We start from the raw sequence: 144,179 nt of genomic DNA, 5'->3' as shown, positions 1-144,179 counted from the left end.
CTGATCTTCACCATGTTCTCATCCACTGCCCATAGCTCGCACTCCTCCATCCACCCATCCACTGCCCATGTCTCACACTCACTTTTGTCCAGTCAGATCACAGCAGGACTGTCCACTCTTTAGCCAACCTAAGCATAAGAATATTTCCCCTACCTCTGGGTGTTTGTGTTCAAAGGCTCTTTGGGAAAGAAAGAAAGAAAGAAAGAAAGAAAGAAAGAAAGAAAGAAAGAAAGAAAGAAAGAAAGAAAGAAAGAAAGAAAGAAAGGAAGGAAGGAAGGAAGGAAGGAAGGAAGGAAGGAAGGAAAGAAAGAAAGAAAGAAAGAAAGAAAGAAAGAAAGAAAGAAAGAAAGAAAGAAAGAAAGAAAGAAAGAGGGAGGGGGAGGGAGGGAGGGAGGGAGAAAGGAAGGAAGGAAGGAAGGAAGGAAGGAAGGAAGGAAGGAAGGAAGGAAGGAAGGAAGGAAGGGACAGAGACAGAGACAGAGACAGAGACAGAAAGAGGTGCTTTTTTAAGTAAATTCCCACACTGCCATCTTGTCAGCCTACCTATCTTCTACTACAGTGACCTCACCACGACTCTAGCTTTGGGTGAAGAAAGTGCTCAAAGTTAGTAAGTTTTGAGGAGTGTCTTAGTTAGGGTTTTATTGCTGTGAAGAGACACCATGACCAAGGCAAATCTTATAAAGGACAACATTTGATTTGGGTTGGCTTACAGGTTCAGAGGTTTGGTCCATTAGCATCGAGGTGGAATCCTGATAGCATCTAGGCAGGCATGGTGAAGGAGGAGCTGAGAATTCTACATCTTCATCTGAAGGCTGCTAAGAAAAGACTAACTTCCAGGCAGCTAGGATGAGGGTCTTAAGCCCATGCTCACAGTGACACACCAACTCCAACAAGGCCATACCTACACCAACAAGGACCCACCTCCTAATAGTGCCACTCCCTGGGCAGAACATATACAAACCAACACAAGGAGTATTGCTTTTCTTCCCTGCCACTCACTAATAGAGACACATAAGCTTCTCTGCCTATGACCTCCCTAGAGCAGTCATTTCAAGTTCTTCTAGTCCTTAGTCTCACCCTGAGCTAAGGAAGAGTCAAGACTTAGCACATTTGGAACCTTTTAGCAAATTAGTGTTTTCCTTCTCACATGATCCAAAATGGTGGAGGCACCACAATAATTCTTTCCTATTCTGATCTCTCTGTTACACTTATGAACCAGCCTGCCTCCATCTTAGATTTAAAAGCCATCTTATAGTTACAGACAAACTAGGTTTACTCCTGTTTATGATTAAATCCATTTCTCAAGGATTGGCCTATGTCCCACCTGTAACCTTAACTACAAATGGTTCTGTAGCCTATTCCAAGAAAGGGAAAGCATGCTTTTGTTTCAAAAAATTATAATTACCATATGACCCTACCTTTGTTTTAAAGGGTTATAACACCCATGTGTTCTTATGACTACCTTGTTATATTCTGCTTCTGTAACCCCACCCACTTGCCTGATACATCCCCCACTTGGAATCCCCTTACCCCTGAGCTGTAAAAAACCTTATCTTCCCCATGTCTAATGCTGAACACTATCTTTAGGAGGAGGCAGCCTGTATACAGACATCAAGTTTTCTTTAATTAATTGCTTGCTTTAATTAATTTGTCCATGATGATTTGGGTTAGTGGTCTTCCTCCTCGAGGTTTTGAGGTTATCAACAGAAGAACAGTTCTCCCAGGAAACAGTCCTGGAGCTTATAGACAGCCTGTCCACCAGGGCGTAGACCAGACTCTCTTATGACCCAGAAGCAGAAAAGATCCAACTTCTTAAGCATGTATCTCGTCACAACAGGGACCATCGTACGCTATCACGAGCAGAAGTGAAGTGGTACTCTCACTAGGGCCAGAAAGGAGGCAGCTTTCTTCCAAACCTCCTGTTCTCCCTAGCCCAGGTTTTCAAAGAGACAGCCTCATTCATAGTTCTTCTAAGGGAAAACTACTGGCTGCCTAAGGGCTGAGTGCTAGGGCAGAAAACACCCACTCTGTTATTTTGGTCAGCAGGAATAACACTGTCAATACTGGGGGCCTTTAAGCATTTCTCTGGGAAGCCAATGTTGTCTCCTTTGCCTCCATCTTGCTCAGAGAGAGAGAGAGCAAATCTGACTTTCTAAAAGTTACAGAGTGAGGCACTCCTCCTTAAAGATTTTAACTTCCAGGGTGGAGAGGCGGGAAGCTTCCATGTGTTCTTAGATGAAGAAGATAGGATAGATTGCCAAAACTACGCAGAATGTAGCAAGACCTGTTGGCTCACATTCTTCTGGGCCTCTGTATCTTCAGAGATAAAGATATCCCTTACCCCTGGGCTCTAGGGTTGGAAGGGGGGGCTCCCCTGTATTGGAAGTGTGCCTTTGACCTGTTTTCAGAGAGAAAGACAAAGAGAGGACAAAGATTGTCTTTCTCTTCTTGCTCCACTGTTCCTGACTGTGACTCTAAATTTAAACCAGATCATGAATTATGTTGACTCTCAAAGGCAAGTGGGCTTAAAAGTAAAAAAAAGGCTTCATCCAGCAGCTGATGGAAACAGAGGCAGAGACCCACAGCCAAACAATAGGCAGAGGTCAGAGAGTCTTGAGGAGTGGAAGGAAGGATTGAGGGAGCCAGTGGGATCAAGGACACCAGAAGACCTACAGATGGCCCATGGGGGCTCACAGAGACTGAACTACTAACCAAAGAGCATGCTTGTCTGGCCTCAGTGGAAGAGGATGCTCTTAGTATTGCTGCAACTTGATGTACCAGGTTAGGTTGGTACCCAATGGGGGGCCTCCCCTTCTCTGAGAAGAAGGGAAGAATTGGGGTAGGGTTGTGAGGGTAGCACTAGGAGGAGATAAAGGAGGGGGTGAGGGTAGAACTAGGAGGAGAGAGAGGCTGTGATCAGGCTGTAAAGTGAATAAATAAACTAGTAAAGTTTCCACATATTCCTCTCAAGGTAGTAATATCTGGCGTATCATCTTTCATGGGTCAATGGAGATTGCCTGAAGAACTAGGGCTGCACTGGGTCTACATAAAATGCTCAGCTGAGCCATTGGAGTACACCAAGCACCGTGGCGGTCATGGCTGCATGGCAGTGTACTAGAACAAGCTTGTAAACAGAGGATATATAAAGGAAAAGAGCAAGAAGAAATTCTAAAGATCATTACTTCTTTAAGAAATGTTGACGATTTCTGTCTCCTGTGTTCCCTGCAATATTAGTAACTCTAATGTACAATATAGAGCAGAACAGGCTTTCATGCCCACTGATGGACTCCAGTGTCTCTCAGGCAGTGATTTCAGCCCAGCCCGTAGTTTTTGGTCTCTGTTTACCCTACTTCACAAAAGAAATCAGGTGGGAGGTAAAGAGTGGAGAATGGCTCTTAGCTTCCAATGCTTGACTCCACAGTCCTGTTCTTACAGTTGTTCTCAGACAGAGCAGACGAGGACACCCCACAGTGACAAATCTCCTGTTGTCATTATACACAGGGCAGAAAGAAGACACAAAGGCCAACTGGTTTCCAAATGTAGTTCAAAGTGTATGTGCATCAGAATCACTTGGGGATCAGGTTAAAATGCATATTCCCAGACTAGAATATAGCTCAGTGATATAGCCCTTACCTAGCATGCAGGAAGCCCTAGCATGCATCAATCACTAGCACAAGGGTTTGGGGAGAGGTAGCGGAAGAGTCTCTTTCCCATTCTTAAAGACTTAAGGCAGCCCATGATGTGTCTGTATTCCATAGTAGGTAAGTCATTACACTTCAGTCTAAGCATCAAAAAGAAGAGCTCACTTTACTTATCTCCCACAGACCTTAAAAACTGGTTGGGACATAGTCAGGCTGGTCTCCAAAAGATTTTCCTGGAGGGTGGGCTTTGCCGAACTTGCCCCCCAACCCTGCAGGCACAGATCAAGTAGAGAGATGAAACTGGCTTAGCGAAGCTGTTGTGCTTCCCACCATCTGTTTACCATTTTCAAACCATCTGCTTCCTCTCATGAAATATTTTGCCTATTAAGGCCCCATGGGGTGCTGATTAAACTGGTGTTCTAGACCCAAAACACAAGGAATTAAACTCTGATTTCCTAACTTATAACCCGATTAAAACACTTACCTCTTTCTGTACCCCTGTTTTAAGTAATATTAATAGCTAATAAGGCACCCCAGCACAGCTAAAAGATACCAGAAACATACCAGCCCTAAACTTGTTTTGTTTGTTTGTTTGTTTGTTTGTTTGTTGTCATTTTGGCTTGATTGCTTGGAACTGATTGTTTTTTAGAAACTGCAGACACTGGAGGAGTTAAGAAATTGTCCTAGCCACACTGGAATTGTTCCTTCTTGCTCTAAGAAGAGAACCATGGCTGCGTTTTTAGCAATCAACAAAGAAGGCGTTGGTTCTGGTCCTACCTGCGGGAGCCGCCCTGATTCGCTGGCTGCCTCCTGTCCCCTGGCCTTCTGCCTTTGTCCCACATGCTCAAGTGTGAAACTTCCTTGGTATGTTATCTCCAGACTGACTCATTTCTCTGAATTTTCTTCCCAACTCTGGCAATGCATGCATGATAGAAAACTCCTGTGTGTTTCTCTTTTTGATTTCTTTTCTTACAGAGAATGCCTTTAAAAGAAACAAAAGAAAAAAAATTTTCCTCTTACATATTCATTATTATTGCCTTGAGGATTACACTAATTAATAGAAAAGATGTCATTTTGACTGATGCAGATTAAGAATTCAATAGTAATGGGTAGTCTGGATTTGAAGCAGAGACTGGTGTTTAGTACGTGTTAGCTTAGCTATCTTCCTTTTTCGCTTTCTTTGCTATGATCACTTTTAAGCCAGAATGGTTGGTAAGCTACTCACTTGATCATGAGTGCAGTACCAGGAGCAATTACATAGTCATTGACCTGGACCTCTATCACTTGGCCCTATCAGTCAAGGTCACTCACAACCCTTGAAGTTTTGCAGACATGAAGGGCTGGCTGGTGCAGAACTCTGTGAGGTGAGAATGAATGTGGAACCAGTCATGCCTCTGCCACTATGAAATATGTCATCCTAAGGCATTTACTCTTAATTACCATAAGGAATAAACAGAATTTTGCCTTCTGCCCTTCACCCTCTGAAGGTTTGCTGGGACAAACTGGCAAAGATGAAACAAGAAGAAAGGCATGCAAATCTGTTAGCATGCAAAGTGTGTGTGTGGGGGGGGGGCGGGGTAGCATTAGAAAAACCACAGTAGCAAATAACTCACTGGCCCAGTGCTACTTAGAAAGTCTGTGCTTCTTTTTCCAAAAAGGGCAGAAAGGATAGGGAATGTGGACAAATGAAAGCAGCACAGGTGATGTTCAGGAAACATTTGTGGCTTTGGGAGAGTTTTGCTTGAGTGTTTGGTTTGTGCTGGGATTGAACCCAGCACCTTGCACACAAGAAGCACACCCTCTATCATTGAGTAACATACAGTTCCAACCCTCCTTGGGTTCTGAGCATACAATATTCAGAAACTATCTACTTGGCCAGCAGAACACACAATAGTTTGTAAGTAATTATGTGTGGGATTGAAGGGAGCAATGGGAGTCACATAAGTCTGGCCAGCTGTGTGGACAGGAAGCTTCAGTCTTTATTCCTGAGATATGAGCTTAAATGACTAAAGTTCTCCAAAGGAACCCCAGTACTACGTTTTCTTCATTAGGCATGTAGACTTTGAGTGGGTAAGTGTTTGTAGAAAGCCTCTGCCTGTTCCAATTAAAATAATGGAAGGTATGAGAGATATCCATTTCGGGATAGAGAGCAGTCTTGAGAGGAAGACTCCTGAGTCCCAGCTTTAGCTCCAGTAGAATCAAAGGAATGTTTTAATACTAATTCCCCAGAAAAAAATCAGAGAATCATCTATAAAACTGGGGCAGGGGCCCTCAGAGAAGAGAAGGCTGAGACATCCTCCCCATGCTGACTTAATCTGATGAACTTCACCCCCAGCCTTTCCTCCCAGGTTCCCAGTTAAGTGTTTTGCTGGTTTTGTAGGAATGCAAAGTTGGGTAAGTATGGAATGGAGTTCAGAGGGGATGGATACAACCAAAATACAATGTATAAAATTTGCAAAGAATTAATAAAAAAATAATTTTTAAAGACGTGGTATCTACCCAACACAAATCTGTTATCTCAATAAAATGCAAACAACCTTCACCACAGAACTGAGTGTGGTAAAAAACATGCCCTAGAAATGAGCTTTGCTGTTTAGAAACCCATGAGGCTTACTACAAGCCCTAGATAGGAACATCATTAAAGGTGCTGAAGCATGTCAAATTTCGGTGTGCCTTGATTATGAGCCATTAGACTACCTGCAGGCAAGACTACTCAGTTCTCACTGTGGGTCTCCAAGAAGCTGTCTACTTATTAAATGACAAACATTCAAAATATGATGCCCTGGGCACTAAAAGGCATTTAAAACTGACCTGCTGATCACTTGCTACCTGCCTGGGTTGGAATAAATAAGGCAAATCCCTTTGGGGTTGACTTGTTTATGTGGGGCATGGAGAACAAGATACGAAACTAAAATATGTAGGTTACACCTTTCCTTGACTCTAAGTCCAGAAAAGTCATGACAGATATATCATGGGGGAGCTCCATCTAACACAGCAGGAAAATCTCAGGCATAGCCACATCTGTACCAAGCAGCTAGCCTACCTCTGCTTTGCTAGGTTCTAGCCTCCTCCCTCTGTGATGGCTTCTTTTATAACTGTTGCTGTTCCAGGTAAATGTCAGATCACCAGAAGTTAGAGAGAGGAAAGTCTCTGTTTCATCAACAAAAAAATCTCCCTCTACTTCGGGTCCCCATCCAACCATTCTTCCTCCCCCCCCCCCCCCCGAGAGAGCTCTGACATCATCTGATCACTCTGAACCAATCACTGAGAACAGATGATGAAACAGGTATGAAAGACTATCCTGACCTTATACTTGCTCTAAGGACAGGTTCTCTTTCACTGAGGACAGGGCGATGAGGAAGGACAACGGCCTCCTAAACAATCCAGACACTTCATAAGGTGCAAGTTATGATGGCTGGTGTGTGGGCTGTCAAACATGTATACATCCCTAGATAAAGTTCTTGGGATGAAGCAATGAATGGGTGAAAAATGGCCTACCACATCACCTGCATTTGAGAATAATAGCAACTTGTATTTTGAAAAGTCATGATATATTACTTACTTTGTATAAAATACATAATTTAGTTAGTGTTCTGATGGTAGGTACTATTATCATACTCATTCCACACTTAAGAACGATATGCTGAGTCTCAAGTAGGAGACGAAACTTAACCAGGGCAGAATCTACATTTAAACTCAGTCTGAGTTCAAAGCCCTACTCCCCTTCCTTCATTCTTTCTGAGCTACTGTGCTGAAATGCAAGTTGGATATGGTAAGCCTTCACTAATAGCATGAAATGTATACATGTGAGACTTCAGACAACTAACCCACAGGAGAAATGAGACCAGTGTGGAGTAACAGGTGAGAATGGCCTTGGTGGCAGACTCAAAGAAAGAACCCAGGAGAGACGGGGGTCTTACTGCCCAAATCTCTTTCATCAGTGAGGAGATTTTTCTCCACTTCTGGTCTCCAACCAATGACTTTTCCCCTCATCTCTCTCAGACCATAACTGACAAATGGGTTGAGCAAAGAGAAAATGGAATGGACACCCTTGGGAATTCAGCAGGTTCTGGGCCTTGTGAAATGGTTGACTGGAGAGGGGGTAGGTCAGCCTGTCCCACTTCTGAAGTAGCTTATAGTTTCCATATGACTTAGGCAAAGGGAAATGACTCTGGACTCTGGCAACTGGAGGAATGGAAAAGCAAAGCCTGCCACGCTCACCTCTTCGAATGCTGCCTCCTCCAGGAACTCACGGGCCTCTCCCCTGCATCACAGTGGACTTTATGAGCCAGGAAACCACTGCCCCAGAGAAGGCCAATCCCGTTAGAAAACCTGGTTCTTTTCCTTCTATCATCCTTTACCCCTGACCTCTGAACCAAAGTCTACAATGTTATGAGCTCCTGGGGTCTCAACATTCTCAATAGGTATGTTTTGGATGGAGAGTGCTGGTGTTCAAACTCAGAGAACTATGTTCCCAGTTTGCATGTCCCTCCTAAGGCCATGTCCCACATGCACGACAGATTCCTGGAAAAGGATTCCCAGTCAAAGAACACTAGCTTTAGTCTGACTTGTAACAGAGTCTCGCTTTATGTCTCACCTATTTCTGTAGCACTAACTTTAGCACAAAGAAAGCATCTTCCAGAACACACCCTGGGAAATTTGGGCAGTGGTACTTTTAAACAGATTTGCTTCGTCCCCATCCCTTGCAGAGGCTTGACTGGTAACAGGGTCTGCATCTTGTTTGTCATCGTTTGCTTTATCTAGTCTGGAAATCTCTCCTTGGATTTCTCTGCAATCTGACATTAGGAAGGTTAATTCTGTAGAGTCAAGCTGGGAAACGAGGTGGTAACATCAGTGCTCTGATCACTGTGAACACCTCTAGACCCAATACCGAACCTCTACAGAGAAGCCCACTTGAAACCATGCCTGTTTTAAATCAGGAGTTTAAAACAGATAAAGAGTAAGAAAGACATCTTGTTCCATGTCTACACATACAGCCACCGCTTTGAGTGTGAGTTTTTCCTCTTCTTTTCTCTTTCTCCACTCTAGAAAATGAAAAGGAGCAAAAATACAATCAAAGAACAGAATCTCTGTCTGTAGATTTCATTGTTTATGGTGTTGCCACCACTTTCTGTGTGTCCAACAACGAGAGTTTTGCCTTCTCTGGAGCCTATTTTTCATCTACAGAAACAGAAGCTTGAGTTGTGTGACAGTTGATGTTGGCTCTCAGCATGAAAGGGTGTGGAGCAGAGGTTCTCAGCTTTCCTAACACTGTGACCCTTTAATACAGTTCCTTGGGTTGTGGTGACCCCCAACCATAAACCTATTTTCATTGCTACGTCATAACTGTAATTTCACTACTTTTAGAAATCATAATGGAGATATCTGATATATGACCCCATGAAAGGGCTGTTCAAAGGGGTCTTGAACCATACACAAGTTGAGAACCCCAATTTAGAAACATCTAGGAGACCATCTTCTGGGCCTATCTGTGAGAGAGTCTGAAGGTTGGGTTAATTGACGTGGCAGCACCATTGCCTGGTCTGTGATCTTGGCCCAAGAAAATGAGCTAAGGACCACCATTCATCTTTCTCCCTGCTTCCTGACTGAATATGACATGACCAGCTTCCTGGAGTTCCTGACTTTCCTGGCGTAATGAACTGAAGTCAAAATAAAACTCCCTTAAACTACTTTTGCAAGATAATTTGCTGCTGTGATGAGAAAATTAACTGATCCGGAGCTTTTTCTTTTCAGAATCACTTATTTATTAAAGTTGCATTTAAACATGATTTGCTGTCTATATTCCCCAAGCCCTGAGTCATGGGAATTCCCCGAATGCATCTGTCTCGGGCAGGCTCAGAGCCATCTCCCTCCACAAGGTGTGGTCCATTCTTCTCTTTCAGCTTTATCTGCAGGATCCTGCTTGCTTCTGAGGTGTTATGCAATGGCTGCTCTCTGAAAACAACGAGTACCTACTGACCACTCAGGAAGGAGACACAGTGAGGACCCAGAGATAATGATCTATAAATGACCCAGCAGCCCCACTCAGCCAGACAGCCAAAGGTTCAATCAGAGGGACGGAGAGCAAACAAGTCAACAGAATAGAATGTGGGGTCACCTGGCCCTGACCTTGTAAAGTGTAGCTCTCCAAGATTGGAAGGTTCCTAGGAGGCTCTGACCATGGGGAGACAGACGTAAGTGAGCCAGCTCCACTCCACCAGAACGGGTTCACCTCCAACTCATACATGCCCAGGTTTCTGCAGGGAGTGTCTACTGCCTAGAAATAAACGTTTTAACAGTTACCAGCGTTGTTTTCTCCTCCTCAGAACAAAGCCTGCAAACTTCCAGTAAGTTATCCTAAGAAAATCACTGTATAAGGATCTCAGCCATTGAACCTAGTCTATAGCATGACTTCACCTACTCTTGATTAAGTCTGTAAAGAAGATCCCAAACCCAGCCTGTGAGGTAGCTCAGCGGACGAAGGCATTTTGTTTGGTTGGGTTTGGTTCTTCTTTCCCTTTGTGTCTTCACTTTACATCCCGATCACTGATCACTGCCCCCTCCCTCCTCTCCTCCCAGGCCCACCCTCACACCCCAGCTTCTACTTACAGCTGCATCTCAGATTCCAGCACCTGGAACTGTGAACTTCGATAAGCTGCTGAGCTGAGCAGCCCTGTTCAAACAACCCTGAAAGTCGGCTCCAGGACTAACAGGGCACCAAGGAAGTTGGTAGTAGCTGATCAGGATTCAGGTAGGGTCCAAAAGAACTTCCAGAATATTTTGGATCTGGATATTCACAAAGACTCCTTTAATTAAAACTTGTCCCCTAGCTAGTAACCCTGTTGGAAGATGGTAGACACTTGAGGAAGTGGGATTGGTTGGAGGATACACCCTGAAGTTGTATTTTTGTCTGTCTCTCTCTAACACTGCTTTCTGTCTGTGATGTGGCGAGTAGTTTTTTGCTTCATGCCATGATGTTCCACCTCATCGCAGGCTCTGATGCCCCTAAACTATGTGAACAAGTAAACCTTTCCTACTGTAAGAGAAAAGAAAATCATTCTAGATCTGTGCAAGCTTCGAGAGCATCATCGTGCTGTGCTTTCCAGTAGAGAAGGATACAGGAATCACAGGCAAGAAAGAGAATTGGCTGGATCTACATCATATCTCCAGGCACAGAACACAGGCAAGTCTCAGATAGCATGGAAGAAAGGCACTTCCTTGGGGAAATGTTCACAATAGATTGCCAAGTGGAACACACCACACAGACATTTGTTCTATTGGTAAGTTTCTCTATCTGTGTCATTGAAGGGCATTCTGGGAGTATCAAACTGGGGTACCATCATGTCCACAATGGTCAACAATTGGCCTGTGGCATTGACCTGGTCCTTCTCTTGTCTGCTGCCCCCCTTTTCTGTATGCCATCTCCCACTGCTGCTGCATGAATGAATATCTCCATGCGATACCTCGCTGCTTCCATTTCTGGTACACCAGAACTACAGGATTCTTGACAAGAAATCTGCCGAGTCTGAACCACACTCTTTTCCTTATCCTGAACGCCCTGCGTGAATAGACCCTGAATAGCATCTCCTTCTTTGAATGGTTTCTTCCATACCTGGACTGTCTAACAGGCATCAAATCTGGTTCTTTAGTGAGAATGGGGACTTCTTCCACTCTGCCTTTTTTTATCTCCCCACCCCCAGAGCAAAACCTTATCATTCTTCACTTTTCAACACTGAGCATTTGTGTGCATGCAAATACTTCTATTTGGTATTGAATGACCACTAAGGGAATATATCTTAGGATTGAAAGATATGATAGACAGACAACAGACTTCTAAATATGATATATGACAGGATATATGACCACAAAGTAAAAAGAGGTTGGATTCTGCTCATGGAGCTGGAAGAAGGAAACATAGCCACAAGATGCTGGCAGTTTCCTTCTTTCATTCCAAGGAATGTCAGCAGCTGAAAGGGTCAAGCAATCTGATTCTCTCCAGCAGACACTGGTAGGGAGCACTGTGGTTTTCTTGATCCTTGTTCCCCAGTGAAAATATCAGCTTTCAAACTCTGGATTAGCAGAGCAACACATTTGTATTGTTTTAAGTCATGCAACCTGGGGTACATTGTTATTGCACATAGGAAACTCATATACAAGGTAAGATTTTCATTCTGAGGACAGCCAACCTGACCCATTGTTAATGACTGAGGTGGCAATAATAATGGCTTTTCCTTAATTATATTCTCTGTCTTTAATAATGAACACACAGGAACTTTTGTAATAAAACTGAAACATTTTTCAACAAGAAAACCCTAGTGAAGCATGATTTGAAGGTCCTAGAAGGGATATGGTCTGGGTTGTATAAAGGTCCTGGAAGGGTGATGGGCTGGAATCATACCTGTAGCTTACAGAGGATAGGACTGAGGCAAAGGAGATGGGCATGGAGTCTGAACTACTACCGTTATCATTTAGGGCCTTGTTGTCTGGAGATTCTGAAGATGTAGTTAGAACGGCACTCAGAAACATCAGCACTTCCAAAAGACAAATTGAGAGAAAGAATGTAGAAGTGAGCAAGCACAGAAAGAAATTTAAATAAAAATGAAAAGGAACCAAGGATGGTACCTGTAAGACCAGGGAGGGGGAGGCAGGAAGATGAAGAGTTCAAGGTGGTCATGGACTACATAACCTACATCTCACACACACACACACACACACACACACACACACAATGAGGAGGTAATGTGTTGGGAGAGCTGTAAAGAAAACTCAAACTCTTACCTGAAAGTGAAAGTGAGTCTCAGAAACTAGAAACAGCAGGCCTTTTTGGATTTGAAGGAAGTCACAACAAAGTCAAGGTCAATGGAGTGGCCTACCCTGAGGAAGTCACAATGCAGGGGATTTTACAGTCTCTGTGACAAAGGCTGTGCAGAGTTACCTACCAGAACATTCCATCCATGCCCTTCCTGGAAATAACCCTTTCTTGGGACTTTTTCTGACCCTTGCCATCCAGTAAAGAACTGTCATAGACACTTCATTGTCTCATGGCCATGGAGGGGAAGAGGGGGAGGCACATTTTAGAAACAGCCTGCTCAAAAGAGATGTGGTGTAATTATTAGTCTTCTGGTGGCTCTATTAAAAATAAATGAAGTGAAAAGAATTTCAACACTTTATTTCATTCAATTAAATTATATTCACACTATTTCAACATGTCATCAACATTGAAAATATATTGACACAGCTATAGCTTATTATTTCATATTAAATCTTCAGGATTTGATATACATTATACTTACTTTTATATTTTATATTTACATCTATTATACTAGCCATATTTTAAGTATTCAACAGCCCCATATAGTTTGTAACACCTAGACTACAGTTCTAACTAAAAGAAATAAGACTAAATCAGCCTGTTATTGATTGCGATAACAAAATACCTGAACTGGATTACTCTATAAAGAAAAGAGTTTATGTGTCCATGACCACATTGCTCTTAAGTCTATGTCTCCCCTGATCCCATTGCTCCCTAGGCCCCGTAGGTCCCTTGTGCTCCACACAGCTGCAAATGTGGACCACTTCAGATCCCTTAGCAGAGCCACAGAGAAAGTGTAATTAGGAGGATCTAACTAACACCTAAAAATAGCTGCAGAAGTATAAAGTGCTAATCATTATAGAAAAAGACTTAAGGATTTTCTCTCCTTATCCTCAGAGCACCAAAGATTAAAATGAAGACAAAGCAGAAACATGTTGTGTATGTTGAAAGGTTCTGTTAGCCAAAGCCCCAGGAAACCAGATCACAGCTGCTGCGCTCTGGCCACTGGTTGAACTGTATTTGATTTTGTTGTTGTTGCTGTTGCTGCTGATGTTACTGCTGTCACTCAAGAAGCAGTTTTACTTACTAACCAAAAAGGATGCTATGTAAGTGAGAACTGACTGTCTCAGGAACCCTGCGCTCTTGGGCTCCAATCTTTATTTTATCAGATGATGCATCTGTGATGAGGTGATGCTGGCCTCCCACCCCTCCTTCTGCTTTCTATCCTGTGAAGTTGCTTATATGCCAAGGTTCTTCATCCTTTGCCTCGTTTATTTCTTTAAGCTCTTTTGACACTAAAAATCTATCATAGCATGCACATTTATGTATGCACACACTCGCCAACACATATAAGTACACACACACACACCTGAAGAGATCCAAATATAAGAATATCATACCTAAATACCTGAAGTCCTCAGATGGTCTTTGAAATATCATGAGCCACACAGTCACCCCAAACCTCTTTACTTTGAGACATTTGATTACATTTCTTGGTGGAAAAAGAAAGATAATGTCATATCTTTTAAAGTCTACAGGATGCCTTCAAGAAAGTGGAGTCTGTGGTACTGTTTAACTTTCTAGGATGCGCACCAGGTGAATATGTTTTCACAACGCTACTAGGTCCACTTTGTGAAGCTTACCTGTAATTGGGAGTACTTTAAAATGAATCTTTCAAACTGCTTTTCTTCTTACCACATCACTATTTGTCCCAGAAATCATGTGCTTAGGTGTAATAAAGCCTTGCTTCATACCTCTGGAACCCCCCAAATGCCTGCACATGTGGATGAGTGGTGCCAGTCTAGCGGAAGAGTATGGAGCACAGTGGAAATTTAGCAGGGTAGCTATGATAAGCAATGACTGAGCCCAGCTAAGAAGTCCAAGGTGTCAGAAGTGAGAAGGGAAAGAGCAAGAAGAGGAAGAGGAGGATGAAGAAGATGAGGAGGACTAGGAGGAGGAGGAAGAGAATGAGGATGAGGACAAGGAGGAAGAAGAGGAGGACAAGGAGAAGAAGGATGAAGAGGAGGACAAGGAAGATGAAGAGGACAAGAAAGAGGAGGATGAGAAGGATGAGGATGAGGAGGAGAAGGAGGGGGAGGAGGAAGAAGAAGAGAAATAATGAACTAATAACCTAAATATAAAATGTTTAGATAAAAGATAAATAAACTATAGAACTCAATTCTGATGGCCCTGGCCCCTGCCTAGGTAGGTCCTGGCCCCTTTGTAACTAGTGCGGTGCTGTCCTGGATGGACCATCTCCCAAGAATGGAAGAAGAAAGGCTATAGCCTGAGACTAATCGCCCCCTCCAGAAATTGGTCACAGTCCTGACCAGTGTTAGTACATGTTACCATCTCAGCCAAACAAGATACAAAATTCAGAAGATTGCTCACATCCATATTTAAGGTTTTTTCTTAATGATTATTTTCAGTATATTTTTTCAAACCCTCTATTAGAAATGACATGTTTAAGATCAGCATTAAAACTTCTGTCCTAGAGGGGTAGTGGTGGTGCACACCTTTAATCCCAGCACTCAGGAGGCAGAGGCAGGTGGATTTCTGAGTTCGAGGCCAGCCTGGTCTACAGAGTGAGTTCCAGGACAGGCAGGGCTACACAGAGAAACCCTGTCTCAAAAAACCAAACCAAACCAACCAACCAAACAAACAAACAAAAAAACCCTTCTGTCCTGGATCCAGCTGAGCATTTTCTTCCCTAACCAGAATTCACGCAAAAAACCGAACAGGAATTGCCATGGAAATTATGTTTAAGATGAGGAAATCTTCCACAAGCTAATTTTTTTTAATGATCTGATTTCTCGCCTTTTTTAATGAGACAAAATAACTAAACACACAGGCAACATGTAGAATGTGGATGGCATCGATTCCAAAGGTTAGTCAGGCTCCTCGGATCCAGGCTGGAAACCAGGAAACGAGGTGGGTGAAGCAAGGCGGTGACGTAATCTCTACAGGTAAAACGAGATACTCTCTTGGTCAGAAAGCCAAGCTGGATTTTAGGACATGGTGCAAGGCAGAACCTGTCACTGACTCATGCTACACAGCACTTATCTCTGAGCCTGGTGAAGGGTTCTTGTGTGTGTTGAACAGGGATGAGAAGCCCTCTGTGTATAAGAGGATAACTCTACAATGTACACAGATCTCGGAAGATGAGGGATTCCCCCATCCTCAGACATGGAAGCCTGAAACTGCTCTGCCACAGTCAGTTTCCAGTTGCAAGGGTCCAGACACTGTTTTTCTAGAGAATGCTCATGACCACAAATACCACACTCCACCCCCTCTGAAAACCAGTTTTTGGTCTATGGGGTTGAGGAACCTTCAGGAGGCTAGCAATGTGTCTGTTACACTTGGGGTAGGATTTATTTCTTAAGGTCATCGTGAGAATATGACCTGTGTTCTTTATATCCAAACTAACTGGGATGTAAGTTACATCTTCTTAAGAAGTGGGGCAGGTGGAGACAGGAGACGAGGGAGAGGAATGGGGTGGGGTGATGTCAATTATTGGTATTATTTCCCCTGGTGCAGTTCCTTTCTGGAATACTTCTTTTCTGTGTAACTAACTACAGTCATGTGACCTCATGCAATCCAAGATCAGAATCATGGCAGAGAACAAGAAAAGGGTTGCCTCCTCCCTTCCCAGATGTGCTATATGCTCAAGAGCAAGTACTGGGCATCCTTAAGCAGTTGGTGACCTGTCAATCAAAGTGCAGTTCTTCCTGCACTCCAGAGGGCAGGAGTCTGGGCTTTCTCTCTGCAGATGAGTAACTTCGGCTTAGTGCAGTGAACTTCTGAAGCCCAGGACCTGAAAAGGCTTCTGTTTTAGATACCCCTTTGACAGCTTCCCCCACTTTTGTTTTAGATATCCCCTTTGACAGCTTCCCGCACTCTGTTCATGCTACCCAACAGACACTTATTGTTCAGAGTGAGCTAACTCTGCCAGAAACGTCGGGACCTCAAAATCCCATTCTCCAGCCACTCCTAACTCTCAGAAACCTGCCCGAGGTCAGAAACAGTCACCCTCTTACTAAAGTTAACAATATTCAAAGTGCTGAGACTGTTGTTCATTTCAGGCAATTCAAACTACTCCTTCCTCCATGTCACCTTGGTAAAAACGCATGTCTTAGCTAATAATAATAATAACAATAATAAGTTTTCACTAGAGGATGAAGTAATGTGGGACACACCTCATTTCCTGGGACCCTGAACACATGCTTCTTTTTAGCAAAGCTAGAAAATTGGCACAACTGCTGCCCAAACTCTCAACTGTCTGGTCAGTTACAGTCACCCCAGAATGCTTTCCCACATTGCACTTCTGCAGAGGATGCTATTCAGAGAATGAATTGTGAGTGTGTGCTAGCACAGCTGTCTGAGGTGTCAGGTATCCACACTGGATGGATAACGTGGAGAAATGAGATAGATACATGTCCCCTAAAAGAGTGAGTGAGCATCAAGTCACTGCTGGAATGAACAGCAATGCAGAGGAATCTCTATGACTTTAGTCTCATGGAGGGGCCTCGGCAGTGGCCTTAGGGCTCTCCTGTCCTGACTGTCAGATCAGAGTCAGAAGCTATAAGCAGGATATGCAGAGGAGCAAGGAGGACCACACTAGGCTTCAGCCATGTGGGAAAAAATGGTCTTGGCTAGAGACATATAGAATCAAAGAAAAGAAAACTCTAGCTGGGTATTAACTTCTAACTGGACTCCATTGAGTGAAGCATCTGAAATTGTTTTAGCACTGCAGACAAATATCCATCCCTGTCTAAAGTAGAGTTTGAGACCCGGACCAGGATTCTAGTAACAGCTTGGTCATAAGAATAAATTATGTACCTAGGTATGCTCTCTCCCCCCATTTGTGTGTCTGGGGTGTGGAGGTGTGTGGGGGGGGGGGATGTGCATATGCTAAAATCCTCTTACAAAGCCAACCTAGAAAGTAAAACTTCCTGGGTTGTTATTAGAAAGACTCAATATCCAAGGACTAACACCCAAGTTACTCCATCTATCCTTCTCCTGCTAGAATGGATCAAAGCCTTCAAGAAAACAACCATTAGGAAGAGATGGTAGCAAAAATACATTTCTAGCCCAATGTATTTTTCTATGGGGAGACAGAGGGAGAGAGAAAGAAACAGAGACAGACAGACAGACAGACAGACAGACAGACAGACAGACAGACAGAGATGAGTGTGCACAATGCTGGCCCTGTACTATATTAAACCTGCATGACCCTGACCAGAGTGCCAATGGTACACTGAGAGCATTTCCACTTTCACTTTTCAAATAACATGAAAGTGAAAACCTGTTGGCAAGACCAAAAGAAGTCTGGGGTAGTGGTTCTTCTTAGGTCATTTTAGAGATTCTTAGATCTTGAGACAGAGCAAAGAACTGCTTGTAAATGAGCCAAGAAACTAATCTCCATAATGCTCAGGGTAGAAACTTGTAGCTTACAAGACACTTCAGAGGTTAGCACCGACAACCATCTATTTAGAATGCGTTACGCGTCCCTTTTTCTCACACAGTACTTTTTAATGACTGATGGCTGAGAAGCTCAAATGTTTTTGGATACAGAATCTAAGCTTGTCACAAAGGCGTAGTTAGCTTTTGTTCCAGATTTGCTTCTCACAAGCTGTGTTCGGACAAGTGACTCGACCCCTCTAAGGCTTAAGTTCCTCATCTACAAAGCGAGGGACCATGACAACTGAAAACCAACACAGTGTGTTGTGAGGGTGAATGAGGTCACAGGCATGGCTTCCTCAGAACAACTTCTGGTGTGCACAAGTCATTTCCTCAGAAGGAGGCTGGAGAATCGGAAAACAAGGAGGTACAAATAAATATTTTAAACAAAGTACTAATGAGTGAACATTCCTTTTTAAATATTCTGCTCCATCCCAGCACCCAGATCAATGCAAATTAGCATGAAGCCAGACTTTGCGGTTTATTTGTTTGGTTGGTTTTGCCTCCTACTAATCTTGCCTGATGGTGTAACTGACTTTTCTCAGGGATCCAGAGTTGCTGTGTCCTTTCTGCTTGGACCTCTCAGGATAACAGCTCCAAGTGTGACCTGGGACATAGGGGACATGTTATGAACCAGGACAAGCCCTTGGGAGTTGCTATGCCAGCAGCTAGTTATGGGGTATGTATGGCTCTTTGGGCCTCTTTAAATGAGAGTCTAGTTTTATCACATCTTGGGCCTCTAATTCGCTTGGATTGAGATGGGAGTTCTTTGTTTACACGTTGAGGTCAGGACTGTACTATGTACCCCAAGCTGGCATCAACCTCACTATATCCCTGCCTCAGCCTTTTTCAAGTTAGGGTTTTTATATTTTATTTTTAAGAGCAGTTTTAGGTTAGAAGCAGAATTGTGTTGAGCATCATCCTGTCATCTCTACATGTGCACAGTACCCCTCTCCAGAGTGACACATGTGTGACATCTGATGAACCTAGATCATTATCACCCAGAGGCCATGGTTGACATTGGAGTTCTATAAATTTGAATGACCATTCACTGTCTAGTGTCCCCACACACATTACAGTGCCTTACAAAGTAGATTCACTGCCCTGAAAAGTCTGCGCTACAGCTTTACTTTAAAAAAACCAAATACCAGGCCTATTTTCCAAATTTGTTATCATAGCATTTGGGAGATGATGGCAGAAAGGAGACAAGTTTATGATCTATATTGAATCCGAGGCCAGCCTTGGCTCATGAGACCCTGTCTTAAGAAAATAAAAGCATAAAAATAAAAAGAATGTGTATTTAAGCCCCCTTTCCACCTCATATACCACTAACTGTTCTCCTCCTTCTCCTTCCTGTGAGTCCAAGGGACCAGGAAATGGCTCATGTCTAAATCCACCCATGACAACTAACTCTTCCAAGAAGGTGCAAGTCTAACTGCCAGGTGCCGTTGCCAGTGGGTCCCAGGCTCGGGACTCATAGCAATCACAATATCCACAAAGCAGGTTTCAATTTCACTACTTTTATAATCAGACAAAACACATATTTAGGGTTGGATAGATGACTTGGTGAATAAACCACTTGCTGTCTGAGCATAAGGACCTGAGTTCAAGTCCCCAGAACCCTTAGGAAGATGGTAGCGTTTATCTTCAGTCCCAACTCCTTCTGGCAGGATGAGAGACAGAGACAGAGACAGGTGAGTCCCTGGAAGATCAGGAGCCATCTAGCTCAATTTACACAATAGAGAGCAGCAATGAGAACTGGTCTCCAGTAAGCTGGAGAGGAAGGTGTGACAGCCAAGGTTTTCCTCTGACCTCAGATACATGTAGGACACCTGTACTCACACACAAAAGCATGCACATTACATGCATCCACACGTCATGTACACACACACACACACACATGCACATGCACATGCACATAGACACATAGGCATATAGGCATATTTAATAATGAATAAATAATAATAAGAATCCTCTAGATTATATTCACCTTTTTGCCACTGCAGTTACAAAATGTTTTTTTTTTTAATTTTTATGAAAGAGAAACAATTCTGCTGCATTTAAGAGCAGGGTCTTAAGACACGCAAATCGGTGACGTTATCCTCTACTTTGCCTCTACTCTTCCGATTTCTTCCTCTTCCATTACCAGGCAAAACTCACAGCAACACTGGGTTCTATGGGCTTGTCTAAAAAAAAAAAAAAAAAAAAAACTCCAGCAACAATCACACCGAACTTGTTTATTTCATGTGCCTATCATAAGCCTTCCCCAGATTTTTCACACCCTCCTCCCAGATACAAACTAACAATGTCACAGCAACTAACAGCACAGTGGGGTCACACCTGCATGGGCCAAATTAAGATCCGCCATGAGGTGACTGTCCTCTGGGAGCGGCTCTCGCTTCAGAGGCTCTTGTGAATCACACACAGCAGCACCATCACACTTCCCACAGCAGGTGGCCATGTTTTTCACTGACTAACGAGCAGGATCAATGACTGAACACTTCACTAACACCTGGTCGAGGGCTGATCTCCATCCACCCTGGGAAGCTGAAATGAAGTCTTCTCTAGCATTTCCTATCTAATTCAATACAGAGGAGGGGAAAAAACATTAGAGAAACAAGATAAACAACAACAAAATGACAGTATTTCTATTACATTGAATTTTGTGTGTGGGTTGATACTGAGAGATTATTTCCACCAAAATGTTTGAGCCAGTTTGCCAGTTAGCAAACTAGGCAGTCATGCAAACTAATCTAGATCCATCCTTGCAACAAACTGTAGCTCCCATCCGGCATTGTGTCCCCCTAAACAATGCAGTTGTGATTGGCACAATCCAGCTCACATTGTCTCTATTCTGTCTAAAACATGCATTGCATGTGGAAAATACAGTAGCCTACTCTCTGCTAACTGCCTGCCTTAGTCTCACCTAGAGTTTTCTCTCTACTTCTCAAGCCAGAGGGCACAGAAGACGCAGACATAGAAAATGATCACTCAAACCCTATGTGGATTTTCATGGGAATATTGTCTGCCCTTAAGAATGCCACCCTCTGCTCTCACGACAGTGAATCAAACTGAATTGAATGAGAAAACCTTAAGCCTGTAAAGGATAGGTACGCTTGGTGCAGGAATGGTAGAAATGGCTATTAGAATGGGAAGGTCAAAATCAAGTCATTTGTGGTTGTGTCTGAAGTTGATTCCTTTAGGTTTCATTAAATAAAAAGAGTGAGGGTTATGGAGACATGATCCCCACCACTGAAGTAAAAGCTGGGTGAAGGCACATAGGTACCTGCGTCCCCCGTGCTTTAGGGTGGACATTGGAGAGTCCAGGACGTCTCTGGCCAGCCAGCCAGGCCAAAAGAGAAACATCAGGGTTAGTGAGAGACCCTGGATTGAGGAAACAAGACAGCTGTCATCCTCTTCTGATCACAACCGCATGTGAGCACATGGGAACACACACATGTGTATAGTACAAACACAGCAAACCTACACAGAGACAGACAGACAGACACAGAGACAGAGACAGAGAGAGACTTCCCTTTTAAAAGGAAACGTTTCCTTCCGAAGCTTAAGGATACATCTGCCCAGTCTTTGAGAAATCTCTCCCCACATTGATTTGCCATTATTTTCTCTGCTACTCCCATGCAAGTTGGACTACAGATTTTCAGGAGTTTTTGTTTCAATGCTGTGTTTATCACAGCACTTTTTTGAATGCATATTGAATTGAGCAGTTTAAGGGTTTGGTTTTGGTTTGGTTTGGTTGGCTTTGTTTTGTTTCTTTGTTTTTACCCAAAAAAAATCACGTCTGTTTTTTTTTTTTTTTTTTTTGGTTTGTCCAGATGTTTGGATCTTTCTATAAACTGCACCCCACCCCAGCATTTACCCATGCACCTTTGCAGGTGATAAGTGATTAAGCAGAATGAGTTTACTGAGGTATACAATACGAACTTTATAAATAGTGTTTGTGTGGCCAAACTGGTTTTAACTTTGGAATTGGTGCTGGTAGACTGTACTGTCGGCCTCTGGAAAGAGGCCCAGTATTGAATTTTAATCTCTTCAGCCCTCTTTTTAGACCTACTTGTCCCAGGCACCCACTGGCAAACCTGAGGGTGTGTGCTAATTGGATCACACCCAAAGGGGAGAGCAGGTAGAAGGAGCTGGAGCAGACTTCGGAGAACCAGAACCTCCCCGCCCTGCCAAGACAATTGAGAGGCAAACAGACTGATACACACCAGTGGGTGAGGGGAGGGTGTGTCGCCCCAGTATTGTGGTTCTGCTCTAACTCTCCCGAACCCTGCATATCCCTTCTCGTTAGCATCCCTCCTTTGTTCTCCTCTCCCCTCTGGTCCAGCTCTCTGTTCCTGTGATCCTTTGTATCCATAGCCTGGCCCTTATGTCCTCTGAAAAGCTGGCCCTTCCTCCATGGGTGTGAACACAGCTCCAGGGGTGTTCACACAGGATGGAGCATCCACCCTGAGCATAGAGGAGGCAGTCAGAGCATTAAGAGTCCTGCGTCTGGGGCAAAGTTCAAGCTTCAGGCTCTGATTCTTTAAAACTCTTCTGAGATAGGCATTGAGCCCATTTTTTAAAACGTCTTGGGGCTGAGAATCAAATTCAGTCTAATCTAAAGTGAGACTTTAAGTCACTGACTGAGTCCATCCTGTCATCCAAATGTTGGTAAGAAAGAGTGATACTGTCTGTTACCCTTGAACAAAGTAGACTTACCCAGTTAGCATCAAGACGGGCAATTCTCACACATCCTCTCACCTGTACCTGTAGAGGGGTGTGTGTGCCTGCTAAAGCAAAAGTCAGGTCCCAGCCCTCCTCTGTTATCTCCCTTCAGGAAGCTCTCCCTCTCCCTCTCCCTCTCCCTCTCCCTCTCCCTCTCCCTCTCCCTCTCCCTCTCCCTCTCCCTCTCCCTCTCCCTCTCTCTCTTTCTGTCTCCAAGAATAAACATCATGAGACCTTTTCTATGGCTTGGTATAGTATGGGATGGGGTGGGATGGGATGGGGTGAGATGATATGGTATGGTGTCATGCTGTGTCATTCTCTATCATATCATATAAAATCATATAATACATAGTATTCTATTCCTTATATTTAGTACAGTTTATTACATTATCACTACTTGTCTATCCTGCTAGCATCTTAAAAGATGCAGAAGTCAAATGTGATGCCATTTAGAGACACTGTTTCTGCCTATGTGCTCTATAGGGTAAATAAATACAATTCTGCCAGGCTCTGGTAAAGAAAGTCAAAGAATCAGACAGCAATTTCCAAGCAGCTAACAACAAGAATGTGTTTTCACAATTAGGATCTGTACTTGGAGTGGTCTAACATAACACAGTGTAATTACCTTCATAAAAATCCCCTTTGAAGACTTGGGGATAGATCAGTTAGTAAAATGACTGTCTAGCTTGCTTGAGCCCTGGATAAACCAGCGCTGCATAACCCAGGTATATCAGTAGGTACCTGCAATGCCAGCAGCACTCTAGAAGTAGAGGTAGGAGGAGCAGAAGTTCAAGGTCAAGGCCATCCTCAGTGACATAGAAAATTTGAGGCCAGTTGGAGTTACACGAGATTTATTTAAATACAAACAAACAAATGGACTTCTGTGAAGATACCTCAGAGCAGTGGAGCAATGACAAGCCCTCCTCCAGACAGATACTCCCTGAGAGAACTTCAATGTACACAAAGACAGAGTCCAATTCTAACCCCAGGTCTGAAAGACAGAAGCAAAGGATCACCTCTCACAGAGACATGCCCTCCTAGCCTGGGTCTGAGGTGAGTCACAGCAAAGACCATATTTACAAGCCTATGGGTTTGCAGATGACAATGTGCAGAGAGAAAGACACTTTGGAACATTCAGGCCTAAATTCAATGTTATTGTCATTGTTGTTGTTGTTGTTGTTGTTAGTCAAAAGTCCTCCTTTCATGACTCAGAGATGTATGAAAGAAGAAGTGGAAAGACTCTAAGAGCCAGGAACACTGATGACTCCAGAGAAACAGTGTCTTGCAGACACACACACACACAGCTGATGCACGTGTGAACTTAAGAGACTAGGACAGTACACATAGACCTGTACAAGTTCAAGCCAGACACAATCCCAGGGCAGAGACAAGGAAGTAGCTACAAGGACCCATTTCTAACACAGAAGCTATTTGCTGTTAATACCTCCTTGGGAGACGGAAAATTAGTTTATACCACTGGAATCCACTGGGTATATTAACCACGCTCCAGGGCAGGTCTCATGCTCAGGAGCAGGTGGCCAACACAAAATAGACTCCATGATTTGTGTGTGGGTCACTGAATTTTTTGGTTTGTTTTGTCTTTCTGGTTTGTTTTGCTTTTTTTTTAAGAGAGGAAGAATATGAATTCGGGTAGGTGGGTGTAGTAAGATCTAGAATCAGTTAGGGGAGGGGAATGAATAGGATCAAAACAGATCATATGAAAAAAACTAAGAGGCCCATAAATAAAACCAAAACCCACGGTTCAGGGGCTGGAGCAAAGGCACAATAGTGAAAGGCACTTACTACTCTTTTTTTTTTTTTTTTGTCTTTTTTTGATTTTTTTATTTTAATTAGGTATTTTCTTCATTTACATTTCCAATGCTATCCCAAAAGTCCCCCATCCCCTCCCCCACTTACTACTCTTGCAAAGGACCTGTGTTTGGTTCCCAACACCCACATAGTGGCTCAGAACTACTCCTAACTCCAGTTCCAGGGGATCCAACACCCTCTCCTGACCTCTGGGGGCATCAAGCATGCACAAGCTACATACACATACATGCAAGCAAACAAGGAAAACTGTGGAGCAACCAGCCACAGTCACATACATAATGAGGCCACGTACCCTTGCCTCAGAGACAGAACCATGGTCAGCAACTGGGCCATAATCTGACCCCGTTTCACCCTCTGTCTCTTCACTCTCCTCTAGAGCCCAGTGCCCCATGGATGCTGGCTTTTTCTTACAGAGCCAGCAACTTGACTTGGATACAGACCATGGGGGGGGGAGCTCATCTTGGACATTTCAAGGAGGATAGTGGTGTCCTAGCACTGAAGGGGCAATCTCTAGATGGGAGAGATTTTTAAAGTCACAACATATTTATATGTTCATTTATTTGCTGCCTTGGTTACTGTCCATGTACTAGACATGCGAGCTCATGAACACAAGGACCTTGCCTGTCTTGTTCTCTCCAAGACTCTCAGTAACAAGAACAGCATATGACACTAGGGAGACATCTGGTAATTATATCTTAAAAGGGCGATTAAGTCTTAGGCAATGCCATGTAGATTCCCCAAGCATAGCCAGTCATCAGGCCAGGTCAGAAGAAGGTGTGTATAGCCTGTACCCATGTCTGCCCTCTAGGGTAACCTGGGTATTCTAGATAGGCTGGGTATAACTCCACCTTTGTATGGTTACCAAGTAAGGAGAGATGGAAGGCAGAAGCAAGCACACAAGCAAAGGGCACGGCAGGAGTGATGAGAGTATAATGTGAGAAGTCAGGTACCCAGCAGACCACGGCTGGAGGCCAACCAGACAGGAGGGTCCATCCATGAGAGTACACAATGCTATGATATCTAACTCTCATTTTCTAGGTAATTGGAGGGGAGGGTGGTTCCTAAAGTTTGGAAACAGAGAAAGAACACAGTAGTGCAACCATGCAGTGGTGTAGGGGGTGGGGGGCGGTCCAGAGAAAGGAGATGTCAAAATTAGGGAATGCAGTCTACCCCATAGATCCAGGTGGGGGATGATGGGAATACACACGGGTTTGTGGCTTTGGAGACAGAAAGGAAGTGACAATACAAGGGAATGATGGAGAGAAATGTCTCTACTAGATGCCAAGTGTAGATACTCAGCGGACCCCTGTGGGTCATGTTGAAGCCATGAAAGAAAAACGAAACCACCTCACTTAAGCCTGGATCATATAGAAAAGCCAATGACAATTAAACCATTCCTCCAAGAAAAAAAACATATCCAGAAAGTAGGGCTGCGGTTGCAAAGGAGTCCCTCGGGTGAGCAAAAGGTCTGTGGACCTTCGTTAAGAACCCGATTGAGAAGAGGAAGAAAGACTGAGTGGATCCTGGCTGCCACAGAGACATGGGCTGTACCAGTGAGAAGGGAAGAAGCAGCAGGAAAGGGGGCAAGATGGGGTGGGAAGAAGGAGACAGTTGGTGCCCAGTTGGAAGTGCTTCATATGCACAGGAGACTGTGCACAGGACAGGAGGTGAAGAGGGAAAGGAAGCTGACATGAGTTTTAGAAGGTTAGGGGAGGCAGGTTGCTGAGGGAGGAGTAGGTGAAGCTCACGGGAGGTCTCAGGTGAGTACTATCTGGATCTATCACAAGTATTCCATCATTTTGGGAAAAGTAAGGGGGGCTCTCACCTCATCCAAAACTGCTCCCAGTGACGCCACCCTGCATACCGTCTTCATCTCTATGTTTGCCTGTATCTGTTCTGCCCTCATCCTGCATGACCCCGAGGTGACATCACTAATGCTCGGGAGTATCCTCAGGAGAAACGTCTTTTCAGGCTCTGTGACAAGAACCTCGGATCTTTTAAACATTTTTTTTCTGTTTCTTTTTGTTTTCTTCCTTTTTTGGGGGGTGGGGGTGGGGGTGTCTTTCATATGTAAGGAACTGAACTATGTAGACCTTCCTCTTGGGCTTGGCTGACCCCTTTGAAGCAAGTGTGTAGTAGATTCTGTTTTCCAAATGTGTAAGCATACATTGGTATGTAATTTTAGACTGCTCTCCACTTCTGGCCCCATTTTATCGGCCTTGTTTTGTTGCTGTTGTTTCTCATACTTATTTTTGTAGGTTGTGTATTCTTGTAAGTGATCCTGAATTCTTTTCTAGGACAACATTGCACATAAACATGAGGAAATGCACGCGTTATAGCAGAAGGAGGTCTTAAAGTCCAGAACGTTGTGGCTGGGAAGATCACGGGATGTGATAGCAATAACGAGGGTGTTATTAGGCCAGTCCAGCAGGGACTTAGAGACGCCAGGCAGAGCTCAGTCTGGGCCACCTCTCTTTTCGGTTTACTGGCTGTGAGAGCCTGGTGTTCTCTAAATCTTACGCAGTGCCCTCTTTGCGTTTGGAGGGGTGGCTTAACGAGGTAACATGTAGGAAACAGCACTGGATCAGCATTAGCTGTTGGTATTACCGTGGCCATGTTCCAGACAAGTAGCAGGTAGGTCTCCCCTCTTGGCCAGGTCTGCTGGCACGCTGACATTGCAAGAAAGCCCCTCCCCTAGCCTTCCACTCCCACTTGGCTCTCTTGGTCTACCACACCCACAAACTCCCAAGCAGCAGCCTCTAACCTGACAGCTCACCTCCACACCCACCGCCTCCTCCGTAGTGCAGTGCACACAGCTAAGTCTTCTCTTTTTTTAAATATGCCAAAGAGAACTAAGTGCGTAGTAGTTTAGGGGGGTTCTGCCTTCCTTGCCCAGACCCGACTGTGTACCCTCACTGATACATACAAGACAGTCCTGCCATCCGGGAAAGGGTCTCAGCAGAGCCCCCACCCCCACCCCCCTAGGGGACTCGTAGCCTTGGGTGGAGGCAACTCTTCGCAAGGCTCTAGCTTTGTCAATTTCGGGGCAACTCACTCTGCACCCCTCGGACCTAACTCTTGGGCTGGGAGAGATGAATGGCAGGCGGGGATGAAGGGAGACGCTAGGGCGGCGCAACTCCTCGGGGCGCTACCAAGTAATGGGGGCAGGATTCGAAGAAGAACTGAGGGCGCCCCACGTTTCCTCCAGCCTGATGATAACATCAACGCCTGTCAGGTGGTTGGTGCGAGAGAGTGTGTGCGCGCGCGGGAGCGAGCGTAGGGAGCGCGCTCGCACAAACTTTGTGCCTGCGGGTGAGCCTGGGTCGGCTCGCCGGGCTCCAAGAGTGGTCGGCTCCGGGCTGCGAGGGCCAGCGGCGGCCGAGGGATGCGCGGCGCCCGGCCGAGCCGATCCCACCGCTCTAGGTGAGACGGCTCCAGGGGCGCAGAGAGCCGCGACCATGGGAACCCTGGGCAAGGCGAGAGAGGCTCCGCGGTGAGTAGCTGCGTCTCCTCGGAGAGCGCTGCACCTCTACTGGGGAAGGATAGCTGAGCGGTGTGCCCTGTGGTCCTCTCCAGTGGGTACCAGGAGGGACTAGACGACCAGGGCGCCTCCCTCGGAGGAGAGTTGCCTACAGGGGTAGACCATGATCGGGGACCTGGGAGCCAGGTCAAGATAGGCGTGATACAGACAACCTCAGAGTCCAGCACACCAGGTCGGGAAGAAAGAGTTGGGGTTGCTGGGGTGGCGAGGCCACAGGTCACCTGGGCAGATCTGGAGTGGTCTGAGCCCAGCCAAACCTTTCACCTACCCAGCGCCCACAACAGTCGACCTCCCTGGATGCTCTCGGTCTGGGCACCCCCCGGGAACTCCCACTCGCACACTTTCCGTGCCCTTGGCACCCGCTGCGGGCGCGGGTCTAGGACAGCGCCACCTTGCGGACTCTCCTGGCCTTTCAGGAGCGACTGGCGGCAATGGCTGCAAGCGGAGGTGGCAGTGCTTGGCTGCCCTTTGAGGAAAAAGAAGTTTCCAAATCAATGGTCTATGAGTCTACACCCCTCCCCTTATACTCTACAGAGATGTTTGGGAGACGGAAGGTGAAGGAAGAATGGCTATGAACAGTCTATCTCTTGGGCAGCAATAAGGAGCCTGGGGTGGGGGTTGGAGGGATGTCAAGAAATTTAGTGTTTGTCCTCAAAACACCAGGACCCCGTAACTGCCTGGACACCACTTAGCCTTTGTTAGGGCCGAGAACGTTGTGTCCTTCACAACGCCATTCACGTGGACTCCGATATGACGGCACCATGCCTGATCTGTAACTATGCCCATTAAAATTCCCTGTTGGGCCATATCATCCCCTGAGTGTTCTCAACCTTACCTTGCGCTACACTATAATGGGTTAGTCCATTGAATTAACTCTGCATTATTGGCGGTGTGGGGCAGGACTGGAAGCTACACTCAGCAGAAATGGCCCTGTGAAAGCTGCCTTTTCTTATAAACAACTATGAGATGTCCCGGCCCTCCTCTGTTTCCTCCTTTGCCCTGTGGATAACTGTGCCTGGAGACTAAGTCCCCCAAATCGGTTCATACTTCGAAACCTCTCCCCAGGCTCTGTGGGGTGGGGAAGGCAGACGCTAACTACTGCAGGGCTGAGAAAACATCTTGAAGTTACTGGGTTTCTTTCAAGCTTTTGTTTTTGCTGTTATTGTTGTTATTTTGTTTTATTTAATTCATAAGTTTAACTGGAAACGTGTGGCTACTGCCCTTTAAAATCATGACTTTGTAGAATTAGAGGCTGTTCACTCTTCAGATGGTTAAAGCACTCTCAAAGTTGCCTATCATAAAGCACTGTAAAAATCCTTACCTACAACCATCTCACCAAGAGGTGGAGGGAGGGGAGAGGGCAGAGGACGTGAAGCGGGGATCTAGCTTGGTGAAGAGTGTTTGCCTGGCATGCAACAATCCTGACTTTGGTCCCTAGCATCATGTAAGAAAGAAATTAAGATATTTCTTTTAATTCCTTTGGTTGCATCTTGGTGGAGTGATAGGATTGTTCGTTTTCAATCAGGTATGATGGGGGCATATTTGCAATCCCAGCACTGAATAGAAAAGACTAATACAGAGTTTCAAGCCACATAGTAAGACCCCTGTCTCACAAAAAGAAAAACAAAACAAACAAACAAACAAAACCAAAACAAGCTAAAAAAAATTCTTTTTAAAAAAAATGTAAAGAAAGAAAGAAAAAGAGAATGTGACCTGAGAGTTTTTCCAGGGCAAGCAGTCAAGAGACTAGACAAAGCTTACATGTGCACAGAGTGCTGTTGGCTTTTAACACTTTGCCTTCCCTAGTTTCTCATGCCCTCTGAATTGCTCCTCACTGGGCTAGGTTTAGGTAGTTGTCTTTTTTCTAGGAAGGGAAGGGAGCCAAGCTAGGAAGTGTGGCTTGGTGCTAAGGAAGCTGGCTGCTAACCTGCTGTGCATCTGTGGCCAATATATCTCTATTGCATAGCTGTAGGTGTTTGGGAAAGGACTGTGGAGAGACGACTAGCCAGCTCTTGGGTCCTGGTGACCATTTCAGGAACCTACTAAACAAGGAAGAGCTGAGACGCTGCCTCTGCATCACCAGCCATCTTTCTGAAGCACACGGTTGTTATACATTGAATAAGCCCTTTTGGGCTCTTGACAATCTACTCACCAATTTCAGTGCAGGAATAAACACACAGTTTCATGTAAAAAAAAATAATAATAAAGCCTACTAGATGAATAAAAGCAAGAGGGACCCCAGATACTAGTCCCTGAGATAGCCCATATGAACAGCCTCAGTATGTGTAGGACTCAGTTTCATATCACAAGGTCGTATCTTTCTAGACTGTAGCTTCAGACACAATGCAAATTCCTGCACAGTATCTTTGGAACATGGAAACTTCATGCAGACTGTTGCTGTTTTCAGGTTATCAGTTTATTCTCAGACACTGATCTGACAGTCTCAGGGTCTGGATAAAAGACGGTGGTGGTCAAGAGTTTAGTGGATTTCTGCAGCACCAACCTGATTCTTTGGGAGTCGTTGGCTTGGGTTAGCATGTTCCAAGTCACCAGGGTGACTGTGCTTTATTGGTCCTAGCTTGGAACTGAGCTCCATGCACACCACAGCCCGATGCTCTGAAGTTGGAGCAGAACTGGAAGGGCCAAGGTGACTCCTGGAGTCTGGCTGTGTGGTGTGTCCTGTGTTCAGGGTACTGTCTTTGTGCAGGCTGATTTCTACAAACCCAGGTGTGCCCAGGGTGGGGGCGGGGTGGATTTCTGTTTGTTTGTTTGTTTGCTTGCTTGCTTGCTTGCTTGCTTGCTTGCTTGCTTGTTTTAACTAAGGATTTGTTTGGCCTCTTCTGAGTGAGGTTTAGACCTTGTCAGAGGAGCTCTTCCACCCAGCCCCTGGAAGTGCTTTGCCCTCTGCTTTGCCCTCGACAATCTTGAGACATTCACCTAGAAGTTACGTGGTTACACTCGCTGTCTTGGTCAGATTCCCCTACTAAAGCTTTGTGTATTAGGGAACTATGAGATGGCTTTATACAAGAGTAACTAACACGCTATGGACATGTATAATTTACAGAGAAAGTTACAGAAGCCATCTCACCACGGTCTCCCCCCTGGCCCACTGTAATATCTTACTCATGGGAATAAGTATGCGGCGAATCGATGCAGACTTGTGTTTCTAGTATGTGCTATGTTTCTAGACTGTTAACTCCTTCTCTTCTTTGACAGTTAAACTATACATTAGCCAAGGGTGCAATGAGAAAAGAACTAAGAACATGCAAAAAAAGCTACCAGCAAAAATGCCTATCATTATTAAACCTTCAAAGATTATAGACGTGGGTCTCTGTGTGGTTTTTAATAAAGAGGAAAATAAAACATACTGCATGAGACACTTTGCATGGTGACCTGTATCAGCCAGATCACGCCAAGCTAAGGATGAGCAGACGAAGCGCCACCAGACTCCTAAGCCATTTCCAGATCCAAAATGGTTACTTTATATTCGGTTCTAGAGCAGGCAGCTCAGCTCAGAGCCAACCCCTCCCCAGTTTCTCTTCGTTGAGGATCAATGTAAAGACCCGATGGAATACTGTTTACTGGTCTAAGTGATTCATAGTGGTTCCTTGTGTTATCAAAAATGAAACCATTTATTAAAACCAACCAAGATGTGTAAGAAATGCAGAGATGACTGAAAAATCTAAATGTCACCCCCCTGCTTCTTCAAGATTCTCAAAGCTAGTTCAGGGGACCTCCTGCCCTTCTGTATCTTTGGCATTGCTTAAATGAATGAAACTATCCAAAAAGGATGCTAACTGAACCAGTCCTTCAGACCCTGGGTCCGTAGCCTAGCAACTAGAAGCTAAGGGCTCCCAAGGAAGCTTCTTCCCTCTGCATCTCCCCTTCTGGAAGAGAGACGGCAGCATAGAGCAGTCCTTACACCAATGGGGAGAAGGCTATTGCTGCCCTGGAATCTCACCTTGCCATTTGCTGGGGAGATGTCTCTTTAACAGCCAACCAGTCTGTTCAGTGCTTTTGCCAAGTGGGAGGGGTATGCCTTCTCCCAGCCCAGCTTCAGAGACTCACTGTCCTATCTCCTCTTTGCTTGGTCTTCGGAGCCTGGAGCTGCCATTGAGACCCCCAGCTGCTCTGTCTATCCTCACTTGAGTCTCTCTTTCCCCCAGGAAACCTTGCCATGGCTCCAGAGCTGGCCCCAAAGCAAGACTAGAGGCCAAATCAACCAACAGCCCTCTCCCTGCCCAGCCCAGCTTGGCCCAGATCACCCAGTTCCGAATGATGGTGTCCCTGGGACATTTGGCCAAAGGAGCCAGCCTGGATGATCTTATTGACAGCTGCATTCAATCTTTTGGTGAGTTGGGCAACTGCCCACCTATATAGAGATTGCTGTGTTACTTTGTTCTGTGCCTTAAAAAGTGTCTTATACAAGAGCAACCTAGATTGTATTTTGCCTTTAAAAATAGCTTTAGAGCTTTTGAAATGTTGGAGACAGTCTGTAGCGCTTACGGCACATGACTATGTGGGTGGAATAGGTCGTGATGAGAAGTACAATTTGAAGTGAGAACTTAGTGAGCGAAGTTGGCATTTTCCTCGCATGGTGGTTTGTCTCATGGTGAGGGGAAAAAAATCACAAATTGATATTGGGTATTCTTCTCCTCTAGTTCTTGTGGTCGAAAAATCCTAAGCCTGTCTCACACCGCCAAATACAATTTGAAAACTTTTAGGTCATTTGGACAAATAAGGTCTCGACAGTTCCCCCTTACAATCTGGACTTGTGCTGTGTTTGTGACTAGAAGATGAGGAGCCCATGTGTTGCAGGTCGAGGTGGGAGGACCTGAGCACATGGGCACATAGGCCGGCAGCGGTGTATGGTCCAGGTGCTCCCCTCTGTACTGCCAACAAGCAGTGCCCTGAAAAGATTTCTTTTTATCCAAACATTTTCTTTTGATGGTTGCTTATGAAATGGTGACTTGAAAGTAGTACTAAATATTGGGTTTGCTTCCAAAAGGGCAGGATTAAAACCGACAGATTTCAGTGAAACCCATTAATTCAGAGATGTTTCAGTGTCCCCACGTCCCCTTTTCTATGCTCATGCATCTCCCTCTGGGAAGGAGATGGATTGGTGGGACTCGGCTCTGAAGCATCAGCCCACCCCAGCCTGATCCTCCTGGAGAGCAGAGGGGAGTTGTGCTCAGCTCTCAGAAGTGGGGACTGTTGGTGTTTAGGCCCAAACAAGGACCTTATTTATAGACTTGGGGAAGACTTGGCACTTTGGGGAGATTCTTTTTGTGCAACTGCCTCAGTTTTGGTTTAAAACAGTGCTTCTTAAACATTCTTGCACACACAGTTTGGGGGTTTTGATTTTTTTTTTTTTTTTTTTAGTAATGCAGATGGCTAGGTCCCACCCCCAGAGTTTCTGCCTGAGTAGGTCTGGCCAGGGTGGGGTCCAAAAATTTGCATTTCTAACGAGGTCCCAGGTGAGGCCTTGACAGCTGCTCCCAGAACTCCACTTTGAGAATCGCTACTTTTAAGTTCTGTTGGCTGTAGACTTCTTGACTTTGAAAGAAAGCAGATTGGGTGTGTGACTCAGGCTCAGTGTTTACCTAACAGGCAGGGGCTTGAGTGCAGGCTCCATCCCTGAAAAAGAAAAGGCCATTCATTCTGCTCCCTGTTTTATCTTTACCCGAAAGACTAATTCAAGATGAATTTTCTACTGCTAAGCTACATCTTCACCTCCAGATTGAATAACTTTGTGTCTCAAAATCATCATAGACGATTTTTTACATTCAAGGAGACAGCTAGAAGCTGGTGGAGACCAGTGGCCATGTGGTAGTCATTAGTGTTGTTAGATAAGCTCCTTGACTGCTAATTGTATTCAGTAGACCTGCAGAGAGCATAGTGTAACTATTGCATGAACAAGGACCTTTACTCTCTCTTTCACTGCTGAGAACGCTGGGGCCATCACCGTGTTTATCATGTGAACGCTCTTCTTTTTCTACCAATCATCCAACTACCTGATGAGTTCAGCCTGTTTTCTTACCCTTCAAATACCTGTAGCTTCAACCTCAAAAATACATGGCCAGTTCTGGAGTCCTTTCCAGAAACAACCAATCAGAACCCACTCCCCCAACCAGCCCTACAAAGGCAATGGTGCATTGTTTCCTGCAATATGTGAAGGTAAAAAGTGGTGCTTTAAAAAACAGGAGCTGAGTAAGTGCCACTGAGACTAAAGCTCCTCAGGCCACTACCAAGAAGCATTTATTAAGTCTGTAATTATGCCTGACCCTGCACTGGGTGGCACCCAAGAAAGTCACAGTGACCAAGTGCCTGTTTCATTAGCACTTATGACACCTGTGAAATACCCGGTTCAAGAACACACACACACACAGAGACTCACACATGCACATACCTGTGATAATAAGTTAAGGTGTGGTGTTTGGAAAACACACACACTCACACACACAGTCACACACTCACACACATACACTCACACACACATACACTCACACACACATGCACACACACTTGATAATAAGTGAAGGTGTGGTGTTCAAGAACACATTCACACACACACACACACACACACACACACACACACACACACTAACAAATGAAGGTGTGGTGTTCAGGAGCAAGTTCCTTGTACTAGGTAGGGTTTGAATCAGGGCACTTATTGATAAGGACCAGTCATCACCTCACATACCCTGGGCCATAGGCATGCTGTGGACAAAACCCCGAGCTTTCTGTATTATATGTTACAGAATTTCCCATCACAGAGTTTACATGAAAGACACAAAACAGCCAAAGCAGGGAAGAATTAGAAGGCTGCCTTTGTGAGTGGCCTCCTCTTGTTATCAGCTGACCTAGCTCTTGTGGGAGGAGCTACACTCTGAGCCGTGAAAAGCCGGTTTGAAGATTAAGGCAACTTGACTAATTCCTTTCTTTACTTTTTCCTACCTGCTCATTTCACCTTCATGATGATGCCTAGGAAGTATTTCAGGAGGCTGTGTACACAGCACCCACAGGGCCCCCCCCCCCCCCCGAACACAGGGGCCATTGTCATACACATTTTAATTAGTTAAAACAAAACCAAGTGTAAAGTTTAGTTCATGCCACAGCAGCCAGCCTTCCGAGTGCTTGATGGCCTCAGGTGGTGACTCCTGTGAAACCGAGTAAGCAGACAATGCCTGTGGTCACAGAGTCTGACTTGGGTACTTGAGAGGGAAGACAACTGACCTGAGGAGACAAACGGTAGGTAGATTTTTCTGGAAACTGAGGTTTTATTCATGTCTCAGGTACACCTAAGGGACAATCTAGTTACTGTTTAAAACCTCATGGGCATTGAGACGTGTATACTGAAAGCTGTCTCTTGAGCATAATTAAGTGTTAGTTGTCCATCCCTTCCAGCAACTGCTCTCTTGGAAGGCTGGAATAGAAGGCCTTTAAGGATACGAATGCAAATGAAGGTACTGTGGACGGCCCCCAGCAAACCTCTCTGTATCAGAAGGTTACAGATCTGTGATTAGAAACACCGAGCCTCCATTCCGTGGCTTTACCCCTGCACCAGCCCACTCCCACCTTCTGTTTTAATCCGAGGGCATGCTACCCATCCCGACTGTGGCTGCTAGTTAACGCTATCTGAGGTAGATCATCACAGCAGGTGAAACATACCGTCCGCTAACAGGTTAAAGGCCTATGAGAAGCACTTAGGCTTTTCGCTTCTTCCTCACTTTGCAAGAGGGCTCTGAGCATTGGGGCCAAGTGGAAAAATGGAATACCCCAAGTTACAAGGTGCTTTCATGTCTCCTCTCTGGGCAAGAGAATTCTGATAGCATCAGGGAACAGTTGCACTCGTACCTCAGAAAGCACGGTAGCAAGCAGTTCCTCTGTGTCCAGATCTGGATGTCAGGGCCGAGGACAGTGCATCCAAGTGGCTTATATTATATGGAGTGTTACTTTTTTTTCTTGGTGTTCTGTATGTATTAATTTTTCTTCTATATTCAAAACAACCCTGAAGTAGGTCAAGTATTATTATCTCCATTGGGTGAACAAGAAGAAAAGTGGGACATCTGAGATCTGAAACAACACACCCTGTACCCACCATCTAAATAGAAAACAGGCTGCCTTTTTCTTCTGCCTCTACCACCAGCAGCTATTTGTACCCTGAGCTCGTGCAGATGTGCCTCACTTCCCAAGACAGGCCTCATAGCCTCAGAAGAGATTTCAGATTTTGTGTTGCACAAGGTAGGCTGGCAACCTGTGCTTGCTAGTCTGCAGGCCTGGTCTCCCTCAGTTAGAAACCACATTCCGTTCAGTGCAAGAAATAGTCAGACTTCACCTTTATACCATCAACTGTCTGGTTGAAGTTAATCGAGTCAAACTTATATTTGTAAGTTTCTATGTGTATGCATTGTACTAATGTTTCCCAAACTAGAAAGACCCTAAAACCAGTAAGAGTAGTTTCTGTACTATGGGCTAGTTGAATACTAAGCTCCTTATAGACCTTAAGGAATTATAGTCTTTGAGACTGGAGCTGAGGAAGGGCAAACACGTGCTTGCTGGAACCGCTGTCCCCTCCACAGCAAAGTGAAGGTTGGATGTTCCTCATCTCAGCTTTAACTCTGCACACTGAGGCAAGGTGTACAGGAGACAGGCACCACACCACGCTCTATGACCCAGATGGGTCCTTAGCACTGACACCTGCAGGCACCAAGCCACATATATAAGGTCACATATACAAAGCCTTACCTAGGGCTGATAACAACCCCCGAGGGTAAGCCACAGCTGTCCCTGAAGCCTCCTCATGGAATTCCCCAGATTTACAAGGTTTCTCGTAGAAAACAGCAAACAGCCATTTGCGGGGGGCACCCTACCCTAAACACCTGGGCGTGTCAGAAGTGCCCAGTATGTGGAGAGAACTGGCATTCTTCGTTCGGTGTGCCACTTAAGCTAAAGAGCCCTTTACCATGTCTCTGCTGGGGTGATATCAACCAGTGCCCCTGCAATATCTTCCCTTTCATGTGTGTGAGTTCTGGTGACTCTTGGGTCTGAGGAAGGAGATGGTTTAACCCTCTTCACCTCAAACTTTCCTGTGTGGCATTATCTCCAGGAGCCCTCCCTGTGTACTGGGGCAAAATCAGGCCTTCAGACGATGATGCCTAAGAGCCACAATTTCTCAGGAGTTCTGGGTACTTTTCTTCAGTAGGTGGACCCAGAGGAATGAATCTTACTGCTGACTGAAAGACAGAGGGTGTGGAGTAGCTGAGCACTTATGGCTCGTGGGTGCAGTGGGGGCGTGGGCCTTTCCCTGATCTGACCCTGCTGGGCTTCTGAACAGCACTGTGCCTTGTTAGTTTCCTCTCTTAGCTGATAGGGAACTGGGACTCAGAAGACGGAAAGGACACATGCCTGGCCCAGCTCATTACTGGCCCAGCTGCTGAGACCAAAGCTCAGGTCGGCTCTCTGAGGCTTGTGTTCTCTCTGCTGGAATAGAGTCTCATCCTGTGTGAGTTTGTCAGACATGCAGCCCCTCATGAACTGATACCGATCACCACTTCCCTGTAGCCCGCTTGCTCCTTGGACATCCCAGAACATGTTCTTAGGCTTTCTAGGAAAACAAAACCAACTACAAACAGCTCTGAGAAGCAATGGAGCCAGTAGGCTTTTCAATTTATAAACCGATAAAGCTCTCGGGGAAGCCAGAAAGCATGAAAGCGGTCCAGCAAGGTTTAATTAGAGACACTCTTTGCCTGGGAGCATGTTGGAAATCCCAGCACAAGCTAGCAGCAAAATTTACAACCTGTCAGCCTTACACTTGGGACTTGGGGATGGGGGCAGTACTTCATTGCTCTCCAAGACTTTTCTTCAGGCTTACATTTGCTGCTGTGGGGAGATGGTCAGATCCATTCCTGATGCTACAGTAAGGTCTCCATTCTTGTCTCCAGCCAGCCTCCTGGACTCACAGGCCTTCCAGAAGAGGCTGAGCTGGGAGGAGCCAGAGGGAAGCCCTGAACAACCAGCCAGATGAACCTGTTTGCCAGTAGATTCTTTAAGGCTTTCATTGGGAAATAATAGGAATTCCACAGCTGTCTGTTTTGTTATCAGAACAGGGGCTGGCCCTCTGAGAGCCTCGGAGAAGGGCATCTTAGGGGCAAACTTACCTCCTGGCCCTCTAATTGTTGCCTCATGCCTGAAGCACTTGGTGAAACTAGGTACTTCAATGCCAAACAGTCTTGACATCCTTAATAATCCTTAATAATTTAATTAATTATTAATAATTTAATGATCCTTGCTGATTCAACTATAATGTTGAAAGGGGGGCATCTTTTCATACCTATTGGATCTTAAAAACCACATGGCCTGTCATGAGCGTGAGAATACTAAGAATGGATGGCGGTGGGTGTCTTGCCAAATGCTGACGATGTCGAGGAGATGGGCCTGTAACATATTATATTTTTTATGAACATGGAAGTGTGAGTATGAGAGTGGAGGGAGATGATAGCCTGATCTGCCAGCTGTGGCATACTGGATGATTATCCAGCACACAAGATCTAACCTGTTCTATTTTGTCTAATTTTGCAAGCCAGTTGTTAAACATAGCCACCATTAAAGAGTCTGTTATTTACATGTGTGCTGAGTAAGTTCATAGAAGACAAGCATTGGAAATTGGTCACTTTCTAATGCGTGGTCATGTTTACTGTTCTGTGTGCTTAGGAGGGTGTGTCCATCATGCCTGTATGGTGAAAAACACTGCAGAGGCTTTTGCTGCAGTGTAGTGCAGTGCAGTGCAGAGCAGGGCAGCGCCCCCACTGGTCCATCTGCAGCAAGGCAGGCTGGGAGCTTGGCTTTGCCAGTGTAGTCACACCTTGGAAATAAGCAACATTACTGCCAGCCCAGCCTCCTCAAACCCAACCCCCTAAGAGCTCGAGGTTAAAGGCTTACCAGCATAACACCATTGTCAGTACTAAACCCCGGGGCGCTGTCAGAGCAGAGTCTAGAGGGAGGGGACCCTCAAAGCTGACAATCTTGTTCTGTATCACTCAGTTAGGAGTAAGGCTAACATAGTTTTTGGGTCTTTCATACCCTAAGTAACCAACCTCCTTGTCTGTGGTCAAGACAAGACAAGGCAAGATGAAGAAATTAAACATCAACAAAGCTGGGATTTTCTTAAAGACGTTATTATGGAACAAAGATAAATCCAAGAGATTTCATTTGTAATTGAACCAATTACATATATATATATATATATATATATATATATATATATATATACATACATATATATATATATTTTTTTTTTCCCCCTTAACTCACCTCCACACATTCTGCAGGATTAAGCGTCTCTTACTTTTTCAATTTCTTATACTTCTGACCTCCACATGTATGACCCATCTCTATCTGCTTAGGGCTCCGTCTGCAGTGTTCATTTGCTTTTATTCCCTCTGCGTGTTGACAGCTTCAGTGGAATGAACACACGAGCTTTGCTAAGCAGGTGTTTTTTTTTTTGTTTGTTTTTTTTTTTTTTTTTTTTGTAATGAGTTTGCTGTGTTCCTGATCATGAACAGTCTCTTCATACCTGTTTGTTATCTGCTGTTTACGGTTCTATATTGCTAGAGGTTTGGACCTGTTTTCTTGGCTAGCATTTGTTGATGCCTTTCTCCTATTTTCATCCCTTCATTATTTTTACTCTTACAATACGTAGAAATTCCATGGTTTTATGTAGTTAAATTTGTCTTAGCCTTTTAACCCTTTATTAATTCTAAACTTAAAATCTATACTTCACCCACTTGGAAAATATCTTCCTGTCATTTTAATTAAAATGAAAATTATTTTAATTCATTCAGTGTATATAATATGCATTATACAGTCTTGGGAATGATCAGTAAAGTTTGCAAGTTATTGCTGGAGGAGAGAAAGCCTTTGGCTTTATTTCTGGGATTAGCTTAAAGCCGGTCTGGGTCCTACTACACACTAGACTACTGCACACAGGTCATTTTGGCACTCAGAACCCTGCTCTCTCTGACTCTGTCACAGATGATTAAAATCAGTTCTAAAACCAAGCAGTGTCTGGAGGAAGAAATAGCGTGATCTCAAATATGATATTGAATGTGAACTTGAAGGAAACCCTTCAGAACTGATGTATAAAGTGCTTTTAACTGTTTATAGAACCAATAGCCTTAGAAGACTAAAACTCTCGTCACATTTAAATCTCATTTTTCTAAGTTATTTCTGTAGAGTGAACCTATGTTGCTCCTAAGTAGGCCGTTTTGTGACGAGATACATAAAACATTAACAGTACTTATCTATTTAAATATTCACTGTTATTTTAGAAATAACCAGCCTTTGGATAATTATTGTGAACAGTACCGTGTTTATGTTAATATTATATATATTTATTTAATTCACACTCTTATGTTCCTATAACTACAAATATTTAACTAATACTCAAAATTCATATTTTTAAAAAATTTTAATAACTTTTAAAAACCATTTGCTTCACTCTGGGAAACTTCAGAAATACAGTTTAAAAATGAAAAGCATTGGGGCTGGAGAGATGGTTCAGAGGTCAAAAGCACTGGCAGTTCTTCCAGAGGATCCTGGTTCAATTCCCAGCACTTACATGGTGACTCACAACGATCTATAATTCCAGTTCCAGTAAATCTGACACCCTCACAAACACACATGCAGGCAAAACACGAATGCATGTAAAACAAAATTAAAAATCATTTTAAAAACTTTTTAAAAGGAAAAAAATTACAGTTCTGTATCCTACCCCCACAAACAGTGTTAGCTATGAACATTCTTGGATTTGTCTCAGCGTTCTCCTATGGATATGCACGGATACTGTGAACATAGTGCATGTCTTGTGATAGATTCTCCATACCTCTGTGTGTTCAATATTCACATCTTAACCAATTGTGATCCTGCGATGAACATTACTACGTGCCAAGAAGCGTGCTAGCATACAAGGTTTCTACTCTATCCTAAAATTGATCCTAAGAAAATAATGCTGGCATAATTCCATCAAATATGGGACATAAAATTGAGGGTTGCTTGGCAACCAAAATGACGCTGATGAAGAATTAAAGGCATTTCCAGAGAAGAAGAATACTGATTTTTCCAATGTAAAGTGCTAATTATAATAGCCTAGGGCTGATTACAGATAGAATGAATGAAAGGGAGCAATACTTAAACTAACTGAAAATCCAAGAGGCAAGCATTCTTCTTCGTTATGTGTGGCGAAAGTGAGTTAAAGGTTTACTGTCAGAAACGAAGAATAAAATCTCTTGCCTTCATTATAACTTCTCTAAGTTATAATGAAGGAGCAGTGAGGTGGGATTTATAGCAGAGCCTAGAAGAGGCTGAAGTCTGCTCAGTCCAGCTGCTTTTGCAGTGACTGTGAGGTGGCGGGCAGCATCTGAGGAGGCCGTACTGTTTCCTTCCTTTTTAGTGCAGAACAGGCCAGGGCTCAGGCACTGAGCATCTTGCTAAATGGTTGTACCGTTTGGCAGAACCAGCTGCCAAGATGGAGCTTGAACAAGGGGCACACCAGTGATTGACTGAAATGAACAAAAGAACATAGGTACTACTACAGGAGGAAGAAAGAGCAGAGAGTACTAATTTTATCCTGAAGGAGAACACGGATTCATAGGAGCAAGATGGGTGTTGAGTATAAAATCATCTGAAGGCTCAGATGGAAAGTGAGAATTCCCAAGTAGAAGAGCAGAGAGTTCTTCTGTCTCCTCTCAGTGATCTGCCGAACTGTAGTATGGACTTGTTTATATGATCTTTTGAACAGCCCCATTTTAAAGAGGAACTGAAGCACTCAGGAAACGGGTGTCCCCCTAATTATCATATGTGAGTGAGTGTACTTGTTAACATATAGTCACACCCTACAGAGCACCCTTGAGTCTGTTGAGCAGTTGGCTAACTCTGCGTTGCTTGCTTCCTGCGTGAGCATAGGGACTTTTCCATACTTCCTTCCTTTCTTTCACACCTTGGATTCCAACTTTACTTCATCCAAGAGCTTCGCCATTTACCTCCAGGCCTGGGCCACTCCAACCACACAATAAAGCAGTTAGCATCTGATACAGTTCTTTCCAGAGGTCAGCCACAGGAGCCACACTGCTGGCTACCCAGCTATCTTCAGTTCCTGCTAAGGATGAGTCCTCACTCTGTAATAACTTGTGAGTTGGCTCTACTCTATGAACATACTCCCCTTACTTATTGTGCCTATAGTCTCCCGCACTGCCTGCGTGCCCAATGGCTTAGAGTCCTATTACCTTGTCACCAATCACAGGTAGATTTAGCTAACTGAGGAAGTGGACCTTCATAGTGTCACAGGGGAAAATATGAAGAAAACAACTCTAGATTAAAAGAGATCAATCCTGTATATGTCTGTATATATGCAGATAGCTCACAATTAATAATTATATATATTTTTATAATTACATCTATTTTTTATTTTTATTTTTCAAAACAGGGTTTCTCTGTATAGCCCTGGCTGTCCTGGAACTCACTCTGTAGACCAGGCTGGCCTCAAGCTCAGAAATCCGGCTGTCTCTGCCTCCCAAGTGCTGGGATTAAAAGCATGTGCTATCACTGCCTGGCTAATTACATATATGAATTTTGGATACTTAGTTTGATATTAATAAATCATGATTGCTTTATTCATGTATTTTTCAATCTTTTATTTTTAAATTTTACTAATATTAACTATTATATATTAATGGTATTAGCATGACATTTCCATGTATACATGTGTACACACACCATCCTATCAAATCAATCCTTGTATCCACTTTTTACAAGATCTGTTCATCATTATTGTGCACTCAGCCTGAAAAGAAAAAGGGGGATGGAGTGCAGTGGTGCCCACCTTTAATTTCAACACCCAGGAAGCAGAGGCAAGCAGATGTCTCAGAGTTGCAGGCCATTCTGAGCTACATAGTGAGTTCCAGGCCAGGCAGGGCTACAGTGAGGCCCTGCCTCAAAAGAAGAAGAAGGAGAAAGAGAAGGAGAAGAGGATGGGAGGAAGAGAAGGAGGAGGAGGAGGAGGAGGAGGAGGAGGAGGAGGAGGAGGAGGAGGAGGAGGAGGAGGAGGAGAGGGAGGGGGAGAGGAGGAGCACTATTTAGAAAGAGGAAGGATGGGAGCAAGAAAAGGAAAGCTAAGGCTCAGTGTGACCCTAGTGTGTTCTATACATGTTTCATGCATTATAGTATGAGATTTTCCAAAGGAAACCTACTATACTACGCAATTGGGGAACGTTAATATCCTTTAGTATAAAGAGGGGATAGGAAAGACTGACAAGGAGATACTTTGGTTACACACCATAAAAATAGCTGATCTATGCACTGTCCTAGGCATACCATGTCATATCTGCCTGTTCACACTCCGATGATGAATTCCTGGGTATTCAAAAGAAACTATGGACTTCAGTATGTGCTGTTCCCACTGGAGGCTCTGTTTTCTGGTTTTTGTTTTTTGTTTTTTAAAGGAAGTGAGAGAATGCAGTACTTCCTCCAACACACACACACACACACACACACACACACACACTCAGTCTGGATGATGGAAATGCCTTGGCCTTGGCACAGCAAGGCAGAGAACAGACCCACAGCAGAAGGCCATGGGAGGCCACATGGTTCTGCGAGTTTGGGACACGAATTCTGACTCTCTTTACCAAGCGCTGCCCACGGCAAACTGTTTTTCTGTACTTGGTCTCCTCTGCAAAGATGGTCAGGAGTGATGGGAAGTTTTAAAGGTTGTGCTAGGATGGATGAAATAGGTGTGCCTGGGTTTGAGCTGTCCCAGAAGCAGATCCTGAGACAAGGGTTTGAGCACAAGCAGCGTGCCTTACGAGGTAGTCTGGGAAAAGCTGGCGTGGGCAGAGAAGGATGCTCATTCCTCTGTATCATCAAGTGAATGTCTATTCTGGAAGCCAAGGCAGAAGATGCCCTCAGCACCATCTCATCCAAGAGAAACATATGCACCACGTCCCCCAGTCAGTGCTTAGGGGATGCCTCTATTAAATTTAAAGTATTAACTTAGTATTAAATTTCCAGCGTATCCATCCAGTCTTTCACACAGGCAAGGGTGAGAAAAAGAAAACTGCCAGGTAGAAGTTGGATGTGAACATGCTATGATGGTAAAGCCAGAGTGTTGGCAGGTACACAGTTGCAGACTCTGATACAGTCAAAAGCTCAATGCCCAGTGTTTGTGGGTAGATGCAGACTACCCAGGTGGACTCAGAGCTGTTGAGTAGTGGTGCTTAATGTGTATAATGTAATCATGAGTGTGGATAGAGGTGGCTCTGGATGCTTTCATAAGATGTTCACAGCCCATACTAAATGCACAGAAGGTCGTTAAATTTCTCAGAAAGCTAAAAAAAAAAAAAAAACCTGAATTGATAGAAAACTTCCTATGTTACAGGTGTGTTTGTCCCGGACAAAGAACCCCGAGGTCCAGTGCCAGTGTTGAACTATAGTGATTTTATGTTGTTCGTCTCTTTTTTAAAAAACTATTTTTAAACATTTTATTTTTTTATTTCTGTGTATGTCTGCTCTGTGTGCACACACATACACCTTCACACATGTGCACCTGCCTGCCTGCCTGCACAGACTAGAAGAGGGTGTCCATCTCCTGGAACTGTAGTTAAGATGGTTGTGAGCTGCCATTTGGGTGCTGGGAACTGAACCCAAGTCCTCTAGAAGAGCAGCCAGTGCTCTTAACCATTAACATACCACTCTAGTTCCTCACCTTTCTATTGACTTGAAGATTAATACAGCAGCTGTGTGAGTCGAGGAGGCCTAACAACTGATCTGGGACTGCAGTTCTGGGCTGAGAATGGAGAGACAGCACTTTGGGCTCACAAGCGGGACATGAAGACTGGGATATTCTTCACTCACTCTCACCAAAACCTATGTCCAAGTCTTGACAAGATCAGTCGTAGGCTCCAATAAATTGAATGCCATATAGAGGAGCATAGGCCTGATTCTCATATCGTGACCACACTGTTAGGCATGTAATAGACATTTTAAGATATATTATATAGCATAGAGCCAGATGTAGTGGCTTATGATTATAGTTCCAGGACTGGAGAGGCTAAGACAGAAGGATTGCCATAAGTTTGAGACAGACAGACAGACAGACAGACAGACAGACAGACAGACAGACAGACAGAGGAGGGAGGGGAGAAGGGTGGGAGAGAGAAATACTCTGTTATTTTAAATTAAACTAATGAATAAAGCAGGATAGCATGACTGGCAGCTGTAAGAGAAAAGGGTCGATAAAAGTGAACTCAGAGATAGCACGGGGGTGTTGGAAATAGCAGACCAAGAATTTTAAACAGCTCTTAAAAATATACTGGAGAATTCAAAGATGCACAGATGGGGAATTTCAACAGAGACAGAAACAAAAGGAGCCAAACCGAAAAGTCTTGAACTGAAAAATAAAGAGTATCCAAAAGAACAACTCTCTAGCCGGTTTAACTCTACATTGAATGCTGAGAAAGTAAACATCAGTGAAGTCAAAGGCAGGTCATCAGTTCAAAAGGAAAAGACTGAGCGACATCAGCTTGAATTTCAGGTGATGTAACCAGGACTCACAGGACATGAAAGGACTCAAGGTAGTTGGCGATAAAGTTGAGAAACACTATACTACCTGTCCTCAGGACTTATTGTGAAGCTGCAGTTTAATTAAGATGAGCAGGCACAAGAAACAAACTAGATCAGAGGGACAGAATAGCAGGTTCTGGGGTAAATGAACACGCAGTCAATTGTTCTGCAAAAACACCAAATCAAGTCAAGGAAAATGGGTGTTCTTCCCACAAATGCTGATGTAAGAAATCACAAACACACACACGCATGCGCACACACACACAAATGTACATACATTCATATGTCTATAAAGTATACTACACATGAAAAATAACTTGAGATGACCCAACATATTTGATTACAATAAGGCTCCTAGGAGGAAATAGAGGTGAATATTCATGCAAGATTTAAAAAGGCCCTTCTAGACAGGACAGTAACCCTAAATGATATGTTTAACAAGTTGGACTTCGTAGGAATCAAAAGTTCTACTCAATAGGTATTGTTGAAGAAATGAATACACAAGCTACACAATGTGAGTTTTTTAGTAATATATCTGTTACAGGAACATTTTGATCATGTTAACATAGAATAAATAAGGCTCTCCCTGTGGCCCAGATTAACCTTTGGGGTTGTGTTCATTTGTTGCTGAGGATCGAACACAGGAACTTGTGCATATATGCTTGGCAAGTGCATCTCTACCACTGAGATTCAAGTCCTTGCCCTAACCTTGCCCCAGGCTGGTGAGTTGCTTTCTACCCTAGCTCTCTGATTCACACCAAATTGATTTCTGATGCGTTTCCTGGTATGTTTTTCCAATTAGAGCTGGCCAGGTCCCAGTACAGGGTCTGCAACATTGCTCAAAAAAATCACCACTTAAGCTTTTGTCATCTGTCTATTCCACTAATGTCTGAAGCTGTGGGGATCTTCATTGGGCTATTTAGTAGAGTGTAGGCCCACCCAAGGGTAAGGCCTGGGTGGCATGGTCCAGATTAGCCCAACTGACTTGACTAATCTTCACATCCCTCCTGTAGGACTCTCAAAATGACAAAATCTATGATTTGTCCCTGGATGTCTTAGTTAGAGTTACTATTGCTATGATGAAACACCATAATCAAAAGCAACTTGGATAGGAAACGGTTTATTTCACTTACAGTTCCATATAGTAGTTTATCATCAAAATCAATAAGGGCAGGAGTGATGCAGAGGCTATGGAAGAGTGCTGCTTACCAGTTTGTTCCTCATGGCTTGCCCAGCCTTTTTTTCATATAGAACCCAGGACCACCAGTCCAGAAGTGACACCACCCACAATAGGTTAGGCCCACCCCATAAATTAAGAAAATGTACTAGAGGCTTGCCTACAGTCAGATCTTATGGAAACACCTTCTCAATTGAAGCTCCCTCCTCTCTGATGGCTCTAGGCTTATGTCAAACTGACATAAAACAAGCCAGCACAAGGGGTGTCTTGTCATGGTGGTTGAGTAGTAGCCTACAGAATATTATTATTACTTTGTCATTAGAAAAGTAAATTCACCCACTGAAATCCCAATTGCTACAAATGTTTCTTTCTTGTTTTAACCTGTTTTCATTGCACTTGCATATTTTCTGAAGCATTGTCTCTTATACCTTATCATAAACCAGCCTTTCTTTCCTCCAGTTCGCACGGGTGAGCAGGTATTTTAGTGTTGGAAGGTAGAAGAAGGGGAGAAATATATCAAGTTGGGGACATGGTACTATCCATCTACTGGGACTTACCGTGTGACGTATGTCATTTTGTGTGGACTAGGCATAGAGGTGGTGCTTTCCAAACAAATAAAAAGGAAATAGTAACCATGTTTATGCCACTTTGTCAGGTAGGTCAAGCCAAAGCTTTGGCAACCTTAAGCTCCACCCTTGCTGCCTTCTTAGACCTTCATGGGTATGAATTTCTTCCGCTAGCAAATAACTAGCTGCAGCACTAGCTCCTGCTGATGGATGTGGGGAGCCCTAGGTCTTTTACCTTTCTGTGGCCTTTAATATCTATCCATTATGCCTCCTCCTCTTGTAGAGGCTAAGCTTCAAGGTACAGAAGGATATGAACACCAATGGATCTGGAGCCACAATTCCAAGTGACTGAGCCTTCAAGTAAAAAATTAGCTAAAAACCATCCGTTGTTTCCCTACTTACGACAGTACACACAGGGATGCTTACGGGCTCTCCATCCCCCCGTGGTCCCCATCATCTCAGGGGCTATATAGTCCAGGGAAGGTCTACATACAGATATTGAAATGATGTCTGGACTCTTTACAAATGACTTGTCTCAAGCTTAAGAGATGTTTCAGTCGGTGAGGTGCTAGCAACACAAGCGTAAGGACCTGAGTTTAAAACCCAGCTCTAGCAGTGCAAGTCTGTGATCTCAGCAATCAGGAGGTGGAAATGGAGGATGCTGGGGCTCATTGGCCAGCTAACTTCGTGTGGTTGCTAAGCTGCAGGTTGAGTGAGAGACCTTATCTCAGGAAGACTCTTGATGTTCTGGCCTCCACATGCACAGGCTCCGGCACCTGAATTGACACGTGCATATTCTACACTCACGCCAACCAACCGACCAACAAACAAATACCTTGCTAGGAAACTTAGCGCTCATGTTGTAAAGTACACAGCCTGACTGTTTTTGGCTTGTTTTCTTTTATTTTGTTTTATAGTACTGATGATCCAACCCTGGGCCTGGCACACGCTAGGCAAATAGCAGCCTCAAACTGTCAGCTTTTACAGAATACTAGGTCAGAGGTTGCTGCTTGCTTCACTTGGAGGATCATCTGACATTTTAGCTTCCAAGAAAAAGATCAAAGCAAGGGCCACTTCTCAGTCTAGAATGTGAGGTCCCCAACACTCTGAACCTGGTCTTCCTTCCTATCCATCACTCCCTCCATATCACAACTTAGTAACCCAACCAGCTTTGGCTTCCTTTCCTAAACATACCTCTGTCTCTGTCAACTCCAAACATAGAAATGATTAATTCCCACAACACACCTTCTAACATCTTATTCTGTCATTACTCTTGTCAACGCTGACCCCTTCTTCAGGGCCAAGCTCCAGTGTCAGTCACCCTCCTTCTGGAAGCTTAGCTACCTCGTCTTGTCAAGTCTGGCTTTCCCTTCCTCCGAGCTGCCTTACTGTTTTGTTTGTAATTCCCTGCAGGCCTTCAGTGTCTCCTGCACTGTGTTATTGCTGATAGCTCTGGGTGCTCAGCTTTCTGGGACAGCACGATCTTCATTAAACCTGCAGCCCCGCAGCACCTATCACCACACTTTTTGAACAAAGAGCTTTTGATTAATTCCAAGCATGGAATTCCTCCATCTCTTCTACTTGATGGCGGGCTATTACTACTGTGGACTGTTATTTAACCAGAGGTGATATTCAAAACACATAGTAACTAGGACAGCCCGGGACCCTATCAACCTGAACAAATGCCTTTTGAAGCATCCTGAGTATCAGCCCTGCCACTGTGCTTTTTTCTAGATGAATATGCTTCCTGCTCACCTCGTAAGGCTGTGCTGGTCAAGTGAGGTAATGCATGTGAAAACTCTTGTGGAGCATATGTGGAGGCTGCAGGTTCCTCCAGTACCCAGTGTGGGGTTGGATCCCTGACTTTCACTGTCACGCTGATTACAGCTCCATTTCACTCAAAACCACCTCCCTGCAGCAAACCAATCAGGAGCTCTTAAGCAACTGATCAGGACACCATGAGCCCAGCAAGTCTTGGAATCAACCCATTAGCTCTCTATATATTATCTTCTTCAAGCCAGCCCTCTTTGCCATTTTTAGGCAATAAGTATCAATATTTTCAGACTTTTAAGACATCTCATCAAAATGTTAAAACCTGGGAAGACTTTTTGAACATTACTGCAAATTGACTCACTTGTGGATAGCGTTTGCTATTGCACGTTGACCTTAAAAATCCAGGATCCTTAATGATTTCTGTACATTTCAGGCATTCTGACTCTCTTCTGTGTGACATTAGGCTGCTCTGCCCAGATCTGTGAGTGGATTGACAGTGATTAACAAACACTAAGTTTCCCTCTTAGTTCCTTTGTCTTTACAGCTTCCTGTCTGCTTTTCCAATGAGTTCTTTCTGAAGAATTGTGTTTGAGCCAACACTCACTCATTTCCACCCTGTGCCCCGTCCCATCTCCAAACCGTGGGAATACAAATCACTAGCTACCTCCTTCTCCTGAAGACATTCACTCTTTCCCACTCACTTCTGATTGCCTCTTTGTGCTCATTGGCCATTTCCAGTCAATGTCTCTTCTTGTGTGTTGTGTAAGCAATAGACATGAGATTCTGTCCCTGACTGCCTGGCCCTGAGGGGGCGCTGACCATCTCTGAGCCCCTCAGCCAGGTTGTAACCAGGAGAGATGGCAGACATTGGGAAGGAGCACTAAAAGTCCTGGGCAGAGTTCAAACCATGGGATGTCTCCACGATCTGAGGGTCTCAAGCCCATTATGTGACAGTTGTCACATAAGCACACGAAACCCTCACTGAGCTGTTGAAGCATGATCAGCCTGCCCTGGCTACGGCCAACAGCCATCCTCTCCTTCTGCGCTGTCTCCACCGAGTCTCACAAAGCCTCACAAAGGTGGTTGGTATTATTTTCACTCTTAGTAAGTGAGGAATGGAGGTGATGAGATGTGACCTATCTGAAATGACATGACTACTGTGTGAGACAGCATGGGGACTTGAATTCGTGGTCAGGGTTGTAAGACAACAGAGCATCCTTTGGCTGAGGACTTGAGGGTGTCTGATACTGGTCCATAAAGGAGCATATAATATGATAGACGATGGTCACTGTGGCTAGATGTGCTATGCACATCTTAGAGATTCTCAATGACTGCACACACACTGCGTGTTTCCATGAAGGATCACACTCAAGAATAGTACAAATAACATGCCAATGGTCCCACAACTACAAGGTGGCTGCACAATACTGTCTTATATGATAACTTATTATGATTGTAGGATTTAACTTATTCATATTTAGTGTAATTCTGAATTGCCTTTTCGATGGGATTTCCTTGAGGGTAAGGAAAAGGGTCAGGTTTACTCTCCTGTCAGTTCCCAAGGATCTCTAGTACCCCGTTCTTTCACTCAAATCCAAATCCAAATCCAAACCAGCTCAGTGAGGGTTTCGTGTGCTTATGAGACGACTGTCAGGCCCCCTGTATGCTTGAGACCTACAGATCAGAGAGAGATCCTTTGGTTTGAACTCCTTCCAGGACATTGAGTGCCCCCCCCCAATGTCTGCCTTCACTCTTGGCTTACATTCCTGCTGAGGAGAGTGAGAGCGGGCTCTGCCAAGCTGTGAAAATGAGCAAACTGGGGCTCAGAGATGGTCAGCACCCCGTCAGGGCCAGGCAGTCAGGGGCAGAATCCCATGTCTATTGCTTACACACCCTATAAACTTGAGCAAATGACACAGTCCCCAAATTTTAGTCCCTTTTCTGGATGTCATTAACGTCATTTATTGATACTTTGTATGGCTAATATGAAAGGCTGTGTTGACACAGCATGAGAACACAGGAAGTAATATAGGTTTGTCAATAACAACAACAAAACACAGAGGCAAAAGGGAAAGGTGGAGCTGAATCTCTTCCAACAATGTCCTGTGTCTCTGCTGGTCTCTTCCTGGGCAGTTGGGGAAAGCTTGGTGATGTTCAGTTTTGTATTTCAGCTGTTTCCATAATGCAGTCACATGACATCTATTTATTACTCAGAGTGTTGTGAACCACAATCTCTGGCTTCTTGGCTAACTGAAGAGTGGCCAATGTCTTCCTTTCTATGGAAGAGATTCCCACTCGCCCATGCAATTCCCCCATTTAGATCAGCTGCCCACGTCTTCATGCAGCCTTCTTCCTAACACCTCAAGTTCTGCAGGGCTCATGGCAGGAAGCAGGTACAATCTAGTACTAAGAAGACTCTTGTCAGGAACTAACTGCTCTGGCGACCATGGTTGAGGGCAAGCCAAATACAATCTCAGTGGCCCAGACTGTGTGACAGACCACAGTGGACAGACACTCTTGAGATTGTTAAGTGTTCTCTGAAGACCCTGGTCCTGACCCAGGACAATCAAGGAACAATAAAAGCAGGTAAAGAAAACAAAATCAGGTTCTAAATCTTGCCAGAGAAATAGGGACTACTCACCATTCATCACAGCCCTTCACAGTTTGCAAAGCATCTGTAAATAATCAATGCAATGTAACCTAATTCTACTGGCTGACAAAGAAGAGAGGGTGCTTACAGAATGGTTTCTGACTATGGTATTCTGTGCTCAATGCCTTTTACCTCACATGTGCGTGGTGGGTTTTTCTACAGAACCATTTGGGTGGTAAGATGGCATTTAGTACCTCACTAGTTTAAATCAGAGTACCTGGTTGCTGTAAGACTACTCTTTACTACATTATCTATCATCTAGGGTATCTATCATGCAGGCTTGTCAACCTGATAGATTCGAGTTACACATGCAGAATTTTTTTTCTGAAGAAGTCTGAGGTCATGGCAAGCCAGTAATTCACAGATAGGCCTTATATTATATATTATTTCACTGTCTATGTGGAACGTTCCCCTTTTCAGTACCTGCTTAGCCTGCACACCCCTCCCCAAGGCCTAGACATTTTTTTAATCTAGAAAAAGCCATAATTACACATTGTTTTACAGTTTTAATTTTCTTTCATATATTTTGATCATATTATTTCCCTTCCATCAACACCCTCCAGATATTCCCCACCTCTCTACTCACCCTCCCAAACTTCATCTTCTTTCTCTATCAAAATAAAAAAAATGAAAGATCAAAACAGACAAAGTCCAATAAGACAAATAAAAAAAAGCACACACATGCAGGGCTGGAGAGATGACTTGGTAGTTAAGAGCACTGACTGCTCTTCTGGTGTGCATAAGTACAGAGCATATATAAATATAATATATATATGTATGTATGTATGTATATATATATATATGTATATATATATACATACAGGTATATATTCTTTTTATTTTATTTTTAAATAATAAAATTTATTTTAAAATATACAACACAGTATTGACATATTTTAAGTCATCAAAATAATTTATAATAGTTAAATGCCTCTTAAATATATATGATATCTTTTGAAGCTAAAAGTAATATGTACCCAACCAGTTTTTAAAATCTATTTGGAACATTAAACATGATAGAAGTAGGAAAAAAAACTCTTATGACATTGTCTATGAAAGGAAATTGTGACAAGTTCCTGATTAGACAGAAACCATTCCATATCTAAGGAAGAATATGCAGCAGAATTGTGGTTTCATAGAATGAACTGGATAGTGTCCCTTCTGTTTCTATTTTGTAGAATAGTTTGAAGAGTATTGGTATTAGGTCTTCTTTGAAGGTCTGATAGCATTCTCCACTAAACCCATCTGGTCCTGGGCTTTTTTTGGTTGGGAGACTTTTGATGATTGCTTCTATTTCTTTAGCGGTTATGGGACTGTTTAGATGGTTTATGTGATCCTGATTTAACTTCGGTATTTGGTATCTGTCTAGAAAATTGTCCATTTCATCCAGATTTCCAGTTTTGCTCAAGATAGGCTTTTGTTGTAGGATCTGAAGATTTTTTTTTTTAATTTCTTCAATTTCTGTTGTTATATCTCCCCTTTAATTTCTGATGTTGTTAATTTGGATACTGTCTCTGTGCCCTCTGGTTAGTCTGGCTAAGGGTTTATCTATCTTGTTGATTTTCTCAAAGAACCAGCTCCTGGTTTGGTTGATTCTTTGTATAGTTCTTTTTGTTTCTACTTTGTTGATTTCAGCCCTGAGTTTGATTATTTCCTGCCATTTACTCCTCTTGGGTGTATTTGGGGTTTTGTTGTTGTTGTTGTTGTTGTTGTTGTTGTTGTTGTTCTAGAGCTTTCAGATGTTCTGCTAAACTGCTAGTGTAAGCTCTCTCTAGTTTCTTTTTGGAGGCAGTCAGAGCTATGAGTTTTCCTCTTAGTGCTGCTTTCATTGTTTCCCATAGGTTTGGGTATGTTGTGCCTTCATTTTCGTTAATTTCTAAAGTCTTTCATTTCTTTCTTTATTTCTTCCTTGACCAAGTTATCATTGACTAGGATGTTGTTCAGTTTCCATGTGTATGTTGGCTTTCTGTTGTTTTTGTTGCTGTTGAAGACCAGCTTTAGACCAAGGTCATCTGATAGGATGCATGGAATTATTTTAATCTTCTTGTATCTGTTTAGGCCTGTTTTGTGACCAATTATATAATCAGTGTTGGAGAAGGTACCATGAGGTGCTGAGAAGAAGGTATATTCTTTTGTTTTAGGATGAAATGTTGTATAGATATCTGTTAAATCCATTTGGTCCATAACTTCTGTTAGTTTCAGTGTCTCTGTTTAGTTTTTATTTCCATAATCTGTCCATTGATGAGGCTGGGGTGTTAAAGTCTCCCACTATTATTGTGTGAGGTGCAATGTGTGCTTTGAGCTTTAGTAAAGTTTCTTTTATGAATGTGGGTGCCCTTGCATTTGGAGCATAGATGTTCAGAATTTAGAGTTCTTCTTGGTAGATTTTTTCCTTTAATAAGTATGAAGTGTTCTTCCTTATCCTTTTTGATAACTTTTGGTTGAAAGTTGATTATATTCAATATTAGAATGGCTACTCTAGCTTGTTTGTTGGGACCATTTGCTTGGAAATTGTTTTCCAGCCCTTTACTCTGGGGTAGTGTCTGTCTTTGACACTGAGGTGTGTTTCCCATATGCAGCAAAATGTTGGGTCCTGTTATTCTATGTCTTTTTTTTTTTTTTTTAAGACAGGGTTTCTCTGTGTAGCCTTGGCTGTCCTGGAACTCACTCTGTAGACCAGGCTGGCCTGGAACTCAGAAATCTGCCTGCCTCTGCCTCCCAAGTGCTGGGATTAAAGGCATGCACCACCACTGCCCGGCTATTCTGTCTTTTAATTGGGGAATTGATGTTAAGAGATATTAAGGAATAGTGATTGTTGCTTCCTGTTATTTTTTATGTTATTTTTAGGTTTGCATGGCTATCTTCTTTTGGGTTTGCTGAAAGAAGATTACTTTCTTGCATTTTCTAGGGTGTACTTTCCCTCCTTGTGTTGCCATTTTCCATCTATTATCCTTGTAGGGCCAGATTTCTGGAAAGATATTGTGTAAATTTGGTTTTGTCATAGAATAACTTGGTTTCTCCATCTATGGTAGTTGAGAGTTTTGCTGGTTATAGTAGCCTGGACTGTCATTTGTGATCTCTTAAGGTCTGTATAACATCTGCCCAGGATCTTCTAGCTTTCATAGTCTCTGGTGAGAAGTCTGGTGTAATTCTGATAGGTCTGCCTTTATATGTTACTTGACCTTTTTTCCTTACTGCTTTTAATATTCTTTCTTTGTTTTGTGCATTTGGTGTTTTGACTATTATGTGATGGGAGGAATTTCTTTCCTGGTCCTATCTATTTGGAGTTCTGAGGGTTCTTGTATGTCCATGGGCATTTCTTTCTTTAGGTTAGGGAAGTTTTCTCCTATAATTTTCTTGAAGATATTTACTGGCCCTTTAAATTGGGAATCTTCACTCTCTTCTATACCTATTATCCTTAGATTTGGTCCTCTCATTGTGTCTTGAATTTACTGGATATTTTGGGTTTTGCATTTTATGTTTTCTTTGGCTATTGTGTCAGTGTTTTCTATGGAATCTTCTGTACCTGAAATTCTCTCTTCTATGTCTTGTATTCTGTTGATGATGCTTGCATCTGTGGCTCCTGACTTCTTTCCTAGGTTTTCTATCTCCATATTTGTCTCCCTTTGTGATTTCTTTATTGTTTCTATTCCCATTTTTAGATCCTGGATGGTTTTGTTTAATTACATCACCTGTTTGGTTGTGTTTTCCTGTAATTCTTTAATGGATTTTTGTGTTTCCTCTTTAAGGGCTTAAAACTGTTTACCTGTGTTCTGTATTTCTTTAAGGGAGTGATTTATGTCCTTCTTAAAGCCCTCTATCCTCATCATGAGATGTGATTTTAAATCAGAATCTTGCTTTTCTGATGTGTTGGGGTGTCCAGGACTCACTGTGGTGAAAGAACTGGGTTCTGATGATGCCAAGTAGCATTGGTTTCTGTTGCTTATGTTCTTGCTCTTGGTTATCTCTGGTGTTAGCTGGTCTTGCTGTCTCTGACTTTGGCTTGTGCCTCCTGAAAGTCTGTGTGTCAGCACTCCTGGGAGACCAGTTCTCTCTGGGAAGAATTTGGGTATGGAGAGCTGTGGTGCAGTGTCAGTCAGCTCTGGGGTGCAGATGGAAACTGGAAGGATCTTGTCTCCCTGCTGTTCCTTGGTTCCTTGTATCTTGATGGCTCTGGGAGAGTTCCTCTTGGGCCAGGAAATTGAACAGACGTGATTGTTTTACCTATGCTTACAGGTGTGTCAGCACTCCTGGGAGACCAGTTCTCTCCCAGCAGTATTTGGGTATGGAGTGCTGTGCACAGAATCAGCTTCATATATTCTTTTTTAAAAAGCACACACACACAAACATGAAATCTGCTTTGTGTTAGAAATGCCTAGAATTTAATAGACAAGAGAGAAGTGAGAGGAAGAGTAGTAACCCACATTTCCCACCCAGTTTGTAGTTCTGTCTTCTTCAAGTCCCTTGATTGTTGCCCAGCCCCCCACCAGCCACTTTCTGGCAGTTCTCTGGTTCCCTCTGGAAAGTTGGGACCTGGCCTATTGCTTTATTTTGCCTGGCAAGGTGCATTCCTAAGGTTACAGTGGGATGGGCCACGGACTGTTTGCCAATAAGGCTGTATCAGAGGCAGCTTCCTTTAAATCAAATCAAACTGCAATATACTAATCAGCCAGGTAATTCCACTATTTGATGGGTTCTGGGAATAGAAGGGGGCATAGTCTTCCAAAAGTGATGCTCAGAGTCTGAAGTAACCACACTAAACCAGAGTCAGCTCACTGGGCCCTCCCTCCTGTGCCACTTCCGCCACGGCACAGTCTTTAGTTCTTTGCACTCCACCCACTCACTCTCGGAACTGTGTCCAGTTTGCACACTTGCTAAGGACAACTTCCCCTGTGACTTCTCAGATCCCTGGTTCCACAGATGTGGCAGGTCCAGACTCAGGCAAGCAGCCCCCTAGGAAAATCAGCTGTTTTGTTCAGCAGAGCCAATGCAGCTAAACAGCCCTTTCTCACTTTAGGCAATCCGTGCACTTGATTAGACATCTATAGATTGCAGTCGCTCATCTAAAAAAATCTAGGTCAGAAGCAGAGCATGCCCAGAGAGAGATGTGACTGTTGGTGCCTGGTTTGCTGAAGAAAGAGAGAGCACTTCTCCTGGCCACTCAGACTACTGTCAGCTTATGGAAGCCACCATCTTTATCCAGTTGCCATTGGCTCAGAGGCTGTCAGCATTCTAGATGGCCCAGGCTAATGGTACCAGTAGAACCTACCTTCTGTGATCATAAGCAGTAGTGGGTAGATTTAAGGTTAGCATTGCTGGGGGAAAATTTTAGAGCATATTCTCTAGTTCTACAAAGAATGATGAATCTGTATATAGGTGTAGCTGTTCTTCATGGAGCTGGGTGTGGGAAGAAGAGCAGGGCACTGGTGGGAATACCTTTATAGCATGGATGGCTAAATGTTCAGGCTGTTCCTGATACTTTACTACCCCAAGCAGAAGTGACAAGGAAAGAACCCAATGCTGGGGACCAAAGCCCTTCCTGCTAGGTATTCAATTCACCAGCTCCATAACCATGACTGACATGTGTTGCCTCCATTTCTTATGGAGAGCAGCCATACTGACTGGCAAGCTTGTCATGGGTCCCACTCATTCAGCACAACACTTGGTTTCTCCATACTGTTCTCTCCAGGTTTAGAAGGCTGAAGACCTTTTTAAAAAATTAAGGTGACATGGATTATATGTTTTAAGCTGATAAGGCAGTAGAAGCGGTGAAAGTATATGTAACCACAGTCCTTCGCATACACTTGATGTCTCAGCTGCCACTATCAACATTAAAAATCCCTGAACCTGACACAAAGCCCAGAGAGTTTGGGGTGTACTTTCCAGAGTTTAGAGAATGCATTGTCTTGCTGTCAAGAAGCAGCATCTGCCCCATTGTCGGATGTTCAGAGTTCTGACTGTGCCTGTTAGGTTCTGCCTGGATCCAGTCTGCCTTCATTTCTGGGATACTGATCTCCTCTGGCAGGTTCAGCCTTGCCCGAGGATTTCTGATCCTGGCTTCTCGGATCCCTGGATGGCGCATACTTGTTACTTCCTGTTATACAAGCCACCCCCACCTCCATGCGTCTTCCTTCTCAATATGCCGATTTCTGACATTCTGCCTTTGGTACCCTCAAAATCTTTCACACATCAAGATGTTTCCATAGAAACCAAAACAAAGGAGACACAAAGACTGTGTTATAGTTTCTCTCTGGTGTCGGTCACATGACTTTGTGCTTCCTGTCAGCTTTGCAGTGTGGTATTTTCATCGTATCCCTCAGACATGTCTCACTGGAAAGCCACCCCTTCCCTATTAGTAAGCTTAGGAATGTGGAATGCAGCCTTTGCTGAGTTTTTCTCACAGAATTCAGACCACACGGAAGCAGTTCATCTGTCTAAAGCTAGAAGCTTATTTGAATCTAAGACAAAACTGAAAAAGAAGAGTGACTGAGGAGACTTAGACACAGGTGAACCTTGACATTCCAAGTCACTTTGCCAGAGACCTCCTGAGGCCCTCTCTGAACCAGCACAGATGTAAGAGGTCTCTCTCTTCCCCTAGCCCTCCCTGTGAGATCTGTTCCCTTTCTTAATGCTCTCCCCACCCCTGCCACCGTGTGGTCTCTTCCACTTCTTGATCCTCCCTATGGGGTCTCTCCCTTCTCCTAACCTTCCCACCATTCAGCATGGCCCCTGTGATTCCTCTTCCTAACATTTGGTGCCTAAAACTATTGGTCTATTAACTGTGGTTCCTTCTTCAGCTAGATTCAGAACTCTTTAATGGCAGCATTTCCTCAGCTCTTCAGATATCTTCTGGAACCTAGGACATTGCTCCTTGCAGAATAGTTTCATGATCAATATTGATTAATAATATAAAAGCATGGTTTTGCAGTGCCGGGCATGGACTCCATGTTTATACATGTTAAACAGGTGACCTCTCATGGATTGGCACCTTTGGAAATCCTTATATTTTATATATAAAATAGTTTCTGAGTCACTTTTCTTTATTGGTACAAGTAGATGTGAGATGCCCACCCACTGACCTGTAGTGCTTTTTAAAGGAAAAAGGTACATTAGATAGAAAGGGAGATAAAGAGCAGTTGAGAATCTGATTCTGTAAAGTATAGCTCTTGCCTGTAGATGGTAGAAAGTGGATTGTTGGCTCATACACAGATGACTCCAGAGCCCACATACCCACATAGCTTCTGTTCACTCCCTCAAGCAAATGGTCCACAGGTTAGATGTGTTTCATTGTGGTATTTCCCAAGAAGTATATGTCCATCATTCCCTGAGGCAAGTTGGTAAGAGTGACGTTCAGTGCACTCCACTGAAGTTTCAACCCCTTTAAGAATTAGCACAGCAGATGGTAGTGAAAAATTATGCACATTTTATTATGCATTGCACATTTTGCTTATTAGAATTTTTCATATGACACTCTGCATTTTTAAAAGCCTAAAGATGAAAACAAAGTAGAATTATTCATTGAAATATTTAAATCAGCTTACAGCAATTATAACAAACTATCAAAATAAAATCCAGCACCCTGGAAGGTAGATAGATTCCCCCTGACCAGCATCTTGAAGAAGTGTTTGTTCTGTGGGATGAGAGCAGGCAGGGAATGCTCCCTTGGTGAGATTATCTAGTCATCAAAGGTCATGTGGGAGAAAGATGGTGGTAGGGCAGGGGCAAGAGACTAAGCCAATGTCATAGAAAAAGGAGAACCAGGAAGGGAGAAGAGGTGACACCCTGTCTAGGTGTACAGAGAAAGTACTTCTCTTTGTTCTTCCCCTCGATTCATCCCTGCCTTCCTTTACTGAGTGAGCCATCCCCTCCTGACCTTACCATTCTCCAGCTCTCACTGCCACAGAAAGCATGTGTGATTCACAAACCACCATGTGGGCATGTTACTGAAGCTGTAGAAGAAAGGGTATGGGGGCAGGGAGTGTGAAGATGCCTGTGTATCTTGGGCAAGAATCCCTGGCATCTTAAAGACAACATTCAAGATCAGGATGGAGCAACCATGACATATAAGAGACTTCTAGAAATCATCAGAATACAAAGGTTATTTTTCTATATGCAGGTTGAGTCCAACTAGGCTTTCTTGCACCATTTCTAGAATCTAGAGTCAGAGGGTCAAACATGTTCTTAAAGCACTTGAGTCTGCTTCACATTTAATACATGAATCCCTTGGGCTGACGGATGGCCACACAGCATGCAGCCAGGTACGTAGGAAATTTAAAAAGTTCTGGAATCAAGCAGACTGGGCTAGATCCTTCCCTCTATGCCCCACTGTCTTTTTGATCTAGGACATATTACCCAACCCTTCTACCCTTGAATTTCCTCTCCTGTAAGTTGTGAACTACATGTTGGGTTGTTCTAAGAATTAGAAATCACAGTACCATGCTTAGCATAGCCTTGGTCTGCAAAGGACTTTAGTAAACAAGAATCACTATGCCAGCATACTCTTTGGGTATCATCTCCAGACTCCAAGTTCTCTGTGATAGGAATGCTTTCAGCATTGGGTGTGAATAACTTTTCTGCCACCTGTTAAGCCAAATTCTGTTTCTTGTTATGTCTGTCCATCAACTCGGGTGCTACCTTTTGTGATCTCACAGAATGAATCTAAACTTTCTAACAAGTAATATAAAATATTTGAAGACACTTTCAGTGTCTGTCTAATCTCCATGGTAAGCCCTTTTAGATCTGTGAATCTTTCCAAAGACCCTGCATGATCTCACTGAGGATACTTCTGGGACCCTTCCATCCTATGTGAATAACCATGGGAAGATGTTTGCCCAGCCATGAGGAAATGTGGGGATAGCAAGTCTTAGGGGCAGTCCATCCTGAATAAATTTGTCTGACCATGCTAGTGTGTGCCTCCCATTAGGTATAGTGTGTAGCTTCTCCTGCCTTTCACCACGGTGTTGAGGAATATGAACACTACCACTTTTCCCAAGAAAAGCATTTTGTAAATCACATTTGTCAAATGTTGCATTGAAAAGTTTCCCCGTAGCTCTCATTGTTTTCGTCATATCGTTGTCCTCATTTCCCCCTCTGTCTGTCTAATGATTCCCATGACTTGAAGTTCCTGTCCTTCCACTGCAGACTCAAACACATAACCTGTTTAACCAACAGAATGAGGCAAATGACAGCGGGCCACTTCCCAGCATAGTTTAGGAGGCCATGGATATTCCCATGTTGCTTCCATTGTCCTGTCATCATGACAAGAACCCACTCATACCAGCTTACTGGTCCAAGGAAACCTGGAGACCTATAGGATCTGGCCCTCAACAAAGGTACCTGTGTCAACCAGCACATAGCCAAAGCTATGAGCAGAGCAAAGACCCGTAGATGCAGGGCATAAGACATACATACAGAAAACAGTTCCCATCCTCATCCTATCTTACCAGAATACAAATTTCAAAGAATTTATGGGTGGGACATTTACAAAACCATAATCAAGTTGAACGAACATTTCATAGGAATGTTCTTACCAAATGGCAAAAGCCAAGTGACTTACCTAAGAGACACAAATCGTCAGGGGGATTCCTATTTGGCATAGTTCATGTTCTTATTTGGCCCATGTTCTTGGAGTACACACCATCTGTCAGCACTCTGACCAGACTCTGAAAATAGACTGGGGGTGGGTGGTGGGGAATACACAAGACTCAGGACTTAGAAAATCTGTATTCTATTGAAAATGTAGAAAGTTGAACATTTTTAAAGACTAATGGGACAACCAGATCATATGTGCTATGAAGAAATTCAAGCAGAGCAATGGCTACATTAGGTAGACCGAGGAAGAACTCTTATGAAATGAGACTTGTGTGCTATGAAAGATCCAGTGGGGGAAAAGATAGCATTGAGGGCCAAAGAAAATGCAAAGGCCATAATCTAGCAGCAGGCTCAGAGTATTTGTAGTGGAAGCAGAAGTACAGAAGGGGAAAATATTTCAAAATGAAGTAAGCCATATTCAAAGAGGCCAGGACATGCAGAGCTCTGCTGGCCACCATAAAGACTATGTAGCTTGGATCATTCTAAGAATGGGACCTGATTTCCCAGGCTTTGGGAGCTGTGTGGAGAAGAGATTGTGGCTAGAAAAGAGCAGAAGGAAGCTGACCAGGTTTCTTGTTGCATCATGGTGGCTACTCTAGAGAGATAGCAAAGCTAGAGAGAAGTGGGAAGGTTACAGGCGTGTTTTAGAAACACAACCAAGACTCACTGATGGATCAGGAACGAGGGAAAGTGAAGAATTGCAAGTGAATTCTAGGTTTAATTTTAATGACTCAGAGGTTGGTTGGTGGTGCCATTTCTGTAGATGACGAAGGGTGGAGGAGAAATAAACCAGAGAAGAAGTCAAGAGTTCTGTCTGGATGAGTTCTCTATGACTTAGGCCTTTGTGGAGATGCTGCTGCTGCTGGACATATCAAGTCTGTGCTCAGTGCTGAAAACAGAAGTTGGCAGATATTTGTGTAGAGAGGGTGTTAGTCAGAGCCTAGATTAATTCATCTAGGCAAAGAGTTCACTTTTTTAATTTAAAATTTAAGAAGTTTTCAATTAAAAAAAATGTTAGCAGAAAGAAGTGGGAGGATTAAAGTGTAGCACAAGCTGACATTTAAGAGCTTAGCAGAGGGAGAAGAGACAGAAGAGGAGCCTGAGAGAGACGTGACAGAGTGTGGAGAGATGGAGCCAAGAGAAGAAAGCTTCCGGGAGGAGACTCATCAGTGTGGCTTCGGTTGGACTGAAGACTAACTGATCATGAAGTAAGATGAGGCCAGGGGAGCTAATGAAGTATGGAGCTGGTTGATAACCTTGGAAACTAAATAGTTAGCCTAGTTGTGGTAGCTCATGCTTGGGCTTCCAGCAGTCGGGAGGCTAAGGCAAGATCTCCAGTCCAAGACCAACCTGGGCTAAGCACAGAGATCCTGCAGAACCCAACTATCCAATAAACAGACTTGTGGAGACAGAAGTTGAAATGGAATTGTTGACAAGTGGCTGGAAGAAAAAAAGGGGGTAACCCTGAGGGACCCTGAGATCTTGAAGAAGAGGAAAACATAAATGTAGAGATGCAGCATCAATTTACTTTTGGTTTATGTAGAAAACACAGGAGCACAGTTAAATGTCAGTGGGCATAAAAACCAACAGGGAAAATGTGGATACTGAAGGCTCACCAGCATAAATAAGCTTAGCAGTCTTGTAAAGAGGAGAAGGGAACAGAGAGGAGATGTAGGCTTCCACATGCCCTTCCATGGTAAAGGGGAGGCAAGCAATGAGGGCTATAGAGAGCCAGTAAGCACTCAAGTTTTCTCAGTGACATGTGATTTTAAATCAGCATTTGGGGATTCAGGACTTCTGAGACCATGTTTTGTACTTACAACTTACTGAACAGAATGAAAATGATCACTACTTTTACAATGTATTTTCAAAAGTATTATAGATGGACAGTAGTTCAGATAGATAGATAGATAGATAGATAGATAGATAGATAGATAGATAGATAGATAGATGAGTCTTAGTTAGGGTTTTACTGCTGTGAACAGACACCATGACCAAGGCAACTCTTATAAGGAAAACTTTTAATTTGGCCTGGCCTACAGATTCAGAGATTCAGTCCATTATCATCAAGGCGAGAACATGGCAGCATCCGAGTTGGCATGGTGCGGGATGAGCTGAGGGTTCTACGTCTTCATCTGAAGACTGCCAGCAGAATACTGGCTTCCAGGAAGCTAGGATGAAGGTCTTAAAGCTGAAACCCACAGTGACACACCTACTCCAACAGGGCCACCCCTTCTAATAGTGCCACTCCCTGAACTGAGCATATACAAACCACCACAGACAGACAGACAGACAGATAGATAGATAGATAGATAGAAATAGATATAGATAGATCTACTTGTGGAGATAAGCATGAAATTGAAAGATGTTACACCAGAAGTACTGAACCACCAGCAGTCATTCCTTAGGTCCAATAAGTTAGGAGATAAGACTGAGAGACCAGAGAGCATCTTAGCCATGAGGGACAACTCACTCAGGAGGTAGAAAACAGGTCAAAGCAGAGAGGAATGAGAAAGAAACAACCTGAACTTCTTTCTCCTCCCATTCCTTGCTGGTTGTTTCAAAAGACTAAAGCCAAGTGGAGCCCAGCTAGCAAGTGTTACTGACTAATGAGATTCATGGTGAAAGTCAGTGAGTAGACAGGGTAGAAATAAGCAGCACAACCCCTGACATTCCATGCCATAGAAACAAAGGCAGTTCTGAAAAGCACGCCAAAGGGCATCTTTACCCTCCATGCTACTGTATAGAACACAGCTTGCTACCCAATGGGATGTGGAAATACGCAGCTAGTGGTGCTTTTTGCAAATCATCATGGCCCCTCAAAGTCCACCACCACTCTTCATATGTAATGTTTACTTTCATTTCACCACAGGGACCTTAGTAATAGGACAACTTGGACTTGAGAACCCTCACTTGCGTGTCCAAGGCCAGGAGACAGCCCTAGAAATGCACCCAACTAGCCATGTGCCTTTGTAAAACTTTTGAAAGATATTTATTCTAACTACATATTAATCCTGTGGCTTCCTACTCTGATGCTAGAGAAAGTCCCTCTCAACCCCCAATTGCATAAATGGTGGGTTCCATAAATCCCACAGCTACCTCTGCTTTCCATCTGGATGTAGACTTTATCCTTTGATAAGACACTATCACCTCTTGCTTCATAATCAATTAGGGATAGGCAAGGGGTACAGGAGGATGGTAAAATCCAGGAGGAAAGACAAGGTGAAGGTGCTGGCAGCTGAAAGAGCTGTGTTTGAACAGCCCTAAGCTGTCTGTCCCCTGGAGTTTTGAAAGAGGGTCAGGGTCCCACCCCCCACCCTACCCCCCATCTCTTTCTGAGAGACTCACATGCTGTTCTTTGCACTTTCAGATGCGGATGGAAACCTGTGTCGGAATAACCAACTGTTACAAGTCATGCTAACCATGCACCGGATCATCATCTCCTCAGCCGAGCTGCTACAAAAAGTCATGAATCTATATCCTTGGGCATCAGAAAGTATGCCGCTGCTTCAAGTGTGCTTTCATTTTAGTTAATTTGGAGTAAAAGTGAGCATTAAGTGCCTTTAACTCTCCCTGTAAGGATGTGGTTGTGTGTTTGAGCAATGGTGTGTGTGTGGTATGTGTGCACAAATCTGTGTGTTTATATATGTCTGCACCTGTGTGTGTAGTTTCCTTTAGGTAAGACAATATTATTTATGCAGATTTCTCTCTGTGGTAGATGGTCAAGAAAGTCAATATACAAATGCAGGTAACATTAATATCGCCTATTATTTTTTTAATCTTTCATTATACATTAGTTGCAAATTATATTCAGGCTGCACAGGCTTACCAGGACAACTGTGAATCCTGAATGGTGCATTTCTTGCGGGACTTCTTGTGAGTTCTTCAGCCCTCCTGGGCTCTGAGAAAAGGTTTAGCTACATGATCTGTACTACATTGCCTTCTTGGTCTAGACTGTATTACTAACTGTGGGCTAGTTAGACCTTGCTCGATGTGGACCTCTGTTGTGGGAAATATTAAAAATTGAACCCGCCAACTCTCTGCAAGACTTGATCATGCTCCCATGCTCCTGCCACCATAGATGCCAACTCTCTGCAAGACTTGATCATGCTCCCATGCTCCTGCCACCGTAGCTGCCAACTCTCTGGAGCTAGCCCCCTCAGCATCTGTCTAACTTGTCCTGCGAGCCACTAGTTCCCTCTCTGCTATAATCCCTTGTAACCAGCAGTCCCATACTCCAGTAGCCAAATAGATCCACCATCCTCACGGTTTAATAACCTGGTAAAATCAAGACTCAAGCTTATAGTTAATTAATTAGATTTATGTATCAATAAGATCACACTTTACAAGATGCCAATAAATAATTTCAGAGAAAATTGATAATGATAACGCTTTAACCCAATTATTATAAGCTTTTGATAACACCATGTCAGCCTCCATTCTTCTTCTCCCTCCTCCTGAGACCTCTCTGTCTCTGTAACTCTTCGGTCTGCCTCCCTTTTCCCTGTCCAATCACAAGCCTCCCCTGCAATAATGAAATTGGACAGGGAAAATCCTATGTCAGACCTCCTGTAGTAGGATATGGATGTTGCCTGCTTTCTCCTTCAAAATGCTGGTGATACTGTGAGCCATTGTCCTCAAAGGAAAAGTGCAGTCAGAAACATGAAACCAGTTAGCTAGCGCCTGAGGCCCAGGTCTCTGGGGCTGAGTCAGGACATGTGACTGTGCAAATCCTTTTCCAGGAAACACAAGAAACACTACAATCTGGCATAGAAAAAGGAAACACAACAGCCCTTCTCTGAACTGCCATAAAGCTGTATCTTCCATCTCAGAGACCCGTATACCAGGGTAGAGCGTTGGGAGGGCCACCTAATGAGAGATACTTGTGATGAGTAGACACCGCCTCTGCGGAGCGTTTCAAACCAATTCAACCTGTTTTTTTATGACTCTGTGCACCAGCAACTGTGAACAACACCAGCAATTAAGCACTCCTTCCTCAAAATGTGCTGGTCTCGGGACTACATGCACTTGAGTGGCCTCCTTTGGGGCACCGCTGGATGCTGTTTCTGCAGCAACCCCTACACTGCCCGCCCATCACATCCTCCACACTCTACCCCCGCCCCTCTGTGCTGTTGCTCAGACTTTCAGTGGCACCTGCTCCCCAGCCATGACACATTCAAATGTCCCTCATCTAAAAATAAACTCTTAACCCTGTTTCCCCTTTATTCGACTGTTAGGATTAGAAATTTGATGTGAAACCTTCTTAAATAGTCTGCCTTCACAATCTCCAATCTCTACTCCCACTAGCTGCTAAGCATGACTGCGGCTGCTACCCAAGCACTCAGACTTTCCTCTGCTGTTGCTGTGGCCTCCCAGCTGCCAGGCCCAGTGGACTTTGCTCATACCTTACAGAAGCACTGGACATCATGAGAGCCCATGCCTCTGAGGCCTTTCCCCAAGGACTTCTAAACCATACCCTCACATGCGCGCACGCGCACACCTCTTTTGAAAGAGCTAAGATTTCAATGTTAAGTCAAAGTGGCTGGTTTGTTTTGCAGTGTACCCTCCTCCCTTGCTTCCCAGTACTTTGTGCATAGGAGTTGTGTTTTCTACAGCCCTTGGTAGTCCTCATGCTTGGAAGCTTCCAAGCATCCTTCAGAAAGAGGAAGTCCCTGAGCCCTTGGCTGCTGGGCCATGGCAAAGGCAGCAGGCTCAAGACTGCTGCTTCTTGTTTAGGCAATGGTATTGTTGCCTACAATTGAAAATACAGAGCCAATGCAGAGTTGAAAAGAAACTGGTATGCTAAGAGGAGTTAGGGAAAACAAAAACACAAGGGGCAAGCTAACAAATACATCTGAATACATAAAATGTTAGCAGGACAAACCAGTCCAGACCTTCCAGAAAACAGCTTATGATAGACAAATGGAAACTTAAAAATTATCTCGGGCCTACAGATTGGTGGAGGACATCATTGTGTGAAACTACCCACAAAAGGTTTCTGAGTGAGAAGACCCTGTGTGCAAGTGTGCTCAGGGGAGAGATCACATGAGGACCTGGGAGGACCTGAGTGTGCACTTGCTCTAATTTCAAGGATATATTTAATAAGAGATAAATAATATTCACATTTAATTTCCAAATTAGTCCTCTATTTATTAAAATTACACATTTTTCCATAATTCTTTGTGTTTTCCAGTTTAGTTTGCTCACCTTTAAGGTTTACATTTTAGGTTTATCTTTCTTGAGCTGCAATTTATCCAATGGGTTAACATTATCTTAGGTATTCTAAAACTGAGCATAAAATAAGTAAGATTTAAACTTAAAACCACTTATCTACTGCACTTAAGTCAAATGTCTAACACTGAAGTTTCAAACCTGTGGGTCCAAGATGCTCAAAATCATTGAGGTATACATGATTTCAAAATGCACTTAGGCCTTCCTCATTAACACAACACTGTGGTTCTTGAACACCGCCTTTTCTGTGTTTAACTCAAAGTTTTCCAAAGGTTTCTAGTAGTTTCACACCTACTGAGAGAGGGCCGATTCCATTCCAGTTACGCGCTCTCAGCTGGTTGTTGCAATTATCCTGTCCCCATTGTTAAAAGAGAAAGAAGCCATAGCCTTGTGGGATAGACAGGGAGGTAGCTTGCTCTTCAGTATGTCAAGAAGAAAGATGTTAGGTCACACCGCATTCACCACTGGACTAGAGTTCTCATCTGATTCTTAAATAAACAAATATCCTTGCCTTGTACCTCAAAAGTCATTTAAACACCGGGATGTTCTTCTATTCTTTCAAAATATTCATAATTATAAAGACTGATACAATGCTCTTTGGTTGTATGATTTTGTATTGTTCCATCGCTTTGTCTGTCTTGCCAGGTAGTATACAAGGTTAGTCAACTAATGCCTACCGTGTGTGTGTGTGTGTGTGTGTGTGTGTGTGTGTGTGTGTGTGTGTGATGTTCATGGTATTGGTGTTAATTTTCAATGCATTTGAATACATATAGAGAGTTCTCTAAATCACTGCCTAGTTATGCATACATCAGTTACTATAAAAATTTTAAAAGACAAAAGGGATCTCTTTCTAACTCATTCATTCAGTTGGTCTCCTAGTCACTTGGGCATATACAAGAGGCAATTTGCCCACATTTTAGGGATTAACTTGATAAATACTTCCAAAGTATTTTATGGTTTCTATAATACAGCTTCCATTTTCCTTAACCATGACCCTACATATAAGGATGCCCTGGAAAAGAATTCTCCAGGAGTTTGCCTGAAGATCTGCTATTTTGTCAGGTAATGTGTCTGTGATCTGGAGACTGTGTGGCGTGAGATGGGATGAAAAGCTGCTGCCTACAATGTGTCTCCTGCTGGTCCTCCCTACCTCTCCCTCCCAGCCTTGTGTAGGCTTCCTCACACTGATGGCTGCCTCTGACACTAAGCTGCCTTGACATTGTATTCTGCCTCTGACATTGTATTCTGCCTCTGACACAGTATTCTGCCTCTGACACTGTAATCTGCCTCTGACACTGTAGTCTGCCTCTGACACTGTATTCTGCCTCTGACACTATTGGCTGCCTCTGACACTGTAGTTTGCCTCTGACATTGTATGCTGTCTCTGACACTGTATTCTGCCTCTGACACTGTAGTCTGCCTCTGACACTGTAATCTGCCTCTGATACTGTATGCTGCCTCTAACATTGCAAGCTGCCTTTGGACACTGATGGCTGCCCCTGGACAACAAAGACCTTAATACTGGAAAGTCAGCCAAACAGTGGATTTCCTCCAGTGTACCTGTGCTTAAGATTTTTTTATTCTTATTCCTCTTAGATTTATGAGTTTGCATAAGAGAAGGATAAAAGGATAATCAAGGGTCTATGTTTTCTTCTTTATTTTATCCTTAGTTATTATGGTAATATAGCTCATTGAACATTTTAAAAATTCTGAAAATAATATAATAAGCACTCACAACCAACTACTATTTTGTATATATCCTTCATGAAGTTCTTTTTTCCTCGTTTCATTTTTTAGTATTTCTTGCTAATATTTTTTAAGGTGACATAAAGTTGGTGGGGTTTATGATAGCATTTTGAAACATAAATGTTCTTTTCACTGCTTTCTGCTTACATACTCCTATCCCTCCATCACTTTGCTTAGGCACACATTTAATCCCAGCATGTGGGAGACGGAAGCAGGCAGATTTCTGAGTTCAAGGCCAGCCTGGTCTACAAAGCAAGTGCCAGGACTTCCAGAGCTACACAAAGAAACCATGTCTCAAACAACAACAACAAAAATAGCTTTTGCTTAGCTTTCTGTTGTAAAGACTTCTCTCTAGTTTTTACAGGTTATGATAAACATGATTTTTCATAGTTATAATAACATGTAATAAAAACATACTTTAAAGATATACACACCATTTTTGGATAATTGTTTGCATACACGGCCATATCTGGGTTCTTTCTGATGATATGCCTTCTTTTCTCGAGTCAATTTGTGTGTGGAGACACGGAAGCCTGCTAGATGGTTTTCTTCCCTCCCTGGAGCCCTCTACCCCCGGATCTTTTGCTATGGGACAAATCTCACTCTGTCTTCTGAGTGCTTTTTTTGTAAACGCAGATTCCTCTGGGAATCTGCCCAACTGAGAGGCCCAGGGCTCAAGGCTTTCTTCTTCCTTCCTTGTAGGTATTGGATAACAGAATTCTGGATCATGTTCAAGATGGATGCCAGCTTGACCAGCACCATGGAAGAGTTCCAAGACCTGGTGAAAGCCAATGGTGAGGAGACCCACTGCCACCTCATCGACACGACCCAAATGTGAGTGTCAAGGTTCTCGTGGGTCGTTCGAAACCACATTCCTCCAGTAACCCGAGCTGCAATGCTGGGCCTCTCACTGCCTCCACCTCCAAGAAGCTCAGACAGACAGGTTCCATGGGAGCCCCACCAACAATAACTTGACATTTAATAGAAAAGCAGAGAGGCCACGGAGTGAGGAAGTTGCAGGGGGTGGGAGCAAAGAGCAGAGGGAGCCAGACCTGACTAGAAGATAGCCAGACCTGACTAGAAGATAGCCATCCCGCGAGAAACTGAAAGCCTGCGTCTGGGCTAGGGTCTCTTTAGAAGTTAGGGCAGCAAGCAACCCTAAACTTACATGGACCAGGAAGTATTACAGAATGTCTCACGCAGAGATTTAGAACATTCACTGTGAGATCTGTGAGAGACCGTTCGACTCCCTGAGCTTCAAGGGAACTGGGGGATATTTCACATCATTCTTTGAGTTCCTTATTCACACAGTTGGCTCACTCTGGAAAATGAGCCCAACTTAATTTGGGGAAGGAGGGCATACATATGACATGCTGGGGTTTTTATGTGTGGTCAATTGTTTTGCAATAATACAAACTCCCAAAAATACAGAGTTCTCGAACTGCAACACTGGAGAGATCAATTCACCCAAACTCCTGGTTTTGCCTGTGGTCTATGACTAACAGGCCCAGGTCTGTGAATGGTCTTATCCATCTACTTATCGCTGCCATCTATTTTGACACCGCTCAGAGAACTCGCGGTAGCATTGTAACTGCTCTCTAAGCCTTGCTTATGGTATCCATGCACAAAGAGATGTTTTCAAAGCCACATCCCCCAATCCCAACTCCAACTGTTCATCTGTTTGGTCTTCTGTTCTCCTCTGCTTGGAATTATATAACTTGGTAGATAAAAGAATTTTTTGTTACCCAAAAATATCAACCTTCTCATTTTAAAGATGAAAACCCTAGAGCCCAGGGCCACTTGAAAACCTCAGTCATCTGTCCTAATATTTCCTTTCACGACGTCTTTCACTGTGCATTCTTTAGAATTGTTAATTGAGGCTATTTCCTGACCTGGTATATTTAAGGAATCATGAGTTGCATTTGAGAGTCGTGAGTGCAGGTGGGGAAGAGGTCTATAGAATTTGTATCCTTTTCCAAGCTTAAAACCAGGGAATCTTTGTGTCAAGGCCCTCAGAAATGCTTGTTTAGAAGCCCAAGCCTTCACCCTGCTGCCTTTCAAACCTGGCTGCTTCCCTCTGCTTAGTGTGAAACTGAAACTAAGAAAGACTCTGGGGCGGGCTGTGAAGACATTGGGGAATAATTGGGTCATTCTAGGGTCAGTTAATTTATATGGTCATTTCTGTAACCGGGGACTTCGGAGAGAAATGACTTGTTTCTGCCCAGTATGACCACATGTTGCCTGCAATTTCTTGAGGCATGCTGTATTCACCCTATTCTTTTCTGAGATATTCTGGCATAAAAATTAGCTCCCTCTTATGATTTCCACCAACAGTCCCATAACCCTAGCAGGAATAATGGAGCAAGGAGAGACATGGAAGGAGTGGACATACTAAGGTCAGAGGAAGAGTCAGGAACATGACCTAAAAATGCCTCTTTCCCATGCCTCTCTCTTGCTGCATCCAAAAGACTCATTTCTTTGAATGATTATCAGGAAAAGCAAGATGGAGTGGGGGAAACTCCATTAATGCAACGTTTTTGCCAAATGGAGCTTGCTAACTATGCTTTGGGAATTCTGTGGGTAACACTGGTATGCTTTCTCAGGAAAATCACTTGTGACTGACTCTTGTTTTCTTCTCCCTTTCTTATTTACTCACAAAAGTAATTCTCGAGACTGGTCCAGGAAACTGACTCAGAGGATAAAATCGAATACTAGCAAGAAGCGCAAAGTGTCCCTGCTGTTTGACCATCTGGAACCTGAAGAACTGTCTGAACACCTCACCTACCTTGAGTTCAAGTCCTTCCGACGGATATCTGTACGTAGACAAAGGGGCAAGAGGAAAGCTACTCCAGGGAACTTAGGAATATGAGCAGAGAAAGTCAGCAGGCAGTTTCCCCCTAACCCAGCGTGATGCTCTCCTTGGCATAGCACTGAAAGACTTCCCTCTCAGGCATCCTGGGATCTGGAAACCCAAGGCCATTAGAATTCCTTTGGCTGCCCATGCCCTGCTTCCCCATCCCACACCCTCCAAGCCTACACACCACTCCAGCATTCACTCAGCCTATCAAGCTATGGCACTGGGAGATTCACATGCTATACTGCATGCATGCTTATATGAGGGCACACATACCCTTCACCCCTGATCATCATTAGACCTTCAGGAAATTGTTATGTAACCTTTACCAAAAAAAAAAAAAAGAAGAAGAAAGAGAAGAGGGAGAAGAGGGAGAAGAGGGAGAAGAGGGAGAAGAGGGAGAAGAGGGAGAAGAGGGAGAAGAAGGAGAAGAAGAAGAAGAAGAAGAAGAAGAAGAAGAAGAAGAAGAAGAAGAAGAAGAAGAAGAAGAAGAAGAAGAAGAAGAAGAAGAAGAAAAGAGAGAGAGGGAGGAAGGAAGGAAGGAAGGAAGGAAGGAAGGAAGGAAGGAAGGAAGGGAAAATAAAAGGGAAAGTGGGAATAGGCTTCCTAAGAGTTGGAATTCCAAGGTAGGCTTCAAATGGCTCTGGGAGCTCCTAAAGCTAAAGCCGATGTGACCAATTTATTCCAAAACATAACTAAATCCCTAATATGGTGTTGTCTTAGTCAGGGTTTCTATTCCTGCACAAACAGCATGACCAAGAAGCAAGTTGGCGAGGAAAGGGTTTATTCAGCTTACACTTCCCACATTGCTGTTGATCACCAAAGGATGTCAGAACTGGAACTCAAGCAGGTCAGGAAGCAGGAGCTGATGCAGAGGCCATGGAGGGATGCTCTTTACTGGCTTGCTCAGCCTTCTCTCCTATAGAACCAGGACTACCAGCCCAGAGATGGCACCACCCACAAGGGGACCTCCCCCGCTTGATCACTAATTGAGAAAATGCCTTGCAGCTGGATCTTAAGGAGGCATTTCCCCAACTGAAGCTCCTTTCTCCATGATAACTCCAGCCTGTGTCAAGTTGACACAAAACTAGCCAGTACAGGTGCCAACATGGCCAGCATTATCATATTTCTAGAAGCAAACTATGCTAACTCACGCTGTTGGTGTAGCCAAGCAGAGCAAAGAGAGATGAAGGGAGAGGGACTCAGCATCCCCAGCAGCAGCAGGGAGAAGTCACAGCACATCCTGTTCTCACTGTAGTTTTCACAGCTGACTCTACAGGACACCAAAGAACACTATTCCACACAAGTGAACTTGTCACCCGCCCAAGAGAACTTGCCGCCACGTTAGATGCAGCATGCTGTTGGTGGCCAATGTGCTTTCCTGAAGCACAACACGCTTATTAAACACAGGCTGGTTCCCTCCCACACACAGGTACTGTCTTCAGTTTTGCTCTGACACCAGACAGTACTGCGCTGCCTGACCTAGAATGACCTGGACTCCCAGGTGTAGGATGGAGGGGGGGGGGGGACGAGCAAGGTCTGCACAGCTTATTAGGTTGGAGCTCATGCGTCCCAATCACTCAGCACCAACTTATTGAGCCTGGCTGTGTGTGGACGGAAAAGTGCAAATCAGATCACAGTGACTATGTCATACCTTCTCCCATAACACTGATACTCTGTCATCGCCCAACCAGGAGCCCAGCAGCTTCCACTTGGGACCGTCCCCAAACACTCTTCTGGGCTAACTACCCAGATTCCTCGTAGGCATCCCTCAGAGTGCTGGGCCCCGTTGTGAAGCTTCAGCTGGGGATTTTCCATTTAACCCACCCCGCCAGTCCCAAGGCTAGAGAGATGGTCTCTGAAAAGAGACCATTATCCCACTGGAAATCAGAGTTGTGCTGGAGACGTTGGCAGAGCAGCCCCTGGCCTGTGTGGTGTCTGCTTTAGGCCAGTGCTCAGCTGAGGCAGGCAGAAGTGATCATCAGTGTGAGACTGAATCAAAGCCAGCATCTCTGGGTTGAACAGTGTTCTGTTTACAAATAAAAGCTTCAATATCTTTTGAGTAGCCTCGCCCCTTCTTAGAAGGCTATTTCAGCAGACTCTTGCTTGCTTTTGTTCTTCCTCAAACAATAATTTTCCATCCAATATAAAGCTGCAGGAAAATGTATCTCTGCTTCGATTTCTTTGTTTAACACTTTCTGGGAGGAATATATTACAGAGATAGTTCTCTCTTTAAAAAGAAAAGTAAGACAAATAGGTTGAACATGTTTCTAGTGAGAAGAATATAATGTATTCATTGGAGCAAGGGTGACAGCTTCCTCTTAGAGCAGGGAAGACTTTTGCTTTCTGTAGCAGTCTCAGTTTTTCTCAAGAATCCTTCTGTCCTGCTCAGATGTGTCTGCCCACCAGCAGTCACAGCATCATGGGTGGAGATTGAGTAATGCACATCTGTTTTATTTAGGCTGGGCATGTATTTAGGGAGGATTCACACACACACACACACACACACACACACACACACACACACACACACACACACCTTAACAAAGCTAAAGTCTATTTTCCACCATACTTCAAGTCTAGCAGGTATCAGTAGAGGCTGCTTGGAGTGGTCAGTCTTCACCTAATTGAGAACTCCCATCACCTCCAGAGCAGGAGAAAGGGAGAGTGGCAAGGTGTGCATTGGTGCTTAGGTCAGCCTTGATGCTTCGAGAACATCCTCCAAGTTATTTCACCTGCCCACACTGGCTTTCAAAGTACACAGTTCAGCACAGCATCAGAGCCCCCGTAGGAGAATCCCTGGAAAGTAGGTTCTTCTTTACTGTTGAAGCTAAGAGATTCTTGGGGCAGGGGCATGGCAGATATAATCATCTCATAGGCCAGACTGTCCAGAATACTTAGGCCTCACACATGTAGTCCCATTGTCATCCATAGTTAGGAAATCCTGGCCACTGTGTGATTAGTTAGCCATGTTTCACATATCCTTCTCACTCGGCTTCTGCTCAAGTTTGTAAGTACGAGGTAGTTCAGACAGGCTAGTGTTAGTATGCAAATTCTCCTATTAGCACTACCTCCCATTTGTGTAGCCCCATGAAGAATGGAAGTTCTTCCATACTGTGTGTTATCTTGATGCTTACAGCAGGTTCATGTACGAGGCGGGCAGGCTTTATGATCACAGATTTTTAAATAGCAGATGGAGAGATAAATTGTGTTCTTGAACTGTGTTCTTCAACTGAAGATTCAGATAACCATTTTCTAATATGGTGTGTTCTATTCAGAAAGGAAAGGAAACTATCTACTCAAGTATGCCAATCAATGTGTACTCATCCCTGTATGCCAAATGGACTTGATGTAGGGAGGCCGGATGTGATCTCCCTCCCATCATTCTTTTGGGCCTGGTAGAAAAGGTATCAGGAAGGCATCCATAGCCTTGTTTGCCCATACCAGTTCCCAGCCACCACTGAGCAGAGCTGATGTGCCTTTCAGAACTCCAAGAATACTAGTGCTCCATTCTGATGGTTGTCTTTTTTTTCCATCCAGTTCTCTGATTACCAAAATTACCTTGTAAATAGCTGCGTAAAAGAGAACCCCACCATGGAGAGGTCCATTGCCCTGTGCAATGGCATCTCCCAGTGGGTACAACTGATGGTTCTCAGCCGTCCCACCCCGCAGCTCCGGGCAGAGGTCTTCATCAAGTTCATCCATGTGGCTCAGGTGAGTGGTTGGACTGAGACCTTCATCCTAGGCCATGAGGTAACTGACTTATCCCTGAACCCAGTCTGAGTTACATCCCTTCTGACCCACAGTGGGCTTTGTGCATCTTCTGTGGTCTCCTGCATTCTCACCCAAGAGCAGCATGGAAGGCCACAACAGGCCACCTCGAGATAAGGATCCAGCTCTTTGGTGTTTTTCAGGACACACTATTTTCTCATAACTAGCCACATGGGCAATTCTCAATTTCACTGAAGCCAGACCAGCCTGAGTTGTCTTAGGGTCTAGGTTCAAGGCTCTGCTGGATGGCATACTCAATTTTTAAGGGACAGAGATTCAAACTTCTCTTCCCCAGCTGTTACCCTTTACCAGCACATGCATCTCACAGGGAATAACATCTTTACCCTAATAATAGGCCTGGCAATAGAATACAGGCAATATGATTGTGATTATTATGTTTTCCAACTCTGGATTGTCTACAAATCCAGTTCTCCAAGTTTGGAAATGGTCCACCTGCTCTATTATTCATTAAGACAGACTAGACACTGTCCAAAGCCTAACCTTAGCCTAGGGAACTATAATTTATGGGGTTGTACCCAGAAATTTTTGTTGTATATGTTCTCAATAATTCTTGGAGATCAATGATTTAGATGGTAGTCCACAGATCAGATGTCACAAAGAGGGGTGTGTGACATCCCTACTGATCTTGCTATAGTCTGGAGAGAACTGTTATTCTAACTCTATGGAAAATGTACAGAATAGAGATATCAGCTTCTAAGCACTGCCATGTAATGACACGTACAATGAATGATTCTGCTGTCGTCTGTCCTATGTATCACAGAAACTCCACCAGCTACAGAACTTCAACACGCTGATGGCTGTGATCGGGGGACTGTGTCACAGCTCCATCTCCAGGCTTAAGGAAACAAGTTCACATGTCCCACATGAGATCAATAAGGTCAGTAAGCTGTCTTCTCTGGGGCCATGAGGGCCACACATCTCTTGTCAACAAGGTTAGGGGCCAAGGAGGCAAATTCCAAGAAAAATCAGGATGGATGAGTCACAGACCCGAGAGTGTGTGCGGTCCCAGTATCACTGTGCCCCTCCCTTCCAGGACACTTAAAATAATGTGGGCCTCTTTCCTGTGACTACAAGGTGTCAGAAGTTCAGTTACCATCCTTGTCATAGACTTCCTTACCCAGCTCTCCTCACTTTAGAATTTTTTTTCCCAAAAGGAATAGAAATTCAGTTGCTCAACGAGTGCATTTACACAGTGACAGCCTGGAAGATCAGCTTACCGGAACACTTGCAGACTGTCTGGACACTTGAATTTCAGAGTTGGAGATATATTCATTAGTTGCAGTATTGTTGGGAAGAACCCTGTCATTGAACTGCATCCCCCGCCATTTCCTGCAGCTTTATGACACCTTTAGTCGGGTGGCGTCTCATGCACTGTCCCACATTCTTAGATAGATGTCACAGGATACGCTTTAACGTCTTATGGCAGAGAGCTGATGGCGTAAGTACCACTCAGCATGACATAGTGAGCCATGCATGGCATGGGCTAGCTGATGATGGATGTTTGAGCACTGTCATCTAATGGCAGGGGACTTTACTATCCACAAACAAAACCATCCTACACTGGAAGAGGACTCTTTTTAGAGAACCATTTCCATGTCTCGCTGTCCCTGTCCATCTACCCCATGTATCCATCCTCCTTTCAAGGAGTCCCGTTTGTTTCTGCTTTCATCGCCATGTGGGGCCCGTGAGAAGCCTTTCCCCTATGGCCGGGCAAACAGGGATAATTTTTGGTCATCCCCTAACACACTGAAGGATCATGTATGTATCAGAAGGCATGGAAACAGTAATAAAAATTACTATGCCCTACATTCTGCCATTCATCCCACCTTGTGAGTTCACATAGCTCACACTCACCAGCAGTGTTGGACAAAGGGGTGATGAGGGAGCTCTCTTGCTGTCTCAGAATGACTGAGTGGGCACAGCCTATGTCTGTACTTCTTCACTGTACAGAGACAACTCTTGTTAGACACAATCCTATTAGAGGAATTTGATACTGTATCTAATATGGTTATTTCATGGGAAAGCATGTCTGGCAAGGTCGTTCCACCTCCTTGCTTCTGAAAACGTGGGCATTATTGTGCTTTGACGATGGAGATCTATAACTGACATGAACCTGATGTGTTTGAAAAGAATGTATCTGGCTACTCCCTCCAGACACAGGCCTATTTGGAAAATCTTGAGCCACGGAATAGTAACCTGCGCTGTACTACTGCAGCTCCTCCAAATAAAACACACCCTTTCCCAGGCCAGCAGCAAAGGAGGCACCTGCTGACCTCATGTGCCAACTCAGTGCAATGCTTCTGGGAGCTTTTAAGGGCACCAGGGAGGGCAAATCATGGTTTGGGGTTAGGAAAAGCACTTATATACTATATAGTCATATGCCTTTAATTGTTGTGTCAGGTGCTTATATTAGTTCTAAAACTAAATCTCTTTTAATATAAAATAAAACCCTATTTAAATTAAACTATGTAGTGATATTGAAGAACACATACTTTGTTTATGACTACCCTCTGACATTTGATGTAGCTGGAGTTTTAGTTGGGGAGTTGTAGTAGATACTAACTAGATGTATCACTCACTATCCAACATATGAGAGATGGAGTAAAACCGTGGCAGGCATAAGAGTGGCTGCTACAGGCAGTATACTAGGCCCTGCGGGTGCCAGTGACCGATCTGTTCTGCTTTGTAGGTTCTGGGCGAGATGACTGAACTGCTGTCCTCCTGCAGAAACTATGACAACTACAGGCGAGCCTATGGGGAGTGCACCCACTTCAAAATCCCCATACTGGGTGTGCACCTCAAGGACCTCATATCCCTGTATGAGGCTATGCCCGACTATCTGGAAGATGGGAAGGTGAATGTCCAAAAGCTCCTGGCCCTTTACAATCATATCAATGAATTGGTCCAGCTGCAGGAGATGGCCCCACCATTGGATGCCAACAAGGACTTGGTGCATCTGCTGACGGTGAGATTCCCATGGGAGAATAACTGCTAAGACTAGCTATAAACTGGGGGGCTGGAGCGGGTGGAGAGGAGGGAGGATTCTGCTTTCCTTCTCATATACTAGCTACAGAGTAGAGCCACCATCTCCTCCTTATGGATAGGATACAGAGGCACAGAGAGCAACTACACAGAGGAGTTGACATTATTAAGTAACAGTGACCTCAACTTAGACTCAGGTTGGGGAAGGGGGCCCAGGAGACCAACTTTGTTTTAAGCAGTAAGTCTTGCAGAATTCTAGGGGTCTTCTACTACTCCTGCAAAAGCTGTCCCTAAGCTTTCAAAATGGAGCTGATCACACGTGGAGACAGGGTACTCTCATAAAATACAGTAAGGAAGGAGAAAAAAACTAGTCACACAAAACAAGAAGAAAATGAGTTGTTCTTTGGGTCCTGCTACCGTCAGCTTAGATCTCTGTGCCTGGAGACATTCCAGCCAAGGGCAGGTGTGGGGCGTGGAGATCTGGGTTTGTAGTGGGTATGGGGTGAAATCAGCTGTACTTCCTTCCAAAGCTGTGATGCTCCAGTGTGCCAGCTGCATGAACACGGGCCTGTACTCTCCAAGTCTACTCCCTACAGCCTAGGAGGTGGTTCAAGCTTCCCCTGTTCCGATATCACAAGTTGAAACCTGCTTCTATGTGCAGAGTGGCAGGGATGATGACTGTGGTCTCCTCCCACCTGCCGGAGCACTCTGGTGGTACCACAGGCTCCAGTCTCAGCTCAGGCCCCATTCTTTAATCACCCCTTTTTCTTTAATCAAGTGACTTTGGCAAGTCTCAGACACAAACATCAACTCTACACAGAAACATAGATGGTAAATCTCAATTTAAATAGACCATCTTGGAACTTTGTCAGTATTTAAAGAATATTCTAACAAGAAAGAATTACTGTGTTCCCTATTAAAATAGCTGGTATCATATCAGCCAAACTTTGTGGATCTTATTTTTTTATTTTACTGAGAGAGAGAGAGAGAGAGAGAGAGAGAGACAAAGAGAGAGAGAGAGAAGAGGACTCTTCTGACCTCTGCAGAGACAAAGCAGGCACATGGTACACATACACACATGCAGATAAAACACTCGTGCATAAAATAAAATGGATAAAACTAAAAACAAACAAACAAAATGCCAAGCACCAAGAAGATGAACCACTGGAAAATTGAACCAAGAAAGAAACCTCAGTTCTGGGAAAGGCAGACAGTGTCCCAGCAATTAACAGTGTTCTGCTTCAACCTGCAGTTATCCCTGGATCTATACTATACAGAAGATGAAATCTATGAGCTTTCCTATGCCCGGGAGCCGAGGAACCACAGAGCTCCGGTGAGTTTCTCATCCTAAGACTCTTGAGTGTGGCAGGGTTCTAAAGGCTCATCGGGTGCCTTCTCCACTGGCCTTCCACTGCCAGTACATTGTTTATGCTGTGTGCTTAGCTTTATGCAAAGCACAGAGAAAGCTGCTCAACATACATGGGACATACAGTTCTTATCCATAAACAACTTATGGTTTAGAGGAAGGGACTGCTGTGTGGAAAGTAAATGATGGAATACCTAAAGAGGGTCAGAATGGTACAATCTACCAGGGACTTATAAACAAGAAGAGGCTGGACCCATGGGGGCCCACAGAGAAACACCAACCAAAGAGCATGCATAGACCAGACCTAGGCCCCCTGCACAGATGTGGCAGATGTGCAGCTTGGTGTTCACATGGATCCTTTAACAACTGGAGCGGGACTATCTCTTATTCAGACTCTGTTTCTGCCTTTGGATCCCTTTCCCTAGCTAGCTGGGCTGCCTTGTCTGGCCTCAAGGATGCAACCCAATGTGCCAGGGCTGATTGGTACAGGGCAGGACAGGGGTCCATCTTCCCCAAGGAGAATGGGACGGGGGCATGGGAGAAGAGAGTGAGATGGAGGGGACTATGATTGGGATGTAAAGTGAACAAATAAATTAATGTAAGGAAAAATGGGAGGAGGCAGTGATGTGAGGCACACTGTTGTCTGCCTCCAGGTAAAGTGTGCCCAGGTCTCTCTCCTAAGACTGGGTCATGATGACTGCCTCTGGGGGTCATGAAGAAGCACTTTAGGAACCTGTTCTTTTTCTGCTGCTACAGCACACAGTCAGGTATCAGGAAAGGAAAGAGCCCTGTTACCCTGTATTAGTCACAAGGATTTTCCTATTCCATTTTAGCCACTGACACCTTCGAAGCCACCAGTTGTAGTAGACTGGGCCTCTGGAGTGTCTCCCAAACCTGACCCAAAGACCATCAGCAAACACGTCCAAAGGATGGTGGATGTAAGTACCTGTTTCAGCAGGCAAAATCCTGGTATGGACTGCTTTAATATTAGGTGGTAGGGAAGAGAAAGGGCCAGAGACACAAAGGTGAGAAGGCAGGGCCTGGGAACACAGAGCTGCTTCACTCCACACACGTAGAAGGTTTCAGAGGAAACGGCAACACCCTGGTTTTCCAGTAGGATGGATTTGCCTTGCTTAAACACCCTTGCATGGGAACGTATGTTTAAAAGTTATCAGTGGGTATAGGGCAAATGTCAACATACAATAATGCTAACCAGGAGAATAAGAAACCTGGCACTGTTTGGTTCTGCTAACTCATGAAGAGGGGTCATCTGCATGAGGCGGTCTTTATACTTGAGTCACACTTGCAGAACAATGAGGAGCACAGGATTCAAGGAAGGGAGCACGTTCAATTAGGCTACTCTCTGAGCTTCCTAGAGAAGGGGACAGGCCCTGCAGGGAGGGCAGAGTGAAGGGAGAACTGACCCATGCTCTACACAGTGCAGTAGCCACCTGGATAGCCCTGTAGTGGCTGGGACAGCAGAGGCCGGGGATGTGTCCTGGTTGAGGGATGACTGGCTTCTCCAGTAAATGGAAGAAATTCTCTTTTTTTCCTAGTCTGTCTTTAAGAACTATGATCTCGACCAGGATGGCTATATCTCTCAGGAGGAGTTTGAGAAGATCGCTGCAAGCTTTCCATTTTCCTTCTGTGTGATGGACAAAGATAGGTGAGGCAGAGCATGTGAGACTGTGAGGGGTCGCTGCAGAACTCACAGATGCATGGGCTGTAGTGTATGCATGATCCACGCTGGAAAGAGCGAGCCGCCACCAAGTGAAAGCCTCTCTCCCGTAGTCTGAACTGCAGCAGATGGTGAAAGCCATGGGGTTTCTGTAGAGTTCACATGCAAAGTCTCTCCGTGCCACCAGCTAAGGAGGATGCATTTGGCCCTCCTTCTTGCTTTGGTGTTACAGATTATGGAGACAATTCATAGTTGTATCAACACTTGCTGCATTTGTCTTGTGGGTATAAAAGCCTTATCCTAGTTCTCTTTGGAAAACCAAATGCATGGCTGGTAGATTCTGCATGTGTCCTTCCTATCTCAAGCCAGAGACCACAGCATCTGGCTTTTGCCTCTCTATACACGCATTTCACATCGCTTCCCTTTTGAGTCTCGAGCACACACACATTTGGCCCTTTCCCAGCCGTGAAGAGCAGTCAGGCTGCCTCTCTTTCTCACTATATGCTATCCTGTGCCTTTACTATGAGGAGAACTCAAGAAAGCAGCCATAAGGAGGACAAAAGGAAAGGTTTGTTTTGAAGGCGAGAGGCCACTCTTCCTCTCCTGACCTCAATGACCTGACTATCATTGCTACAGGGAAGGCCTCATCAGCAGAGACGAGATCACGGCCTACTTCATGAGGGCCAGCTCCATCTATTCCAAGCTGGGCCTGGGCTTTCCACACAACTTTCAAGAAACCACTTACCTGAAGCCCACCTTCTGTGACAACTGTGCTGGCTTTGTAAGTGTTATTCTTAGGGTGTGTCAGAGTTGAACTTGGAGCTCAAGAGTGTGTGTGTGTGTGTGTGTGTGTGTGTGTGTGCATATAGGACAGTTTAAACTAGTAAAACAGTCATGGCCTCAAAATCTTCATATACTCACTCATTCCAGCTCAGAGCATATGAGAACACTCAGAAAGCATTGACCTCTGCTTGTATCTAATTTTTCTTGGTTTTTTTTTTTTTTTCTTCCTTGATACATTAAAATTCTGGGACAAATGGTACAGAAATGTGAAATTTGGATAGACCTTTTAAAAGTGTTACATGCTGTTTCAAATGTTAGAGAATACGAAAATGAGATGTTTTTCTTCCCCTTTCAAAAGAAATGAAGTTACCCGTGTCCCAGTGGGTCTTTCCACGCCTATGCCCACAAGGATGTCCTGGTTAAATTCAACATGTCCCAGAACAAGAACTAAAACTATACAGTAGTGGGAGGGGAACATATTGAGAGGAGGGGTCGGAAAGAATGGGAGAAGGATAAAAGGACAGGACAGAGGGATGGATGTGACTAGAACGTATTATACACACAAGGGAAGTCATCCAAAAATAAATCAATTTCTTAAAAATTGTTTCTCAAAGATTACTTGAGTGCTATTTGTCTTCTATCCCGACTCATCTAATAATGTCCTCCAGAGTGGAGTTTCTGCCTTGGACTGCACACTCAGTCCTAAGGAGCCTGTTGGTCTGGGTTCATCCACATCAGGCCTGAGCTGGGTCGGACAGAGCTCTTGCATAGGCAGCATCTGTCTTTGATCTGCAGCTTCCTGTCACAGGAACAGGACATAAGGAAGCCACCAGGCGTACCTATGTGATTGACAGTAGAATGAGGACAAAGAGTGAGTGCCAAGGCACAGCCTCACACCAGACAGGTGACTGACATATGGCATATTCTCTTCTCTGCCTCGCAGCTCTGGGGCGTGATCAAGCAAGGCTATCGCTGTAAAGGTAAGTCTCAACATCAGGGATTATATATCAGGGGTCATTTTCCCTCATCTGAAGAGCTGGCATTGATGACATTTCTTGTACATAGTTGTCCATTCAGTCTGAGCTTTCCTGGTTGAATTCAGAGCCTTGCATCCAAACTGGTTTCTGAAGAACCCCCTGAGAGGGGTTGTTGCCAGCAAAGAGAGGGATGCCTGTAAGACGAGCCAGGCAGCTCTTTTTCCCTCTACAAGACCCTCTCTTTGCCTCAGTTGCTCTGGAAATACAGATGGCTGTGCTCCCTATAGGATAGATCCTCAAGGAAAGATAATCATTTCTGGGTAAGGTCACTAAAGGCCCAGGTCAGTTCTTCCTTTTACCAACGGATACCTCAGGATCTAATTAGCCAAGTCAGCGTCTCCTCTCTCCCAGACTCTGATCACAAGCTCCAGGGCTCACGGGGGGTGGGGGGGGGGATTTAGCATGATGAGATGACCTTCCCTAGATTCGTTAAGAGCATCAGGCATCCTAGCTCCAGAGGCTAGACCAGCCAGGTCTGACAAGAGAACATTCCAGGAATGTGGTTGTGAGAGAGATGCTAGCGATGTGAAAGACTTCTGAGTACAGTGTCTTGTCTGCAGACTGCGGGATGAACTGCCACAAACAGTGCAAAGACCTGGTGGTGTTCGAGTGCAAGAAGCGAATCAAGAGCCCAGCAATATCCACAGAGAACATCAGCTCTGTGGTACCAATGTCCACCCTTTGTCCACTGGGAACCAAAGATCTGCTCCATGGTAAGTAGGCACTGGGAATGTTTGCTGTGAAGATGTACAGGGGAGGGTCAAATTTAGAGGGTGAGAAGGATCATTGCATGTTGACATTTCCAGTTAACCTTGACCTCAATTGCTATGCCATTGTTGGCTTGTCATGGATCTTAACTGACTGAGTGTTGTAACAGAGTGGAAGTTGGGCATGAAAGCCATCGGGTACTATTGGGCCCCAAAACCAAGGGAAGAGACTGACTTTTTGCCATGATACCTGGATCAAACACTTAAATAATTAGAGCTCTCAATCATTTACAGAACATTCCATCTATACCTTTATCCTGCTATCTTTAAAAGTGCTTAAGAAACCTTGCTACATCAAAGCAGGGATTCACACTTATTTATAGGAACGATAACTGTCTAGGTAACTTTTGGGCAAACAGAAAAAGATACTTTGAGAGCTGGAGGGATGACTCAGAGGTTTAGAGCAGTTGATGTTCTTGCAGAGGGCCTGGATTCAGTTCTCAGTACCCACCAGTAACTCCAGTTCCAAGGGATCTGAAATCCACTTCTGACCTCCAATGGCACTGCAGGCATGTGGCATACATACATACACAACACGGGCAAAACATGCGTACATGTTAAAAATAATTTTTAAAAAAGGGTAAAAGAGAAAACATGTTCTTTTCTTGGTGTGGATGGATCCTGATGCAAACTCCGTACTTTTAACTCATGCCAGACCCTGGGTATCTGAAAACAGAAGACACTTGGAACGTGGAACTCCTGAGACAAAGGTCTCCTTAAAACAAATGTTGAGACTCTTGAGTTCCTCTTTGTCTAAGAGCACTAACAAATGTATCTCTCCACAGCACCCGAAGAAGGATCTTTCATTTTCCAAAACGGAGAGATTGTGGACCACAGTGAGGAGAGCAAGGATAGGACCATCATGCTCCTCGGAGTGTCCTCCCAGAAAATTTCAGTTCGGCTGAAGAGGACTGTTGCCCACAAGAGCACCCAAACAGAATCGTTCCCGTGGGTTGGTGGCGAGACGACCCCTGGTCACTTTGTGCTGTCTTCTCCAAGGAAGTCGGCGCAGGGCGCTCTTTATGTGCACAGTCCAGCATCTCCATGCCCCAGCCCAGCACTGGTCCGAAAGCGGGCATTCGTCAAGTGGGAGAACAAAGAGTCCCTTATAAAACCAAAACCAGAACTTCACCTCCGGCTCCGGACCTACCAAGAACTGGAACAGGTGCCCCCAGTCTCACTCCTCTTCCCCCCCCCCCCTTAGTTCTCTTGCTGAAGTAAAACCCAATAGGGAAACACATAAGAGTGAAGATTTAAATCAAGATGATTACTAGGTTAGGTCAGCAGACAATAAAAAGGAAGAAAGTTGCCAAATACAGGTCATCTAAGTCATCTTACTGGCAAGAAAGAAAGAGACATTAGCTCTAACAGTATTTAATTTTATCAATGAATGCCTTCCTGCCCTTTCCCCTCAGACATCAAGGTTTGTATCCCATTTGCAGGCCTGTCCGTACATAAGCCACCATCCACCTAGTTTAGTTAGTGTACTTATCTGTACACTGTACAGTGAAGCTGCTCCCAGGCTCCAGGATGGGCATCAGTTACCAGCAAGGCTCCCTCCCTGCCAGGCCCCAGGAGAGTCAGAGAGCAATGTGCTAGAGAACGTCTGTGACTCGATTTGGTGACTGAAGAACACGGTATCAGGAGGAACACAGATTTTTCTGGATGAAAAAAAATGTCTTTTATTCATATCACCTTTAAAATGCAAACAAATTAATCAGAAGGAGAAACTTAGGAGAAACTGCCAATTGTTACCTTTCAGAACAGTAAAAGAAATCTTAAAAAACAGAACATGATAAAAGTAGAGAGAGGACTTTGGTCTCAGATGCTAAGACTTTCTTTTGTTTGTTCTTTGTTCATATAGTTTTAGTTTTTGTTGTTGTTTTGGTTGGTTGGTTTTTGTTTGGTTTGTTTGTTTGTTCGGTTTGTTTTGTTTTTTGAGACAGGGTTTCTCTGTGTAACCCTGGCTGTCTGGAAACTAGCTCTGTAGACCAAGCTGGCCTTGAAGTCACCTGCCTCTGCCTCCTGAGTGCTGAGATCTAATCCCAGACATTTCTTAAGCCACTTGTTAAACACTGCAACCTGTTTGGGTCTCTGTAAAATGCAGGGCTGTAAAAAAGTCCAGGCTGAGGTTCCAACTCTTACATGTCCATGAAAGGTAGCAACGTAGTTATGAAAAAGACACCATGAAGAGCAGGTGACAGGTCACCAGACCATGAGCCATGACGGTTTATTAGCTGCTTCTCCTTCCTTTCACCAGCATCACAGAAACCTGAGGGCCAGAAATCTCCACGAGCATTTTAGAGGAGCAACTGTGTGCCCTGCTTTTCCATTAGGGAACTGCTTCTACTGGTCTTTAGTTTGACAGTCCTGGTCACAAGGAACAAAGTCCAGTTAAGTTCGTATTTCAAATAGCCTGCTATACGGACGGCTGGTGTGTTGTTTTCCTTTATGTAGTAATTCAGAATCAGCATGGAACCAAGTAACAAAGGAAATTAAGACTGGGTCAGACACACCAGGGCTCTAAAACTCTGTCAGCATTTTCTACTTCTACAAAATGTGTGCCCAACATCTATTTCCAGGTTGTGGGTGAGGAGGAAGCACCCCTATTATCAGACAGCCATTCTGTTGTCACATAGCAGTATCAGGCTCACAGCCAGTGCTCAAGCTCACATAAGCTGGCAAAGGGTACCCTAGTGATTCTGTGTGAGAATTCAGAGGGTGCCAAATTAACGAGACAATGCACCTATAGTCTATGATGCCCATGTAAATCAGTCTAGCATAAAGATACTTTCCTCAAAACCAGAAGCCTGGAAAGCAACCACTGGCTATATAATTAAATTACTGCCATTACAACACTACATCCCAATTTGGGAATGAGGCAAAACTCTTCCATCAAAAAGGAGTATGAGTTATCAGTAACAGGGGGTTATGAACTTAGGTTACATCAACTGTAACATCTCACTTCACAGAGCTTTGAAGCACTGCTTTCATAGTTCAGAACAGACCAGACCAGACTACTTTCTGTCAAGTTACGATGCCTGCGTCACACTACCCAAAAGTTGTGGCTTCCTCCACCCAATGCCCAAGAATGGATTGTTCTGTCCTGCTAGCCACTCACATCTGAGATCTGATAACAAAGAGTAATTGCTATTTGTGCATGCCCATGATAGTTAATGTGTTCTTTTATACTCACAGCTAAATAACTGCTTTGAAAATAGTTTATAATTCTTAACCACAGGGAACAGGAGATGCCAATCAAATATAATGCTCTTGATACTGTCACTAATTTCCTATTCACTGCTGCTCTATTACCACACCTTATTCTCATTTCCTTTTAGGAAATAAATACCCTGAAAGCAGATAACGATGCTCTGAAGATCCAACTGAAGTACGCACAGAAGAAAATAGAATCCCTGCAGCTTGGGAAAAGCAATCATGTCTTAGCCCAGATGGACCACGGTGATAGTGCTTAATCCAGAATTTCAAGGACCAGAATCTGCAGGAGGGTATACTGGGATCTCACTTCAAAACTCATTGCAGACGTTCAGCACCTTTAGATTGACTGACTTTAAAAGGGTAGAGCTGGCCACTACTGTTGACATCCTTGGTTTTTACCTAAACGGTTTTTAATGTGAGTCGTTGGTTTTCAGTCAGTTGAATCAAAGGGAAGAAAAGCTCAAGCATGCAAAGTCTGAGCATTCCTATTCTAACCTTCTTTCTTTACTGAAACCAATACCAAACATGCGCTAAAATAAGTCTAGAGTTTCCTGAGGGTGTCCCAGGCAGCCCGCTTTACTGATTCATACTTAGATAAAGAGTCCCTGGTGAATCCATTTGCTGCCTTCCGCAAACTGACTTACTTTGTTCTACCCAAACCCCGCTCATAACGGAAACAATAGCCTAAGCGTGGTGACTTTGACATGCCTGCATTGTTTGTGAAACTGATCCCTACAGTGTTCGCTACCTCAGACCTCATCAAGAGCCTCTTTCCCCACTGTCCTTCACTTGCCCGCCTCCTTCCTCCCTTGCTTATAGGCACATCAGCACATCTACCTAGAAGTGAACTCCTAGCGATGTAGCCTGGTTTTAAATCCAGAGCTTCTTAATTGAACTTGACATTGTCTAATTGCAGGCCAACTTATAGCTCTAGGTCTTAGTCATTATGAAATACAAAATAAAACTCACTCACTACCCACAAACAGCAATTACCATGGCATACACACAGCTAAATAGCTAAGTCAAACCACAATAACACGTTTATCCAGATAGTCTTTCTATAGTGGGTAGAATTAAGAATCTGTGACTTTTTAAAAGAAATGGTCTGTGAACAGTGTTTAATTCTTCATGTTCTAGTCTCTCTCTCTCTCTCTCTCTCAAGTAATCTATCATAAGGTTCTCTTTTGAACTGAATTTGTGCTTAAGTTGTCTTCACTTTTATTATCTACAAATAAGCTAATGGGTGTGACGGCTTTCATAGCTGGCAGTATTTACATGTGTGTAGAATGTATATATATAGTATCAGACATGCATGGAGCTTGGACCTTCTCCCTTAGAAAATGCAGACGTGAATCAAACACCTTTTAGTCACTTACACAAATTTGCAAGTATAGTTCTGCTCATTATAAGGCAAACTGCTAACAATGTAAATTGTTCTGCTTAACAAAACCGTGAGTAACAGTGTCCCAGTATTCTTTCGTGAAGGTTAAAATCAGTGGGTTTGTCTTGTTGCCTGTGAAGCAATTCACAAACTCTCTTGTCAGCTTCCTTTTAGCTTTCAAAAAACATCTCATCTGATTGTGTCCTTTTGAGGAGACTGTTTCCATGCTAGGAAGGTCTGGCACCACACTAACTTGTAATTTAATATGCAAGACAAGCAATTTAAGAGTCTCATCGAACTAAATAAGTTCCAAACCTAGCTGGGCAATGGGGACACATGCCTTTAATCCCAGCACTCGGTGGGTAGAGGCAGGCTGATCTCTGTGAGTTTGAGGCCAGCCTGGTCTACAGAATGAGTTCCAGGACAGCAAGGGATATGCTGAGAAACTCTGTCTGGAAAAATCAAAGGAAAAAGTGTTTAAAAGTTTCAACCCTACGACCAAGAGCATAAAGTCTACAGAGGAATATGAACTGTACATGGTGCTGCCCCCTAAAGGACTCAAATCATTTAAGATATTCCTTTGATGAAAGACCACTGCCTGTTTGCACACCTCTTTGGAGCATTTCAGTGACAAAGAGCTGGCTTGTGGTGAGTGTCTCTCTAAACTTTAATGAACTACTTTACACACAGTTATCCTTCTTCTACATCCCATCTCAGAAACGTGAAAAGCATAGCACCTGGTACTACGCCTCTGGCAGGTGTCTATATTATGTGGAAACTTTTATGGAGTGATAGGACTAATGGAAGACCTCAAAATTTGTATTTTCACTCTGTTATGCACTAGTACAAGTGTAGAGCTTGATTCTTTAGACAATGCCTTTTTCTTATTTCTCATCCCCAATAAAGATCTCCCAGTGAGATTTTGTGTAAATAATCTGTAATATAGGAATTCAGAGGGCCTCAGTCATTTATCACAGCTAGATGACCTTACAGACAGCAGAAAGGACAGGAAAGATAGTGGGAGACAGTAGTTTTCCTCACAAATTCTTACATTCCAGCCAAGACAAAGGATGTGTGAAGTCTGAGTTGGTACTGTTCCTGCAGAATGGTAGGAGCAGGTGGGATCTCCTGATACAATCTGGAACAAAGTTTGGCCTGTCACATGAGGTTTTGTTTACCAGGCTGTCTTGAAATGTCTGGGCAGATGGGTGTCTGCCAAAGCAAGGACTGATCCTGTCTGTGAACAGCAATGTCTCTGCTCTTCTTCTCTGTGGAGTGACTCACCCATTTACTGACCACTTGTGAAATTGTCTAAAGATGTATACTGTAAAAGCTTCGAAAGAACTGTACAAACTGTAAGATATTTTATACCTATTTTATGTTTTCTGTGTCTCATATTTATATCATAAAAACATTGGATCCCTATAACTTCAAAGTCGTGTGCTTCTTCACTTTATACATATGTAGGCATTTTGTTAAACTTTTTACTGGAATTCAAACCAAAAATGCTCCTCCAGTCTATTAAAAAGGGTTTTCTGGGGGGGGACCCCTAGCTTATTTGGGTTAAAATGTTCTTCCTTTTTTACAGGATGAGGAAGTAACAATGCAGATATGTCCACCTTATAATGACCTCTCTGAACATCAAGTCTGTCAAAGGCTCAACACCAATTAAAGGGGCCAAAGCTATCATCTCCTGTGGCTCTTATCTTAATGCCACAGTTCTAGCTAAGAAAACCAGTAAGGAAAGAAGACAAAGTAGACAGAAAGACGGTTCAGTCTCGTGTCCCGATCCACTCAGCAATTCATCTGTGGTCACTCTTTGGAGTGATCAGAGGCACCATTTGTTCTCCCTATCCAGATTTTGATGATGGGACCCATGCAGAGGAGGATGCCAGCCACTCACACATTGCACATTGTGGTACATTTGGGTTGGGGGATGGGGTGTATCTCCATAATTAATGTTATTTTAGGTGAAATAACGAAGTCATTCTGACAAGCTGACCCTGAACAGAAGGTGAAAGTGCTTCTTGCCCACCCTCATTCCCAGCTCACAGATCTCACCACAAGCTCTTCGTTACAGAGTGGATAAACCAGATATCACTCACTATGTGTTTTGGCTACAAAGCCTCACGGTTTGCCACAAGTCCTGGTAAATGAGAAACACCTAGTTCCCTCTGATGTCAGTTCATGGGGTTGGATGGTACTGAGCTCGCTCAGCCCAGGGGAAAAACTCAGTTGCTACTTTAATTTGGAAATTTCTAGTCCGATTTTGTCCACAGATGCTCATAGGTGGATAAAGACATAGAAAAGGGGGAAGACAGTAAGTATAAGAAAATAGGAGGAAAAAAACCCCATGAAATTAAAAATAGAATCAACATGCAAAAAGGTATCAGGCTTCAGGGAACTGTGAAATGCCATCCATCACAAATGTCCATGTGCCCTACCTAATCCATTTATAATGTTCTTGTGTGATGAACCATAAAAGCCCTAAGTCGCCCTACTGCCAGACCAGGCATCACATAGCAAGCAGTGTGCAAACACATTTTGAGCAAATCTTCTTGCTGCAATGAAGTTCACAGGCTGGGTATACAGAACTGGCTCCACTCCACTGTAATTCCAGAAGTGCTCAACTGGGGAAAGACTTTCCAGTAGTTGTTGGGGAAAACCCCAACAGCACTCATAAAAGGGACAAAACAAACAAACAAACACAAAGCTCAACAGAAATAAACTAATGTCACTGCCATATTTACATAAATCTTTAGGGCTGAACAGTTAAAAGAGCAGAGCAGATATTGTACTACAGGCCAATAATCCCAGCATTCAGGAGGCTGAGGCAGGACGATGCCAAGTTTGAGAGCCAAGTTTTAAGAACACCCTAGACTGCACGGCAAGAGCCTGTCATAAATAAAAGTAAAAAGTAGCTGTAAATTGTCCTTTACTGTTAGCAAGCAATGCTTATAAAATGGAAGAAATGCAAAATTTTTCAACAAACTTTTTTTGCCTACTATATAAATGTAACTTTTATTTCCACAGATAAAGGGATGAGATGAGAGTTGTACCCGAGCTGTACAAACGCTCAGCTTAGGCAGAGCCCAGAGCATTTTTTCCTCTGTTCTAACTATCCCTAGGCCTAAGCCTGGAAGCTTCTAGCCTCCTTACAATCTAATCCTCCAAGATGACTGATTCAAACTGGCTTTTCTTGGCTTCCAACTGAATTGCTGTGCTTGGCCTCAAACTAACTCTGACAATCTCTTTCTCTCATTCTCTGGCTCATTCGGCAACCTTTCTCTATAAAACTGTCCTGGTAAAACTACTTTTTGGAGTTTAATGAAAATGAAGCCACAACATACCCAAACTTATGGGACACAATGAAAGCATTTCTAAGAAGAAAACTCATAGCTCTGAGTGCCTCCAAAATTAAACTAGAGAGAGCATACATTAGCAGCTTGACAACACACCTAAAAGCTCTAGAACAAAAGGAAGCAAATTCACCCAAGAGGAGTAGACTGCAGGAAATAATCAAACTCAGGGGTGAAATCAACGAAGTGGAAACAAGAACTATTCAAAGAATCAACCAAAGGAGGAGTTGGTTCTTTGAGAAAATCAACAAGATTCCTTAGCCAGACATACTAGAGGGCACAGGAAAAGCATTCTAATTAACAAAATTAGAAATGAAAAGGGAGACATAACAACAGATCCTGAAGAAATCCAAAACACCATCAGATCCTTCTACAAAAGGCTATACTCAAAAAAAGTGGAGAACCTGGATGAAATGAACAAGTTTCTAGACAGATACCAGGTACCAAAGTTAAATCAAGATCAGGTTAATGATCTAAACAGTCCTATATCCCCTAAAGAAATAGAAGCAGTCATTAATGGTCTCCCAACCAAAAAAAGCCCAGGACCAGATGGGTTTAGTGCAGAGTTCTATCAGACCTTCAAAGAAGATCTAATCCCGGTTCTTCACAAACTATTCCACAAAATATAAACAGAAGGTACTCTACCCAACTCACTCTATGAAGCCACAATTACTCTGATACCTAAACCACAAAAAGACCCAACAAAGATAGAGAACTTCAGACCAATTTCCCTTATGAATATCGATGCAAAAATCTTCAATAAAGTTCTCGCTAACCGAATCCAAGAATCCATCAAAATAATCATCCATCCTGACGAAGTAGGTTTCATCCCAGGGATGCAGGGATGGTTTAATATACGGAAATCCATCAATGTAATCCAGTATATAAACAAACTCAAAGACAAAAACCACATGATCATCTCATTAGATGCTGAGAAAGCATTTGACAAAATCCAACACCCATTCATGATAAAAGTCTTGGAAAGATGAGGAATTCAAGGCCTATACCTAAACATGATAAAAGCAATCTACAGCAAACCAGTAGCCAACATCAAAGTAAATGGTGAGAAGCTGGAAGCAATCCCACTAAAATCAGGGACTAGACAAGGCTGCCCACTTTCTCCCTACCTATTCAACATAGTACTTGAAGTCCTAGCCAGAGCAATTCGACAACAAAAGGAGATCAAGGGGATACAAATTGGAAAAGAGGAAGTCAAAATATCACTTTTTGCAGATGATATGTTAGTATATATATATATATATATGTGTGTGTGTGTGTGTGTGTGTGTGTGTGTGTGTGTGACCCTAAAAATTCCACCAGAGAACTCCTAAACCTGATAAACAGCTTCGGTGAAGTAGCTGGATATAAAATTAACTCAAACAAGTCAATGGCCTTTCTCTACACAAAGAATAAACAGGCTGAGAAAGAAATTAGGGAAACAACACCCTTTTCAATAGTCACAAATAATATAAAATACCTTGGCGTGACTCTAAGGAAGTGAAAGATCTGTATGATAAGAACTTCAAGTCTCTGAAGAAAGAAATTATAGAAGATCTCAGAAGATGGAAAGAACTCCCATGCTCATGGATTGGCAGGATCAATATAGTAAAAATGGCTATCTTGCCAAAAGCAATCTACAGATTCAACGAAATCCCCATCAAAATTCCAATTCAATTCTTCAACGAATTAGAAAGGGCAATCTGCAAATTCATCTGGAATAACAAAAAACCTAGGATAGCAAAAACTCTTCTCAAGGATAAAAGAACCTCTGGTGGAATCACCATGCCTGACCTAAAGCTTTACTACAGAGCAATTGTGATAAAAACTGCATGGTACTGGAATAGGGACAGACAAGTAGACCAATGGAATAGAATTGAAGACCCAGAAATGAACCCACACACCTATGGTCACTTGATCTTTGACAAGGGAGCAAAAACAATCCAGTGGAAAAAAGACAGCATCTTCAACAAATGGTGCTGGCACAACTGGCAATTATCATGTAAAAGAATGCAAATTGATCCATTCCTAACTCCTTGTACTAAGGTCAAATCTAAGTGGATTAAGGAACTCCACATAAAACCAGAGACACTGAAACTTATTGAGGAGAAAGTAGGGAAAAGCCTTGAAGATATGGGCACAGGGGAAAAATTCCTGAATAGAACAGCAATGGCTTGTGCTGTAAGATCGAGAGTTGACAAATGGGACCTCATGAAACTGCAAAGCTTCTGCAAGGCAAAAGACACCATCAATAAGACAAAAAGGCCACCAAAAGATTGGGAAAGGATCTTTACCTATTCTAAATCAGATAGGGGACTAATATCCAATATATATAAAGAACTCAAGAAGGTGGACTCCAGAAAATCAAATAACCCCATTAAAAAATGGGGCTCAGATCTAAACAAAGAATTCTCACCTGAGGAATACCGAATGGCTGAGAAGCACCTGAAAAAATGTTCAGCATCCTTAATCATCAGAGAAATGCAAATCAAAACAACCCTGAGATTCCACCTCACACCAGTCAGAATAGCTAAGATCAAAAATTCAGGTGACAGCAGATGCTGGCGAGGATGTGGAGAAAGGGGAACACTCCTCCATTGTTGGTGGGATTGCAAGCTTGTACAACTACTCTGGAAATCAGTCTGGCGGTTCCTCAGAAAACTGCACATAGTACTACCAGAGGATCCTGCAATACCTCTCCTGGGCATATATCCAGAAGATGCCCCAACCGGTAAGAAGAACACATGCTCCACTATGTTCATAGCAGCCTTATTTATAATAGCCAGAAGCTGGAAAGAACCGAGATGCCCCTCAACAGAGGAATGGATACAGAAAATGTGGTACATTTACACAATGGAGTACTACTCAGCTATTAAAAAGAATGAATTTATGAAATTCCTAGGCAAATAAATGGACCTGGAGGGTATCATCCTGAGTGAGGTAACCCAATCACAAAGCAACTCACACAATATGTATTCACTGAGAAGTGGATATTAGCCCAGAAACTTAGGATACCCAAGATATAAGATACAATTTGCTAAACGCATGAAACTCAAGAAGAATGAAGACCAAAGTGTGGACACTTTGCCCCTTCTTAGAATTGGGAACAAAACACCCATGGAAGGAGTTACAGAGACAAAGTTTGGAGCTGTGTCAAAAGGATGGACCATCTAGAAACTGCCATATCCAGGGTTCCATCCCATAATCAGCTTCCAAACGCTGACACCAGTGCACACACTAGCAAGATTCTGCTGAAAGGACCCAGATATAGCTGTGTCTTGTGAGACTATGCAGGGGCCTAGCAAACACAGAAGTGGATGCTCACAGTCAGCTATTGGATGGATCACAGGGCCCCCAATGGAGGAGCTAGAGAAAGTACCCAAAGGAGCTAAAGGGATCTGCAACCCTATAGGTGGAACAACAATATGAACTAACCAGTACCCCAGAGCTCTTGACTCTAGCTGCATATGTATCAAAAGATGGCCTAGTCGGCCATCACTAGAAAGAGAGGCCCATTGGACACACAAACTGTATATGCCCCAGTACAAGGGAACGCCAGAGCCAAAAAGTGGGAGTGGGAGGGAGGGTATGGGGGACTTTTGCGATAGCATTGGAAATGTAAATGAGGAAAATACCTAATAAAAAGTATATTAAAAAAATCAAACTGCTTGAGCTCACGCTCTCTGTCTCTCTCTGGCTCTCTCTCTGTCTCTATGTCTCTCTCTGTCTCTGTCTCTCTGTCTCTCTGTCTCTCTCTCTCAAGTCATCTCTCCTGTGCAAATTGGGCATATCCTATCCTGACTAATTCTTTCAAATTTCTGATTCATCCCTTTGCCCCTCAATTAGACATTATTTTCAAACATGGTTGCTTCCTTCTACAAACTAACCTTACTTTCATAGTTTGGGATTAAAGGTTTCTACTAAGGGTGTGTCTGCAACTCAACCAGAGGGATTAAATGTGTGTGGCTTGTCTGCATTTCAGCCAGATCACATAGACCTAGAAATTCTCTGGATGTGATCCCTTGCCAGAGCAGCCATGTTGTTGGATTAAAGTTTCCTCTACTGCCTACCCCACAATATTTTACTCATATATAAGTATATTTTATAACATTTTACTTTTTAGACTACACAGCTACTGATACATATGCTTCCTTAATTATGGAAAGCTTTTTGTTTCAATTATGACAAATGAAAAAAATTAAATATAAACACAAAATTTCTAAATTTACAAGTGAGAACAACACACAGATTTTCTATCCCACATTCTTCAAAGGCTTAGCTTTGATTGCAGCACACATAGTACTTATTTTTACACTTTTAAGGTTATTTTAAGTTTTACTACAGTTTACTATACAATACAGTACACACCTGTCAATTATCACAAGCCAGTTTTCCATGGATAACACATTGGTTGTTGCTCAGACATGCTGACCTGGAGTCCACACTGAGAGAGTTTACAGGATGAACAGCTCTGGTGGAACATCTTCACTGTTCACCACACTGGATTTTGAACCCCTAAGAGACATATGTCTGTGTGTGTATATAAGTGTTTCCAGTCAGGTTTAACTGAGGAGAACAAGCCCCACAAGTGGACAGCACCATCCTCTGAGCTGGAGATTCAATACTAATAAAAGGGGAGGGAAGAGAAAGTCCTCTCTCTCAGCAAGGATGCAGCTCAGTATCCTGACTAGACTCAGGATAGCTAATACTATCTGCCATGTTTACCCTGCCATGACAGGACTACAAACCTGAACCATGAGCCAAACTAAACCATTACTTCTGGAAGTTTCCTCTTGCCAGGCATTTAGTAACTAATATACCAGCTGTGGTATCTATCCTTGGTTGTCAGTATCTTGAATCAACTAGAGCCCAAGCTGCTGGGCATACCTGAGAGGGATTTTTCTAGATTAGATATTTGATGTGGGAAGATCACCCTAAATCTGGATCGTTTAAGGTGGGAAGATTCACCTGAAATCTGGGCCACAGTTTCTGGCAGCAGCCTACACAAAGGACCTGAAGAGGAAAGCTCTTGCTCTCTGCCTGCTTGCCCTCACTCTCATTGGCAAGTCCGTTCCTTCACTGCTATTACAGCCCCTTTCTTTGGAAGTCCTGAACAAAATACCAGTTAGTAGTCTAAACTCAGTGTTCAGCAAGTAGTGCCTAGACTTACTTGTATACTTATGAATCATTTCATGAGGGGTGTCTCCTTTCTTATTTCTCAACTAAAGACAAGTCTTTGAGAGTTAGGGTCATTTCCACTCAAGCACCTGCGGCCTAGGGCTGCTGTAATCTGAATTTACAACTCCTAATGGCCACGCCTTTGACCACTCCATCCAATGGCCAAATCACTTATAGCATTCCTAAGTTGTTTTTTTCCAAAGGATGCTTTAACCCAACCTCTGACATGTGGAAGCTTGAAATGGTAGCTTTGGTTCTGTGACACAGCCTGCGTTTCAGAGCTTGGTATCTAAAACCTGGGTACTCTGTAGGAGCAGGCTATTTTTCATAGCTTCAGGTAAAATTGGTATGTCCCTTTTGTTCCTTTATTCTTATCTCATTTTTTTCTTCTATTGATAATTTCATACATACATACATATTGTAAGAACAATATTGGCTCAGAATTTACTTGCCCCAGGGCAGGGAAGAACAACATACACTGCCAGGAGATAGAGGATGAGAGCCAGAAAAGGGAACAGGGTTGGGGGGGGGGTTAATGTCCTGGAGAACAAAGGACTTCCTCTGGATAGAGAGAAGACAGATGCCCCATAGGAAAATGGCAGTTTATAAAGATACAAGGGGAACCCCCCGTGTTAGGATGAGGTGTTTAATTTTAATTGGGCATGTTAACCCAAAGGGGACTTTTGATTGTTGACTTTAATACTTTGATAGTTGGACCTTTGTAGTCAGCCTCAGGAGGAAGAAGCGGAAGTGGACAAATAAGTGAAACAGACCTTGGTAGCTAGCTTCAGGAATGTAGTCTTCTGCTTTTAGAAGGTGGAGAGAATGGGAGAGAAGAGCAAGGCCTGCCAGAGCCATGCTTGGCAAGCTCAAGCTGGCTGGAGTCTCCCATCTACACACACACACACACACACACACACACACACACACACACACACACACACACACACTTTTCATTCTCAACTTCATGTGCTTCTGGTTTTAGCTGAGTGCACTTAGTGCTGTGTCTGCCTGCATGGGACGTCTACCAGAGAGACCATGGGTAACCTCTCATGTCCCACATCCCACATCCCGACTCAGCCTCCCCCAGCAGGAATCAATGGCCAGCAGTAGTTCCTCAGGGAGGGGGTAGGATTTTATCTGGCCTGATCTTGCAAAGATATGTGTCTTCTGCATTCGGTCACAGCTGCTGTGAGTGTGTGTGTGCAACTTCCCTGCTGTGTCTAGAAAACAGTTTCATTGTAGTTACCCACCACCCCTGGGTCCTACAACCTTTCACTTAGCCATTCAGTCAGTCACACAGGTTCAAATCCAACTGGCAAATAAGCCATGACACAGTGAAATAAAGAAGATGTCAACAGAAATTTAATAAAAACCTGACCAGAGGAATTTCAACCTATTTTTCAAAAAGGACAACTGACTATGCACATATATTAGACACTTCCTCTATTTTGTAAAATAGAATTAACAATACAGGGCAGATCCACAGGTATACAAATGACATGAGAGTCTAGATTCCTTTTTGTTACTGGCGGGTGTCATTATGTTTCAATCCTAAACAAAATACCAGTTTACAGTCTAAATTCAAACATGACAATAAAATACATTCCATTTTCCAAGTTGCTGGTAATAAATATTTACATTTCTAAAAATAGGTTTTGTGTTTTTGCTTTTGAAAAAGACGCAGCATGCTTTAGTACCCAGACTATGGAAAGAGTCGCGTTGCAGGATCATCAACCGGTGGCATAAAAGGGCCTTCTGTATTCAGGATGCCTTCCTCAGGGCACTGACACGATCTACCTCAGGGGGATGTTCAAGTATGCTCCTCAGAACACTATATCTACCGTATCTAGTAAGAAGCAGTGCTCTCTAACATCTGCAGTCTTTAATATCTTCTATACCCACCACCACCACCACCTCCTCCTCCATATGGATCTCCATAACCTCTCCCACCATAGCCCCCTCTCCCACCATAGCCCCCTCTTCCACCATAATCTCCCCTCCCACCATAATCGCCCCTGCCTTGGAAACCTCCTCGGCCACCCCCTCCCCCACCACTTCCTCCCCACCCTCCTCCACTTCCTCCTCCCCCTCCCCACCCTCCCCCACCACCCCATCCACCTCTTCCACCCCCACCACCTCCTCTACCACCACCTCCACCACCCCAACCACCCCTCCCTCCGCCTTCTTGTCTCTTCTGCCAAGGGGGCATTTCAGGGGGTGGTGGTTCAATTTCATTCGGCCGTCCTCCCCTGTCAGGCACCCGTCCCATAAGCACCTGTATAAAAACAAAAAGGTTTTGTTAAGTTTCTATTTTTCAAAGTTAAAATTTATAAAGGTTTTAAATGAAATTATTATTTGTAAATAAAGAAGCCAAATCTTTTGAATAACAGAAAAGGGTTGAACATGGTGTGAATTAATACTGAACATGTGTGATGTTTGACTAATTCTTCAGAGTACTGTATCACTTTTAAAGAAACCAACAGTATTCCTAAGAGTTGGTCTTGTCAGTCTTCTCTCATTTAAATTTGTTTAGCAGAATTTATGATAAGCATGGTATTTGTTATATTAAGAACTATTTTAGCAAAATGCTTTTAAAATGCAGACTATAATTTAACCTACATTAGTCAACTTCATATAAATAAACCACTCTGGACGACGTTCCATGGGGTTGATTTGGCAAGGGTTATCAAAGAAGACTGCATTCCGAGGTACACTGCAGCCTACACACATAAAAAGACTATGTAGCGTGCAGAGTTGAACAAAACAGCAATCCCAGTATGGTTTGTAGCCATTTCCTCCCAGAGGGAAATATTCCATCCTACAGAGCTCATTAGCAAAGGAAGCAAACAACTCTAACCGACTTCAAGAAGTCCCTGAAACTGACCAGGCTCACTAGGCCCCTCTCTCCCCAAGAGAATGTAAACAGAACAGCGATAGGTCAGTGATACACTTACAATATTACAGCACAGACAGCCTAACTCTAAATCCAAAATGTGACATGTTTCACAATTCAAAATGTTTTAAGAACCAACATGATGGCACAGTGAAAATTCCATAAATGACATCATAGTTTGCACAGTAGAAGCACAGGCACAATATGGCACAAAATTACCCTCAAACTATGTGTGTAAGTTATATACAAAACAAATTTTGTGTTTTAATACTGGTCTCTTCCTAAGATCACTATCTGGATATGAGTGTGTGTGTGTGTATATATACACATACATACATATATATATATATGGATATGCATATTTATACATATACATATACATATATATTTGAAATCTTTATTTTAAAGACACTATAACAAATTTTTACTAAATATAATTTAAAACTCAGCATTTTGGGTGAGGAGCAGTAAACTCAGATGCAAGAGCATGCACACAGACACCAACGCCCTTCACCGTGCTTTAACACCACTCGGAAGGCTAATCTAGGGGAAGAGCTGAAGTTCCCACCCTTCAGCAGACATAAGCTGTGCTGCATGCTCACTCAGGACAGAGTGAAAGACCAGAGGCAACGCGGGAGGGTGTCAGCCCTGCCACAGCCCTGGCAGAGCCAAGAGAAAGCCAACAGATGCTTGCTCCTGCGTTGCAGAAGACAAGGCAAAATATTCACTGCTCACCCAAAGCAACCAAAGAATCAGCTAGATTGCAGCGTAGCCGCTAGCCAAGCCCACAGAGGGAAAGACGCCATGGGTATGAGAGTGAGCAAGGGGCCCTGCACAGGGTATGGGGTGCTGCATGGGAGGCGCTGGAGGGAGGGAAGCTACAGGGCTTCATATAATCATCAACTTTAAAAAATTATTTTTAAATGCATAGAAGAAGTTGTGTCACAAATACTACATTCTGCCAGGCATGGTGGCCTATGCTTTTCAACCCCATACTTGCGAGCCAGAAGCAGACCAGCTGATATTTGTGAATTCCAGGTCACTTGGTCTGCAGAGTGGGATACAGGCCAGTCAGGGATGCACACTACTAATACACTAACACTAACACTAACACTAATACATTCTCACTATGCCACAGACTTGCACACCTAAGAAACTTTAACTCTCAACAATACTACCCTACTTACCAAATCACACATATCAACAACCTTTCTTAGCTGTTATTCTCCCATGACGTCTAACAAATATATAGAAATGCTATCCAAAACCAGCTCGCAAGCTCTCTCTCAAGACAACTAAAACGTAAACACTCAGAAAACAATAACTTTAAACAACCATTCTAAGGGACAGCAGGGTGGGCCTGGTAGAGCACTTACCCAGCAAGCGCAGAGGGGAGGGGAGGGAGAGCAGGGGAGAAGAAGGTGGAGGAGGAGGGAGGGGGAGAGGGGAGGGAAACCAAATGCCTCCAGCAAGAAATACTATCGCAGAGCAAAATGAGAAATCTTTATCAACTCTTGCATCCTTGCTTTGATTTTGTTGTTGTTGTTCTTTAGTCGTAGAATCGACCATGGATGTTCACCGAGAAAGAGAACTTTCTGCTCATGTTGACAGCAACAGTCTCCATCTGCTGCCTTTATGCAATCCAAGTCACAGACATCTTGAACTTCATGAAGACCACTGTCATAAGAGTGGATCTACACTCTGAATCAAGAAATGGATGCCCAAAAGAGATTTGAATTTAATAAATCAAATACGTGGTGGCAACAATTCCTGAAGATTCTTCCTAACCAAATGGATAAAGAAAATTCTTGATAAAGCTACTGAGAAAAGCAATGTCCAATTCCTTCAATTAGAAAGCTTGGCTGTACGTCATGACGGTGCAAACTGAGAGGTCTCCACAAGTGGGAATTGATGGGCATAAGTCCCTCTGCCTCTCCTGTCCCACCCATCAGAATGTAAATGAAAAAATGGGCTAAAATGTAAAAAGAGCAAGCCAGAAATTATAAATTCATCTTCCACCCAACTGAAAGAAAAACCAACCTTATTAATGGCGCACGCAGTCTTCTCCCGGCTGATACCGCTGCTTGTCCTGATGATCTTGGACAGATCTTCACGGGCGGCAAGCAGATGTGCCAATGTGACTGTTGTCTTGGGCGACAGAGCATAACGCTTGGGCTGGTAAATTCTTGCTATGTTATCTGTTTTTGCCTAAATGACAGTGAGGGAGGGGAGTTAGCAGAAGTAAATCTGAATGAAAGCAGTAACAAATATGACCTTTAAAAAGAAGAAAATTCATAATATACAAGCAAGGAAGCAGAAGAAAGAAAGTGTCCTAATATCTAATACAATGTATGTAATCAAATAAATAAAAGGAAATAACACAGATAAATAGAAGAAAACACTACTACTCGTGTTAACAGAATTCAAAGCAGGTAATAAATCTTGCAAAACAAAATCCATACTTGGCGGGATGGTGAGGACTATCAACTGTCTGGATGGAGGCACTGGCTATGCTCAGGTTTCCTCACTTTAACTTACTGTAACCCTACAGGGAATGATTTTAAGGAAGACAAAAAATAAACAAATAAAAATCTAAAGTTAATCCAGAAACCAAATATACATAATGGCACAAAAGATTTTTAAAGTAGATTCCTACCATATACTAATATGAAATATGAATTAATCATTTTTAAAGGTAACGTTTACACTTATTAAATGTGCCAGTGCCTTCAGCTCGGGAGTGATTTAACCTCAAAGCCCCCTTCCAGAACTGTTTGTTCTATCATCCCCGTCTTCAGCTTTCTTAAGTTACAGAAATAAGGGGGGTGGGTGGACAGATGGACACATGCATCCATAAAAGAAGGAAGAAAGGTCAAAAGGACAAAAGGGAGGGAGGGAGGGAGGGAGGGAGGGAGGGAGGGAGGGAGGGAGGGAGGGAGGGAGGGAGGGAGGGAGGGGAAGAAGACAAGACAGACAGGCAGGAGGGAAGGAAAGAAGGCAGACAAACAGGTCGGCCTGTCTCCTTAACCCTAATACATGAAAGTTATATCCCATGAAAAGCTCAGATAAACAAATAAGACCTAGGAAAGAAACAACTAAATCCAACACAGCAACTCAACAAACTCTTGAAACTAACACAGGAGAAGGAAAGGAAACACCAAGAATTCAGGAAAACAGAATATCATCAAGTATATTTACAGGATATAGTAAGCTCCTGTCTATAATAACTGTAATTATAAAAGGTCTCAATTCACCACTAGAAGATATAGACTAACAGACTTGATTTAAAAACAAAAAAAGAACCAACTGTATATATCTTCAAGAAAGAGCTAGTAAGATAAGAAAAAATGGAAAATAAGTTACCAAGCAAATAGAAACTGTAAACAAGCAGGCAGTTATCCGAACATCAGATAAAGTAAACTTCAAACCAAACGAATTAGAAGACATAAAAGGGAACATTATATACCAATAAAGAGAACAATTCAGCAAGAAGATACAATAATTGTAAACATTTATACACTGAATATATCGGAGCCCCTAATTTCATACAAACACTAAAGGCATAAAAGGTCACTTGAGTCCTTCCTTACACAATAATGGGGCATGGGTGGCTTCAATACTTTACTCTCATGTTTAGACAGAGCTAAACTAAAGCAAATAAAGAAATTCAGATCTAAGATTCACTATGAATCAACTAGACAGAACAGAAATATACAGAATATTCTACCTAACAAACAGGAATACACATATTTTTTTCAGCAGCACAGGACCTTTTTCCACAATCAATTATATCATAAGACAGAAATCCAAGTCTCAACAAATATAAAAGAAAGAAAATGATAAGATAGATAGAATCCCTTACATTCAATTAGAATACAATGGAAGAAAATTCTAAATCAACAAGAGACCACAAAAATACTGGAGTCTAAATGACACATTTTTGAATTAGCCCTGGATCACCCAAGAAATATTACAGAAAAAACCTAAAATTCCTAGTGATGACTGACAATGAGAATACAACTTCTCGGAACCTCAGGGGCACAGAAAGGGGGCCCAAGAGGAAGATTTACATGGAAAAGCTCACACAGTAAAAATTCTAAGGATATCAAGTCAGCGACCTAAAGGTGCATCTCAAGGCTCTTGAGAAGCAACAATCAGCCAATCCGAGCCCTGCAGACAGCAAAGAGAATTAAGGAAAGAGATAAAAGAACAACACATAAGATTAACCAGGGAACTGGGTTTGAAAGAAAGTAGGATTGACAAACCTTTACCCACACTGATAATAGGGGCAGCATCACAACAGACCCCAATGAAGGACAGACTATTAGTGATTACTATGAAGGCTTAGACTCCAAAAGGCTGGGAAACCTAGAATAAATGAACCTCCTTAACACAAAGCATCTTCCAAAACTAAATCCAGAAGACATAAATAGTAACTTAAACAGACACATTGCAGTAATGAGATAAATCAAGTCTCCACTCAAAAGAAAGCGGGAGAGGTGGGGGGACATTCCACTCAGATCCACTCCCACAGAATTATCTAGAAATTCATCTGCTTGATGATAGCCACCTGACTTGGCATTGCTGTTGTTCATGTGGCATGGCAGACACAATGCCTCACACAGAGACAGAAATGTCACCAAGGGCCAAGAAAGAAGTAGCCCAAGAGCTGGGCCTAAGAATACAGACATGAAAAGGGACATTACTAAGAGGACACCACTGACACAGAACAGCTACTTTCTTAACATTGATTTTTGTATCCCATAACTTAACTATGTGTTTATTAGGTCTAAGAGTTTTTGAGTAGATCTGTAGGATGTTTTCTAAATAAATCATGTATTTGCAAATAATGAGAGTTTAACTTTTCCTTTCATGTCTTTGAGTTCTCTAACTGCTAGAGTCTTAGATTGTCTATCCCAGGCTAGACACTCACTGAATGAAACTCATATATTGCTTTTGTGCTGCTTTAACAAAATCCCTGATGCTGGATAACTTACAGGTGCATTTGGCTTGTGAGTCTAGTGATTAGTCCAAAAGGCATGCTGGCTAGGTCCACCAGCTACATCCCAACATGAAAATGATATGGAAAGAGAAAAGACTATGTTGCAGAGGGGTCAAGTTCATGACAGCTGCACTTTAAACAGCCCACTTCACAAGAACTAATTCATTCGTGTAAGACCAAACCTCAAGACCAGGGTCAGACCATTCATCAGGGTGGATAGACTCCACTGACCACCACCACGGTGGGAACCAAGCTTCTAGCCTATGAACCTTGAAGGATGTCAAATCATAGTGGTATAAGTGACACCAAGTGCTATAACCCAGGAAGAAGGGCAAAACAACAGTATGAGGTAATATCAGAGCTCCACTGTGCTAGAAGCTGAATAACAGGCAGCAGATATGAAGCGAAGGGTATTGACTAAAAGCTGCTAGAGGAATCATGGCAACCAAGGATTGTCATATACTGGATATTACAGAGCTCATTGCAGCAGTCCTTGAAATAGGGAAAGTCCAATGACTGCCTCTATTTACTGTTTGGAAAGTTCTTACACTATGATATGAGAGGGGCAGAGAGAACCCCAGACTAACACTTGGAAAGATCAAAGGCCCCAAGCTATCTGAAAAGCTTCGAGTTGGAAGGCTCCACTCCTCCACTCTCTTCAATGAGACGACATGCTGCAGTCACACGGCCTAAGAAACACAAGAAACCTGTTCCAACAGCAGTTCTCCCTAAACCTGCCCCTACGCTACTGCTTCATTAGTTACTCACTCACATCTGTAACTCGCTCAGCTCACACATACGCCTTTATGCACTGGTATAAATCAAGCCATGCAAATTAAAAGGAAGGTGAAAGCCAGGGAAAAAGTCATCAGCAAACATGGACCTATAGGAGACTAGGATCATTGTATGGAAGAGCACTGGTAACTGAACATGTAGGTTAGAATAGAGTAAAGAGTGACTGGGCCTAGGTACCTACAGCAGAGAAAGCCTGGCAGGAGCTGCCCCACACTGCCACCTACAGGACACCAGTGGGAAAGCAGCCTCACCTTTGCTCTATCGGACCATCCAAAGGACTGCACTGTCACATCCAATCGTTTCATTAACATCCGTCGGCGACACTCATATTCACAGGAAAGAGCATCATTAATTCTTTCCAGTTTTTCCTAAAGAATTGGGGATGAAACACAAAAATTAGACACTGATTCTTCAGAAAAGAAGTTGAAAATTACTGTACTTTAAACACTAAATGATCATTTTATGGTCCTATGAGACTATGAAAAATTATTTAAATAACATTTAATGATAAAACATTTATAGTGTTCAGAAGCTATTAAAGATGCCTATATCTTTCATTAGATATATTTATTTAGTAAGACATCAATTTACTAAACAGTGCACATTAATAAGGAAAGACTATGCCAATACCTGCCTTTCTTGCTAGCTTCACAAATTATCCTTTCAAATCACAATTCTGCTAATCTATTGGGCACTATAAATATTCTTGACTAAGTAGATATTTTAAATTAATGACTTGATTAAACTGTTGTGATAGATTACTCTAGAATATCAATTCTATTTCTCCAAAATACTAAATGTCCATTTATAAAAAGAAGGCAGTACAATGGACTTGGATGTTGCTTGTCCCCTCAAAGGTTCCTGCTGGAGGTGTGGTCTGCAAGGTGGCAGGTGTAGGGAGAGAAAAGAAAGAGCACAGAGAGCCTGTGTAAGGTGGGGCCAAGAGAGAAGACGTAGGTCAACTAACTGCAGGCAAGACCCTGAAAAGGACTTTGGGATGCCTCTTCATCGGTATTGTCTTTATATACACAAACCATCCTTGCCACCCATCAGGAGTGCCAGATACAAAGACCAGCCCTGCCAGAGCTGGCACTATGTGGTTTAGATTTTCAGCCTTCAAAACTGCAATCTAAGTCTCTTTACTAATGGCAGCCTGCCACTACAGTAGTGAATACTACTGTATTTCACTACAGTGACAAAAAAATGTTTTAAAATGAACTAATACAGTTATGCCCTCACTTAGTTGTAAAGCTAGTAAAAGAACCACTTACTGCCTGTTCAGAACTTAAATCAACCTTTAGCAATGGCTTTCCCACATGGTTTTTCTGGACTCTACAGAGAATATCCTTCACCTAAAAGTAAACATGAAAGATTACAAAAAGTTACATACATACACACATACATACATACACACATACATACATACATACACACATACACACACACATACATACATACACACATACACACACACATACATACATACATACATACATACACACATACAATCATACATACATACATACAATCATACATACATACATGCATACATATACACACATACACACATACAATCATACATACATATACATACATACATACATACATAACCATCTTCTTCTTTGATGTGCTGTTTTGAACACCCAGTAACGACCAAGTTAAAGTGAAACAAATAAAACACACCTTCACCCAGCAGAAAAGGGGCTCAAGTCACAGCCATGCCAAATCCCTGGTACATAGGAAGTGCCAGTTACATTAATTCAAACCACAAAGCATTCTTGCCCAGGCTAGCGTTCAGAAGTGTCACAACCCATGAGTGTACAATGACTCTGGGATTTCCTCTAACATGGCGCTCTTTACTTCCTGGCAACCTCTCAGGAAGGAAACAAGACATTTAACAAGTCCATCGCTTTCCTCAGATGAACACTGTAATTGGTACATATTCAGTTCCCGCTGCTCCACAGACAACACAGGACAACATTTTATTACTTTTGCAGGGCCACTGATTGAGAGTACCATTTTTATTCTGTAAACAGGACATTGGATAATTACTTTTCCTTTTGTAACATCACAGGTCATTCCATTAATAGTCATTTACCCTGAAGAAGCTGACCACAGAGTGAAGATCTGAGCTGTGCTCACCCTCCTACCTGGGGTGTGGTTCACGCTCATATTATACAGTAACCACAGTGAACAATCAGAAACAGTAATTAAAGGTTCAAAATCATGCTGAAGAGAGAGCTCAGTGATTACGAGCACTCACTGTTCTTTCAGAGGACCTGGGTTCGATTCCCAGCAAGCATATGGTGGCTCACAACCATCTGTGACCCCAATTCCATGGGATCCAACAGACATGTACATGGTGCACATACATGCATGTCGGGAAAACAATATAAATGAATACAAAACAAATTCAAGGTCACCTTGAAAACTGGGATGGTAATAAGAAATGACTGTGAACAGGATGGGGGGGCGTGGTTCCAGGAGTTTAGAATGTTCTAAAATTAATCAATAATCAGTAATGATTGTACACCATAGAAAACAGACTGAAATTCACTGCTCTGTACCTTTAGTATGGGTGAGTTTTTAACATGCAGATTGCATCTTCAGAATTATATTTAATTAAACATTAATTAGAACAAGCCTATGTAGCATTGCCCCAAATTGTAAATTCTCTGCTCTTTAAAGCAGTCTACCTCTACTGTGACCATACAGTTATCGTACAGGATGCTGCATCATTTCTAAATTCATTTACTTCCTTAAGGCTATTTCTGTTAGTTCCCCAAAATGCCCTAGCTACCTGCAGGGTCACCTCCCTCTCCATATCTAACACCTAGGGGTCAGCTGCTGCCTGTCACTCAGGAGGACCCTGACACACACAGATGCAATTTCTCAGATTTCTAAAATGCAAGGAGACTTAGTAGACTTGTTAGAGAGAGCTAAGAGCAGCAGCCTGGCAGCCGAGTGCCTATACTCAAACATCAGGTCTACCATACTGCAGGACAGCACCTCAGCTTCCTACTGTGGAGGTGGCAAGCAATAAAAACCCTGATCACCACCACATGTAAATATTCAGAACAGTAAATGACAGTGATTTGCTGTCATATTATTGAACAGCTTAAGTTAGAAAGTAAAAACTGTTTTTCTCAATCATACAAAGCATCTTCTAGGAATATCATATGTAGAAAAATAAAACTCAGAAATGTTTTACTCCTGATGAATGGCATACAACACTGCCCAGGTGATGTTAGAGGGTAACAAGCAAGAGGCATGCCACAAGGTTACAGCTGTTAACTACCCTATCAGAGTACTTATTTATTTGACACACACTACACACTAAGCAATCAAGAAAGTATGTTTGCTCATTGCCAAAGAAAGCAAGAGTGTGAACATCCCATGGCAAGTGTCTTTCATCTTGGAAAATATCCACTTCTTTCATTATACTGTATTAGAACCCTAGCTGGGAAAACTCTCCTTGAATTTGCAAAGTGATTTTTATCATGGAAAACTCTGGCAAAGCCTTAGGACTCACTCTATAAGATATGACTCCTGAATATTAATTACAAATTAAATTACATATACATCCAAAACTTAGCTTGCATATAAAGCTTGGGGAAGTATTTTTGTTTTGGTGCTGGGCAGAGCACCTAGGACTTTCCATATGGAAGGCAAGGGCTCTATCACCAATATGGACTCCGAGTACATCGTTTAAGTTTCTCTTGAAATTGATAGTCTATGTATCACAACTAAAGGGAACGTTTTTATTTAGAATATAACATTGACATGTTAGCATTTAGTTGAATTTTTGATAAAATTTAAAATATATATCTATGATACCTTTGACTCCACTTGGCTCAGCAGAAGTGGAATGTCTGAAGTGTCAGACTTGGGGACCCCGAGGGCATCACATACAGCTTGAACTTCCTGGCAAATTTCACTATTTTTATCTAACTGAGAATTTTTATGTTTTTTCTTCTGTAATATTTGTAAAGCTTGAAGTTCTGTACTTAAAAACACTGTAACAAAAAAATCAGAAAATAATATTAACATATGTATGAGAATTTCTTTTAAAAATTTAGAATTATAATTTATTTAAAACAAGTATTAACACTATCAAAATCAAGACTAACCAAGAACCAAAAAAACAGCAGCTATAGAACACCTCAAGTGTGAATGACAAATAGCCATTGTTCAGTGAGTTCTAAAAATAACACAAAGTTTCACAAAATACACACTCTAAGGGGAGCCTTAGACCAGCTGTTGGAATACAAATGGACACACAATCCAAACCTCCTATCATTAAAAACAAGCCTCATTCAATGACCCCAAAGGCACAAACTATATTTTGTCTTATTTTCTGTTATATGTTTGTTCCTAGTGCACAGGATACTTCCTGGTATAAGAGTAGGTGATCAATAAATGTTTCTAAACAGTCAATCAATGCCCATCACTACAGAGAAGATACAGTAATCTGCACAATAGCCTAATTTCCCAAAGAATTTAAAAAAAGAAGTAAGACTTCAGAGATGACAGAGTTAGGCACTTCATCATAAATGGTCAGCTCTGGGTCAGACAAAGGGAAACTCGCTGAAATACCGTAGACAGCACAGACACAGGGATTTGCTGACTAGACTATGAGTGTTAATGTGTGCTGGTAGAGTTTAAACTGTTCATGTAAAAAATGTCTAAGACAGTGCAACATTTTTAGTCAAATACAAAAGCCTTTCCAATATGTGAGCTATCTACTGTCTCAATAATCACAGTGTATAAGTTCTGGCCTGAAAATAACAAGGGTTGAGCATGTGCATTTCCACACCCAAGGGAAGACAACTTACACAGAAGTTTCAAGCAGTCATCCTTCTTTGTGAGGCGCTCTTTAATGTCTCCTGAGACGAGTACCGAGTATGGACAGGCCATCTCTTTTAAAAACCCACTTATCTCAAGCTGGAAGCTCTCTAGGTCATCTCTCCCTTTAAAAGAAGAAGTCACACATATTCACCGAGCTCACCACAGAACCCACCACTGTACAGTTTATCACAAGAGGTTTCCACTCTACGCTCAGCTCCAGGCTCTCGTTTCCAAGTCAATCTTTAGACAGGCAGTTGCAAGGCTTGGGTAAAAGCGAGCACACAATGTCTACACACAGAGAGTGACATCTAAGTTTAAGAAGACGAACGGCATGTCATGGGATTGGAAATATTTCTACATTTAAATCTCTGATAAGTTCCTCCAAATGGAGTCTCCTTGAAATCAAGTAAGCTGGGCATTTTGAGTACTAGGAACAAAAACATGCAAGAGCATTATCAGAGCTACAGTTGTTAACTGGCTCCATGGCAACTGTCCAACTCTAATGTTTCTCCATGATCAGACAATGAATGCAATCATGGATGTTAGCTTCACAGCTTATCTTTAATATGAGAAACCTGCTCCATGCTTTAAATGTACATATTTTATTTTGCTTCAAATGAATTCTGTCATGTATGACAAAGAAAACATTTTAAAAAAACAAAAACAAAAAACAGGGGCTGGAAAGATGGCTCAGCGGGTAAGAGCGCTGACTGCCCTTCCAAAGGTCCTGAGTTCAAATCCCAGCAGCCACATGGTGGCTCATAACCACCCACAATGAGATCTGACACCCTCTTCTGGTGTCTGAAGACAGCTACCGTGTACTTACGTATAATAATAAATAAATTTTTGGGCTGGAGTGAGTGGGGCCGGAGCAGGGAGACATCCTGAGTTCAATTCCCAGAAACCATATGATGGCTCACCATCTGTACGGCTACAGTGTACTCATACATAAAATAAATAAATAAATCTTTAAAAAAAACAAAACATCTTTGAAAAAGAATGCTACTTTGTTCCTCAGCAAATGACCAGTAATTACTATTTTTATTTTACCAAACTATCTGAAATTCTACCAAAGTCACAAGACTCCAGTTACAAGATGGCAATGAATTAAAAGAGCTGTATAAGGTACTGAGAGGTTTTTAATCACAATATTTCCATGTGAATCCTTGTCCTGAGATAAAGACTTGAGAATAGTATTAAATTGAGGATTATACATATTTTTAAAACTTAATTCAAAATGAGTGAAAAGCTTCAGTTTTAAAACAGCTAGTTCACACTACCTAAGCTTCAGTTTTAAAACAGCTAGTTCCCACTTTCTTTTCCAAAGAATGATACTGAGCCTTTGACCACAGATAGGCAGGGATGGCTCACAGTTTTGCAGCAAATTTAAGAGTCAACTTTGAATTTCTGCAAAATTCAATTTAAAGACTCTTTAATAAGCAGCTTCTTCATATTTCTGGCTTTTCCTTACACAGTAATCATACTGTTGATAAGACCACACACCATGCACTGTCAATCTGCTTTACTGATAATGGAGAGGGGAGACAGAGTCGGGCAGCATACCAGCTGAAGTGATGCTTTCTTCCAGGTTGCATAAGGACTTTATCTGGGAGCCTAACCAAATGCAGAGCTCTGAAAACTCAGGTGAAGACAGTCCACCCTCTGCTGCCTTGGAGAGTGCCTGTTCCTCTAACAGTGGCCCCTTATACCTAGAAAGGAAGAAACAACAGTTTAAAGATGAAAAGTTGTCTTAATATTAGCCATTCCAACCAGAGTAAGGTGAAATCTCAAAGTTGTTTAATTTGCATTTCCCTAATTGTTAAGAATGATGAGCATTTTAATTTCTTCTACTGAGAACTCTCTATTCAGATTCACAATTCTCAGGAGGGGGTTCCAAATGACTCCCCAAATACCTCCCAGAGACTGAAAGTCAGGCTCTACTGCCGAGGACCCAATGAGAACACAGGGCTTGGACTATTTAGCTGAATCTAACCTGAAGCCTGCTCACTGCAATCTATCTGCCATGGTACCAAAAAGCTTCATGCAAGCTGCCAGGGGGGGAGGCAACCAACAGTCCTACCCTGCTAAGACCCTATGAATGACAACAGTGACAAGCATGGCAGTGCATCCATCAAGTACAAACTCATGTCTGTGATGACCATCAGGTGTCTAAGTAAACTTAAGGCCCACTCAACAGGGAGGAAACCAGGCCTAGCACTTAAAACCTAGCCAGCTGGGGTTTGTCCAGTCAAAGAGAAGCTACATCACTTTGCTAGAGCAAAAAAACTCCTTAACTACATTCTAAATGGTACCCTCATGCTCACAGATAAATGCAGCTTCTCTCTACAGCAAATGGAGATGGTTGCAGAAACCCACAACTGGACACAATCCAGAGAGCAATGGATTGAGGGGAGCCCATTCCCAATGGATGCATCTGCAGCAGAGCTCCTTCATCTATGGCTCAGGGAACATCAAGGAAGATGGGGCAGGAAGTGTAAGAGCCAGAATACCAGCAGCTCTGCTGTGAGACTTCTTCTCTTAGAAACAATTGCTCAAATAAGACCTGAACAGACAGTACCAACAGTCATGCTAACATGTCTCATCCTAGACAAAGAACTACAGTCAATGAATGACTGCTGAGAGGATTAGCCTCTCCCAGAGATGAGCATCCTGCCTGGCTGTCCAGCACAAAATGGTCAGCCCTGAGACTAGACTACATACAAACAACAAAAATGGACTCAGCGAGATGTGTTTATATGTTAGTAGATAGGTGGATGGATAGATAGATAGATAGATAGATAGATAGATAGATAGATAGATAGATAGAGGGACAGATGATAGATTAGATATAGACAGACAGACAGACAGACAGACAGACAGATAGATAGATAAGAGAGACGATAGAGATATAGATAGAGATGTAACAATACAATAATCAAAGAAACAGAAGCTATCAATTTGAGAGTTGTGGGATATGAGAGAGGCTGTAGGAAGGAAAGAAAAGGGAAAAAAGAACTCTTGATTTTTCCTGTTTACTTTTAAATTCTTCTCTTTTTTTTAATCTCTAGGGGAAAAGCCTCGAGTCCTCTCTGCCAAGCCCGCTGCTGTTTTTATGCATTATTTTATCAGAATAGAGACATCAACTATATTGATTTGGGATTGTGGCTGCTTTCAGGGTAAAGTAGCTGTATAATTTACTGTTTATTCTTGCTCTATGTAACTAGGATTTAGCTTTTTCATATATCTTCTAACAATTCAAATAATTATAAATAGAACAGTACCAGTCTTAACAGCTTTGTGCTGCCCCAATTTTAAGAACTGTAGTGAAAAAAGGCACAAATGCAAATTTCTAGTTCATGAAGCTAAAGAGGGCCTGAGATCTTAACCTAGGCTATTTATTTCATAGCTTTATCATTTAAAATATTTCCACAATCTGTATTAGCTAAGGCACTAAATTTTCAAAACACTTTATACATCACCTCAACTGTAATAGATATCAATTTCCTACACTTGTCTTTCTGCAGCTAAGGCTTTGTTAGACACAGCACACTCAGATCTTGGCAGAAGTCACTCAGTTTTTACACTATTTAAGGCCCTCTCTCTCTCCTATTCTCCCCCACCTTTCTCTCTCTCTCTCTCTCTCTCTCTCTCTCTCTCTCTCTCTCTCTCTCTCTCTCTCTCTCTCTCTCTCTCTCTGGTTGAAAGCAAATCCATGTGCCCAGTAAGTCTTATGACTCACCCCCAGCACTCATGAATACTTCCTCACCTTCCTGACCACCCAGTCAAACATTCCTCTACTAGGATGGCATCTTTAAATCCAAATCCAGTGGCGGGTTCATTCCCAGATGATTCACCTAGTCAATAATTGATAAACATAACTTCGTTTTGCCATCTAATTTCTAGAAATTTATTTCCTTTTTGTTTTTATTTCACTTTTATCATTTAACTATATAATCATATAGAATATATAGTTTTAAAGTCTAACTTCCAAAACAAGATATGTTCACACAAACATCACTTACCATGGTTTTTTTCTGTTTCTAAACAGGGCCTCAGTGTATAGGTCAGGCTGGTCTTGAACTCACTACTAAGTCCAGGCTGGTCAATTCATAAGCCCCCTGCCTCTGCCTCCTGAGTGCAGGAACTATGATGTGTGCCACCACACCCCTAGTTTGCCATCTAAATCTTATCTCCTCTACATCCATCCCACAGGTAACTATGTTAATTTGGGCTGTCTGCAATTACTTTTAACATAAATATAAGCATAGCTTTTTTTTTCTTTGAGATAAAAGATAGCTGCTATACAGTTTGATACCTCACTTAAAACGCACAGGCTTAGTTCAGACACATATGCAGGAGTCAGAGCAGGGCTTCTTAAGCTTTCTACTTGTGACTCTTTTCTCCAGAGTTCAATATGCATCCTTGAGTAGATAGGTATGTAAAGTAGGTATAAAATCCAATATCTACTGATAATAAATCAAATTTTCCCTACTGTCGTTTTACCTTCAGTTATCAATAGTACCCATTCCACATAGCTCACCAAAGTTGACAAACTTTTTTTTTTAACTACCTAAGTCAAAAATATGTTGTATTTCATAAAGAATATTTCCTGGAACTCACTCTGTAGACCAAGCTAGCTTCAAACTCAGAGATCTGCCTGCCTCTGCCTCAGGTACTGAGATTACAGGTGTGCCATGCGCCACCACCTAGCTGTGAATATTTTCAAAGCTACATTTTGCAGATAAAGAAATTACGTCATGCTGGGCGTGGTGAAGCCACCTTTAGCCCAAGCACATGGGGAGGCAGAGGCAGGAAAGGAATCTCAGTAAGTCTGAGGCTAGCCTGGTCTCCTTGATGAGATTTTAAATAGCAAGTTGGACATGGGGCTAGACATGCATATTTATAAATCATTTAATCTTTGGAGCAATGTTTTAAAGTAGGTACTAATCCTAATTCTGTAACTCCAACAGACAAGTGATAGCCTTAAGCCTTATGCCCAGATATAACCCCAAACACTACATAGCTCTTTAACCTCTGTCAACACCTGTTATTAAATAGAACAAATAACCTAAGCCAGGATGCAGCCAGGACAAGGCGGAGCTGCGGCTGGGACACTGTCTGCTCTGGCTGAAGATGCTCCCCTGCATGTCACCCCCAGCCCAGGCCTTCCAGAGCCTCTCACTGAGACTTAAAAGTAAACATTCATTTCCCCACTTGCACCCATTTGTACAATAAATCAATTACAAGGTTCAACAAAAACTGATCAAATCACCAAAAACCCTGACTTTAGGGGAAAGGAAAAACCATAATGGTCAACGTCTCAGCTCATCAGGTAAGGTAAAAACCAAGAAAACGATGCAGCTAACACCCTTGAATGTGCATTTGGAATGAACTGCAACAGTGACCGACAGATGGAAACGTTCAGTGCACCCTAGGCCAGTGTGAAGTGTGCACGCTACCTCATTTAACCGCCATAATCCCCCACACGGGGAGCACTGCGGTTAGGCTCATTTTACAGATGAGCAGCATGGAAACAGAGAAGTAACTCAATTAGGTTTGCCATAATCATGGCAACTGACTAAACTGAGCTGCACAATCCTCTACTGCCCATGTTCTTCACCCCCATGGAACCTTCCAGAAATATCTCTTTTTAATTATTTATATTGCACAGCAGTATCTAAAAATATTCTGTGGGGTAGTAACAAGTTTGGTATGAAACAGTGTATCTGACTAAAGGAGCCTCATGAGTGGTCAAAACCCAGTCTCAGTTGTGTTGGGTGTGGTCTAGAAACCGCTTTCCAGCCTCTGGGCATCAGCAGCCCCCTCTGCACTCTCACAGCCCCAGGGTACTTTCCTACTGCACCGGAGCTCTCCAGATCCCTAAGAGAAATGACAGCAAGCATTTAAGGGGTACATTCTTGATTTCAATGGAATCCTGTTTGTAACTGAGGCTAGCAGTCCAGCATTCATATTTAATTGGGGAAGTGCAATTGTTACCCACAATACCCAGGGAACCCACCACCTCTTACTAGAACCATAATTGTTAGTTTGACATTACTTCAAGCTAGATGAATAAACCATTAAAGTGCTGTGGATCTTCCTCAATAAACATCACCCAGGACCTAACTTTTTTTTATTTAGTATTTTATGTTATGGGTGGGAGAAGAGCCAGTGCTCTTAACCACTGAGCTGTCTCTCCAGTCCTCTAATTTACTTTCTAAATATCAGCCAGTCTAAACAACATGAGCCCTTTTCCCACCATTTACCCACCCACCTGGTCCTGCTGCCAACCTAGCTGTCCACCTCTCTGCTTTCACTCTCCTGTAGTCGTCATCTCAACTCTCGGCATTCCTACCCCTGAAGTGTTTAAGTGTCCAGCTCCTCAGTGTCTGCTCCCACAACTACCCCTGCTGTCTAAAGCCCTGGACAGTTTCTCCTAGGGTTTCCAGCTGGGAGCCTCATGTGCATCTAATGTTGTTTTGGTCAATTTTCTTCTCCACCCATCCTTGCCTTTATCTTGTATCTCTCCAAAGTCCACAAGCAAGAGCTAACACCCTAAGCCTTCTGCTCCCTCACCTCCTTTTCATCAACCTTCTCCACCTCCATCAGTCATTCTCTCCCTGGAGTGCCACAACCAGAACCATTAAACTTCCTAAATCGTGAATTCAAGGACAGTCCTCCCTGCCACACCTTCTATCCCTCCAGCTTCTTTCTCATCATTCACCACACCAGCAAACGCTCTTTGACCTGAGGCTCCATGCCACTGGCCCCTCTGCATTCTTTGTACTTTCTGGCTCCCCCTATCTTCACTGTCTTCCCTACACAATTTTGATTCCATGGTGTGTCATTTCACTTTGTTGCTTAATAAATACTGGTGGAGGAAATGAATCCTTGAGTACTAGGGACCCATAATTAAGGACCATCACTAAGTCCCATAATGCACTTCTTTCCTCTACACTATGATGTACCCACTACCACTAAGCAGCCATCATGTCTTTCCCAAACTATTAAATAAAAATTCCCCAATTAGTGTGCCGGCAGAAGGAACTTTCAAGTTAGATGTTTAATAATCTGCCAGGTCTTATTAGTAGATAAAGAAAAAATGAACAACAATAGATATAAAGGTATTGCATGTTCTGGTACTCTCATCAAACTCCACAGCCCACACCAAGCCTGGCCTCTGCTCTCTGTCTTAAGCCACATTACCTCCTCTTGTCTAACACAGCACACTGCAGGATTCAAGGTCTTATATCTACTACCATTCAGAGCACGCCATCCTCCTTTCCCATCTAATCTCATTTAGTTGGATTTCAACTCATCCTTCCTACTTCAACTCAGCTATCACTTCTTCAGGAATCTATCGCTAACCCATAAGGCTTCTGTTTCATCACCCTGATTATTTTCCTTTGAAGCACTTATTACACTGTATAATGGACAACCACATCTGTTTTTACTCTTAACTGTGAGCTCTGTAAAGCCAGGAATCAAGTCAATCTTGCTCACCACTTGACTGCTCAGAACAGTGTCCAAGACACGGCCATACTCCATAAATGTTTGAAATGAGCAGTGATTCTCAACGTAGGCTGTGAAGTTTTATAACATCTGCAACACTATAATATATCCCTGAAGAGTATGACTCAGGGAGTCGGTAGTGTATACGAGACCCTAACATTTTATCAGCTCTCTACAAGGCTGCAATGCCCAGCTAGACCAACTAGCTGAGATGGACTGCTCACAAAATCATAGACTACTATAACCAAAGAAGCATGAAAGCATTGGCTTTCGGATACTCATTTCAGGGAAGAGGAAACTGATTCCTAATCGATATTTTTGTTGTTGTTGTTGTTGTTGTTGTTATAACACTCTACATCTCTACAATGGTCTTTTGCAGCTTTCCTTTCTAAGCCATTGCATTCATTTTTTACTTTACATGACAACCTAAAGCACTTTCATTGATAAACTACGTGGTTTAATCACAATAAAAAAATACATTACTACTCGAAATCCACATGAAGATCCGAAAAGACAGTGATCAATTACAACATACATAATCAGTAACATTTCCCACATTTCGTTATCATAGAGGGGGGTTTTCAAACTTCAAAATCTTGTCTTTGGCCATTCCAGGAACACTGATTCTGAAGTATGCAACAGTTTTAACTCTCATATTGAATAATGTGAAACAAATGTCTCTCAGTAAATGTCAACATTAGAGCAAATTTCACTTTCTTAAATGCTATGGTAGAAACAATATGTTTCAGGAATCAAAGAAGAATAAAACCACTGTCTTCGCACTTCATAAATGGCTACAAGATCCCAAAAATTGTAAATGTCTGGGATCCAAGCTGGAGCCTACGCACACCAAGGTATTTTAACTTCGTATTAGTTATATTTCCCCTGCAGGGTTAAGAAAATTTCATAGAAATACAAATAGCCCTGATGTTGTCGTGCTGGTTCTGTTTTTTTATTTAACAAACATTTTATTCAAGATCAAGTAAATTCAAGGTTCTGTTATGCTGAGTAGCAGCAAAGTATGCATTATCAGGGTGCAACAAAAGTTAACACTTGCTAGAAAAAAAAAGAACAAAATAGTTTGAGGGAACGAAAATAAGGGAACCAGGCATGATAGTTTCAAACTTCTTTAGGAGCAGTTACCCTAAAATGAAACCACCTTAAGGAGGTAAACGTCTGTGCAGATGGCGCCAACGTTGGGGAAAGGATCCGTTTATTAACCCTCAACCGTTTGGACCTTTGCTCACAAGTACACACCCTCCTCTGAACTTTTTCTTCAATCGCTGTGACAGGCCCCACTCTAGTATGTTGCCAGGAGGAGTCCATCAGTGAAGAAAGTTGACAAGTTTCTCAAACTCTGGGTGAAGTTCATGTGACAAACAGGTAAAAAGAGCAAGCGCTGGGAAGAACACCAGGATGGAGGGGAGTAACACTGCTTGTCCAGATCGCCTCATCACCGCCACCCCGGGGTTCCTCTTAACACCTAAAGTGGTAACGACGTTCTGAAAACTGTCGTTTCTCCCTGCCTACCACACAAACGTGCTTTAAGGAATGGAGAAGGTTAAATGCAGGGGTTCACACTTAACTAAGAGTCTTCAGTCTAAGAAGCGGGAGTGAGTCCTCCCCCAGCCCTGAGTAAGCCACCGATTTGAGCAGCATGCGCGACACAACAGTCCAGACGCAACTGCGGTGCGGCGGGAGCAGGATCTACGTCCATACAAAGGGCTCCCCCCCCCACCCCCCCGAGGCCCGGGAGGAGCCGGCTGCAGGCTGAATGTAATGAAAGAGGGAAAACGGCCGGCACAGCCAGGCCTCTCGCTGCAGCCGCTCGTTCCCGCCGGCTCCCAGGGTCCCGGCTACCCGGAGCGCAGAGGCCTGCGCACCGCCCGGTACACAAGGCCTGCTCCGGGGAGAAGCGCACGCCCGTGCCACAGCGGCCACGCGCAGGGCCAGCGTCCTCTCCTCTGAGAAGTTGTCCACGAGAACACTCACCCCAGCGCCTCCAAGGTGTCCAGAACGTCCCCTTCCATGCTGGTTTCGGGCCCGAGCTCTGGCCCTCTCATGGTCGCTTGGTCCAAAGCTGTTCGTCACTAAAAATCCCGCCGGAAACCAGCGTCAGCACGCCAAGGTTCCGGGACTTGTAGCCGTGGCAACCGTGGAGGAGTCCCTGCTTGGTGCAACGTAAAAGCCATGTTTGCAACAATAGACTTTTAAAAAATAAATAAGCATCTTTGTGTTAGATCTTATCCATGTGAAGTCACTATCTTTTACTATCATGATTCTACTGTAGGTGTTGAATACTACCCCACCTTAGATTTTTTAATTTTTGTTTATGGTGTGTGTCAGGTGTGTGTAGATGCTCCGGAAACCAGCAGAGGGCAACAGATCAAGCCCTCTGAAAGAGCAGCCACATTCTTAACCAATGAGCCAACTTTCCAGTCGCCCCCACACACATACATCTTGCTTTTTATAACAAAAATCCCAAAAGGAAACTATAATGATCTCCAGCTAAAAAGTAACAGGATGTCTATATACATAAGTCCATTGAGCCAATACATGTGCCAGTGCTCTAATAAGAAGAGATCTAGGGTATCATTTCATTATGAATATAGAACCAAATAAGTGAGTTGTTGTGTTCATCTATCTGCAGAACCACTTCAAATACATATTCAAGATTTTGTATTGTGTTGCTGGTCATTTATGAATGTATTAGCAACAAAAGGTACAGCTCCAGATGCAGTAGAAACATCCATAAGAAATAAAAGCAAGGCCACAACATGCCTTTAATCCCAGCACCCAGGAGTCAATGTTTCTCCTGAGTTCAAGGCCAGGTTAGTCTATACAGTGAGCTCCAGGCCAGCCAGAGCTACAAAGTAAGACACTGGCTCACAAAACAAACAGCAAAAGAAGAAAGAAAGAAAGAAAGAAAGAAAGAAAGAAAGAAAGAGAGAGAGAGAGAGAGAGAGAGAGAGAGAGAGAGAGGAGGGAGGGAGGGAGGGAGGGAGGGAGGGAGGGAGGGAGGGAGAGAGAAAGAAAGAAAGAAAGAAAGATGGAAGGAGAGGAAGAGGGAGAGAAGGAAGGGGAAGGTGTATTAGTCAGGGTTCTCTTGAGTCACAGAACTTATGGGTAGTCTCTATATAGTAAAGGAATTTATTGATGACTTACAGTCTACAGTCCAACTCCCAACAATGGTCAGTAACAGCTGTGAATGGAAGTCCAAGGACCTAGCAGTTGCTCAGTCCCACATGGCAAGCAGGCGCGAAGGAGAGAAAGTGAGACTCCCTTCTTTCAATGTCCTTAAATGGTCTCCATCAGAAGGTGTAGCCCAGATTAAAGGTGTGTGCCACCATACCTTGAACTCAGATCTCCCTGTCTTTTTGTTTGTTTGTTTGTTTAAAGGGGAGAGCACAAACGCAGTCCCCCACTACCACAAATTATGCAGTCGAGTTTCCCGCATTTGGGGAAATCGCAGTGGTCAGCACATCCGGAGTGCAATGGATACACCTCGCCCTGGGAAAACCACCTTCGTGATCATGGTATCTCCCCTGCCAGGTAAGTATGATTTCCCTGCCTTAATCTTCTGGAATCCATAGCCACTATGCCTCAAGATCTCCATACCCAGATCCAGGTCAGAAACTTCTATCTCCCAGCCTCCAGATTAGGGTCACTGGTGAGCCTTCCAATTCTGGACTGTAGTTCATTCTAGATATAGTCAAGTTGACAACCAGGAATAGCCACTACAGGAGGTAAGGGGGAAAGACAAGAAAGAAAGGAAAGAAAAAAGAGAAAGAAATTTAAAAAAATAAAGACATCTTCTGAGTAACATAAATTATTTCCAAAAATTCATGTCAAAAGAAATCTCAGGGTTGTTTGAGTGGAAAGAAAATACTGACAGATGAGAATATGAGAGTGTAAAAAAGTGCTGAAAAGTACTCCTAGAAAGAGCAAAGTGAGATAAATATTGGCTGTTCAAAACAGCAAGTGTAATGTCTTATAAAATTTGAAATGTGTTGGGAAGAAGGTTAGCAAATAAAGTTAATGAATTACAGAATTTACCCATTTCTAAGAAGTGATAAAATAATTTATGATAGTAAGTCAAGATTACACACTATCATTATTAATGTATTTAGTAAAAAAAAAAATCCTGTGACCCACTTTGATCAACTGAATATAGTAGAATATTGAACTAATCAGGTATAGTCTTTAAATAGTTGGTTTTGCAAGCGCAAGCATGCACGTGTGAGTGAGTGTGAGTGTGTGTGTGTGTGTGTGTGTGTGTGTGTGTGTGTGTGTGAATGGGATGCCTTCTCTAGAAACCCAATCACTAGGCTGAGAATTTGGGGCCACATGTAGAGACCAAGTGTCAATATACTATTTGGTGAATCCAGATAAGCTCCCAGGACACAACTTTCCTCTTAGTTATTTTCAGCAGAAGCATCAGATGGTCAACTATAGTCCCAGGCAAGAAATGACAGTATTTATGTAAGCAAATCTTAAGCAAAAAACCATCAGCTGAGCCCAGTCAACTCATAATCAATGAGATAATGAAACCACTCAGGTTTTGGGTTGTTTATTTTGCTGCAGTATTGTAGTGGCTATTCCTGGTTGTCAACGTGAATATATCTGAAATGAACTACAATACAGAATTGGAGGGTTCATCTGGGATACATATCTTGAGGCTGGGAGACACAAGTTTCTGACCTGGATCTTATAATGGAGATCTTGAAGCACAGTGACCATGAAAGGCTTATACCCAGGAAAGATAGTACACACCTTTAATCTGGGCCACACCTTCTTCTGGAGACCTACATAAGGACATTGGAAGAAGGAAGATTCACTCTACTTTGCCTGCTTGCATTTACTTGCCAGCACATCTGTTGGGATCTACTTCTACAGAAGACCAGCTAAAACAACTAGCCTCGTGGGACTGAGCAACTACTAGATTCTTGGATTTTCAATTCACAGCTGTCCATTGTTGGGGAGTCAGACTACAGACTATAAGTCATCATAACAAATTCCCTCAATATAGAAAGACATTCCAAACATTCTGTGATCCCAGAGAGCCCTGACTAATACAAGTATATAACTAAATCAATGGTCTTCTCTGTGATAATTCAGGATCTGAAATCCTTTTGTGGCTCTGCTATTTTGGACACCTGGCAACTGAGTTCCTTCCAAAAAGATATGGAAAGTATGCATGTGTTGCAGTAAATCTCCAACCCAAATAAGCCCAGGCAATGAAAACAACTCAATTAATATGAATCCATGCTGTGTGCCTAGATTGGGCAGATCTACCACTACACTACCATCTTCCCCATAGAAGAGACCCCTTAGAACTTGCTGTTGGTTGCTCCAGGCCAGGTGCTTCTGCTCCACTTCTCCTCCTCCTCCTTCTGCTTCTCCTTCTTCTCCTCCTTCTCCTCCTCCGTTCCCCCCCCCCTTTCTCTTCCCAAACCTTCAGCTCCACCTTCCCCTCTTCCTCCACCCATTCACCGGCTCTAGCCTTTCTTTATACATTAAGGTGGGAAGCAGGTTTACAGGAAATCACCTGAGTGCTGACTCATTCCTTGTTTGCAACCCCTCACAGGACAACAGAATTGACATCTGTATTAGTCAGGGTTTTCTAGAGTCACAGAACTTATGGACAGTCTCTATATAGTAAAAGAATTTATTGATGACTTACAGTCGGCAGCCCAATTCCCAACAATGGTTCAGTCGCAGCTGTGAATGGAAGTCCAAGGATCTAGCAGTTACTCAGTCTCACACAGCAAGCAGGCGAAGGAGCAAGAGCAAGACTCCCTTCTTCCAATGTCCTTATATTGTCTCCAGCAGATGGTGTAGCCAGATTAAAGGTGTGTCCACCACAACCTTAATCCCAGATGAAAGGTGTAGCCCAGATTAAAGGTGTGTTCCACCACACCTTTAATCTTGGATGACCTTGAACTTGGAGATTTAATCTTCTGGCATCCATAGCCACTATGCCTCAAGTTCTCCATACCAAGATCCAGATCAGAAACTTCTATTTCCAAGCCTCCAGATGAGGGTCACTGGTGAGCCTTCCAATTCTGGATTGTAGTTCATTCCAAATATAGTCAAGTTGACAACCAGGAATAGCCACTACAACATCCAATATAATTAGCCCCAGGGCTATCTGCAACATGTATGATTATGAAAATAGTTGAATAGTGAGATTTAGAAGATAGTACATTATGCTGTCAATATTGTATAGATTAAGACTCAATTATATAACCTGTGTATAAATGTCTTAGGGTTTCTATTGTTCTGATGAAACACCAGGACCAGAAAGCAAGTTGGAAGAAAATTATTTATTTGGATTATACTTCCATATTGCTGTTCATCATTGAAGAAAGTCAGGACAGGAATTCAAACAGGGCAGGAACCTGAAGGCAGCATCTGATGCAGGAACCATGGATGAGTGCTGCTTACTGGCTTAATTCCCATGGTTTGTTCAGTCTGCTTTCTTATAGAACCCAGGACCACCAGCCCAGGGATGTAACTATCCACAATGGGCCAGGACCACCCCATCAATCACTAATTAAGAAAATGCCTCACAGCTGGATCTTAGGAAGGCCACACCACCATCGAGGTTACCTCCATTCAGATTACTCCAGTTTATGTGTCAAGTTAACATACAGTGAGCCAGCCCAACTGACCCTTTGTCAACTCTACACACAAACACATCATTAATCCATACATTTCTTTTCTTATTTTATCCCCAAGATCTTGCATTATAAAGATAAATGATTTTTAAAGTCCCACAGTCTTTACAAATTCAAACACATTAATTCCAGTCTCTTTAAAATACCCAATCTCTCTAAAAATCTCTTTTAAAAGCTCTTGAAGCCTTTCAGCTGTGGGCTCCTGTAAAACTCAAAATTAAATTAAATACTCTTTCTTACAGAGATTAAAAACCAGGGCCCAGTCAGAATCTGAACCAAGCAAAACCAAATTCCAATGGCATAACTAACTCTATGTCCAATTACCTGGGAGTCACTCTTGATCTTCTGTGTTCTGTCAGGCAGCTTGAGTTACTCCTTCAGCTCTGCCCTCTGCAGCACACACAGCCTGTCTTCTAGGCTCCCGTGGCTCCACTACTATTGTTCTTGGTGGTCCTCCCAGGGTACTAGAGTCTTCTGCTGCAGCCAGACTTCTCTCTCTCTCTCTCTCTCTGATATCCTCTCATAGGCTCTCTTCATGGTGCCAAGGCTCAACTTGTCTGCATGACCCCTTCAGTCCTGGGCCTTCAACTGTCACTGAGGCTGTACCTTCACCAATGGCCTCTCTGCACCACTCACAATGCCAAGCCTTGGTTGTTTTCCATGACCCCTCCATGCCTTTAAAACCAGGACTCCCCGGGTGACTCTTGAACACTCCCAAGTTCAGCTGCCAGCTCGAGCTACAACCTCTGCTGCTTCTGGAACACAGCTTGTGTGAGCTGACCCTGAGCAAACACTTCCTAGAAGCCTTCACCCCAGTGATGCTGGTCTCTTCTCAATCACCACTAATTTCTCACCTCCAGTTAACCAGCACTAGTTGTCTCAGCCAGGCAAAGGTTTCACATCAGTGTTGCTTGTTTCTTGGTAATTACAGCTGACTTTTCAGCCCCAGCTGACCAGAAGGACAAAAATCTCAGTCCAAAACAGCAAAGGGCCCCAATAGTCTTTAAACTTCTCTCTAAAATTTTACAAACCAGGCCTTCAATCGCCTCCCCTGCTCTCAGTATTCTTATCTTCCAAGCTTCCACAGAACATCCCACTGAGCTCTCCACACTTAATGTCTTTCATAATCTAACATCCCAAAGTCCTTGAGCAGTCTTTCCCAAAATACAGTCAGATCTGTCACAGCAATACCACACTTCTAGTACCAACCTTAGTTAGGGTTTCTATTGCTGTGATGAAACACCAGGACCAAAACACAAGTTGAGGGGGAGGATTTATTTGCTTTACAGTTCCATATTGCTGTTCATCATTAAAGGAAGTCAGGATAGAACTCAGAAAAGGAAGGAACCTGGAGGCAGGTATTAAGGTTTGAACTGTTGCTATCGACTGTAATGCAAAATTCTGTGCCCAAAGATCTAGTTACCTATGAGTGAATTCTCATTATTACCAGCGTTTGTCGTACAAGCCTTGCCCCTTAATTTAAAACTATTAGTTAAATAGAAATGGCTACAGCCCATTATTGGAGGGATTAAAGGTAGGTGGGTTTTGAATTTCCTGATTGGGGGTTACAGAGGAGGAGAGAAAAAGGAAGGACAAGAGAGGGAGAGGAGGAGGAAGCCGCCATGAGAGGAGATGGACCGTGAGCACATTGGCCAGGAGAGACAGCATGTATTTAGGGTACACCACTGGGGAAGGAGCCAGCCAGCAGTAATTGTCAAAGCCAAATAACCATAGTCTGAGTCTCATTCATTCATAACAAGATGGGAATAAGTTTAAAATGGTTTAACTACAGACAGGAGCTGATGCAGAGACCATGGAGGGGTACTGCTTACTGGCTCGATTCCCAACATAGTAAGGCAAGTGGGCAATGCGCTCTTCCCATGTGCTTAGGAAGAATAGTAAGTGACTGGAGACGCCACTGAACTTTCTCTGCCGCAATGTTCTCTTAAAATTTATCTCTCTAGTTAAACTATCCCGAAATATATAATTTGGTCATCTATCAAATCTAACTTAAAATGACCCAGAGACCTAAATATAACCAAAAATCAAAAACCTTGTAAGAAAAAAATGTAGAGGAGAGTCTCAGCAATCTTAAATTAGGCAGAGATTTCAGAGACACATCACTAAAGGCACAGCTCAGGAATGCAAACACGGACAAAGTGTGCTTTATCAAACTGCTTTTGCTCTTTAAAATTCTTTTAGAAAATTAAAATCAAGCCACAGACTTGGAGAAAATATTTGCAACTCATCTGATGAAAAGACCTGCATCCAGAATATATAAAGAACTGTTAAGCCACAGAGATTTTTTTTAAAGCACCCAATCTCCAAGACAGCAAAAAATTTGGATAACTATGTCTTACCAAAGAAGATGTGCAGACAACAGATCACACAAAACTAGATACAATTATTTTTAGAGATGTAAATTAAAATCATGAAAGACTGTTATATACCTTTAGAATCGCTAAGGTTTTTCAAAAAATAGATTGGCCATATGAAATTTAAACCAGAAATGGACAGCACACCACCAGGAGAAATGCGAGCCAGTGATTAGCAACCACTTCAGAAAATTATCCATGGCTTCCTGGAATACTGGAGATTCGTCTGCCCGATGGGTCACTACTCTACAGCTAAACATTGACACAGGAAACCAGCGAGCCTACTTGTGTGTTAATGTTTATAGCATTATTTGTGATTTCTCCAAACTGGACATGACTTCGTGACAATAATGTCCATTGATATGTAAATGGAATGGACAAACAAATAGTGGTAGAAGTACAACTTACCGATTAAAGAAATCAACTGATACCTAATTAATATGGATGCATTTCAAACTAATCAAAAGTGAAAGAAGTTGGCTTTTGAAAGAGTGCAGCATAGATATTCATACATAGAATTTTACATCGACTTTGAAAGAATACACAGTAACTCGTACTGTCAGAAAGGGATCGGCAGTTGCCTGGAGACTGAGAATTAGGGCTGTCAGGGGAAATGAGGACATCAGAGCTTCCCAGGAAGCATTTGAAGATGATTGGCATTTGAACCTATGTGCAACTATGTCAAAATGTAGGAAGTTGCATGTCTGACATGTGTTTCATTTATTGTGTGTCAATGAAGTTCAAAACCGTTCTGAAAGCAATTTAGTTTTGTAAGGTATATTTATGTATGTGAGTATACTGCCTTCATTATATTTAATTAGACTATGACAGATGATATTTTCATAATTTTTAAACATAAAAATGAAGTCAATGACTCAAAAACGTTATCTGCTGCAATGATCTTGAGGGGAGATTTCATAATCTATATCATTACAGATATAAAGTATGATGGTTTAGCTCTTCAGTCTTGACAGGGAGGAGTCATGATAAAAATGTCAACGTGAAATCATTTGATTATAGTAGTAACACCTAACATTTGAAATGCATCCATGCTCTTCTGCATAATTGTACTAGAGTCAAGTATCTTATTTCATATCTGTTATACCTGCTATTGCAAAGAAGAAATACTGTCTTACTTCCAGGAGATATACGCAGAACAACTTTGTCTCCAGGGAACTTGTGCAAACCAATATAAGATCTAGATTCTTCACATAATAGAAAGCAGGAGATGCCTCTCCAGATTTCGTTTTTGAAGTCTGGAATGCTGGCACTTTCCAATTAGACAACAGCTCTTCATTTCTGTACTCTGGCTCAGAGCTGCTGCTGACTTCAGTCTAGAGCAGCAGGCGTGATTTCTTTTTAGGCTTCTTCTTTCCCGCTGGTGTTTTTCTATTTATCTGTCTGGCCAGCTCATAAAATATCTCACTAACATCGATCTTTGACTTTGCAGAAGATTCTAAAAAGGCACAGTTACACCACTGTCTTGCTAAAGTCTGGCCTTGTTCTTTGCCAACTACCCGCACATTCTTCCAGATCACATTTATTGCCCACCAAAATCATTGGAACATCTGCTGTGTCTTTAACCTGTAAAATCTGTTCTCTCAAGTCTTGTAAGCAATTAAATGTAGACTGAGCTGTAATTGAGTAAACTAGTGCAAACCCTTGGCCATTCTTCATATACAAATCCTTCATTACTGTAAACTGCTCTGTTCCTGTGGTGTCCAGAATTTCCAGCATACACTGTTGGCAATCTACTTCAACTTGCTTTCTGTAGGAATCATCTATTGTTGAGTCATATTTTTCAACAAAAATTCCCTGGAAAAAAACCTGAACTGTCAGAGCAGACTTCCCCACGCCTCCTGAACCAAGGACCACCAGCTTGTACTCACACATGATGTGCTTTGTTAATATTAACACCCTCCTCCTCCCTTCTCCTCCCTCTTCCTCCTCCTCCTCCCTCCTCCTCCCTTCTCCTCCCTCCTCCTCCTCCTCCCTCCTTCTCCTCCATCCTCCCCCCTCTCCCCTCTTCCCTCCTCCCTCCTCCCTCCTCCCTCCTCTTGGCTGCAGCTCGGGGCTCAGCTCTGCACAGGAGCAGCACTGCTGCAACTTAGTTTCTTTTTTTGTTTATTTGTTTGTTTGTTTGTTTGTTTGAGACAGGGTTTCTCTGTGTAGCCCTGGCTGTCCTGGAACTCACTCTGTAGACCAGGCTGGACTCAAACTCAGATATCCACCTGCCTCTGCCTCCTGAGTGCTGGGATTAAAGGCGTGCACCACTACCATCTGTGTGCCACCACTGTCCGGCGCAACTTAGTTTCTTAATGTACATGTTTTAATTGTTTTTTAAGATTTATTTATTGTTATATATAAGTACACTGTAGCTGTCTTGAGACACACCAGAAGAGGGTGTCAGATCTAATTACAGATGGTTGTAAGCCTCCATGTGGTTGCTGGGATTTGAACTCAGGCCCTTTGGAAGAGCAGTCAGTGCTTTTAACTGCTGAGCCATTTCACCAGCCCCACATGTTTTAATTGTAATTTGCAGTGTTTGAGGATTGTGGAAGGAACTCTTCTGATGACAACATACTAGAAAAGCCTTCAAACTCATCCCAAAGCAGCCACTAACCTGCTCATTCAACATTAGCCATCAGTGTTAAAGGAAAATCAAACCAAACATGTACACAATTGCAATTTTTACAGAGGTCTTTCATTATTGGGTAGCATATTTAACAATGAACAAATTTAGACAATGCATTGTTGACTACAGTATCAGCAACTGTCCAGATAATTACAGTACAGCTCTTGAACAGCTATCCTTTTGGATAAGGCTAAGACTTACACAGAATTCATTCCCAGAAGTCTTTCAGCTGCATTATACCTCCAATCCCAGGCAAGCCCCAGTTTATGACCTCCAATATTGACAGCTTCCAGTGTAAGAGAGTGTTCTAAGCCTTGCACGAAGCTTCAGAGTCCGAGTTTGGACTTCTCAATGAAGGTAGCTGTACTGGCTAGTTTTGTGTCAACTTGACACAAGCCGGAGTTATCACAGAGAAAGGAGCTTCAGTTGGGGAAATGCCTCCACGAGATCCAGCTGTAAGGCATTTTCTCAATTAGTGATCAAGGGGGAAAGGTCCCTTGTGGGTGGGACCATCTCTGGGCTGGTAGTCTTGGGTTCTATAAGAGAACAGGCTGAGCAAGCCAGGGGAAGCAAGCCAGTAAGTAACATCCCGCCATGGCCTCTGCATCAGTTCCTGCTTCCTGCTTGAGTTCCAGTCCTGCATCCTTTGGTGATCAAAGTGTAAGCTGAATAAACTATGGAAAGTGTAAGCTGAATAAACCCTTTCCTCCCCAACTGCTTCTTGGTCATGATGTTTGTGGAGGAATAGAAACCCTGACTAAGACAGTAGCATTGTTGGATTTTGCAGAAATGGGAGTGGTGGGATCCAAATGGCACTTAGATGTGATGTCACAAAGAATGGAGGTAGCACCTAACAGATTTCCACATAAGGCTTAATAAAGTGCCAAGATGTCCAGGTGATTTCTCATCAACTAATCCTCCAAATAATGTTTTACTGTGACATTAGTGTATAACTGGAAGTCTCCAATCCTATAGCATACTCCAAAAGTATGCCTTGTCAGCTTTAAACAGTGGTTGTCACAGGTCATGTGGTATCTAGCAAGCCAGCCTTCAAAAGCAGACCTTTGGCCTATGCATTGTCAGCACAACCAGCGCCTAATCATCCCGTCCTCTGATGGGACTCGATTTCAGCACTTCTCATCTATGTTTGGTGTGAATGGAATGTCAGATGGCATTTTCAAATCTTAGCAAACCTGGTCGGCAAATGCAATTCTGTTCCCTCCCTTTGTATTTCATCTCCAGTGTCCCTGTAACTATAGCAGCTTTTGTTTTAGATGAACCAGATGTAAAGAATTCCATACCACTGTGCGACTTTATACATCCAGCTTTCCCAACCCAAAGCCAAGTGCTTTGCTGAAAATATCTCAGGCTGCTTTGTCAAGATTCACATATGGTGAAGAGACACACCCTGTCAACACAGAGCAGCAGCTAGCTCTGTCCATAGGCTGCCACAATAAGGCCACAGGAAGAAACAATGTGAGAGCCTCCTAAGTGATACCTCCACCATCACTGGGCTCTCAGCTACGGCTTTTGGGCTCTCTCAGGGTTGAGCGGCAGGAAATGAATGGAACTGGAAATCACTGCGCTAAGTGAAATAAGCCAGATTCAGAAATGCAAACACTGTATGGGGTTTTCCCCCCATATGCAGAACCCACGTTTAAAATTATATGTGAAGGAGGCAGGACGAAGGTGAGACCAGAAAGGTGATCATGAGAGGAAAGGAAGACATCTTAAGGTGATGGAATGTGTGTGACATGTGATCGGAAGGAAGGCATGGAGGAACAAGGGGGGCAGTACAAATGAGAACAAAGCATAAAGACACATAGGCATGAGAGTGAACTAGTAAAACCCATTCCTTTGCATGATAACTTTAAAAATTAATAACAAAGACAAATAAATTTGGCATGCTTAGTACCCAAGTGCACCAATAGGCTTTCATAATAACAGCTGAATGCCCTCTGCACTTAATCTTAGACAAAAGGGCTAGAAGCTATGTCCTTAAGATTTATTTTTATTATTTTAAATTATGTGGGGAGAAATGGGCATGTGTGCACACACAGTACCATAGAGGCAAGAGACAATGGATCCCCTGACGCTGGAATTGTAGATAGTCCAGAGTGGTCCTGTGTAGGTACTAGGACCAAACTCTTAAAGAGTCATATGTGCTCTTAACTGCTGAGCCATCTCTCCAGCCTTGGGAAGCTATGCCTTCACCTGCTTTTGCTAAGCCTAGGCTGAACCTCTGTATATTTGTCTTAAGCTGGTTCCTTTTCTGAGCTTGTAGCACACATTAGGCTCTTTGGGCTACAGGCAGCACAAGGATCATTCTGAAAAGGCTGACACTGAAGTGGGAATACTGATGTGAACTGTTTGAGCCATTTCACACTCCAAGAATGTGCCTGGTCTGAGGGATGCGTTGGTCCCCAGACCTTTCGAAATGTCATCAAGGACATAGGTCTCCTTTCTACAATCCTCTCAGACCTCTCCTCCCTGACTAAGACTCTTCTATTGAAGACTGCCTCTTTCACAAAAGAGGATCAATTCCAATTACATTTGAAGAAGGGCAGTACCTGGAAAGAAATTGTAGACACACCTCTTGCTTCAAAGGGTGTTCAAAGGGTGCTATGTCCATTCTTATACTAATTTAGGGTAGCGGGGAGAAGACATTATGCTAGCCGGTGTAAGCCTATCAGGTCTCATCTGAGAGTAAGGTTTTCATCCTCTGAGTACACAGAGCAGAACGAGGTAACCAAAGCAGCAGCTGGGAAGGAGCTGTGTGTGTGAATGTGAAGATCTGATGTTGATGTCATGTGATGTCATGTATCTTCCTCAGTCACTCTCCACCTAATTTTTTGAGACCTGCTTTCTCATTGGTTAGACTAGCTGGTCAGCAAACCCCAGGGATATGCCTGTGTCTGTCTCCCCACCTCCCCCACCCACCCCCAGTGCTGGGATGACGGGGGCCATGCTGCCAACCTTCTGGCTTTACACGTGGGGCTAGGGATCCAAACTCAGGTCCTAATGGTTACAAAGCAAGCATTTTACTAATTGAGCTCCCCAGCCCTCAGATTTCTTTTAAATAGAATGAATGGTAATCTACATCCACAGAATACAATCTATCATATCACCACTGATATCCTATCTTGTTAGTTGTAAGCGTTTATAATGAAGAGGATCATGACTGTTGAGGTTTGGTGTGTTGCTGTGGGTTATAATGCTAAATTCTATACCCAAAGATCTACTTGCCTGTGAGTGAATTCTCATGGTTACCAACTTTTGTTGTACAAACCTTGCTCCTTAATTTAAAACTATTGGTTGAATAAAAATGGCTACAGCCAATTACTGGATTAGAGGTAGGTGTGTTTTGATTTGGGGGTTGCAGAGTAGGAGAGAGGAGGAAGGACAAGAGAGGGGGAGGTATAAGCTGCCATGAAAGGAGATGGATCATGAGCACATGGCCAGAAGAAACAGCAAGTATTTGGGGTACACCACTGCGAAGTAGCCAGGCCAGAAATTAGTAGATTAGAGGTTACCCCCAGTAATTGTCAAAGCCAAATAAAATAACCACTTGACCTCCATAGGTTTAAACCACACCAAACAAATGAACTTCAAGAGGCTCCATGGTTTGTAATTATTGCAGCCATGCATATGACTGTCAGTTCATGTGGATATGCATTGGACTGTGGTATGCGTTATACATCTGATTCTCTTAATGTCCCCGTGGGTATCGGGTAAGTAGCTGAATGGATTCCAGGGCTCACCCATGGTGGGGAAGGGGTTTGCTTGGCTTCATTCCACAGTTACTGTCCTGACACGACAGAGGCAACCCTAGTGCTTCGCATTTGAAGCAACATTTCTGCAGTTCCTACCTAACTCTGACTACCCATATGCATGAGTCCACATAGGGACATGCACACACAGGCACACATACATAAGGACACACACACACATAGGCACACCTGCACCTGTACAAAGTAATTTTTTTGTATTTAAAAAGATTTATTTCTTTTATGTATGTGAGTATATTGTCACTCTCTTCAGACACACCAGAAGAAGACATCAGATTCCATTATAGATAGTTATGAGCCATCATGTGGTTGCTGGGAATTGAACTCAGAACCTCTGGAAGTGCAGTCTTAAATTCTGAGCCATCTCTCCAGCACCCCAAGGCAACTCTTAATTTTTTTTTCTTCATTTACATTTCCAATGCTATCCCAAAAGTCCCCCACATCCTCCCCCTCCATTCCCCCACCCACCCACTCCCACTTCTTGGCCCTGGTGTTCCCCTGTACTGGGACATATAAAGTTTGCAAGACCAAGGGGCCTCTCTTTCCAGTGATGGCCGACTAGGCCATCTTCTGATACATATGCAGCTTCTTGATATATATCTCAGTTTACCATATATACACACATATCATCTAGATCAGCTAAGCATATCATATATATGTGTGTGTATGTATGTATATACATATATATACATATACATATATGTGTGTACATACACACATACATATACCTATACATATACATATACATATACGCATACCACTGCAGACCCTAAACTACATACATATGAATTCCAAGTTCCGGCTTTTGAGCCTACCCAATTGGGTAATGTTTTCATGGAGAGCTTAATGAACACTACAGAAAAGGGAAAGTAGTTATCAGCTCTGTTGGGGTCGATGTCTGACCCTTACCACCATTCCTACTGCTTAGATCCCGGGAAAGTAAGAAACAATGCCATTCATCAAGCATCTTTCTGGGAAGTTAGTGAAGAAACTCACCCTGTAGGGAAAAAATAAGGATACCCAGAAGCTTCCATGTCCTTTGGGGACCTCAGGATATACACACTCCTGTTCACCTTGCTAGCCAGTTCAGATTGCTTCCCAGCATTCCAAGACAGCAGCAAACCAAGATGCCCAGAAACAGAAAAGAACGACATCAGAAGGTGCAGGGAGCTCTTAAAGCCCGCTGGCAGGGTTTTCTAGAGAGAATGGTTTCATTCATTCATTCATTCATTCATGCATTCACTCACTCACTCACTCACTCATTCATTCATTTCTAAAAGCTAGGACCACAAAGACACAGGATCACAGCACACAGGCTAGCATGGTACACATTAGGATAGCCTCAGACTTGCAAGTAGCATCTAGCCTCAGCCTCCCAATGTGTTAGGATTATAGGCATACACTGTCCCACATGGCCAGATAAGGACATCCTTTCTTTCCTCACTCATCTCTGCCTTCCCCCACATAATCAGGGTGCAGATAGAGTGGAGTAGCTCTAGTCAATGTCAGAGCAAGGCATGGTAGGTGAGGTACAGTGCTGGGAACATCAGGGGGTGCACTTTGTTCAGAAAAAGGAAAGCTTGCACTGATCTGACATTTATTGAGAGAACAGAGGAGAGGGACAATGAGAAGTAGGAAGATGACTCCACAGTGCAGGAGCAGTCACAGGATGCTGAAAGAACACCACAGCCCAGGAGCAGTCATGGGATGCTGAGAGGACTCCACAGTGCAGGGGCAGTGACAGGATGCTGAGAGGACTCCACAGTGCAGGAGTAGTGACAAGATGCTGAGAGGATCCCACAGTGCAGGAGCAGTGACAGGATGCTGAGAGGACACCACAGTGCAGGAGCAATGACAGGATGCTGAGAGGACACCACAGTGCAGGAGCAGTGACAAGATGCTGAGAGGACTCCACAGTGCAGGGGCAGTGACAGGATGCTGAGAGGACTCCACAGTGCAGGAGCAGTGACAAGATGCTGAGAGGATCCCACAGTGCAGGAGCAGTGACAGGATGCTGAGAGGACACCACAGTGCAGGAGCAATGACAGGATGCTGAGAGGACTCCACAGTGCAGGAGCAGTGACAAGATGCTGAGAGGATCCCACAGTGCAGGAGCAATGACAGGATGCTGAGAGGACTCCACAGTGCAGGAGCAGTGACAAGATGCTGAGAGGATCCCACAGTGCAGGAGCAGTGACAGGATGCTGAGAAGACCCCACAGTGCAGGGGCAGTGACAGGATGCTGAGAGGACCCCACAGTGCAGGGGCAGTGACAAGATGCTGAGAGGACTCCACAGTGCAGGAGCAGTGACAGGATGCTGAGAGGACACCACAGTGCAGGAGCAATGACAGGATGCTGAGAGGACCCCACAGTGCAGGGGCAGTGACAGGATGCTGAGAGGACCCCACAGTGCAGGGGCAGTGACAAGATGCTGAGAGGACTCCACAGTGCAGGAGCAGTGACAGGATGCTGAGAGGACTCCACAGTGCAGGAGCAGTGACAGGATGCTGAGAGGATGCCACAGTGTAGGAGCAGTGACAAGATGCTGAGAGGACTCCACAGTGCAAGGGCAGTCACAGAGTGCTGAGAGGACTCCACAGTGCAAGGGCAGTGACAGGATGCTGAGAGGACCCCACAGTGCAGGGGCAGTGACAGGATGCTGAGAGGACCCCACAGTGCAGGGGCAGTGACAGGATGCTGAGAGGACCCCACAGTGCAGGGGCAGTGACAGGATGCTGAGAGGACCCCACAGTGCAAGGGCAGTGACAGGATGCTGAGAGGACTCCACAGTGCAGGGGCAGTGACAGGATGCTGAGAGGACCCCACAGTGCAGGAGCAGTGACAGGATGCTGAGAGGACTCCACAGTGCAGGGGCAGTGACAAGATGCTGAGAGGACCCCACAGTGCAGGAGCAGTGACAGGATGCTGGGAGGACTCCACAGTGCAGGAGCAGTGACAGGATGCTGAGAGGACACCACAGTGCAGGAGCAATGACAGGATGCTGAGAGGACTCCACAGTGCAGGAGCAGTGACAGGATGCTGAGAGGACCCCACAGTGCAGGAGCAATGACAGGATGCTGAGAGGACCCCACAGTGCAGGGGCAGTGACAAGATGCTGAGAGGATGCCACAGTGTAGGAGCAGTGACAAGATGCTGAGAGGACTCCACAGTGCAAGGGCAGTCACAGGGTGCTGAGAGGACTCCACAGTGCAAGGGCAGTGACAGGATGCTGAGAGGACCCCACAGTGCAGGGGCAGTGACAGGATGCTGAGAGGACCCCACAGTGCAGGGGCAGTGACAGGATGCTGAGAGGACCTCACAGTGCAGGGGCAGTGACAGGATGCTGAGAGGACCCCACAGTGCAGGGGCAGTGACAGGATGCTGAGAGGACCCCACAGTGCAGGGGCAGTCACAGGGTGCTGAAAGGATGCCACAGTGCAGGAACATTCAGGCTCAGGGAATGCGTAGCACAAGGGAGGATCTCTTTTTCTCAGTGGGAATTGAGCCTTGGGCTACAGCTTAGTTGCACTTATTCATAGCCTGCTAGTTAAACTTTTATAGATTTTTGAAAGCAACAGTACAAAAAATAGCTCAAAAGATTTAAATATCCCAAAACTTGAGGATCATCTATGACTCTATGTCATTGCAGTTGGCAGGCACTTCAAGCTTAGTGTGGTCTCTGCTAAATCCCATTTTCATTGCTTCTGCTAGATGTACCCAAGGACTTTCTGTAGACACCATCTCCTCAGGGCCAGCAGAGTCAGGTCGCAGAAGCACAGAGTGCTAGGATCTCCACAAGATCCAGAATGAATGAGCCTGGCCTCCCATAACACTGCTGCTCCTCGGAGCCCATCAGACATTAAAACAGGGGCTGGGGACTTAGCTTAGTGGTTAAGAGCACTTGATGCTCTTGCAAAGGACCTGGGTTCAGTTTCCAGCACCCACACAGCAACTCACAACTGTTTGTAACTTCAGTCCTAGAGGATCTGACATGCCTTTTCTGGCTTCTCTGAGGGCCAGGCACACACATGGTACCCATACACACAGGAATAAAACTGTGTATACATATGAAATGAAAAAATAAAATCGTTTTAAAAAAGAAATTAAAACAATGTTGTCCTCAAAACAGTTACAATCTACCTGAAGAATTCAGTTTGTTCCTCCTTGAAAGGGTGAAAAAACTTAATACTCTGTTATTCAGTGTAGTTTTTTATCTCTCTAAGGACTCTTCCTGCACATATACAGGGATGCTAGAGGAAAGTTAAGCCAAGAGAAAGGTTTTCCATATTAAACTGGAGCTGGGGGGGGGGGGAGGTACCTATTCACAAGAACCTAGTCATTAATTTGTCAATTAGGGTTTGTTAACCACATACTATGCATAAGACTTTATGCTGAAACATAAGCTACAACGAGAAAAGAGTGTCTAGCCCTCTGCAGGTTTGTGTATAAATCGAAGGAGTTCACTTCCCCGGTCTAGAGTCAAGTTGCTTCAAGAGGTTAAGAGGCTGTGGAGATCTTGTGCTGCTTGTGGCTGTGGAGCATCAGCCCAGAGGCATCCTCACAAGAATCTGTGGAGACCTCTGCCCTGGTCAAGCCCTCTTCCACAGCTCCGTGCACCTTACCTCATTGTGGGCTCTCCCTCAAAATATGGGAAGAATTCATCTTCCGACAGCGAGCATCCAGCATGGGAAATAAAGGATGTGAGCGATGGTTTCCTTGCCTTGCGATCTGTTTCCATTTAAAGCCGTGGAAGAGGGAATGAAAACTCCGAATCCCACTGATTTCAAATACATGCTGAGGTTGCTCTGACAAACTGATGCAACCAGCGGGTAGGAGGAGAAGCCCATCATATAATAGTCTGCGGTGCTAGAAACCTAGAAGAAGGAGCTCCGTGAAGCCACTAGGGGGCGCCACAACCCCGAGGCGCAGAGGGATCTGTCCTAAACTATTCAAGGAAGCTCAACAAATGCTTCCTGTTACACTTGAATTTTGGCCCTCTCAACTCGTTTGTCCGTCTGTCCGTCTATTTGTCTGCTTGTTTGTGACAGGGTCTTGCTATGACACCCTGACACTCAATATGTAGCTGATTTCAAAATTACAGCTGATCCCCCTGTCTCAGCATTCCAAGTACTGGGGTTGTGAGGTGCGCCACCACTCAACTATAGGATTCTGCTTCTTCTCAAAACCGTGTATTTATGGGAGAACACTGCTGCAATCATACATTAAGAAAACAAACCACAGTAACTGAAAGGAGTTCCATGACTGGACAGGGCAAAGGTCTTACCTTGGACATTAAGCTCTATCCTAAATTCTGTCGTGGTCACAAAAGAGATAAATGAAGCACGCAATACATTCACTGGGGACAAAAATGCCAAGGCAGGGCAATGAGACGCGTGACAGAAGGCAGAGCCACAACCTCACTCTGCCTCAGGACAGTCAAGGGCTGAGGAAAGACAGAGATAGATCAGCTGCCTGTCTATCAGTCCAAAAAACAAGACTGGCTTTTCTGTGGGTTTAACAGGTGCTTAGCTTAGAACCTGCGACTGGGAATGGGCCCAACACACAGAAAACTCAACCCAAGAAGTGAACTCGCACGCAATAAACTCTCCAGCTCTGTTCACACTAGAAAAGTAGATGTATCCCCAAGATGTAATCACACTATTGTTGTGTATGTGTATATGTGCAGGCGGGCTTAGAGGTCAATGTTAAGAGTCTTCCTCTATCTTTTTGGCCCTTATTTTATGAGAGCCTATCTTCCACTGAACTGGGAATTCACTAGGTTAGACTGGCTGGCCAGGAAGCACTGGGCATCTGCCTGTCTCTGACCCAGAGTCCTGAGATTACAGGCGTGCCACTGTGTCTGGCTTTTTGTTGCAGACACTGGATATTCATACGCAGGTCCTCGTGCTTGTGCAGAGGGAACGTGACCCACCGGGCTGTCTCTGCAAAGCAGTGAGCTCATTTTGAAAGGATGTGCTCTGTGTTCTTAATTTGGGGGGGAAAATCCTGCTAGCAATCTTAAAATAGGCAAAACTATAAAAAACGTTAGAAATGTAACACTTCAGCGATGTTTATGGCCTACTGGAATAACCAAAGCGTAATCTTTTTAAGAATTCAGCTCCGTGGCCGTCCACATCGATTCTAAGTTTAGTGTTGTGTAATGTTATTTGACTCCCTCGTGATGGTAATGTAGAGATGTCAGATATAAGGTAACATTTCAGTTTCAAGCTGAATGTGTGAGGGAGCAAAATGCCAGCAAGCAGTGTGTGTGTGTGTGTGTGTGTGTGTGTGTGTGTGTGTGTGTGTGTGTGTTCATGTGAGGGTTATACCAAGGCTAAACATCAAACTTCAAAGTAATGGGAGAAAATCCTACACCAATAGTTTTCTGCCTTTTTGTCCTTAAATATTTCACACTTAATCCATTTTAATCCATTTCACTACTAAGTTTCCGTTTGAATGGGATATTGCTCAGATCCTCAAAATGTATCACTTCTCAAGAAAAAGTTATTTGCATGAGGCTTTCATTAACATTCATGGGCATATATATTCTCAGACCTTTTTGAGACTCAAACCAATGGGCTCTTTTAAGATAAATCCTTAAATAGATAAAAGCAGAGGACAACAAAATGGCTCAGTGGGTAAAGGAGCTTTCCACCAAAACCAAAGACCTGAGTTCAATCCCTGGACCCCACATGGTCAGAGAGAATCAATCCTGAGAGCTGTCCTCTGACCTCCACGAGTGCCCTGGCATGTGTGTGCAACACACACACACACACACACACACACACACACACACACACGACAAGGTGTTTAAAAATTAAAAAGGTTGAATTACAGAGAAATAAAAAGCCCATCAATGTCATAATACCAGGTGTTCTACTCCCAGGTACCGGATATCTCAAAGCCGCTGTGCGGTCGGTGGTGCATCTGCGATTAGAGAGGACACTGAGAGATCCACAGAGGAACCTGAGAGTGCTGTGTGCAAGTTATAGTCAGGGGGAACAGAGGGCCCCCGTGCCCCATGTATAACCCAACTCAGGCACATTAGAATTCTAAGTGTGAAGGCAAAACTGTGCTGCTAAAAGATATGAACTAGAGGGTTTAGAAGTGATGGGAATACTATCTCCTGGCAACGCTCATTTTGGAGATTATCGTAAGCTATTTTCCACATTTCTAACAATGAGAGAGTATCACTTGTGTAATTAAAGCATGTAAGAGTTACATCAGAATAAGCAGTTAGGCTTTGCTTACTTCTCTAACAACACAAAATGCTGAGAAGCCGTTCTGCCAAGAACCGGGCATTTTACATGTGAGCTGCAGTTTTCAAACAGTAGCACAGCTGTTTTGTGTCTTAGCCTGAAGCTGTGAAAAAAGGGGAAAGATTTTGAAAGTGGGAACTGGAAAAGAGACTAAGAAAAGTAGCTGCTATTTCCAGGCGGCAGTCTCCCTGGCAACGCTGTTCTCAGAAGCAACCCCTTCCTCCCAGGACCTAATGGGATGGATGAGTGAAGGAGCTTCAAGAGCAATAGAGAGCAGGGGAGCTGTGAGACAAGGAGATTGGCAGTCGGAGAACCACAGACAGACCGTCTGCTGCAGACAGGACTGCCCCACAGCCAGGACGACAACGCGGTCCGTAGAGACCCAGAGGAGACTGGACCAGAGGGGGCTGTGCATAGACTGAGTGCGGAGGAGGCTCCTGTAATCTAAGCAGGCCCTAGATCTCAGGGACTGGGCTGTGACTGAGGAAGTGCATCTCCAAGGACCAAACAACAAAATTAACAGCAACCGATTGGCACAGAAGCACAGGAGTGAGCGCGCACGCACGTGTACACACACACACACACACACACACACACACACACACACACCCTGAGAAACTATTAAATGTGGGTCCAGAATCTAAATTAATCCTAAAAGTAATATATTGTTGTAATAAATATTCTCAATCAAGGCGTTCTTCCTCACCTTAGATCATTTAGTTGTCAGATAAAAGACGCACAATCTTTATAATAACCCTTTAAAGCACTAGAGCTAGGCAGATATCTACCCTCTAAGCTATTAGTAGCTATTTCCCCATCAATACCCCCCAAACTATAAGTTGCCATGTTCCATCTGGGCCACTCTTAACTCCAGTTGGCCAACCCACATGGCCGTGTTTTATTACTCACCTACTCCATGGTGTCTTCTCTCTCCCCTGTCTTCTCTTCTCCCTCGTGGTCCTGCCTCAGAATCCAAGATCAGAAACCAAAACCCTGCCTGCCTCTCTTCTGCCCAGTTATAGGCTGTAGGCATTTGTCTTCAACCAAGAGTTTTAAATTAAGGAGCAAGGTCACATAGCATCACTTGGTATATATGACAATCTCCTCAACCCTAAGGGTAACCAGACTTCGGGGGTCAGTATTTAGCATTGCAATACACACCAAAAGACCAAGCTTCAGCAATATATTAATGATATTAAGGCAGTAGAAACTTGGTCTGACTCTGATGTTTGGCGCCTTTGAGGAATGATGGGGTTTGTATAGGATCACTAGGGTAGAGTCTCAAGGTCGGATCTTCAAGGCTTTGTAAGAAGATATCCTGCCTACTTTATTATCAACTCAACAAAAGTTAGAGTCGTTTAGGAAGAGGGACTCTCCATCTAGAAAATGCCACCATAAGATTTAGCAGGGCACTAGTCTGGTTCTTTTTCTTACTCAGTGATCAACATGGGAGGGCCCAGCCCATTGTGGGTAGGGTGCTGGTTCTGAATGGCACAAGAAAGCAGGCTGAGCAAGCCATGGAGGTCAAAGCAGTAAGCAGCACCCCTTCACGGCCTCTGCCTCAGCTCCTAGCTCCAGGTTCCTAGCCTGAGTCCCTGCCCTGACTTACTTCAATGATGAGCTGTAATATGGAAGTGGAAGTGAAATGAGCTCTTTGCACTCCACATTGCTTTTTGTCATGGTATTTTATCAGACAATAAAAACCCCTAACTAAGACAGAAGGACATAGACCAGATAAACATCCTTTTACAATACCATGGCACAGTCAACAAGACCTTCAGCTGAGCCTGAACCCTGTGCTTTTGACTTCCATCCTCCATATCTGTGAACTAAATGAACCTTTTTTCTTTATAAAGTGCCCTTCCTCAGCTGTCTCATTATAGTAAGAAGTAGCTAACTAATAATGAGGGTTTAGGAATATTTCAAAATAAGATGCCCTCAAGCCACCACCACCAAATAACATTAGAAAACTAGTAGCAGCATAAATTAAGAACAGTTGCACCAAATGAAGAAAATCTCCATATACTTTCCTGCATAGAGCACTAAGAAGTATCCTCTAGCAGCCTCATTGCCCATCCAGTCCCTGCCCACTTTTTGCTATGGTCTGGCTGGATAAATGGGTGGAACTGGAAAAGAGCATCCTGAAGACAGGAAACCAGACCCAGGAAGACAAACACCACATGTTCTCTCCCATCTGTAGTCCCTAGCTCCAAATCTTTAAATGAGAATACATAACCTAGAGCAACTGCAGAAGGCAGGAAAGTAATGGAGCACTGTGGGGCCTTGGCAGGGAGGGAGGAACAAGAGCAAGGAGGACAACAGGGTGCAGTGACTTGAAGGTGGTGGTGGGGGCTATGGGGGGGTTGAACTAACTGGGGAGGATCGGGAGATGAACACAGAAGTTGGGAGGATGCTAAGGATATCTAGAAGAATCACAAGGAATCATATTATTATCCATTTACCCAAAACTGCATTTCATGCAGATAAGTCTGTGTATACAAATACATTTATACTTTAAATGAAAATTTCTCAACTGGGCTGACAATGCTCACCATAAGAGCTGAAGACTTTCTCACAATGCCCTAACACCTGGCATGAAAAGACCCCCTTTAGATTGTGCTGGTCAGAGCTGT

General features: G+C 43.4%; 2 protein-coding genes, 1 long non-coding RNA gene, 1 other non-coding gene and 2 pseudogenes across 5 annotated transcripts; 1 reads left to right on the top strand and 5 right to left on the bottom strand.

Annotated features, from left to right (window-relative positions):
• Positions 1 to 9,396: 9,396 nt before the first annotated feature.
• Positions 9,397 to 10,702, bottom strand: Gm32020. Its single transcript, XR_374898.4, has 3 exons — positions 10,251 to 10,702; positions 9,771 to 9,918; positions 9,397 to 9,596 (listed from the first exon to the last, which is right to left on the bottom strand). It is a non-coding gene; the product is annotated as a predicted gene, 32020 (long non-coding RNA).
• Positions 10,703 to 27,761: 17,059 nt separating this feature from the next.
• Positions 27,762 to 90,656, top strand: Rasgrp1 (RAS guanyl releasing protein 1). The gene is made up of 17 exons (NM_011246.3): positions 27,762 to 27,964; positions 32,179 to 32,363; positions 64,756 to 64,861; positions 68,616 to 68,678; positions 70,065 to 70,196; positions 72,024 to 72,177; positions 75,757 to 75,930; positions 76,769 to 76,885; positions 78,698 to 78,973; positions 80,243 to 80,323; positions 81,190 to 81,294; positions 81,913 to 82,022; positions 82,671 to 82,815; positions 83,761 to 83,797; positions 84,415 to 84,567; positions 85,407 to 85,786; positions 87,963 to 90,656. The coding sequence occupies exons 1-17, from the start codon at positions 27,930 to 27,932 to the stop codon at positions 88,095 to 88,097; spliced, it is 2,388 nt and encodes a 795-aa protein (NP_035376.1). The 5' UTR covers positions 27,762 to 27,929; the 3' UTR covers positions 88,098 to 90,656.
• An 8,442-nt stretch (positions 90,657 to 99,098) lies between these two features.
• On the bottom strand, positions 99,099 to 120,926 carry Fam98b (family with sequence similarity 98, member B). Of its 2 annotated transcripts, NM_026620.3 has the most exons (8): positions 120,801 to 120,900; positions 112,860 to 113,005; positions 111,284 to 111,418; positions 110,286 to 110,464; positions 107,720 to 107,800; positions 106,700 to 106,816; positions 102,692 to 102,859; positions 99,099 to 100,033 (listed from the first exon to the last, which is right to left on the bottom strand). In NM_026620.3, exons 1-8 carry the CDS (start codon positions 120,869 to 120,871, stop codon positions 99,641 to 99,643), a joined length of 1,290 nt encoding a protein of 429 aa, NP_080896.2. In that variant the 5' UTR covers positions 120,872 to 120,900; the 3' UTR covers positions 99,099 to 99,640. The 2 variants fall into 2 exon arrangements, with proteins under 2 accessions (NP_080896.2, XP_006500159.1); XM_006500096.4 differs by lacking the exon at positions 107,720 to 107,800 and having other exon boundaries at positions 120,801 to 120,926.
• A 1,278-nt stretch (positions 120,927 to 122,204) lies between these two features.
• On the bottom strand, positions 122,205 to 122,368 carry Gm25189. Its single transcript, XR_003954205.1, has one exon. It is a non-coding gene; the product is annotated as a U1 spliceosomal RNA (small nuclear RNA).
• Rap1a-ps2 (RAS related protein 1a, pseudogene 2) lies at positions 128,676 to 129,826 on the bottom strand (annotated as a pseudogene).
• Positions 131,171 to 131,898, bottom strand: Gm18612 (predicted gene, 18612; annotated as a pseudogene).

Source organism: Mus musculus, chromosome 2 (genome assembly GCF_000001635.26).
Source record: "Mus musculus strain C57BL/6J chromosome 2, GRCm38.p6 C57BL/6J".
Taxonomy (NCBI): domain Eukaryota; kingdom Metazoa; phylum Chordata; class Mammalia; order Rodentia; family Muridae; genus Mus; species Mus musculus.
This window is presented reverse-complemented; position numbering and strand designations above follow the sequence as displayed.

What these genes read in the sequence shown, in the direction of transcription:
- Rasgrp1 (NM_011246.3), top strand. Translation starts at nt 27,930, where the DNA reads ATGGGAACCCTGGGCAAGGCGAGAGAGGCTCCGCG. An exon ending in CTCATCGACACGACCCAAAT is followed by an intron (nt 70,197 to 72,023) that starts GTGAGTGTCAAG and finishes TACTCACAAAAG; the next exon opens with TAATTCTCGAGACTGGTCCA. An exon ending in TCCCACATGAGATCAATAAG is followed by an intron (nt 76,886 to 78,697) that starts GTCAGTAAGCTG and finishes TCTGCTTTGTAG; the next exon opens with GTTCTGGGCGAGATGACTGA.
- Fam98b (NM_026620.3), bottom strand. Translation starts at nt 120,871, where the DNA reads ATGAGAGGGCCAGAGCTCGGGCCCGAAACCAGCATGGAAGGGGACGTT. An exon ending in GACACCTTGGAGGCGCTGGG is followed by an intron (nt 113,006 to 120,800) that starts GTGAGTGTTCTC and finishes CTTCCTTTCTAG; the next exon opens with GTATAAGGGGCCACTGTTAG. An exon ending in ATTTAAGTTCTGAACAGGCA is followed by an intron (nt 106,817 to 107,719) that starts GTAAGTGGTTCT and finishes CCAATTCTTTAG; the next exon opens with GAAAAACTGGAAAGAATTAA.